This window comes from Diplotaxodon limnothrissa, linkage group LG17 (assembly GCF_057381915.1).
Source record: "Diplotaxodon limnothrissa isolate DT_005_m linkage group LG17, D_limnothrissa_male_GT1.1, whole genome shotgun sequence".
NCBI classification, from domain to species: domain Eukaryota; kingdom Metazoa; phylum Chordata; class Actinopteri; order Cichliformes; family Cichlidae; genus Diplotaxodon; species Diplotaxodon limnothrissa.
Window position 1 is genome coordinate 27,562,846 of NC_140612.1, and position 131,794 is coordinate 27,694,639.

Sequence of the window (131,794 nt, forward strand, 5' to 3'; positions counted from 1 at the left end):
CAAAATAAACTAAAGTGGGAAAACTAAAGCACAAAGAACCACAGGGAAAGATCACACAGCTATGATGGAGGACGCAACACTGACAAAGAGAAACATGGGGCTTAAATACACTGAGGGATAACGAGGGGGAATGAGCCACAGGAGGAGAGCACAGCTGAGAGTAATTGAGCAGGACGAGGCAAGGGAAGCAAAACTAGAAACATTAACATAGAACAGACTGTGAAAGTAAAACAGGAAACACACTGACGGAACTCAAGACATGTGGACTTAACAGACTGGGGGAGACAGAACATAGGGATCTGAAACATGGAACAGAAAGGCACAGTAGATCAACATGAACATAACAACGCCACAGGGGAAGAGTAAAACTGAACACAGAAACACCAGACCTCTTCACAATAAAACAGGAAACATAATGAGACGTAGACATGACAACCCAAACTTCACAATGTAAGACACAGACATGAAACACATGAAAAGCAGGGGAGATTTACCATAGTTGGAAACACGAGGGGGAAATAATAAGAACTAGAAACACTTAAGCATGATAACAAATGAACTTAGGAACCTGAAGGGCTTACATAAACTAAAACATCAAAATGAACTAAAACTCAAAACACTGGGTCATAAGACCCAGGATCGTGACAGATATGAGCAGAGTTGTTTTGCAACATGTGTTTTAGCAAGGAAAAATGTGTTTAGATTTATGAGTACAGAGGGTTGTGTTTTGTGAATTGTGTCTTCATGTGACATGTGTTTATGGTACTGGAATATGGTGGCTACATTTAGTAAATGTGTTTAGACTACTGGTCATTTGGGTTACAGGATTGGCTTTTGTGTTTTAACATTTGAGAAAAACTGTAAGGTTAAAAATGAAATAACTGTACAACACAAATTAGAATGAAGGGTAAATTTAACTGGGAAGAATAAGATAAAATATATAAATTAAAGTTGAAAATAAAATAACTGTACAACAAAATACACAATACACAATATAGAACTATATAAGAATGTATGAAGAAATCTAAATATAAATAAATATATACACAATAACAGCAGCTGTACAAGTATTAACTGGAAATGAAGAATATAGTGACCAGTGTTGTGCAAAAACAATGTCCAGAAAGTCCAGTGTGTGTGTAAGAACCATATGTGTGGGTCAGTACTGTGTGGTGGTGTGATTGAGAGACCGTATCGCCTGTGGGAAGAAGCTCCTCCTCAGTCTCTCTGTGTTGGTCTTCAGGGAGCGGAATCGCTTTCCTGACCTCAACAGAGAGAACAGTCCATTGTTGGGATGGCTGAGGTCCTTCACGATCTTCCTGGCCTTGGTCCAGCACCGCCTGCTGTAGATTGAGTGCAGGTCAGGGAGCTCGGAGCGGATGGTGCGCTCAGCTGACCGCACAACCCTCTGTAGAGCTCGTCTGTCCTGCATGGTGCTGTTCCCGAACCAGGTTAAGATGTTTCCCGCCAGGATGCTCTCTATGGTGCACGAGTAAAAGTTCCTGAGCACCTTGGAGGGCAGTTGGAAGTCTCTCAAGCGTCTGAGGTGGTAGAGACGCTGTCGGGCCTTTTTCACCACGGTGTTGATGTGACAGGACCATGACAGGTCCTGCGTGATGTGAACTCTGAGGTATTTGAAGCTGTCCACTCTCTCCACTGGGCACTCGTTGATGACGGGGGTCTGGTAGTTCCTCTCCTGCTTAGTGCTGAAGTCCACTATCAGCTCCTTTGTCTTACTGACGTTTAGAAGGAGGTTGTTCCTCTGGCACCAGTTCTCCAGATTCCTAATCTCCTTCACGTAGGCCGTCTCGTTGTTATCAGAGATCAGGCCCACCACGACGGTGTCGTCAGCAAACTTGATGATGGTGGTGGAGCTGGTAGTGGCCACACAGTCATATGTGTACAAAGAGTACAGCAGGGGGCTCAGAACACACCCCTGGGGGGCTCCAGTGCTGAGAGTGGTGGAGGCTGAGACATGTCCGCCCATCCTTACTGCCTGTGGTCTGCCAGTTAGGAAGTTGGAGATCCACTGACACATAGATGAGCTGAGTCCCAGATGCTCCAGCTTGGTGGTGAGTGTGGAGGGAATTATGGTATTAAATGCAGAGCTGTAGTCTATGAAGAGCATTTTAACATAATTCCCCCTTCTAGTGTCCAAGTGAGTGAGTGATGTGTGGAGGAGATGAGAGATGGCATCGTCTGTGGAACGATTTGGACGGTAAGCGAACTGTAGTGGGTCCAGTGTGTCTGGTAGTGAAGAAATGATGAAGTCTCTGACCAGGCGTTCAAAGCACTTCATCACTACTGAGGTGAGGGCTACAGGGCGATAGTCATTGAGAGAAGCAGGGTGGGGTTTCTTCGGGACAGGAACAATGATGGACTCTTTGAAGCATGTGGGGATCACCGACTGAGATAAAGAGATGTTGAATATCTCAGTGAACACAGGAGCTAGCTGGTATGCGCAGTCTCTTAGGATACGACCTGGGATGCCGTCTGGTCCTGCTGATTTCCTGGTGTTCACTCTCTTGAAGGCTCTCCTTACTTCATGCTCGGAGATGACGAGCACGTTTCCGGTGCTGGCAGTATCTTCCTGTCTGCAGCCGTTAGCGCCGCTAACACTAGCATTGTTGGAGACCTTAGCTGCAGCCTCGAAGCGAGCATAGAAAGTGTTCAGCTCGTCTGCCAAAGTCACGGCCGCGTTCGTCATACCGGTTGTTGGTGCTTTATAGTCCGTTATTGTCCTTAGTCCCCGCCACAGGCTCCTAGAGTCACTCTGTTGGAGTTGTGACTCTAGTTTCCTCCCGTAGCGCTGCTTCGCCTCTTTCACCGCCCTCCGCACGTTATATGACGCGGCTTTGTACGGGTCCATGTCCCCCGTCATGAGTCCCGTGTTGTAGGCAGCGGTGCGGGATCTCAGAGCGTTGCGGATGGTTTTATCCACCCACGGCTTCTGGTTGGGAAACGTTGTGATAGTCTTTGTCTCCACAGTATCATCCGCTAGTTTCCCGATGAATCCCACAACCGCTTCCGTAAACACGTTGACGTCATCGTCGGAGCTGTTTCTGAACATGCCCCAGTCTGCGTCATCGAGTGCGTCCTGTAACACGGCCACCGATTGATCCGTCCAGCGCGCGACCTTCCTCTGAACCGGAACTTCCTGTTTCAGCCTTTGTTTGTATTTTGGCATGAGGAAGATGGCGGCGTGATCAGATTTGCCAAACGGGGGGCGGGATTGTGCCTTGTAGCCGTCCTTGACCGTAGTGTAGCAGTGGTCCAGTGTCCTTTCACCCCTGGTGGGGCAGGTGATGTGTTGATAAAAGTTCGGCGCTGCGCGTTTGAGGTTGGCGCTATTAAAGTCCCCCGTCACAATAAGCGCAGCGTCCCGGTGTTGTGTCTGGTGCTGTGTGAGTGCCTCATGCAGCTCGCATAAGGCGGTGACCGTGTCCGCTTGTGGTGGAATATAAACGGCACTTACAATGACCGATGTAAATTCCCGAGGTAGATAAAAAGGACGACACATGATGGACAGTAGTTCCAGATTTGGTGTGCAGGAGCGTGTGAGAGGAACAACGTTCGCACTGTTGCACCAGTTGTTGTTCACCATTAAACACACGCCGCCTCCCCTTGACTTCCCCGAGTCCCGTGTCCTGTCCATGCAGTGAACCGAGAAGAACTCGGCCGGCTGGATGGCGTGGTCCGGCACCGCTGGGTTCAGCCATGTCTCGGTGAAGCAGAGGAGATTGCAGTCCCGAATGTCTCTCTGGAACTTTATCCTGGCCCTGAGGTCGTCAAGCTTGTTCTCCAGTGACTGGACGTTGGCGAGCAGGATGCTAGGCAGAGGTGTGCGGTGTGCACGAGCTCTCAGCCTGTTCCTGATGCCGGCTCGCTTCCCTCTAGGCCGCCGCCGCTTCCCTTTGTTCTCCCTCGAGATCTCACTCGGCCAGCTCGGATCCGGAGTTAAAAACTTCGAATTGTGAGTACATTGTATACCAATAGAAACAAGAGTGTCACTGTCATACCTAATGTACCCAATGGTGATGATTTTGCCGATTTAGAAACGCTGAAAACTAACTTAAAAAACAAAGACAAAGAAAAAGTGGTCGGAGCAGTCGTGACGGCAGCCGACCTCACCGGCGCCATCTTATTCAAAAGATCATTCTATATATTCAAAAGATCATTCTATATATTCAAAAGATCATTCTATATATTCAAAAGATCATTCTATATATTCAAGTTTCATTCTATATATTCAAAAGATCATTCTATATATTCAAGTTTCATACTATATATTCAGACTTTGGTTGGAATATATATATATATAATATTTTCCTAAAGGGCATTCCATAACACATATGTGTGTGTGTGTGTGTGTGTGTATGTATATATATATATATATATATATATATATATATATATATATATATATATATATATATATATATATATATATATATATATATATATATATATACATACATATATATACATACACCTGCCACTTGGTTTTTTTTGTCCTACATTTGTCCAGTTACCTCAAATGCTTTAAGGAGAAACTGCACACCGTGCTGAGATATACCAAGTATATCTTGAGAATCACCTTGTTAGTGATATAATTGGAATTTTTTCATAGATTCAACTAAAAAAAATGTAAATAGTCTCTGTGTTTCTGTGGCAAACTGTTTCTAACAAAATGTCTAAAAGGTACAATTTAAAATTTGTTCTTTGCAAAGTTGTCTGTTATGTGTAGACATACCGCTGGTTCATCCCTTTAGTTAGAGTTATATGTTAGTGTTAAGTTGCTTAACAAACAAAAAACAATGTCTGAAAATAGTCACGTACAAGGACTGGATGGAAAATGAATGAATGAGAAAACAACCAGTGTCCAAAGATTTTCAGAAAACCTGAAGAACTCAAGGCCACTTAAAAAATACAAGTTAGATGGAAATGAACTATAAAGAAAAGCGGGGCTCCTCAAGACTTTTGCAGTCTGTGATAGTGATAGATGTAGCGGTTCTGAATGACAAGAAGGAGGAACACGAGAAGGTTGAGAAATACTAGAAACCTCAGAAAAGAGTGTATGTATGTATGTACAGCAATAAAATATAATATTTATAATTTTATCCCAGTTTTGATCTTTTGACCCTCAAAGAGCATATCTATCACGTTTAAAACATTAAACCTCTTGAGTGCTGGATCAACAAACAAAAAGAGAGTTAGAAGTTTTCCAGTTCTCCTTATGTATTTAATTTACTGCTCTATTCTGCCGTCTGCTGGCCTGTTCGCACCGATGCAGACCTTTAGAAAATAAGCCACGACACAAATACCAGCTTCATTTGAGGAGTAGATATTTACGTTTATTTATGACATTTTATTCCACATTAATTCAAAGGACAGACTGTCAGTATAGAAGTGTGATGTTTTGTGCTTACCCATGTAGAATCCACATGATATTAAGTCTTAAAGAGTTTTATCTAAACCATAATGAGCGAAAAGGTAAAGGTGCCTGTCAAAAAACAAACAAAAAGAAAAAAAACATGAACCCTGTTTAAACTTTAACACTAAAACACTAAAAGTCTCAGAACGAGCTTTGTCTCTCTGCTAATGTGTCACCCATTATACAAACATGATCGCAGTGCATAGATAATAATTACAACTCTGCGGTCACAGCAGCTTTCAGTCTAATAGTATAATTATGCATGCCTGGCTTTACCACTTCTTGATTTTCATGGAGTGCCAGTAAATAAAGAAGAACAATGGTACTGACTGTGTTGTGGTTAACCTGCCGTTCCCACACTGGTGCAGACGTGCACGCAGCTATTGAATTGAGAAGGGGAAGGAAAGTGCTTCTTTGTTTGGAGAGATACCGCTGCAGCCTAGCTCTGCTCTGCCTAAAAACATACTGCAACACCTTCACAATCGAACCTCCATCTCCCTCTCCCTGCCTTTGTATGTCTTTCACACTCTTCCATCCAAAAACACAGGCAACACAACAATAACATCCACCGTTAACTACAATTGCACAACGATAAATACATGATAAAACATTTTGATCTGATAGAAGATTTCTGAACATCCTAAAATGGGAGCAAAATATCTACAAAACTGGTATCACATTAAGAAAAAGGTTTGCATCATAAAACTGAAACACTTTGTTCAGTTTAGTATATAATAAATATTTTTTCTTTCTTTCATTTACACAGGTAAGCTGTTGCTTACACTGTCACTGTGGAGTGATTTTGTTCTGTAGATCAGAACAGAAAAGATTGTGGTGGAGCGCTTTTAGCTATTTGAGAAAGAACAGAGAGTAGTGGAATAAATATTTAAATTGTTGCAAATTTTCAGGATTACTGAAGCTAGAAGAATTCACAATATAAAGGGAACATTAAAAATGCACACAGATTAATCTGTAACGAGTAAAAGAAGAACAATTATTTAAGTATTATTGTGTCATTAGCACCATATTAGTATCTCACAATTCTCATGAATAACAATCTAAATATACAAATGTATGGAACAAAGCATAACAGCATATATGCACAAGTATAAAACAAGAACAAATGCTATATATGGATATAACTGACTAGTTGATAAAGAACGCAAGAAAACAATGTAAAAGACTACAGGCAGAATATAGACTAAGAAATATTGATAATAATAATGATGATAATGATGATACCTGGCAGATGACTATATAGAGAAGGTGCTGTGTTTTGGCTTAATGGACAGTCTGGAGAACTTACTTCTAACACTGGCGTTTGCAGTACTCTGCAGTGATTTAACCTCCTAGGACCTGGCGTCCACATTTGTAGACATCACATTTTGGGTTATTTAGACCAAAATACTCCATTTTGCTCTACAAGGGCCTGATATCCACTTATGAGTACATTACACTGCTACTGGTCTATCGAAATTTTAAACGAATATGTGGCTCTCATTTTTCTTAGAAACAAAAAATCAGGTAAAAAGAAAAAAATCTGGTAATTCTTTGTTTTTACGTTCATCGGGTCCCAATCAGCCCAAATATCAAAGAGAAATTAAAAATGCATGCCGTGGAAGAGTTTGGGTTTTAGGAAGTTAATGAAGTGTGCAGTCATATGTGGAATAACAGAATTTTTACAATTCTAACCAGCTGGAAAATTAACACAAGGTGTGACCGCCTTTGCCTAACAGAGTTCAACACAGCTTGAACTCTCTTAGTGAGCTTTCTTCTGATTTCTTTAAGTAGCCTTCAGGAACTGTTCTCCAGGCTTCTTGAAGGATATTCAAAGCTCTTCTTTGGATGTTGGCTGCCTTTTGTTCTATTCTCTGTCAGGATGATCCCACACTGCATTAATAATATTGGGATCTGGACTCTGAGGAGGCCAATCCGTGAATGAGACTTTACTGCAATGGCAGCGTATTTGGGATCATTGTCATTTTGAAATATGAAGCTGTTGCTAAACAGAGGCTTTCCAGATTATGTTGCATTCCCAAACCATGACAGAGCTTCCACCTTGTTTTACAAACCTTATTTTGTAGATGGATCAGCTGAAAGGTCAGATCCATCTCTCAGGCCCCGTGTCAGCGCTTTTCTTCAAATGCAAAAACAAATGTTACAGCGCGGACACAAGTTTTGTTTTTTCACATTTTTTAAGGATACATGATGATGAGATATGGCAAGTGCTTAGCTAATGGCTCTTTGAGAATCACCTTATTGACACACAGAAAATATTTTAAGCCTGTCAACCTGTGTTGCATCTAGAATTCCTCGCAGATTCACAGCAAACTGCTGGTAACAAAGTGCCTAAAGATACATTTTAAAATTGGTTCTTTGCTAAGGTTTTTTCAGTTAGGTGTAAAAACCTTAAAAGAAAGTCTGACTCCTTGGAAAAAATATGCAGAGAAATGAGAGTTAGCTGAAGAGATTCGCACAGTGCTGTAGGTACATCTATTGTTTAAACTGTTTATGGTTCAGCATGATAACATGCCAGCATCATTTGCATGTATTTAAGCATAACAATAGACAGTTTTGATCTTATGATCAGACGATTTAAAAAAACATCAAGAGACCAACAAAAGTGTTCCACATTGTTCTCTGGGGGATGTGTTCAGCAATTTTAGTCCAGACCATCTACTACTGCAGTTATTAGCAACCCTGGAGAGGGCAATCACGGAAATAGTGGACGAATCAGACTAGGGTAAAATGAGAGTAACACAATAGCCACCATGGTTTCAAAAAGCAGCCCATGCTACTTCCCTGTTGTTAGTGAGTGCAGTAACTGACCTCTTTAGTGATAAAGAAAGACCAAATACCAGTGTTGATATAATAATACAGGCTATACCACTAATGAAAAAGCCAGACGAGCAACTTAATGGAGCAAGCTCCTCATCCCACACAGTCCCACACAGTGCCACAACCAGCACACAGCTGTCAGGCCTTGGCTGCACCCCGACAGGTTGTGGTCTTTAATTTATGGAGTTTCACCCTGAATGGAAGCAGGGAAAGACAAAGTGGGAGCGGGGACAAGGTTTGTGGTTCTTTGTTTTTATCAGCCTGCTGCACAGGCAGGAAACACACATGTGCCACGCACTCACACTGACATTTGCATGCTTGTTCTCTCACACTCACACACACACACACACACACACACACACACACACACAATTAACTGTAATAAGGTAGTGTTTTTTATTGGGGGAAAACTGTGTTAAAGAGTAAAAACATCTTAGAATTAAAATGCAAATCACATCATCTGAGTGAAGCTAACATAACCCTAACATAAGTTATAATCTCTGCAGGTCCACATCTTTGTTTCCATGACGTTTCCAGCTGTGCACTCAGGCCTGACTGCCTGCAAACTTTAACTGAGCTGAAAGGGGAACTTCAGGAACTAGTCAGTTGATATTTAAAACTCCACGCCTGTGAAAAAGAACTTCTCAAAAAGCCAATGTTTATTTGAACAGGGGGGTTAGCTCTGTGGTGCGGAAAAAAGAAGAAAGAAAAAGACTCAGGCTTACTTCGACAGTGATCGCATTATTAACCATTAACCTTTATAATCCCGTTTATCTGAAGCTGCATTAAAAGCATTCTGCTCGATTGAAAATTTATATGCTTGTGGCTTTTTTATTTGGCTTCAACTCCACAAAGAGTCCTTGTACACCTGAATATGAAGCTTGTTTTCTTCTATTAATAAGTACATAACTGTAAACCGTGCCAGCTGTTTCTCTTTAATGATAATGTTTATTGTACAGAAAAAATAATGACTGTTTTTAGTGCTTTTCTTTCTGATTTTAACTTAATTTTTTTTTGTTTAATGCATCGGAAATTCTAGGATTGCACTTTTTGTGCGGCGTAGCGATAGAATTTCAGATTAAAGTTGCATTAGTAAACTTTGAATTGGCTAAATAAATGATCGAAAAATGACGCTACAGTGGATGTAAAAGTTACAGTGGAAGATAAGTTAAAATCCACTTTTTGGTTCTTTTAGTGTTCTGTGAATTTATTGTAATATCTTCTAACTTTTTAGGAAGATTCTAATTTATTTATCTGCAGAAGACGAAAGCCACAATGGAAAATTTCCTGCAGCTCCACTGACTCATATTTCATTCTTCCAAAAAGCGAATAACTGGACAGCCCAGATTATAGATATGTTAGTGACATCTCGCCCAGTATGCAAATTCTTAGGTAAGGCTGAGAATTGGTGTTATCCCTGGTTGGAGCACGCAATAAAAGAGGTTTTTGTTCTTGGTAGATTGTAATCTGCGTGATTAGAGAGAGAGAGAGAGAAAGTGATGCTTAGAAGTCTATCTGGTCTGTGCTTCCAAAAAAGAAGAAGTGCGGTACATTAAAACATTTAAATTGACCGGCCTCTCTTTCTATTATGTGGCTGAACGGCAAACGGGTATTGGAGGTCTCCTACATATATATACCTGTCCAAAGTGTGCACCTGCACTAGTGTAGCAGCGCTCACCGGTAGGGACAGAAATGGCCTCAAGTGAGGGAAACACATACAAATTGGTGAGTTAGAATAAATGCTAATTACAAATGTTTCGATTTTTAAATAAATATTAACTGCATTTCATGCTTTATTATTATTTTACCTCTTTATATTATTTTGTATAAAATGAGGCGGATTTGTATTTCAGACATCTTTGGACAGTGACATCAATCAGCACTTTCAGGATGCAATCGATGTGATTCAGCAGCATTCGAACAATTCATACTACGATTCAGGTGAACTTTACGGATCTGTTAGATTGATTGAATTGTTTTTATTTGGGGAGGGGTTCTTTGTGCTGAGGTAAAAAACACAATTTGAGTCTTTATTCTTAAAGTTTTACATGATTTTTGATGTACTAAAGTTGAAATTGTCTTTTCAGATTATTCATATTACGAGAATCTGGGAAGTCACCACCAATCACTGCAGTGTCAGATCTCCTGTTGCCTCGTCACACACCAGTCTGAAGTCCCAACTCCTGTTTATGACATGGCTGTAAGTGTAAAGCATTGATAAGTTTGAGAACAGAGATTATAGAAATCTGGATATTTATATGAAATGTGTTTTTTACAGCAGCAGTCTTGGCCTCAGGTCATACCCGATGTTGCGTTGAGTCACTCAGTGCAAAATGAATCCCCACATTTTTACTCCATCTTACCACCACAAAGGAATGGCAAAGGTGATCAGTGTTTTAAAAACACCTGAAAATTAGTTGTTGTTACACTTTTTTGTGCAATCAAAACTGAAACGACGGTGTTGTCCGTCTCCTCAGGTCGGAAGAAGCTCAGACTTTATGAATACCTGCACGAGGCTCTGAATGACCCCAACATGGGCGACTCAATCCAGTGGACGGACAGCGGCAGCGGCACCTTCCACTTCATCTCCAAAAACAAGGAGAAGCTGGCTGAGTGCTGGGGCCAGCGTAAGGGCAACCGCAAGACTATGACCTATCAGAAAATGGCAAGAGCTCTGAGAAACTACAGCCGTACTGGGGAGATCATCAAAGTACGCCGCAAACTCACCTACCAGTTTAACCCAGACATCCTGCACAGGCTCGGCTCTGCACATGTGCCCATGCACCTGCCCCGTCACCCTCCACAGGAGGAGGTCCACACCCAGCAGCACAATCCGTCCGAGCAGAGCTACTGCGGCTCTGCGGCAGCAGACTGGCACAGCTGGTACGCTCACTATCAGCCGCACGAAGATTACGACCTGGCCGCAAGCTTCACCTCACACACCAAACTCTGAGGTGGCGGAGAGCTCTCAGGATGTCAAAGTTTTCAAAGACTCAAATATTTTCGTTACATGCTGGATCCTGGTTGTAAAATGTATTAATTTACAAAAAACCTATAAAAATGTTTTTTTGTTTTCTTTTCTTTTGTTTTTTTTTTTTGTTTTTTTATTTCAATACCTTTACTGAACAACATACACATTTTCTGGCAGTTGCAACCAGTACTGTGTGGATTATTTAGCATACTGTTTGCTTACCAGATTGACTTCAAGGCAGCAGCAACAAAAGTTAAGAGTAAAATTAACCTCACAGAACCAAATCAAAGTGGTTTTCCTTAGAGGTTTTCTTTCTGGATCCCTATTTATTCAAAGCATGTCATTATTTGAGAATTTGGGACAGAAAAAGTAACAGACTTTGTAAATTGATTCTGTATGCTGTGATTTAGAAGTGTTTGTGTACATTATTTAAGTTGCTTTTAGTAGTATATGAAAGAGATTTCACTGTATATTACTTGTAAATAAGACTTTAATATTCTCATTTTGTAATTTATAACAAAATAAATTTAAACTGTATTGCTTTAGCAACACTTTAGTTGGATGATACAGGCACATACTTTTAAAGAAGGGGTAAAGTTAAAATGACGGATGATCCAAAGCCATCAGTTAAAATCAAGGATGTCACTAAAATTTTAATTTGTATACTTGTATTTCTTTTATTGCTAATATTAAAAAAAATTTTTAGCAATTAGTGAACTGAAATTCATGATTACAAATCTGTTAGCGTCTGTAGTGCCTCTTTTACTCTTCCTTTCTTTTCTTTTTTTTAAACCTATGTGGATCTCGTGCATTTAGCATATTGTTTTACTTTAATATGCTCCAGTTTTCCTTTTGCCTTTTGGATTGTTTTTATGTCAGTGTAAGCATTCAACAACACTGTTGTAAACATTTTTACATGTCCAAATAAATCAGAGTAAATTAAATCAAATTCAGTTCAATTAATGTTGACAGGAACCAGTAGCTGGTTAATGTTTCTTTAAAAAGAAAGATTGACTGAAGGTCTGTATAGAGCCTGAAGTAAATAAGTAAAACTTTAAACTTTTTTTTTTTTTACAGACAAAGTCACAGAATAAAACATGAAAATATAAAATCTTTTTTTTTTTAATTCTAATATAGCAAAAAATGAAAACCTGGAATTTAGTTACATTTTTTCAAACTATATTTTAATTTGATTAGTTTACAGCCTTCATAATTACCATCATATCACCACTATATTATTCAAGATTTACCACCAAACATGTTTGATATACTAATTAAAAAAAAGGTAATAATGTTTAAAATTCTAATGATCATTTTTATGTACATGTAAATAGTAAGTGGAAAATATATTTCATGGTTGCACTAATCTTTATCCATAAATACTAAGATATAATAATTTAAAATGTAAGAATTAAATCATTTTCTCAGTATTGTTCAGTTTTGCTGATATGAAAATATCATCTTTCAATGATTCAACATCTCTCCCAAAAAAAATAAAAACTCAAAATAAAGCTACACGCTGCTATTATCGTACAAAAATATATTTTTTAAAAACATGTTGAAAGATTTGGCACCGTCTCCAATGCAGTGAAATATTACAACAGGCACACAAAATATGAAATTAAGACACATCCTGTGAGGAAAAATGTGTCAGCAAGTGTGTGTTTTCCTGAATCGAGAGCATTGTGTAGAAGCTGCCTCCAGGCCAGGTCTTATCTGGTTCAGCGGGGAGGATGTGGTCAGTGCTGGGAGGCTTTGTTGATGGGTTGACTGGTGCTTGTGTCGGGGGCTTTGTGGGATGGTGGTCATTGTTCCTGCGAGCCCAGGGTAGAAAACGTTTGGTTTTATGTATGCAGAAAGCCCGCTCCCGTGGGGGGTATAATAAGAGTCCCCGAACTTGAGTGTCTCAGTGTCAGTTGTGTGTAATTCTCCCATTCTGCAAGGACGGTACAGCATTCGACTCAACCTTATCAGTAATGGTAAAGAGAACTTCCAACATCTTTTCAATTCTGACATATTCAAGGCTGGTTTTATATTATTTACATCTATCAGAGTTTTTTCCAGGAGACTCAGTCTGATTTGGAGGTTATATTAGAGTTCCTCGAGGAGTATCACAGACAAAACAATGCAGAAAATGGTAAGTGGAAACTGGAAATCTATTAATTATTCACTGATTTTATTTGACTACAGCTTCTAAGTAATTTTCTGCTTTTTCTGACAGACAAGGTGCATTGGACGGCTATGGAGGAAAGAAATGTACCTGCAGACGAAACATGCAAGCATTGCTGGGCATACTATGAGCCACCTGTATGCATCAATAATTTGTATTTTAGCACTAGTTTTCTCTCACATATTTGAAGGCTGGTAAGCACTCTGCAATTGGAAATTCTGTTGATTCTCTTTTCTTCTCTTCATCTTTTTTCCCTAATTGAAGAACATCAAACCTACACTCCAGCCTTTCCTTGCACAAGATGCTCCAGCAGGACTCGGCCAAAACACAACAGCAACACTGTCTGAGCGTGGGCCAATGCCAAGCTTCACGACAACAAGAAAATCAACCAAACACCCAGCCGCAGCAAGGGGGAGTGGTGAGTTCTGCTTTTTTTGGTCACTGGATACTGTTATTGTCTCTGTTGCTATCAGTATGAGGGAAATAATACCAAGAGAGCAAATAAGAGACCTTCCCTTTACCGTAAAAAACAATGGAGCCGTGCATCGCTTACCACAATAGCTGTTTTTACATATCTATCAGATAATCACACTGTTTACAGCTTTAGCCTCTCCACTAAATGGCATCCCATCACTGAAGAGATTTTCTGGGAATGTGAGACAATTGAGGAAACGATTAACTGTAATCTGTAGTAACTGTTTTGGCACAGCTGCCATGATTTTCGATAAGTCTTTCTTTAAATCCACCTTCATCATACAGGCTACTTACTGTTTGCATAATGGCTGCAGGTAAAAGGGTGCGACTCTTTCACTTCCTTTTTGAGATGCTGGAGAATCCAAACATGGCCCACTGTTTGTCCTGGGTGCCAGCTGCCGCCGGTGTTTTCCGCTTTTCCTCCAGGAATAAGGATCAGGTGGCTGCACTGTGGGGACAGAGAAAAGGCAACAAGAGACTCATGACCTACCAGAAGATGTCCAGGGCGCTAAGAAACTACGCCCGGTCTGGAGAGATCTTCAAGGTGAAGAAGAAGCTCACCTATCAGTTTAGCCGAGACACCCTGATGTTGCTGCAGAAATGTCATCGAGATTTGTAATGTAGGCTCGGTTTTCTGTAGCTCACATCATGTCAAGTGAACTGTGCTTTTTTTTCTGTTTATCTCAACTTGCATTTCCTACATTTTTCCATTTTTACTCAGACTATTGATGGCTTGTGGTGTAAATATCAAAAGAATAAAGAAATATTTTACTGTTTCTATCATTATGGAGTTTGACTTTTAAACTTTTTTATTAGTAAATGTCCCAATCATGTCCCAATTATTCTGGTTTATGGAGGTAAGAACGGTGCGAGTGTTGAAACAAAGATGTGCTTATTAATGTTTTTAATTCAAATTTCCAGAGACTTTATCAGGGCTGAGACAAAATGTATACATACATATGAAGTTTTGGCTTTTTACTTTCTGCCGGACCACCTCCATTTTTAAATTTTTTTTGAAAACTTTTACATAAACATGGAAGTTTTACGATCCATGTGCCACATACAGAGCTGAAATCACTCACCATTCACCTAATTACACATTTGAAGCTTACATTTTATAAAGAACAGGTCCACATAATATTTGCATGTTTCTGATGCGGCTTCAGGAAATATTAAATGAATCAGCTGAAAGACTAGATATCTCTTTCAGGTCCTGTATCAGGGTTTTTCTGGATTTTTTTCCTATTTCTTAAAGAAATAACTTTGAGATAATTTTCACCTGCTACATAGCATGCTGAGACATGCCAAGTTTTTGGCTGAAAGCTCTTTGGGAATCACCTTTTTTGCTTGTCAAACTGTGTTATCTTAAGCATTTTTTGTAGGTTGAACTAAAGAAATGGACACAAATTATGTGTTTTTGCAATGCACGTGCAACTGTGAGTCACAAAGTTCATAAAGACAGAACTTAAAATTGACCCATTGTTAATTTTCTGTTATGTGTACACCCAATACTGGTTCATCCCTTGAGTTAGGTGGCTTTTATGGCCTTTTTTAGTAGCCTTAAGTAGCTTAAATGGTAAATGGCCTGCATTTGTATAGCGCTTTTCTAGTCCATAGGACCCCAAAGCGCTTTACACTACATTCAGTCATTCACCCATTCACACACACATTCACACACATTAAGTAGCCACTTGCAGAGTAATTTTTGTTCCTCAGGTACAAGGACTGGACTAAAAATGAGTGAAAAACGTTCAGAAAGCCTGGAGAAATGATACTTAAGACCACTTAAAAAACACAAGAAAGTCTGGCTGCTTGGAAGCAAAATACAAAGAAAGGAGGGGTGTCTTGAAACTTTTGCAGAGTACGGTATTTAATAAAAATGCGGTGAAAACCTTTTATAAGTTTTCACACTTGAGATTTTAAACTATGCGATGTGGTGAAAAAGCCACACAGAGGTGGGCTATTTGATGTTTATTTTTTATGTTATTTATTCAGCATGTTAATGGCCCGCTTTGCAAGACAGCTATATATTTCATAACTCGACATTATACTTGATGCCCAGCTACAGCATTGATTTAGCATGGAAAACACACTGTTATCCTAACTGTCTGTAATCTAACGATTAGAGATGGCACGATACCACTTTTTTATGTCCGATACCGATACCGATATCATAAATTTGGATATCTGCCGATACCGATATGAATCCGATATAGTGTTTTTTAATCAACAAAACTGTTTTTTAATATCTTGCTGCATTTTGTATAAGTTCATACTCAAGTTTAAAACAACAACTACACTAAAGCTATTCTGTTATACCTGTATGCAAAAAAAAATATTTCATAGTTCAGCAATACTGATCAATCTAATAAACTTAAACCTACACCATCCTCCCTATTCTGGTATTTTAAAGAGTACTTAGCATATATATTAAGCAACCTAACTAATAGAGTTCCAACTCCCAGCAACAATAAAAATAAATAAATAAAAAATAGGGAACCACCCCTCACGCTCCACCTCATGATGCTTAATCGACGTAATCAACCTTAATTTGATGCAGTGTGAAAAAAAAATGCACAGAAATCAATTATTTTTCAAGAAATATTAAATAGATTCAACATCTTTCTTCAACAAAATTGCAGACTGCACAGATGGTACCTTCCCAAAGGAAAAAGTACTATAGCTTACTAGGGTATATATATTAGACTTAATAGTCACTATATACAGTAATTGACTTCTATTCATTTTACATCAAATTAAAACTTTGGGTGTCAGATAATTATTTATTAAAAGCTAGACATTTTAAATGAGAATAAGAAAGAAAAGTATGTCTTTGTGCCCCCTTTTCCCTGTTCATGCCCTATCGGCCCCCCTGGCTAAACTTTGCTAGATCCGCCCCTGCACAGTTACCAGCGTCAGCTACGTAGAAAAAGATCCTCGAGTAGAAAGTAATATTAAATACATTCTAACAATAGCTGATCAAGCTTAAACGTGCTGCTGTTGTTCAGCCGCTGGTTTCCTCTTTCTGGTGCAAAGTGGGCCAAAAGCAAACTAGAGTCACGGACTCGCGACAGAAAAGCCGATCAGCTGATCGTTAAGCAGTTTCATGATTGAAGTAGCAGCAAGAAGAGGCAGTCGCTCCATATATCGTTTGTTAAGCTTAACGCAGGAATGCTTTACAAACATTCAGAGATGGACTTACACACTTGCTTTACTTCTCTCGGGATAACTTTATCGGAGATGAAATGCCGGGTTGCTAGCGAAGCTCCACATGCTATCCAGACCACCAACAGGTCCCGCATGCCACAGCCGCTCTATCACGTGATGCATACTGCTCCGACGTTCTGAGGTGAGTTACGGGGTGTTGCAAGTTTTGTGAGGTGCTTTCGTGATATTTAATGGATCGGATTACATTTTTTATTTTTCTCCGATATCCGATCCAGTAATTTAGGTCAGTATCGGACCGATACCGATACGTAATATCGGATCGGTCCATCTCTACTAACGATGCAATTGAGCATCACAGTTTCAAGCCCGGAGCATATGCATACAGGTGCAGTTAATTAACTCTGCTTAGGTTTCATGTGAATCCCCAGTCCTCAATATCTGTATACGATCTAGAATACAAAATAACCAACAGAGGGAGAGAAATGTGAATTAAGTTCCGTTCGTTGACCACTGAAGTCCTGAAATTTCAAATCCACATGGGTAAGGTCTTTACACGGGCCGATAGTTTGTAATTATTCCTTACTAAATATAATTTCTTCTGCAAGCATGTTTGCATATGTCCTAAAAATGCATCTCTCCAAAATACACTTTTGGTTGTGAGTATTTTACAGGAAAAACTGTAGTTTTCAGTCACACGTTCTCTTGGAAACAGAGTTGCTTTTGTCTCTCTCAATGGACAGAAATGTGAATTTGCACTTGTTTTTTTCCTCATGTGATGGATTTGATGGCTGCTAGAAGCCAGAGGGTGTCAGTGTAGTCCTTTTCAATGCCTCCAGCTTCCATTAAACTTCATTTGTGTGACGTGACCTCACGGCTTAGCCTCCTCTGTGATGTGAAGTCTCGCCCCTCACAGGCAACTCCAAATGGTTTTGTTCTCTTTGTAGCCCACATGATACTTCCCTAAGCCCAGTATTTACTGCTGGAGCCCACTTGCAGTTATAAATGGGCTAACTGAACTATGGTTGTCTGTTACCAAGAAAGGCCACAAACTGAACTATGAAAACAGGCGTTTAAGGCAGGAGTGTATGATAAATTGAATGCTTCCTAATCACAGGATGATGATTTCCTTTGGTTTGCAGAATGGGTCTAATTTTGTTGCTGCTCATTTAAAAAGAGCTTTGCTATAAGCTGTGACTGTCTCTGTTTCTTCATAATGCTTTAAGCTGCATTCCTGCTCCACAGCCCCAAAATAGAGCTCAGCCTTGCCTTGACTGTGCAGCTGGGCCATCCATTTCCATATGAGAGAGGTCCCCAACATGCTCATGATATTTGTCAGTAGCAGGAGAGTGACACTGTACAAGTGAAGACGCTTCAGTGTGTTGGCGCTCGTAAATCCATCAGCTTTCAGCCTTGTTGATTAGTCTTCACGACCTTATTAAAGACTACGTTTGATTTATCACTTGAGTTTGACGTGCTAAAAAGATTAATTAGGACCAAAGCAACCCTTTCAGTTACATAAATCTCAATGAAACCCTCTTTTCATGTCAGATACACATGTCAAATGTCAAGGTTTATGACAGCTTTCTAAGTATAGGCCGTATAACCAGTGCCCAGGCATCTCCCCACTATTTATTTGCCAGGTCGGAAAGCCTGCTGTTCTTGGACAGCATTCCCCTTGGATTAAGCTGATATCTGGCACCTGGCATTGAGCCCCTGCTTGTCAACTCTAAGTTTGTTCTTTTTTTTGAATAACGAATCCATACATTCTCTGAATATGTCGTATATCATGTGAGCATAACCCAGGATTGTCGGAGAGTATTACATCAGCCTCGGGCCTGTTAACAATGACGACACCTTTTCCTTTTATATCCCACCTCCTGTTTTGCCAGTGATCTACCGTGGAAGCAATCTTAGTAGTAATGATATTACAAAGTAAGATAAAGGCTACAGCAAATAATTTCAAAAAGACTAACTAGTCAATATAATGTTGGTATTTTGGAAAATTTGTCCAAAATCTGGAATTTCCATAATTCCATGTGTAGCTGAATGTACTGTACAGCACCACAGCAACATATTTATTTGATCACAATGTATGTGTGTGGTCTATTTTTAGGTCAATCCCACATACATCATGCTGCAGCTTTAAATACAAGTTAGTAAACAATATCTGACACTGAAAATAGTCTCCACTATATACAAAGTTTAAGCCTTTGTAAGCACAGCTTACTAAAAAAACAAAACTTAAACAATCCATCTGTGTGTTTAAATGCTCAAACAATGATTCATTATAATATTACGACTCTAAAACATCACCCAAAATATGCTGTAAACACTGATGCAAACTTTGAGAATGAGTCAAGTTAAAAGTGTTGTGAATTTAACATCCTGATGCACTTGTAATTCATGGCCTCGCACTGGGTATGGGACAATAATGTTACAGTAGGTGTAGGATGGAGCTGCATTGTCAACTACAGAGAGGAGGAGCATGCCACATCTCTATATAAGGCCTAAAAGCCTGTCCCTCCTTGATCTGTTATCGGTCCCCCTCTTCTCCCCACTGACTTTTCCAAACCGTATCCCTGTGCCCTCTTCATCTCCCATCACTCTGCTGCAAAGGGGTCTCTGAGGGTTTTTATTCGCTATTGTCCTACTCACCATCAGCACCTATCTGTCCCTCCTGGACTGAGGAGGCTCCCACTACCTGCATCTTTTGACTCCTTGGTAGCTTCTTTGGGACGCAGCTCAAGATGCCAGAGCCCACAAAGAAAGGTAGGAGTTTTAACAGTATGTTGCCAGCATGCAGCTGGGGTCCAACCACCTGTTACAGTTTATGTTTTAATTGTTTTAAAAGGTACAAATGCTGAGAATTTGCAACAGTTTAAGGTTTACAATGTGGTTCTGCTTTTTTTTTTTTTTTTTTTTTTTTGATTGAGGGCAGCACAGTTTGTTGTTACTGGCTGTGAGGAGCTCCATCACTCTATGGCTTGCCTGCCAGCTTGTTCATAGGAATCCTCAAAGTGACTTTGAAAGTGGTATTGTATTACTGATGCGTGCGTGTTTCTACCATCCTTGGTACAAGAGAAGATTTGAGGCGTACAAACAGATAGTATTATTGCAAAGCTTGGCATACTGGATCGGTTTAGATTGATTTGACTGGAGAAAGACAAGATGGTAAAGCACAGGAGAGGAATGTTGATGAGTGCTCAGGAAAAAAACTACCCCTGAGGGATGATGCAAGCTGGATGGAAAGTGTGAGGGTTGAACCGTGTAAGGATAAATAACATCTTGATTGTAGATATCTTCTAATTGAGTTTTTGTTCAACTGCAGCTTCACCATCCCCTGTCGTGCCCTCATGTTGGATCTTTCTTTCACACTGGAGTGTCACTCATCTCTACCATCATGTCCATCAACATTCCCTTTTAATCCACTTGTGTCTGTCATTACCTTATGGTATTACTCCCACTCTACCGATTAGCTCAGCTCTCCGGGCAGCATCTGTTGTTGACCCAGACATGCCCATGTAGAGGAAATCAAACGCTTTGTTCAGCTTTTGGATGGCTTCCGAATTACACATAATAGAACTTTCAAAATCTATGATTCTCTAGAAGAGGATTGGTGTGTCCATACCAGCTCTTGGACTGCTGTGCATTGTTTGCACATCTCTTTGTACACAAATACATCTCTGTATTTGATTTACCTTCCATTAAAATATGTTTTAGGTGTTTGAAAGGACTGAGGGTTGCCGCACATCAAGCAAGCTTTGCCTTTTAGATCGTAAAGCATTATAAATACTGGATTAAAGCATTAACTTGACAATCTGCAAGCTACAAAACCCTAACAGTACCAATTTAGCTCCCTTTCTATTTGCGTCGTTTGCAGTTAAGAGAGAGTGATGTGCGAAGTGATGTGACAATCAATACCTGTTCTTACAGAGTTCATCTGGTGCCATGACCATCCATGATCCCTCGGGAATCAAGGCTGTGGTGAATTAAAGGCAGCAGATTCCTGTCTGCTACAAACACTACCCATAAATAGCTGCACAGCCCCAAGCAGCAGATAAATAAGGGCGGAAAAGTATTGTTCTTTAAATGAGTCTGAACAGCTGAAGAGGAGGAGGGTAGGGGCTGTTGTTTTAGACACCCGGCTCTCAAGCCTTTAAAATGTCCCAACCAGAGATTACGGAGTGGTTGAGTTGTCCCTGGATCTCTGGGGAGCAGGATTCTTGTCCCTGGAATAGTTCAGAATGAACACACTTTTAATCCCCATCCCTTGTTCACTGCCATCTCCTTTCACTGCCCCTCCTCCACGCCAAAACAGACACCTCCCTGCCACCCTGTGCTCAGGATGGATCACTCAGAGGTCAGGCAGCTCCCTATTAAATCTCCAAATCTGTGCCCAGCGATCCTCATGAACTGTGACAAAATTTCAGAGGTAGTAAAGGCCATGTCTTTACCTCGTAATATTTATTGTCACTAAGGTCCAACACTCCCCTGGGCTTTATCCTCAAACACTTTGTGTTACTGAATACCACCTAGCAAATCAAGCCCATGATGAAATACACAGGGGAAACCTGTCAGCAACTAACTGCCACTCAAGTGCTGATTCCTAAAGGGTCCTTCAGTGTAGTTGTTATCAAAGCAGTAAATGGAAAAACTAAATCACCAGAAAGGGTCTGGTTGTATTAGCTTTAGCTTGAATGTCTTATCAGAGCAATAGGGGTCTATATTAGGAAAAATGAAGCCTCTGGCCATTTAGCTTACATACACATATGAGCCCTTCTGTCTGCACGCCAGCAGCGGCGACAGCTGAAAATACCTGCAGCTCCGTCAGCTGCGCTGAGAGTCCTCAGAGGTAAAACAAAACCTTTCTCCACTCTCATTATCTCTACGGTGATGAGACAGAGCAAGGCTCGCTCTTGGGTACATGATGTGACCCTGCAGGATTCTGGCACACGGGCCAGCAACACATTGTTTTGGAGTGAGACAGAACTGTGGCTAATTTTGACAAGGAACGCTAAGAGGGAATCATTACAAATGGAGAGATATCAGAAGCTAAGTGGCAACGGAAGAAAATGTATATATGTCAGTAGACATACTGCACAAGGAATTAGGGTTACAGTTTTCACTGATGGGCTTCAAACAGGTGGCAGTGACAAGATGGACAATACACGGAGGAAGGAAAGTTTTTTCTACAGGGATACAGACATTTCAACAATATTCCACCCTTGGGATTCCCATGTGTTCACCCACTGACATTTAATGTCATGAATATGAAGTACTAAATTCACTTTTTTAAAATATACATTTTTATGGCTGTAATAAGAGGTTTAAACACTCTCCACATCTCACATTTTTCTTGAATCCAAGGTGTTTTAGTGCCAAAAACCCCTCTAATAAACTTTAATAATTATTATTAATTATTTGGGGCATTAAGTATCTGACAAAGATTTCTGCAGGAGTAAATTTCAATGTACTTTGCTGCAAAAATGTAAATTTTGTAAACCTATAATGTTAAAAAGCATACACAAATTTATGGATACATAACAGTAGTGGACCAGGTCCTATACAAGACTATGAAATGTTGGGCATTATGTACCCTAACTGTCAACTTCATCCAAGCGCCGACGATATTTTTAACTCTACAGCATAACTGATGACATGACATTTCGAGCTACAGATATGACAATATGCTGCACTTAAATGTGCTTTGTTTTGCTAACTTCTGTCTGTTTTTAGCATGCATTGCCTTCATTCAGATGCTACTGGCTAGCATTAGACTGTATAAAAGATAGCTTTAACCAGGATGGCATCACTCATATGTTTTGGACTTAGCATTTTACATTTTTGAGGTTAGCATTTTGGCAGTAGCCATGTTCTTGGATGAAAGTGCGGAGTGCTAATTTATTAGGTACCTATAAACTATGTGGGTGCAACGCTTGGAGTGATATTAGCTAATTAGTGCTCAGAAACAGACTAATAAAATACTCACCAAAACTGAAGCTCAAACTTCATAGATGGTCTGTTGTTCACAGCCTACCACAATCTCAATCAGATAATCCAGGTAAATGCTCCAAGAGGCTCCAACATCACACAAGCACTGATTAGGTCCATTTAAATGCTGGAAGTAGTGCATGAGGCCTTGCAGACTATGACCACACCCATTACTCAATTTTCAATGTGGTTGTGTTATAAAATTAAATTCACCCCTCTCAGACCTGTTTTAAAGGAGGACTTTATCCACAAAAGCCAAAAATATTTTAGTACCAGTCTTTAAAATGCATTTTAATGCTGTAAAGTTGAACATTTTGACATAGGAGTGTATTGGGACTGCCTCCCATATGGATCCTGCCTCTCGTGGATCCTAGAGGAAGTTTTTGTTACTTCTACACTTACTTACTTTGCACTGGTTTTGTGTTTAAGCTTTGGAGTTGCCCTTGCTGCTATTTGCAGACAGCAGCCCTCAGTCCCCGGTGATAAGACCACCTGTCAAAAATGATAAATGATATAAATGATAGCCTGTGACCCTGAAAGTACCTGCAGAAGAGGGCAGCAGGGGTTAGCCTACAGAGTAAGAAGTCGCCATGCTACTGCTCTGTTTATGTTTTCATAAATAGTGATGATCGATGTGAGCAGAAGGCAGTTGAGACAAAAGGTGTGTGTAATTGGAAGAGAGAGGATTACCAAGTCTTTGTTCAAATGTCTACATTATATCTTTTTTTCCTCACAATTGAATTTTTTATAGCCTCTATTTGTGGAAACAGTTTTGTGGAGGTGCAATTTGGCTACAGTGCTGTGAAAAAGTATTTGTCTCTTTTGTGATTTCTAAGATTTTTGGACACTGTTTTTTTCTCACACTTACGTTGCAGATAATCAAACAAATTACAATATTATGTATTATTATTGCAATTACAAAATAAAAAATTTTAAATTCTTCTTTTAAAGGATATTCAAACCAAACGGGTATTTGTATTCGTGATCACTTGAAGTGTCTTTCACATCACTGGAAGAATTTTGGCCCACTCGTCTTCCAGATTTGTTTTAATTCAGCCACACCTGAGGGTTTTCCACCATGAACAGCCTATTTAAAGTAATATCAAAGGATCACAATATGATTTAATGCAGGACTTTGACTAGTCCACTTCAAAACCTTCTTTTTGTTTGAGTTACTGAGAAGTGGCAGGTGTGTTTGACAATGGTATGACATTCGTTTTATTAAAGGTATAACCGCACTTTTCCCAAAGTCTTTGGGATCATTGAGATGTTTTTTGGCAAATATGAGATGAGTCTTTATGATTTTTTTGTTCACCAGTGGTTATCTCCTTGAAACTCTGCTATGCAATTTTTGCCCAGTCTTTGTCTTAGTGCTGGATTGTGAACTCTGACCTTAGCTGAGGCAAGGGAGGTCGGCAGTTCTTTGGATGTTGTTCTGGGGTCTTTTGTGACTTCCTGAATGAGCCATTGATGCACTCTTAGAGTAATTTTGGTCAGCTGGCCACTTCTGGGAAGGTTCCCTGCTGTTTTCAGTTTGTGGGTAACAGCTGTCACTATGGTTCACTATAGTCCTAAAGCCTTAGAAATGGCTTTGTATCCCTTTCCAGACTCATAGATGTCAATGACTTCTGTTGCATATGCTCTTGAGGTTCTTTAGATCCCAGCATGATGTGCTGCTTTTTAAAAAAAACAACAAAAAAAAAAACTACCTCTCTTTGTCAGACAGGTTTTTATTTAAGTAATTTCTTGACTTAATAGCTATCAGGTTTGGGTGTAGCTAAAAAATTGAACTAAGCTTTCCAAAAAATGCGGTTGCTCAAAGTTAATTTATGATTTAATGAGAGGGGAACCTGTGTGGTTATGAAAGGTTTTTTTTGACTTAATAAATGAAACCATCATTTAAAAACATAAATTTTGTATTTAATCATGATATCATGATATCTTTTTGCATAATATTAAAATTTGCTTGAATGATCTGAAATATGTAAGTACGTAATACGTAAAATCAGTGTGCTCAAACTAAGAAAAAAATAGTCATAATGCAAGTAATTCTGCTGTCATGTTTCATAGTTGTATTTTCTTTTTCTTCCTGTAGATGAGCCAAATGGTCAGCCAGAGGGTGAGTGCACATCTTATCATCCTATCACCTCACAGTCCAGCAGCGTAGAGTTGCACAATACACAATTTTTTATAAAAAGTCGCTCAAAATTTACACAAGTATGCAATTTCAGTAGAAAATACCACTGCTGACATCAAACAGCAACCCTTGTTTTCACTTGTTGTACAGGCACAAAGCAGAACAGGTCTACACATGTAATATAATGAACCTGGCGTGAATGTGCAAACACTGCCGCATAGGAGTGTAAATGTGGAGCCAATAGTCGGCAGTATGGATATGCTGCCGTGCTTCACAGAGATCTGTAGCAATGACCAAGCTGTCAGCATCTCTGACATTCCTCTCGTCAGCCAGCTGATCCCTCACTGTTGATTCAGCTGACGCCTCTGCCATCCCATGTGAGCAAGCTGCTGGCGTGTTATTGGCTTTTTGCCGGCGACCTTGGAGCTTCAGCATCTTAATGCTCCAGCTCAGTCGGGTGGCGGGAGAGCTCAGCTTTTTAGGGTCCAAGTAAAATATTATTCCCGGAAATTTTCTGTATTTAACACATGTAGAAATAAAAAGACTACATCACAACCAGGCTAAGGTCAGCATTATTGAAAACGTATAGCAGCACTTCATATGAAATAGGGAGAGTTATGTAAATAAGATGAAAATATAAGGAGTCTGCTCTTTTAGTCATTTGGCGTGTTCTGATTTCCAGGATGTCAAATACTGCCCGCTTTCACAGAAGTAAAATGCACAAGGTGTTGTTTCAATAATGATTATTGGCAAAACGGGTCACAGGTGTGACATTGGTCATCCTGTACTCTTTTATTTGCAGCCACTTATACTACTAATAAGAATACACATTGAGTTTCTTCACTACCAACTTTGTGTCAGGCTGTCCTTGAAGTCCTCTATAGAGGCAACACAAAAGAATCAATAAAAAAACAGAAGATCCAGGTCATCCCGCTACAACAGAATCCACATGGCCTGACCCCTCTAGGCCTCCCCAGAATAGTCAGACCTTACTCCAAAAAAAAGCAAGGGTTATGATCACTGTCATCATGTAGCTATAAAACAGGTGGGGTCTAAGTAAAAAAAAATCCATAAAAAGACTGAGTCATACAATCCTGTCGTACAACACAAATTTCCCAGCATTATTTAGTGTCCCTAAACACCACTTTTCATCTGTCTTATCTAGTGCCTTCTGAAAGGACATCAAAAATGGTATTTGGTATTTACAGAAGTTGACTTGAATTTGAAGTGAAACACTTAAATTTGAGTCATACATGTCATAGTTTTCCATTTGTATGATTTTGCTATTGCTTGCTGCCATGGTAACACTTTCCATGGTTGCTAACATATTATTGTGGTCGTAATTTGAATGGAAAGGACGGCCTTGTCTACAAACACTCTGAGCTGTATGTGTGATGGTAACTGGAAATGAAGAAGGTTCCCTTTCAGAGTAAAAGTTGCGCCTTATGAAACATGTTGGCTGTGGTGCTGAGCCACAAAGTTTACTATGAACCTTCTCCATTTTCAGTTGGCGTCACAATTCTCTCAGTTTTTGCAACTGATTATACCCAGTGACAGCCAGCAACCTACAGAAACCATTTACCAACCAGTCAGGGAAAACACACATTTCTCTAGCAACCAGTGTTTGTGTCACATCAAATGAGGCGAACATGAGAGCCCTTAAGTGGTTGACTAACTTGTGCTTTCTGCCACTGTGAACCTTCATTCAGCTGCTGTCCAAATTCAAAGCCCAGACACCAGTGGCTTCTGATAATGTGGCAGTATTTCACGCTCTGGTATGAGAACTCTGACTAAGACGCAAGACAGCAAAAAAGAAAAACAGACATTAATAAATTAATACTTTTATATAGTGCTTGTTAATGAGGAAAGTCATTAAGTCAATATAATCCCATTACTGTAGCACAATATAAAATAGTGTCTCAGAGCCCAACACTCATCCTAGTGTTCAGATGCGGAAGCTGCACAGGGCAAAGCTAGAGTTCCGGCAGTTTTACAGCTGTAACAGTAACGTGCATTCCTATCAGTTTACTGTGTAATCCCTTCGAGCACGCATTCTCTAAAATGAGAGGATCTAACAGTTACTGAGGAATATAATGAATGCACGACATTGCCTGACGAAGCACGACACTTCCAACCGGTGTGTTTATTAATGCGTATTAATGTGCATTTCAACATGAACGACCTTTGCACAGCCTCAAGTGTTGACATATTAACAGCACATTTTCAGTCAGAGAGCTTACTGATGAGTCTAGGAGGATGTTCTGGAAAATGATGATGTTTTGTGATAAAGTATGCATACTTGCAGGCAGGTGGGTGGATATAGCTGTGTGTCTCTGTCCGTGTGAGTGTGTGTCTGTTTGTTTGGGTGTGTGTGTGTGAAAGTGAGAGAGGCACTGCAGATGCTGAAGCTTTATTGCTTATCAAAAGCAGCTGTTCCATCCACAACTATATTTGTCACATGCTCAGAAAGTGTTGCCCCAGAAAGTAGCGGTGCCCCACCCCCACCTGAGATTTCCCTGGAGGTATCTCCACCCCCAGGTGGGTATAACCCTGATGCCTCCCTCTTCACTTGCCCCAGAATGTTTCGCACTTTTTGCTGGTCACACTCACATCACGTGTTCGTTTGGTGTGTGCCATCACAATTTCATTTTTTTTAATTCACCGTGCGAGGCCTGAAACTGCACTGTTCTTGTGGAGGTATGATCACTCAGCAATGTTCACACAAGAAATTAGTTTACCTGCAGCAAACCACCCCACTCACTGTGCACACATCCACATGCCTGCACTGCTCTAGATGCACGTGCCTTGATTCATGGAGCTGTTACTAAGTCATGCTGTGGCTGTTTTTGTACTCAGCTGTATATGTTATCAAACAGGAGGTCGATGAGGGATTACAGATCCCGGGCTTTACTGACTCTGTTGGCTCCAGTCAACGGCCAACTGTCCCGATTTACTGAGTTAGTAAATCCCTGCCTCCTTGATCACTTTACAGTATAGATATGCAATGACCAGATAGCTTCTTCACTGACATTTCTGATAAAACGCCAGAATACCACTAGATTCCTTTAATGGAGATTAATTTGTGGACTTTAAAGCACTGCTCTATTCCTGCTGGTTTTCTTTCAGTCTGTCAGGTCACTTCTTTAGCTCCAGATGAAATATTTCAGTGATGCATTGAATTACTTGCCACATTCATTCTGCTAAAAGGACAATCCTATTGATTCTGGTGATCCTGGGATTTCTGTTAAAGCACTACTATGAGGCTGACACTTGTCCTTTGTAATAATATGACCCAAACACTAGTAGATGGATGGATATTAGATGCAAGTATTTCAGTGATACTCAAGAAAAATGCAACTGCTTTGTTGATCTTTGCTGTCATTTGGTTGTCTTCTCATCTTCAAATACTATAAAAATGAAGCACCACCTAATGCAGTTTGGGATTTTACCCAGACTACACAATAAAACTAAATTAACAGAGCTAACAATACCAGGCCATAGAGCATCCTGTATTAATTGAGGGAAAAGTGGCATAAAACAAAATCTACTCACCAGGAAAAACTAAACACTGAACAAGTAAGTGAGGGATGATTGAGAAGGGCCTGCTAACCCTAAAGCATACCCTGCTTTGTCATCTTTTTCTTCTAAATTGAGCCACAGTTTACAAAATAAACATCTTGCTATGCTAACCCATATTTATAAGTGAAAGTGTTTGCTGAGGTCTTATATTAAGAATATTATCATATTGTCACAGACTTAGATACAGTATTGTTATAGTGTAGTTTTCTTTATTAAGGACCAGCGAATACACAATCCCAGTAGGTGTATAAGATACATATCATACATATTACTTAAGCTTTAGACTCATCTTCCTGCCTCAAATATCGTCAATTTCAGTCTATCTGGTCATTAGCTATTTATACTCATCTCATTTGAGCAAGCATTGTCTTGTGAGGCTTCGTGTGTTTGTGCTCAATGCTTGCTGCTCCAGCCTGGCGCTTTGTCTGCTGTACAGAGGCAGTAGCAGAGGGGAAAGAACCAGTAGAGACTGATGGGAAGAAACCAGAATCCACAGAGCCTGTGCCAGTACAGGCTGTGGTGGCTCAGGAGCCGTGTCCTGCCGTGAATGGCTCAATCCAACCACAGCCTGGTGGGGTTGGGGTAAAAGAGCAAGCAGAGTCTGCTAACTCTACTTTAAAGGAAGAGGGCACTTGCTCTCCCCCACCACCTGGTAAGTATGCTTCTTTAATATGAAACAATCCCATGTCTCTCAGTGAAAGTGCATGTTTTACCCCTCTTGCTGATCAAAGCAAACACACTGAGCATTGAAATAGTCTTTTCAGTTGCACATTACAACTGCACTGCAGCATGGCAAAAGCAACCTTTAAGACAAGTTTCTTTTTCTTTTTACATAACTTCAAAAATATTTTTACTATCAACAAAAAGATAATAGATTACTTTGCTAAGTCAACATTGAACTTCACTGATTGGCATCATGCACTGACTTCTCACTTGTTTCCTAAACAGTGCAACCCTAACTTTGATTGCATGCAGACTTCAAAGAAAAAACAACAACAAAATTTATGAGTTTTCAGATCCAAAGAGTTATATAAAAAGATAAAGTACTGATTAGGTTGAGAAATGGCAAAATGAAAGTGATGCAGTTTATTTGCAAGGTGAATCATCAAACTTAGTTCTTTATAATCCAGAAACAACAAGGCAAAAACATGCGAACATCAAAGTACTGACAAACAGGCCGCTTTCCTTGGATTATTTTTCTTTATGTAGAGGAAAGATGGAGCTACTTGGCTTAGCCATGAGCTTTTTTTTACCACTATGTGCTGCTTTGAGGCTGAATTTTATCTGATATACCTGTTTGTGTGTGTGTGTGTGTACACACACTTTGACGCTAGTCTGCTTGTGCTTTTGTTACGCCAGACTAAGAATCATACGGCAATACACACACAGCTATGACCTCACACTGTTTCACTCTACAGTACAGCAGTTAGGGGGTTTTGTTGTGCACAAACCAATCCATCAAACAACTTTTTCATTCATGTCCAAGAATTGCATGACACAGTTGTCTCGCATGTGGTCATTGGCCTTCTTGGCCTCGTGCTTTTATGTCAAAGTTGACCTGCCAGTGATTGACCTTGAGTCTTTTGATAAGTGGGTCTATTTGTCAATGACAACCTTTATTCCAGATGATGCTAAACCTGCAGCCACTACCCCATCCCCAACACCTCAACCAGGTTGGTACCAATAACAGACCTTTTCAAGTTCCTTATGGTTGCCATAAAGCAATCGAATTAATCATAGTAAGTGCTCCCAAAATATTTCAAGCACTTTAGCAAGATGGTTGAAGGAATAGCAGTGTTAGGTAGTTTAATTATTGCTCCTGTACAGGAAGGAAATTAAGAACTACAAAGTGAAATAATAAAATCTTCCTACAGTGGTGGTCAGGAGTTTACATACACTCATCATGGGCATGGATATCTTGGTCATTTTGGGATTTTAATGTTTTAATGACTTTAAAAAAAACAATAATTAGTTACAAAAGGTTGAATTTAATTTTGATTTAATCGTATCCACACAGGGTAAAACAAAAAAAACAAGCTAAAATATATACATATGTCCCTTTCTGGCTTAATTCAATTTGAATATTTGACTACTTTTCTTGGCAGAATTGCTAGTTGATTGTTTTTAAGCATAGTTCACAAACCTTTAATAGGGTTGAGGTCAAGGCTTTGGGAAGGCCATTCCAGAAGCTTATAGCTAGATAACTTTATCCATTTCAAAACCAGTTTTTATGTGTGTTTGGGATTATTGCCCCATTTCAGTAGCCAATTGTGATCAAGTGAAGTGAAGTTGAAGAATTTGGAAGTAGTCTTTCTTCATTATTCCACAGACTTTTTGCAATATACGAGTTCGACTGGCAATCTGCAATTGTTTATGATCCCAATTTGAGTTGTGGCTCTGCAATTGACCCCATGTGTACTAGAAAAATTCACAAATAAATTCAAACTTGTGCACCCTGTTCTTCTCTTTTTAATTCAACATACAGTGGGGCAAAAAAGTATTTAGTCAGCCACCGATTGTGCAAGTTCCCCCACTTAAAATGATGACAGAGGTCAGTAATTTGCACCAGAGGTACACTTCAACTGTGAGAGACAGAATGTGAAAAAAAAATCCATGAATCCACATGGTAGGATTTGTAAAGAATTTATTCGTAAATCAGGGTGGAAAATAAGTATTTGGTCACCTCAAACAAGGAAAATCTCTGGCTCTCACAGACCTGTAACGTCTTCCGTAAGAAGCTTTTCTGTCCCCCACTCGTTACCTGTATGAATGGCACCTGTTTGAACTCATCATCTGTATAAAAGACACCTGTCCACAGCCTCAAACAGTCAGACTCCAAACTCCGCCATGGCCAAGACCAAAGAGCTTTCGAAGGACACCAGGAAAAGTATTGTAGACCTGCACCAGACTGGGAAGAGTGAATCTACAATAGGCAAGCAGCTTGGTGTGAAAAAATCAACTGTGGGAGCAATCATCAGAAAATGGAAGACATACAAGACCACTGATAATCTCCCTCGATCTGGGGCTCCACGCAAGATCTCATCCCGTGGGGTCAAAATGATCATGAGAACGGTGAGCAAAGATCCCAGAACCACACGGGGGGACCTGGTGAATGACCTGCAGAGAGCTGGGACCAAAGTAACAAAGGTCACCATCAGTAACACACTACAACGGCAGGGAATCAAATCCCGCAGTGCCAGACGTGTTCCGCTGCTGAAGCCAGTGCATGTCCAGGCCCGTCTGAAGTTTGCCAGAGAGCACATGGATGATACAGCAGAGGATTGGGAGAATGTCATGTGGTCAGATGAAACCAAAGTAGAACTTTTTGGTATAAACTCAACTCGTCGTGTTTGGAGGAAGAAGAATACTGAGTTGCATCCCAAGAACACCATACCTACTGTGAAGCATGGGGGTGGAAACATCATGCTATGGGGCTGTTTTTCTGCCAAGGGGACAGGACGACTGATCCGTGTTAAGGACAGAATGAATGGGGCCATGTATCGTGAGATTTTGAGCCAAAACCTCCTTCCATCAGTGAGAACTTTGAAGATGAAACGAGGCTGGGTCTTCCAACATGACAATGATCCAAAACACACCGCCCGGGCAACAAAGGAGTGGCTCCGTAAGAAGCATTTGAAAGTCCTGGAGTGGCCTAGCCAGTCTCCAGACCTCAACCCCATAGAAAATCTGTGGCGGGAGTTGAAAGTCCGTGTTGCTCGGCGACAGCCCCAAAACATCACTGCTCTCGAGAAGATCTGCATGGAGGAATGGGCCAAAATACCAGCTACTGTGTGTGCAAACCTGGTAAAGACCTATAGTAAACGTTTGACCTCTGTTATTGCCAACAAAGGTTATGTTACAAAGTATTGAGTTGTATTTTTGTTATTGACCAAATACTTATTTTCCACCCTGATTTACGAATAAATTCTTTACAAATCCTACCATGTGGATTCATGGATTTTTTTTTCACATTCTGTCTCTCACAGTTGAAGTGTACCTCTGGTGCAAATTACTGACCTTTGTCATCATTTTAAGTGGGGGAACTTGCACAATCGGTGGCTGACTAAATACTTTTTTGCCCCACTGTAGATGTATTCTGTATAATCATCCCACCCCTGGAAAGGTTTTTCAAAAAAATCATTAAATATCCTAAATTACTAGGATGTTCTTGCCTATAATGGTTGTTTGACCAAAACTGTAATTCTCTGGTGTCTAATGTGCTTTACGGCTTTATAAGTACACACATTTTTAAGTCTGGTTTAGGCATTGACAAAAGTACCCTTTACAATCTAAATGATGTAAATATTTAATACTGATGTGTCACATCTGTAAACTTCAGATGTATGTCTATGCTTGTTGACATACATGTAGAAAATGTGTGATTTCTACTTGCAAACTTGCACTGCATAATTTCTACCTGCACTTCAACCTTTATTTCTCTAAGATAACTAAAGATGGATGTGGTAATGATATTTTATATGCATGTATCATGCAAAATATACACCAAATAAATCACTGTATAAATCACTGCACATGCAATACAAATGTGCATGCCACTTATGTCTTCAAGTGTTAATTCAGCTGTCATAATTATATCACATATACAGATGTGTATAGGCTACTGGGGTTTTTTTGTTTTTATTTTTTTTTCTTCATTTTTCTTTATTATGTTTTCAGTTAGTTATGATCCTGATATCAGTTTTATTTATGTGAACATACGATTCGGGTTAAAAGGAGCTGTGCAAACACTCAACCTGCGATTTCTGCAATACTAAAAAAGCATATTTCGTATTTCTATGTCAAATGAATGAGATACATTTCCCCAGGCAGTGTGTCATCTCTGTTAACAACATATTAGTTATAAAAGGTGCAATCAAAAAGTTCTACGCCTAATGAGCAAAATTTTAAAATTGCTACTTTTCCCTTTTTTTTCCCTCGACGCCTCTTCCAGTGCTCCTGCTTCACTTTATTGCGAAAAGTATCTGCTCTTTTTCCTTCACAAGCATATGAGTGAGAGTGAGTCTGTTATTGGTACTCACTTGAGTGAGATCCAATTTTTAATCCATAGGGTTTAATATATATTATATATACATTTGGTTTAGGAGTGCATTTATGGAAATTTCTGAAGTGCATTTGTGCGCTTGCACCACTGCATCTGACGCTTTACATTGTGATGAACGGCTTTCATGCAGCTGCTCGCCATGGAAACCCCTCTCATTAAGCTCTCTAGGCACTCATCATGACCTAATCTGAAGGCCACATTAAGTTAGGAGATCTGTAGCAACTGGCTCTGCAGAAAGTTGGCGACCTACCACTAACAGTTGACTGTGATATATTTAGTAGTGAGGAAATTTCCCAACTGGACTTGTTGCACAGGTGGCATCCTATCATGGTACCATGCTGGAATTCACTGAGCTCCTGAGAGCTTACATGTTTGCAGAAGTAGTCTGCATGCCTAGGTGCTTGATTTTATAGACCCGTGGCCATAAAACTGATTGGAACACCTGAATTCAATGACTTGGATAGGTGAGGAAATGCTTTTGGCAATATAGTGTATGTTTGGAGTTTGTTTTTGCTGGAAGAAGGACACTAATGCAAATTACATCATGTTATGTAATTTGAAACATTACATCTACGTATTCTTTTTGAAGCTTTTGTTTTCTGTGTCAGTATTAGTGTTGGTCAGTTAGTTTGGAACATTTTGGTTAACTTCTAAATAAAAGAGAAAAACAGCTTCCCTAAACCTTTGAATGTCCAACCCACACTGTTGTAGCCACAATAATCATCAAACTACCGGCAGTAGTTATATTTATAGTGATTAATTTCGATTATAACTCTGTTTTTTTTTCCACAGAGGATGCCAGTTCAACCAAGAAACTCTCAGTTGAGCTGCCTAGTAAGATCCCACCATTTTAGATCTTTGACCAAGAAGCTTATTTTAAATGATTCAGTGGCTGAGTGTGGAAAACATGTTGGAGACATGTTTATCTCTAGGTATTTTGTGTGTTTGGAAGTTAGCCTTTTAGCAGAAGAAAGTCAAAATATTCAAAACTCCCTTGCTAACGAAAATTTCAAACAGCGTTCACAATATAGTTTGAAACAAAAAACCAAAAAGAAGCACTCTGACCTTTAAACTCTGACCTTTCAGAATTCCTCACTGCTTGCATACCTTTAACTGCTTGTCATCGTTTTCTGAGTGTGTGCTTGCTTCAGTGGACTTTACAGTACTATTTCTTACAATATGCTGTAAATTTCTCTCTGTCTTTGTTTAGATGATAGCGTCCCTGTGCCAGCCATGGGGAGAAAGGACTCAGGTAATAAAGTGGTAGCCCTTACACTTCTAGAGAAACTTTGTTCGGTTTTATTTGTTTCAAGAATATTGCGCGAAACGTGAAAAAGATTGTTTTATTGAAGTCTCCCCAACTCTTTGTGTCTTCACATAATCATAAAGGACATAAAGTGGGCTTCAGAGAAATAAATCTTTTTCATTTTCATTTAGAAGGTTTAAAATTATCACAGAAAAGCTAACAAGATTTTGTCCATGGTGAAGTTTCGTAAAGTATTAACACAGTGCCCAACAGAGGTGAATCACAATCATATGGCAACAGCATTATCTTCATTCATACCTCCAGGATCCAAAGAAGACTGCAGTATCCAGACAATTAAGAATTTATAAACCCAGTTTTTCTTTAATAATAATAATAATAATAATAAAAAGTTAGGTGCTGCTTGTTCTATTTGCATATCTTTCATGCTTTCCATGTTGCAAGCTGAGATCCTGCTGCTGTGTGAGGCGTGAGTGCTGGAAGTCATGTGTGTCTGTTAGTCTTTCTGTCTGTCTTTGTACCTCTGGACTGGTAAAAGTAAAAATTTCAGATGAGAAGTAAAAGGTGGGTGCTACGACTCCTTACTGTACTATTTGTAGCCTGTGGCAGAGGAGAGCTGTGTTTCACGTAGGTGATCTTTTTCCTCACTGACCAGTGTGGTCTCTGGGAGAGGGTCAGGCACCAGACGAACTGGACAAGCCCGTTGACAACCCACCGCTCTCCACCCTGCTGATTGAGAGACCCCTGAGTGGTGCTGTCACTGTTGGTGAGTAATAGAATGAAGAAGAAAGAAGATCTGAGGAGGGACTTCAAAGGGAAACCTGCAAAAAAGGAAAACTGTATCCATCTGACAGATTGCAGTAGGCATAGGATTTAGAAGAGCCAAGATATCTTTCTTTATTTCAGCCTTATTTCAGATCACTGCTGGTGATGCTAACTTTGACTTATAAGCATAAGTAGAGACACCACTAAGCTGGAAATCTTCTTATCCCTCAGTTCCTCAGGCCTGAAACTGGTTGCAACTTCCGGTCTCACATGAAAAATTTATATGCTCCAACTGTACAGCGAGTGGTTGCTGGGTGAAACTGGCTGCAAAGAGGATGGTGAACCAAAAATGTCCTTGTGATTGCTTTGGTGACTGCTAGAAAATTGCAGCAGTGAATTGCCATTTTCGTGGAAAACGCACACGCCCAGCAACCAGAGCTCCCGACAGAGTGTTAACAAATATGTTAATTGATTTTTAGTTTATCATTTTACTGTTACACCAATAGCCCCAGTACACATTTTTTAATCAATGTACCGGTACATGTTTAAAAATACTGTATACACCAATTAACAATAGCTTGCCTTCATTTAAGCTTTCCTTTAAAAATGCATCCATTAATGAAATGTACTCACACATAGAGACCACTGCAACACATCAACTTCAACAGTTAGATGAAAGGAGACTTTTTTCTAAAAGAAGCAAAAATATGCTGTGTACTTTTCACTGTGACACTGATATCTAAGTTAAAACAGTCTCTGCATCTGTATTTGTATACAATATATGAATGCATGCTTTTTTTTATGTTAGTCTTCACTGGTACCCAATTACACTTTCTCTTTAATCATATCAAATTTTTCTGTCCAAAGGTGGTGACATCACCTTTGTTGCCAAAGTGGAGGCCAAAGATCTTCTGCGCAAACCAACTATCAAGTGGTTTAAAGGGAAATGGATGGATCTGGCCAGCAAGACAGGAAAACATCTACAGCTAAAAGAGACCTTTGACCGACTCACAAAGGTATCCATGTACCCTCACCTTCTTTAGAAGGTATGTAAGCAAATTTTGTGATAACGTTACTCTTATACAAACTTTTATCAGGTCCACACATTTGAGATGCACATCATCAAGGCCAAAGATAACTATGCTGGGAACTACAGGTGCGAGGTCAACTACAAGGACAAGTTTGATAGCTGTTCCTTTGACTTGGAAGTTAAAGGTTTGTCACATTGTTAAAATACTTTAGAACAAAAAAAATCCGCCACAAACATAAAAATTGCATACTATGTGCTGATACTGTTTTACAGAAGCTGAAACGGGCTCACAGAATATTGACATTCGATCCGCTTTCAAGAGAAGGTAATAAAAAGACCTTTATGAATGAGTCAGCAGGACCCTTATGGAATTTGACAGAATTTCTATGTTTTCTTTTCAAAACAAAGCATTGTTCTATTATAGGATCTGTAATATTCTATACATACTAATAAAGACACCTGAAAAAATGAAGATAAGAAAAAGTGCCATTCATTTAGGCACACTGAACACCTCTCCATCAAGTAATGTCTCTGTATGAGATGTAAGCGTGACAAGATGGTTGTAATAATGTCATTTACCTTTCTGCAAGGTAATTACAAATCAACCAGTTCACTCACTGTGTAATTAAAGGCCAACTCTTGCACATTGATTCTTCCTCCAAACAATGTGACTGGAAAGCAACTCAAAGCATCCCTGTTGCATTGCATAATCACAATGTTGTACTTCAACATTGTGGCAATGTTGCCCGGGACAGCTCTGGATGTGTTTTACACAAATCACCTTGTTTCAAGCTTTTATCTGGGAAAAGACACAAAAAGGTCTCTGTGTAAGCACCAATCGTGAGTTAGCTTGGAGCTAATGTATCGATTGAGATCAGAGCTTTTGCTTTGTGATGCTCTTTTACCGTTGTTTTTAGTGCTTCTAGCTTTTTCAGTTCTGATTAAATCTCTATTAATCTCTCCTTGTTAACAACAGCAGTGAAAGACAAGAAGATGCAGGAGAGCTTGACTTTAGTGGTCTTCTAAAACATAGGTGAGAGTCACATCCTAATCCTGAGTGGATTTTGTTCTTTTTAGTATTTTTTAGGCCCCTTTTCTGGATCTACTTTTTTTCTCTTCTTCTTTCACATCGTTTGTAAATTTAATTTGTACACAGTTACTGTATGAGTGGAAAGCACATTTCTTCAGATCATCAAAGAAGCTATAACAGGGGTTTTCAAAGTCCGCGGGCCCCTCTCCTAGACAAATTTAGCTGTCCCCACTTTTCATCTTCATACTAAAACACTACAATATTTTCAATATTGTATAACATGTAATAAAAGATGGACATCGTTACTGTCCGTTTAGCATCATGAACCTTGTGGTCTTGCTTTTTGCACCTAAAAATTATCATATTTGGTCGGAAAGATTAGCTTAGTTAGCTAAGTTTTTAGCCAACAGTAGCAAGTTTATTCACCAAAGTGTGTCTGTAGACTGTATGGAAGCTAATCAACATACAAACAAATTAATTAAGAATTTAACTAAAAGAACTGAAGCATAACTTTTTATTTTATTAACACAATTAGTAAGATTTAACCAGTGAGCAAAACATTTCTTTATCAGTAAATTGCAGTAAAATGCTAAAAATGCTAAAATGCAAACATATTTAAATGGATGAGATAGCTACATAGAGTCCTTTAAAAAGGCCACAAAGACCACAAATATTTTAGAATTCTTTCAAAAATTCTTTTAAAATGTAAAATTATGTTATTATTTTTTTAGACAAATAAAAAACTTTTAACTAGGAATTTATATTTTTCTACCCAAATTCGAGCTGGACTTCAGAAATTAATGTTCAAAATTAATTTTATGTTCAGAAATGCATGTAAATTTAACTGTACTTTGGCATCTTAATGACAAATAATATTGTGTTTTAATATATATTTATTTGCTTATTGCCATATATATAAAACTGCAAATTTGGAAAATGATGGATACAAATAATAGTCATATATCAGTATTAAAAATATTTCAAATTAAGAGATTGAGAGATTGACCATTACAGACCCATAACAAATACATATGGTAAATACCAATACTGTTAATTTAAGGCAGCCATCACATAAACCTTGTGCTGGATGGTGGCCTAATAAGTTTGTTAAGCACCGTAAATCAATAAATGACAGATGTTTCTCCTACATTGGACATTTTAAAATTTACTATCAGACCTTTCTTATATCTCTCTGAAAAAGTAAAGCATGTTATTGGAGTTAACTTTCCAGATTTACAGAACTATTTGCCATTCAAAACAAGAGCTTTTAATCCATTAAAATGTCTTTTTCATTATTATTATTATTATTATTTAGTTATCTTACTTTAGTTATCTATTATCTTGGTCATCAAAAACCAACGTAGATGTTTAGTCGACATTAGAGAATGGTTTACAGAGGTTCTCACAGAGCACTGCATACACAAAAGTTTGGTCACTTGTACCCAAGCATATGTGGAAACTATAACACAGTAATTTAGTCACAGTAACCTGGTGCCAAAGTGCACCTTCTCCAGTGGGAGGTGTGCCTTACAGCTTGAAAACCTCTGTGCAATAGCAAAAGCTACTCCAGTGGTTCAAAATAAACACCATGATGCATTTTTGAAATACATTGCAGCGTGTGAGTACAAGACCTAGTCAGTTACACTGCTCACTGACAAAATTATATATTTATTTTGGGCTTGTCTCTTCTTCTCCCCTATACATTCAGAAATCAGAGGTTAGTAGAACGAAAACCATAGGTATTAAAATGATTAGACCTTACTGCGGGTGAGTACTGTAATCCTGTAGAGTCCCCAGCATGAAACGTAGCTCTAGGTATTGGACGAGCAAGAGTGTTGGCCTCCTGTAGTACGGTAACACTTCATTTGAAGGCAACATTCCTAAATGCCCCACCAGCACTCAGCAATGATGGAAATGGGTCTTGCAGCATTGACACTGAGGTGACTTGTCTTCATCAAGCTGTGAAATCAAGTCACATCTTTATGAGGCAAAGAGTGCCATTTTGGATCATTAATGAAGTGCAAGTGGGCCATGGAGAAATGATGCTGTAAAATAGTGTTATCACTACATTGTCGTTTATTTCAGTCTAGAAATATAAGGCAAGCACCACCGTGTTTATTTCAGCGTCTTCATAATTGCTTGAAAATAAACGAATGAGAAACACATGTAGAGAATATGATAGTATTTTACTCAATTCAGCCCCAAGCTTTCAGACATTTGGGAAAAATGTCAATGAAAGACAAGGCTTATTGAATGTTCACTATTTAAAACTAATAAATACACTCATGTCCAGGACGACATGTTTATTAACCTTAATCCCGTAACTCTAACACTCCTTCTGCCATCGTCTAACATTGTCGGAGCATCTGTGATGTGATTAAACCAACCGACCAGCAAACAAAGGGATGGGCCATGTCAAGAGCTATATGACAATCTTTGTTGCAGGTTTCCCTTAAATGCATGCATCCTTCATATAGACAAATCGCACAAAGCTGTTAAGCATTCAATAAGCTAGCATCTCTCAAAGAAAAAAAAACCCTTCCACCTGATTGATCTATAACTGTTCTTGTGTTTTAACCCTGATAAAAAGAACTCCTCCCCTTACTGTTTAAAGAAGCCTCCTCTTTAATCCTTATTTAATTGTTCATCTTCATCCTTCAAAGCATGCTATAAACTATGAAAGCAAGTTAGAAAGCCTTATTAGTTTTTTATTTGCATTTTATTCAAGACAGTTAAAACCTTTGGGGGCAAGCTGGCTCGCAACAAGGAGCTCTTTTCAAGTCTTAGCTAGCTTAGGTATAAAATAATGTACCTGAATATTAATGTAATTAACTGACAACTACAATATGTAAATATCCGTTTTTTGCACCATGAAACAACCCTCAGTCATTAAAATTAGTGATCTAATGATGATTTAATGACTGCAGAAAATTACTAGAGACGCAGAAACAAATAACACTGTTTCATCCAGGAACAATTCAACCAAATCCCTTTGCAGGAGAAAGTGTCCATCGACAAAAGGCTTTTTGATGATATAATATAAAAGACGATGGAGTTCCATCCAGCTGAGCTACAATCCTGTTTAGCCTTTTGTCTGCAGATGCAGACAGTAGAAAGAAAAAAGTCTCTGCATTAAATTGCTCACAACTAGGTTTGTGGTTTTCTGTGTCACAATTGCTATAAACAGATGTTGCACAGTTTTTAGTGGTTTGAGAACTATATTAAAAAAAAAGCAGACATCACCATTGCTTCTACCCCCCAAACTGGCCAAATAAAACAATATATAGATGAAAAAAATGAAGACAAATATATAAGCTGAGTATAACTAAAACAAGAGAAAGAGACGTGCAACATAGGCCCCCAGCTATCCTCAAGCCAGGAGTGTTAGAGCTACTGGTCTGTGTCCCAGCTCTTAAGGCAGGCCACCCTGATATTAGGATTATTATTATGATCCAGATGGTTATCTGTAGTTGTAGTTATCTGTGATCTGTATTTGTGTTTCAAGGTTCTGTCTTGATTACCGTATTTCCCGGACTACAAAGCGCACCTGAATATTAGCCGCACAAGCTAAAATCAGGGGAAAATCCTGTTTTGTACATACATTAGCCGCACCTGACCAAAAGCCGCAGGTGTTTCAATGTTGACTTATCATATGTAAGAGAATATGCACAAAGCGAATTGTCAGGAAAGAGATGGCTGTTTGGAGACACACCCCTTTTATTAATATTTTGAAAAACAAGTTATGGGTACATATTTGCACATGTGCTGTGCTTCATAAATGAGTAACAAATGTAGTACATAACAATAACCTACAGCACACCAGAAAAATAGATTCGGACTACCTTTTAGGCTCAGGTGCAGTGACACGGCTTTAACAAGAAGAAAAGTCAGTCATTCACCACCATCTTCCTGCGCACTAAAACCACCAAAGTCCTCTTCTCCAGTGTCGGAAACGAACAGGCTCAGGATGGCTTCGTCATCCACTCTCAGCTTCTTTCCTTCGTTGTCACTTTCAAAACCAAAGAAATCCTCATTGTCAGTGTCAGAGTCGAACACCCTCTGAAGGGCCGTGGCGGTGTCCTCCTCTCCATCATGCAGCAGTCCAGCCCTTCGAAATCCGTTGGTGATCGTGGATGTTTTCACACTTTTCCACGCTGTCAGAATCCACTGGTGGTGTTGAGCATAACTTGCTTTTCGCAAGTTTATCGCCGCTCGTCATCCACGACTCCCGCTGAACGCGTAGCGCTACTTTGAAGTTTGTTTTTCGCGCTACTTGTACGGCACTATGTTGCCTGGCGGATGGACATGTGACCAACATACCACTCTTGAACCCCGATCCTTCCGCCAGGCAACGTAGTGCCGTACAACAGCAGAACAAACAAAACAAATCGTCTTACGATATCACAAAAATCATGGACAATCCATAGAAAAGCCGCACCTGACTAAAAGCCGCAGGGTTCAAAGCTTGTGCAAAAAGTAGCGGCTTATAGCCCGACAATTACGGTAATTCTAAAATGGTTAGACACATGAAAAACACACAGACCTTCCACAAGTTAAAGAGCACCACTGTTTTGTATTAACTGCGCTGCTACCCTGTTAACAAGTAACTTCAGAGCCAATGTGAGCACACAACTAGACAGCTCACCATGCCCATCCCTTTGTGTGACATGTCCTGAAGAATGCTCTGCAGAGAAATACTGTAGCATGCTTAAACCAGAAACAGGAGGAAAACCTCACAGTGACTGCTATATTTAATTAAATCTCCTGACTACATCAGTATAAGGTCATTGAGTGATTCCTCAGGACACGTTGCAAACACCAGCCAATAAATCCTGCCCTCACATCGTTCCTTCATATTCGGCACCGCTAGGGAGCACAAACAGCAGGATGACACTCCAGAGGTGGATGTGTGGGAGATCCTGAAGAACGCCCGGCCAGATCAGTATGAAAAGATTGCCTTTATGTACGGCATCACAGACCTGAGGGGTCTGCTGAAGAGGCTGAAAAAGATGCCTAAAGAGGAGAAGAAGCTGGAAGGTAGATAAATCAGTGCTCAGCTGATGCATATTAATATTTATCTCTTTTCAGACATTAAGGTCTTTGTGGTGGTTTTTGTTTTTTTGTTTTTTTTATCCTGCTGTGACTTTAGTTTTGTCTTTTCAAAGCTTTTGCAAAGAAGCTGGACCCTGCATATCAGGTGGATAAAGGTGGAAAGATCCGCTTAGTGGTGGACCTGGCTGACCCGACAGTTGAACTGAAGTGGTACAAGAATGGACAGGAAATCAGGCCCTCGCCCAAGTATGTAACGACCTTTTCCCTTATTGATCAGTTCTTTGTCTTCTTGGGTTCAGCACTGCGCAAATAAAGTGCATTTTATGTATTAAGAAATGCACTTTATTTGTGACAATTCCTTCCTTTACCAGTCCTCTGGTAAATGTTTTCATTCTGTCACCAGCCTAAAGCACAATGGTTCACATGTTTCATTGCACATTACTCCACACAAACACTGGTACAAATACCCCCAAAAGAAACAAATCAACAGTCAACAGTGGCATAGTAAGACATCTTGAAATATAACAATGCAACATATCTGCAGCCAGTTTAGTCCACTGCACTGTGAACCATTGCCAGCTGACCTCCAGCACACTGTAACAGTCTCAACTCTAATGTGGCTTGAATATCAAACAAACATGTTAGCATTTTTAAGAATTCAGAGCTACATTTGGGTGTACATGTAGAGTATGATTTCATATGCTGTCTGTAACTGCCATTAATTGCTGTATATGTCCTCCTCTATACAGGAAAAATGTGGTACCTCCTTCACAGGTCTTTAACAAAGTCTGGCTTTGGAACAGTTTTAATAGATACTGGATCACAAAGTATTACCAAAAATCATCTTTTTCGACAAGATTCTTCATATTAGGGCTGAATAGATTTGTTTTTCCAACTATAATGTTTTTGAAAGGATAGAGGAGTTTTTTCAGATTCCTCCAGTGCACAAAAATATGTTTGTACTGGTTTCATTCTTTTAGGCTATATCATATAACGTATCTCGCAACAGCGCATTAACAGCAGAGTCAGAGCAATGTTTTTGCCACACTAGATATTTTTGTTTGATTTCAAAGCACAGTAAAGAGACAGAAGAAGAGGCTGAATTTTTCTTTTATTTCATGATATCAGCCTAAAAATGGCATGTAACTGGATAAAGACATGCATATTTTTATTCAAAAGACAAGGCCTCTTGAGATTATAGATTCTCTATAGATAAGCAGTATTAAGCTAATTCTGTTCAAAGTCATCCAGCGTTAAAGCCATCTGGGAGGATATTGCTGTTTTCTGGGTTTGGTCTCCAGGTCTCCCTTCTCTAAAGACTTTCTCCCATTTGCTCCTCTTTCTTGTAACATTGTTGCTGTACCCCTCCAGGCATGATGTTTCTTTGTGTTTGTTGTTTGTCTGTCATATCATGGTGCTCCTTCCTGTCTACCATAATCACTTGCTCTGCACTTCCTGTGCTCCGGCCCCATTCTGGCTCCACTGGTGACCTTAAGTCAAAGGAAGTAAGTCCATTCATCCACTCTCCCTTCTCCATGTCACAGTTTTGTTGTGAGCCTCACCTTTCTGTATGTATTTTCACTTCTGGCTGTGTGCAGCATTTTTAAAGCATGTTGACTGAAAGATCACAATTAAATTTTGCAGCTACTGTACATTTGATTTTCCTAATAGTGTTTATTCTCTGTAATCACCAATTTGAAATCATATGCATTCCTATCTTGGGACCACTGTATGATGAGCGACCTAATTAACGTTCTTCCTGTTTAGGTATATTTTTGAGCATAAGGGCACACAAAGGATTATGGTCATCAACAACTGCTCCGCCAATGATGACGCAGCCTATTCGGTTGCCGCAGGAGATGAGAAATGTAGCACAGAGCTTTTTGTCAAAGGTAACGTGATTAATTGATCTTTTTAAAACAGCCACTAAGAATTGTTGGCTTAAGGAGCCAATCATTTAGTTTTCTTCCCTCTTGTCCAACAGAGTTACCAGTTAAGATAGTTAAAGGTATTGAGCCTGTGAAGACCACAGTGAACGAGAGGATTGAGCTAGAGTGTGAAGTTTCAGAGGAAGGTGCTCAAGTCAAATGGTAAGACTGAAAATGAAGGATTTAAACATGCTATGACTAACATAATAACACATGAATGCGACTTGTGCTATAAACAAACAAGAAAATCATTAAAAAGTTCAAACTAAAAGCTCCTTAAGGTTTGCTTTGTTACTCAAACTATGTGTATGGTAAAATATGATTTCAACCTAAAAAAGTGTTTGTATTACAAAAAATAGACATTTGAAAGAGCTCAGTAATCAGACACGATATACTGTCTGGCCAAAAAAAAGTCACCGCCTGACTTAACTTAGCTGACATAACTATTATTTTATTAGAAGAGATAATTACTGCAGTCATAAATCGGCCTTGGCTAGCAACGTGTTATTTACGGTAACACTTACTAATGCATTGAGTAAGTGGTTCCCTAATGTGGTGGTTTTGCCTAACAAACAAGAGATGCCTGTTTCAGTCCTGGAGGAAGACACAAATCCCTCTGGGAGTGTGTCAGGAAGGGCAGCTGATCCAGTGAGTAATTTCCATTTCAGAAGTGTCGGGTTATTGCCCCGCACCAAGAAAAGAAAACCTCTATGGAAATGAATAAAACTACTAAAACTGTGTGAAGAACTGTCCAACCATTATTAAAACCCGGAAGGAATCCTCTCTGTGGAAGGAATGCAGTCATGAAAAAGATATTAAATGATCATGATCAGAGATTATATAAGTGTGCGGTGTAATCCATCAACTGTAGCACTCACAGCTCCTTTTAATTGTGAAAGTAAGAGCATTTCCACTTGTGCGATGTAAAGAGAACTCAGGCTCAGATTGTGAAAGAGTGGTTCGGAGAACACGAGACATAAGACAGACCCTAACCCCACTCAGAATCTTTGGGATGTGCTAAAATCTAATAGCTCCTTCAGAAGTTGCCTCTTTTTCTCATCCAGTGTTTCAGGAAACATCAAGTGATCAAATCTTCACCATCATGTTCAGCACTTGTAAATTGTTCACTGCTTATTTGTCGGTGTGTGACCATTTCAAATGCTCTTTCAGGTTGAGGAATGGTGTTGAGGTTCCAACAGGGGTGCGATCGAGATATCGAGTTAAGTGTGAGGGAACTAAACACTTTTTGGTGATTGATGACGCCTCACGAGACGATACTGGGACATACTCCATCATGGCCTCTGGTGGCACCTCTGAGGCTCATATACAAGTTGACTGTATGAAGCATCTTCTCTGTATTTAAATTCTTACTACTGGTTGCATGCTTTCTTAAAGAAACAGCTTATATCCTGGCCTTCCTCTATACTTTATTTAGTGAAACCACTGAAGGTGTACCAGGACCTGCAGGACATGACGGTGTTGCTGGGTCAGCCCATCAAGTTGCACTGTGAGATTTACCCAGGAAATGTCCCAGGCCGCTGGTACAGGAACGGACAGCTGATCCAACCTAGCGATCGCCTCAACATCATACACAGAAATAAGTATGACCTTGCTATGGAACTCTATTCAATCAAAGCTGTTTTTATTAAACGTTTGTCTCACACATTTCTGTTTTTTCAGAGTCCACCGACTTGAAATTGCAGCCAGCTCCCTTCACGATGCAGGAGATTACACTTTTGTACCTGAGGGGTATTCACAGAGCCTTTCTGCCAAAATCCACATCATTGGTACAAAAACGAAGCTTCACTGGACAAGAGCTTTTTTTTCTCCTTATTGTTCTTTATGCTTTCTCTCTTTCTAATGACCTCGTTTGATTTTCTGCAGACCCTCCGAGGGTACTCTTGGACAGCTTGAACTTCCCAGACAACACTGTAACTGTCGTGGCAGGAAATAAACTCCGCTTAGAAATCCCAATCAGTGGAGAACCAGCACCCAGAGTGGTGTGGATGAAGGGTGAAAGGGTGAGAACCTTTGATTCTGTACTCACCCCACTACTAACACAAAAAACAACAGCGCCTTAGCCCAACTCAAAACTGCTCTGTCTGTAATAACCGTATTGTTTATGCACTTTGAATCATTAAAAATGGGCTATATTACTCATGACTATATTAATTTGTTTCATTCATTATATTCAGATATCACCCTTTTGTTATTTGGTCAGAACTGACACTCTAGTGGACACTTTGCCTGTTAGCCTGGAGCAACACTAGGCAAAACTGCCACTGGACACTGAGGCATGACAAATTATTGTCACCATGTGCAATGAACTTGCAATCTTGATAGTCAGTCTGCTATCAGGTTGAGATTGAATGGGGTCAGCTTGGCAATTATATGCAATCCATTTATGGTCATACACAGATTAACAGTGATGAAAAAACTTCAGATCTCTTGCTGTCTGCAGAAATTCACATTAACTATTTACATTCATAGTTCAGCCAGAACCTCAGAGATCTGAAACAGAAATACCTCCACAAATAGTGACGTAGTTGCTGCAGGACAGAAATGTAACTGCCAAATGACAGAGGTACTCGATAACATTGCTTTTATATAGAAATACAACCAGAAGGCAGCCAGCTGAGTCAAGTCCCCTATTACAAAGACACTCTGAGTCATTGGTGCAGACTGAGTCAGACTGATTGCAAAGTGCTGTCAATCTCTCCGCATTTATAATTTTGGTTTATTTTGGTTATTTACACACCTCTAATCTCTCCAAGCACGATTGCTGATTTTGCTGGACTGTAATTATTTGGAGACAGGTTGCCTCCCAGAATTGACCTTTGTGAAAGCAGTCACTGCAGCTCTTTGCAATCTGTCACTAAATGTGAAAAAATTCAGTCCAACCACCGATTTTGCAGCTAGATTTTTTCTAGCTGCAAGCAGGTTACCGTCTTATTTTCACCTTCTTGTGATTGAACTTTTAACGTTTGTTGTAACCTGCTTGGTAGCTAGTTAGTACCATGTCAGTGAATATCACATTTAGAGTTATAATGTAAATATTTTTTTTTCATAGAAAGACTAATTTGTGACAAAAAATCTGTTTTTATGTCCTCATATGGTACTCACGAGGTCTTCTGTGTCTTTTGCCTTTAATCTCTTTTACCTCAGGTGATTCTCGAGTCAGGTCACCGCGTCCACGCTGAGACATACAGCGACCACACGAGTCTGACAATTGAGGTCACTGAGCGGGAGGACACAGGAAACTACAAGATAGTTCTGCAGAACGAGGCTGGTGAAGCCACAGCTAGTGTCAAAATCAAGGTTGTTGGTAAGACAGTGCAGCACCTTTCAAACAAAATATAAAATACACAATTCTTAACTTGCTTTTTGAATCATTTTTGAATCATGTGTTGTCTTCAGACATCCCCGACCCTCCTGAAGCTCCCTTGGTCCCAGTGGTGGGTGGTGATTGGTGTTCTATGACATGGGAACCTCCAAAGTATGATGGAGGCTCGCCAATCTTAGGTAAACCTTGCAGCACACTTGTTACCAAGCTTTACATGCATATGTTGGTGTTACATAACACTTTCTGGCTGCCCTCTAAAGGCTATTACATTGAGAGAAAAAAGAAGCAGAGCTCCAGATGGATGAGACTGAACTTTGACCTGATCAAGGAGACTACATTTGAACCCAAGAAGATGATTGAAGGAGTGCCGTATGAAGTGCGGATCTTTGCAGTCAACGCCATCGGTGTGTCCAAACCCAGTGAACCTTCCAAAGCCTTTACTCCTCTCGGTGAGTCCCCCAAACATTTCTTAGTACCATAAACCTATGACCTATGATCTGCAAAAATTCTATTTAAGGAAGAATAATACAGTCTCACATAAGGCTTTATTATAATGGGCAAAAGTCCTGTGATAGTACGTGTCTGATCTGCCCTTGGTACCCCAGTGACACAGCTGTTCCCCCTCATACCCACTATCCCAAGCATTTTGGCTGTGACCTCCACTGGACACGCAAGAGCTTTAGAGGATATTAAATATGTCTTTATAATGGCTGCCAAATCATCTGTGGATTAGAGGTTTAGGAGATCAGGTCTGTCAGAGGGTTCAGCAGGAGTTAAATGTGATTCAGAATACAAGAATAGATAGCAAGAGCAGGGGCTAATGGGATCTGACAGGGAGACTGATGGCATACCAGCTAAAGTGAGAGGCGCCTTGGTCACGTGTTTATGACTTGCCAAAATGGATGTTTTCTCATCTTGTTCACATTCGCTGTTTAAACCCGAGTGACGAAAACATTTATCTCAACACAGCTGTTACCAGTGAACCCACCATGCTGGTCGTGGATGACGTTACTGACACCACTGTGACGGTAAAGTGGCGTCCACCTGAAACCATTGGAGCTGCTGGGCTGGACGGATACTTAGTGGAGTATTGCGTAGAAGGAAGTGAGTTAGATTTCACTTGACTAACGAACTACATGATAGTAAGGCCCTACAATTTATTGCACAAATTGTACAAAAGCAAATGTCATATGTGCATACATACACAAAGGGGTTTAAACTGCAACCAAATCCAGCTGGTATTGTGATTCTGACAGAATCAGAGATTTAGGATCAGACTGACTGCAAAACAGCACAAAAATACTGAATGCAGTATTGTGAGAGTCCATACATAGACATACAGAAAATATAAAGAAAGAATAAATCCCAAGTCACTGTGTATGCATACTCGGCCACTTCATTAGGTATAATTATTCCTGCACTAGAATATCTAATCAGCCAATCACATAATTAGATTAGATTAGATTAGATTAGATTAGATTAGATTAGATTAGATTAGATTAGATGAATCTTTATTAATCCCTCGGGTGGGTTCCTGCATGTTACAGGTGCAATAAGGGGAATGAGAGTAAGGATATAAGCATAAATACACCATATATACACATATACAAATATATAAATACAGAATATACAATATGGATAAATAGGATTGCACATTTGAGTGAGCATATTGCACAGTGATTATTGCACAGGCGAATATAAGAAAAAAACAAATATTGCAAATATTGCACAGTGTAACAAAGCACTACAGCTCAGTTGTTCCCGCCCTCCTTTGTCCTCCTGTTTCCCCTCCGCCTCCCCTCCAGTGAGGAGTTAAACAGTCTGATGGCGTGTGGGACAGAGGAGTTTTTAAATCTATTGCTTTTTGACTTTTTGACAGCAACCTGTCGCTGAATAGGCTCCTCTGATTGTTTACAACCTTGTGCAGAGGATGCCCAGCATTGTTCATAAGGACAGCAATGCAATGCATTTAGGCATGTAGGCATGGTCAATATGACCTGCTGAAGTTTAAACTGAGCATCAAAATGGAGAAGAAAGGTGATTTAAGTAACTTTGAAGGTAGGATGGTTGTTGGTACCTGACTGGCTGGTCTGAGTTTTTCAGAAACTGCTGATCTACTGGGATTTTCCTGCACAATCATCTCTAGGATTCCAAACACCATTATATAATAGCTTTAGAAGAAACTATACTATTAATATTGTAAAAGTGAAATCTGAAGCCGAAGAATAACAGTCAGTGTTTTTAAGTACACAATAAATACATAATAATTTACCAGACTTACAATAGTGCACTGGACACTATACAATAGTGTGGCTGAGTGAAAAAAAAATGAGACCAGCTGTAGCATGTAACCAATCTGTAAAACCAGTTTTATTAAGCACTTCAAGTTTTTAGCTTGTTTCTTCTAACCCACAAAATAGATGCACAACCAGTCAGACATGAAACCAGTTTAAATAGTATTTTTCACCATGACTGTATTTTTTTCCTTACAGCTAATGATTGGGTAATATCCAACAAGGAGCTGACAGAGAAAACCAGGTACACCATCACCGGTCTGAGTCCAGGGTGTAAAATTTTAGTTCGTGTCAAAGCCGTCAATGCAGCTGGAGCTAGCACTCCACGTACCCTGCAGCATGCTATCCTGGTTAAAGAGGTTGTTGGTGAGCTCTTTAAAGTTCATTATATATGTTCTGCTGTAACACTGCAACAAATTAAATTAATACTGACATAAAATAAATCATAAAACGTTCCTTTATAACACACATTTTGGTGTAACTGCTCCACAGAACCACCCAAGATCCGCGTCCCACGGCACTTGAAGCAGACTTACACTCGCAAAGTTGGAGAAACAGTCAACCTTGTGGTGCCATTTATGGTAAATATGCCAGTTATACTGATATTGCACATCTCTTCAACAGAATACTGAGCTCATGTTGCAATTTGTGTGCAGGGCAAACCCCGACCGAAGGTCACCTGGCTGAAGGATGGCAACCCTATAGAGCCTTCACAAGTTAGCATCCGTAACACAGACTGTGACAGCATCATCTTCATCCGCAAAGCAGAACGCAGCCACTCTGGGAAGTATGACATGACAGTGCAGGTTGAAAACCATGTGGACACAGCCATACTTGACATACAGATTGTAGGTGAGTGAGCAAAATCACTATAAGATCATACGAAAGATAGAAGTGCTCATTGACATCAGAGTGGAGCTTTATAAGGAATGTCTATATTATGAGATTATATATCTTTTTCTCCTATTTTTAGATCTACCTGGACCTCCTCAGTGTGTGAATATTGAAGATGTTTGGGGTGGAAATGTAGCTCTGGTCTGGACCCCTCCAAAGGACAATGGGAACGCCCCAATAACAGGCTACACCATTCAAAAAGCAGACAAAAAGACAATGGTAGAAGATGGTCTCATACTGCAAATGAAAACCATTCTAGATACGCTATATCTTCAGCTCACATGCATTACTCTTTTTAGGAATGGTTCACATGCATTGAGCACTACCATCGCAACTGCATTACCATCACAGAACTGGTAGTTGGGAACGAGTACTTCTTCAGGATCTTCTCTGAGAATATGTGTGGCCTGAGTGAAACCGCCACCCAAACCAAAAAGAGTGCCCTCATCGTCAAAGAAGGTACAGCTGACTGTGTGTTTATGAGAGTGTAGGTGAGAGTAAGATCAAAAGATTTACTGTGAAAAACCAAATCTTCTAATTTCAGATGGAGGAAAATGCTTCCAAAGCTGAAACTCTGGAAGAAATCACATTTTACTTACATGCCGATATAAAGTTGTTGTTACTTTTTTGGGGTTTTTTTACAGCTCTTATCTGAAAGGTACTGTCAGTGATGTTTTCCACCCTAAAGTGAGCCTGATTCACAGCCTCACTTGTGAAACTCCAAGGGTTCGGTGTATGACTGACAGGCCCTTCAATGGTGTCTCAGTCTCAGCTGATGATAAATAAAAAAAAATACTGTCTTTCCCTCATCACATAGGGAATATCCCACATGATACCGCTCAGAGCCAGTATCATGTACAACCCCATTCCTTTACCCTTACCCCCACAGGCTTGCAGATGAAAACACAAGAGTACAATGACCACGACTTCAAGGAGGCGCCGAAGTTCACACAGCCACTTATCAACACTTTCGCCGTGGCCGGCTACAACACTACTCTTAACTGCAGCGTGCGTGCCAACCCAAGGGTAAGTGGAAGAACTAAAAGTAAAAGTGGTCCTATCAGCAGAGTCCTTTGCTGATGTTTCTATTTCTATGTGCAGCCCAAAGTGATCTGGATGAAGAATAAGATAACCATCATTGACGATCCGCGCTACCGTATGTTTAGCAGCCAAGGAGTCTGCACTCTGGAGATCAGGAAGCCCAGTCCCTATGATGGTGGAATGTACACCTGCAAGGCCATCAATGAACTAGGAGAGGCTCAAGTGGACTGCAAACTGGAAGTTAAAGGTCAGTGTGGACCTTGATATGACCCCTGGCCTCCTCCTTGGGTGCCTGTGTTCACCTGAGTCTGGTTTCCCAAATGTTTTTGTTGTATTTTTTAATGTTCTTTTAAGATATGTGCATCTTTAATGCAAACAGAAGCTATTAACGCATTTATGATCACAATCATCACTGAACGTACAGAGGCAGAGAGCCTTTGGGAAACCAACTCGACCTGGGTACGCTAGTGTTTGAACTGTGCGTGCAGTTCAGCAAAGGGACGATATAGGCGGTGGACATGTAAGTATCTGTACTGGGTTGCACCAGCTATTCGTAAATTCATGGTAAAGTCTTCATCAAGCTCCTAGCAACTTGTTCCTGGTGATTTACAAAGTTGGATTGCACAATTAAAACTTATGAAATGTGTTAGACTTGAGCAATGTGTAAGTTGGTCATGCATGGTGTCTGGGAGAGCTCAACGATGTAAAAGACAAACTACATGGTCGCAATGCCTGAAAAGGGGAAAACACTTTGGATTCTTACCAGTTTTTTTTATCTTCTAATGTTTTTATTAGGATCTTTCTTGCTTTCTTATTCATACAGTCAGTTCTTAGGTTTAGTTCCATATGACCTCAGGTTTATTTAGTCAGTTCCCTTTTGTGTTCCCAGTTTGTGTCAGTCTTGTCTTGCTTTATATGTTTCTACTGTATATTCACCCGTCTTGTCCTCCTGTCTTCCCTTGTGTCATGTTAATCCTATTCCCCTGTTCCATCTGGATGGTAGTTGCTGTTTTAGGGCAGCATGTGGCTCAGGAGGTCGAGCGGATCATTATTGGATGAATGACACTTACAGTCAAACTCGAAGTTCTTTAAATGCTCATCTTAATAGAAAGGCACCTTATAAGTAGAAAGACACATAGTAATATGCAGAGATGGGCAGTAACGCGTTACTGTAATCTGATTACTTTTTTCAGGTAACAAGTAAAGTAAGGGATTACTATTGCAAAAACGGTAATTAGATTACCGTTACTTTCCCGTAGGAACGCTGCGTTACTGCGTTACTAAAACCATGATTTTTTGCGAGAATGTCCCATGACAGTGACGTAAGCGAGTGCGACGTTCGTGACAACAGCTGTGTGCAGATCAACAATGGATCATATATCGAGTGCGGGAGAGAGTATGAGCGTGCAGCGTTTAAAGCGTGGAAGTACTGACCTTACTTTGAGTTTGATTCCATAAAAAGTGACAAAAACATTAGTGTCCGTTGTGCGTGGGAAGAAAACTTCTTTTTAAAGCGAAAAAAACCCCTAAACTTCCAAGCAAGCACCGAGTGCGCAACGATGTAATGGGAAATTCACAAAGAAACTCGTGGATTCTTACACTGACCGCTGCGGCACACCTGCACCAGGGTAAACCTCCGCCTACGCCACTCCTGCTTTACAGGTGAAAATAGAGCACCAGGACCGCTAGTCTTTGATGTTATTTATTTCCTGCTGTGTTTTACTTGCATCTATTTGAAAGAGTGAGTGTAAACACAAAAAAAAATATTTTATTTTATGTGCTGGAATGTGTAGAAAATAGGTTTAAATGTTAAACTAATTTCTTCAAGTCAGAGAATGTTGCATATAATTAAATTTTTGCTTGATGCATAAAGTTAAAAGGTTAAAACTAATAAAACAAGTTTTAAAAAGAGACTTTGCCATTTGATTACATTTTGTATGATGGATTATGCAGAAAAGTAGAATTGGGCTGAAAGATCTATCGCTTTATCACCTACTCAGGTTGTAAATCGTGTTTTTAAAAAGTAACTAAGTAACTAAGTAATTAATTACTTTTGAAAATAAGTAATTAGTAAAGTAACGGGATTACTGTTTTGGGGAAGTAATCAGTAATTAGTTACTGATTACTTTTTTCAAGTAACTTGACCAACACTGGTAATATGTGAAGCCTTGTGTTTTTCAGAGTCACAATCTCGGTGTTTAGAAACCAGATGTGATGAGGTGGGGTGGATCTGACTGTGAAACCACACACGCATTACATAAAAACTGGTCAGTCACAAGTTTTTTAGCCAATGAGCATAACCTGGATAAACTCTGCATGACCAAGACTTACAAACTTGAAATAATTTTTCATTCATTCATTTAATATGATTAAAATGAATCACTGAGACTTAGTGGTTCATTTCAAACGGGAAAGTGTTTTCACAGGTCAAGTTAAAGAGCCGTTTTCCCATTGACTTTATAAGGACTGAAGGCCGTTTCCCAACACCTGCTTACAAACAGTCACAGATTGGTGAAGGTTTCCAAATTGACACTTTCAGCTGCTCCCTTATCCACAAAGGATATCCACAGTATGTTTAATTTGGCAGATATTATACATGAATTGCTTTTCCTGATACAACCCCAAAGTGCATTATGTCTCCTTCTGTGCCTGGGGCTGAACTAAGGACCTTTGTAGGCAAATGTGCTATTTGCCAATAACTGCTAATTTATTGCCAACACTATGCAAGCCAAGCAGCTGGGTCATTTACCATCATTGGTATAACATTTTAAAGTTAAGGGTGTCATGTCAGACGTCAGCTTTATCCGTTTTTCCTACATAAGATTTATTTTGTTTTGTGCAATCCACTTTGATAAAGTGATGTGTAAATCTGCACTTATTGACTAACTACACTTAAACTTACGAACACCTGGTGCAACTGGTCTATGGATTCCATTTTGAGAGAATATATAAATAATAATCATTTCATGTGTGTCCAGTGTACATAATATCTGGTGACACTTTTCCATCACCACAACATGCAAACGTTTATCCCTTGTGTTGTCACACCTCTCTCTATTCAGTCCAGTCCATCCAGCCATCCTCTTCATCATCACAGCACACCACCTCAGCACCAGTCACACCACAGGAGGCAATAACATATGTAACATATGATATTTTTGTGTTTGTATTATTCAGTGTTTCCATCTTAAAATATGCTCCACAGATTCCAGTGTCTTCTTTATGCTCCACGGTTAACTCCTCATATAAAAGAGTTCAGTAATAACTCAGCTGTTTTCCCTGGTGCGCATATAACTCCATGTAAACATTTTAACCCCTCTTCTCTTCTCTTCTCCCTCCTAGTCCAAACTCAAGAATTGTGAATATATGTTCTCATATAAGGTAAGCTTTCATATGGTTTTGGCATATGAAGCTTATGTCATTCATTATGCGTCTTCAAGCCTGTGCAACCTCGCTTTTCTCAGCTTGTGGGTCTCTGGCAGTCGTTCTTCCCCTTGAGAGGAGAACCAACAGAACATGTCACATTTGCATGATGGCTTTTGCCAGGTTTTTTCTAAACCTGGATTGCTGTACCTGGCTGACTTTAAAAGCTCCGTTTTGAGTATTTGAATTTATTGTTGGCGTGATATTGTGAGACTCTCTGTTTTGTAACCTGTAGCAGAAATTAGGTGAGTAAAAGGTTTGCAAATCTTCTAACCTTTGTTGAGATATCAAGTGCATCATCTGAAGGGACTGAGAAGCTCTATGCTATGAAGGCATTGACTGTGGCTGAACAACATCAAACACCAAAGAAAACATACTAAACTATATTTTATGTTTGGACCTGCCTGATGAGTGGTGTATGCATAAACGCAGCAGAAATTATATATACTGTATTTTGTAGGTTTTTGCTTGTTGCAGATGACTGGAGACATTATTCATAAATTTTTTTTTTGCAAAGATTGCAGACCTGAATTGAAACATGTTGTGGAATCAGCTGTGCTTGTGCCTGTATGCTGTGGCCCAGTTCCATACTATGCGCTAATACTGAGCAAATATGCAGGGTTTACGCTGCGTTCACATGGTGAAAGTGACAAAATACTCGTCTCAATTTTCAGTGCTGTATTTGAGTGTGCAGAACTATTGTGCTTGTCCCTATTTTATGTCACATACAGTGCTGTGCAAAAGTCTTGAGCCACCTGTATTTTCTTTTTATTTTGCTTCCAGGGAGCCAGACTTTCATGTAATATTTTACAAGTGGTGTTGAGCATTTGGGAGAAAACTTTTAGATCAAATTTTGTACACCTAGGTGAAGTCAGTGACTTTGCATCTTGTGTCACAGATCATATCATTTAAAACTGCATGTACTAAAAGTCATGCATAGTCCACATTTGCTCTAATTAATAATTTTCTTCACTACAAATTACCAAATAAATGGATGAAATTCCAATCACCTGTATTTTGTGTTTAGTGATCATTATCAGAATGCAGTATCCTTTTATTGCTACTGTAATGATAGCATGCCTTTAAACTCTTGTATACTGTGCAGAAAGACATACAAAGACAGTGTATACTATGGAACTGGGACAAACTGGGTTGGCATTGCATTCAGAAGCCATCCTGAGCACCCTCTTTCCCTCTTTAGAGCTTGTGGTTCTCTCCATTGAGTTTTATTTGCTTTTCTCTGCTCACCCTATTGCTCTTCAGCTTTTCTCCTTCATCTTCCCCTCTCTATTTTTCACTCTCCACATATGTCTCTGTGCCTCACAGCAATATTCTAAGAGAGTTTTTCTCCCTGTCCCTTAGGAGGCTTCACCTTCTATGAACTCATGCAACGTGGAGTGCCCCTACATCTGATTGACAAGTATATGACCGAGTCGAAGGTTGTTGAGCAAGAGAAGTAAAAACTGAGCACAGTGCAATAAGACATTTTTGGCTTGCAAACATCTGATGCCACTAGTTACCCTGTTCTCTCAACTGCTGAGGTCAGCAGCCTGCAGGTGGATGGAGGGAAGATGGGACAGGTGGGTGGGTGTGAGGGAGGGTATACCAGTCCGGTGTGGTATGCTGTGTGCAGCTTTGGAGCTAGTTACCATGAGAAAAAAAAAAGCCAGTTCATCTTCTTTATCACTCTGTTATGTTTGAAAGACTCAGCTCAGATGCATGTTGGCAGTGTTTTGGTTCTAGCTTTAATAAGGAATTGTAGTGTGAAAAAAACAAGCTCATGGTGCACAACCAGTGTATTTTCATGTGGATTTTTGTCAGGAGTGCTTTTTGAAGGTGGCTGATTACTTCTGGGCTCTGAAAGATTTAGTTTGATGTTTAAAGGGTGTCAGTGAACTAATACGTGGCAAGAAAAGTGAGAACAGACTTGAGTAATGTTGGACAAATGAATGTTTTCACTTTTCTGATATGAATCACATTAACATTTCACTTTTTCTGTTGAGTTAGTAAGACAATAGAGAGATTTACACAAAGTCCATACATGTCATTAAACTTTTGAATTCTTGGATTCATACTGGACTGAGGTTTGATTGGGGTTAAAACATGTGTGCATGCCTTTACCTTTGTAATTACAACCTGTGGACAACAATAAAAGACACTTTAAAAAATAGTATGTCTGTTGTTGATTTCTGTACTCTTGTGTTGTAGGAATTAATCTTCTTTTCTAGTCTGTGACAGATTCACTGTGTAATTGACCTCATTAATTCATTTTAGTCATATTTATTTATTTTGCAAACCAGAAATAGCATGAGGGTTTATGGAATGAGTCATGTATGTGAGATCTGGAAAATATGTTCTGACATATGGAAGGTCTTATGTTTGAATATACTGACTTGACCATATAAACAGGGGGGTAGTTAAAGGAGACCTACTGTGGTGCTCAAAAGTTGACACAGAGTATTGACACAGGTATTGACACAGAATAACCCATTTTTTTAATGGCAAATCTCATAAAACCATAGTTTATTCACAATAGAATATAGAAAACATAAAATATTGAAACTGAGAAAATGTGCCATCTGAAGACGAAAAAAACCAAACACCCATTTTTATGGCAAAACAAATCTTAAAAAGCCGGGACAGGGCTATGTTTCACCCTCTGTTTTTAAGAACAGTCTGAACACTGAAGAAAACAGTTGCTGGAGTTTTGGGAGAGGATTTATTCCCATGCATGTCTGATAAAGGCAGGCCTGGGTCTTTTCTGTTGTATTTTTCATTTCATTATGCTCCAAATGTCTGTAGGCCGGTTCAGCACCTGCTCTCGTCTACTACAAAGCTCTGCTATTGTCTTAGATGCAGTATGTGGTTTAGCATTGTCTTGCTGAAAATCCAAGACCTTTTCTGAAAAGAAAAACTGTCTAGATGGGAGCATATGTTGTTCTAAAACCTGTATATACCTTTCCCCAGTGGAGACACCTGGGGAACACAGCTGATTAGAATCTAACTAATGAAACGAGGGAAAGCAAACTCGCCATAATGCATATGAGACAAGGGAGTCGAAGTAAATTAAAAACAGGAAGTAATGAAGACCCAGACTAAGACATGTGACGTTGACACAGGGAAAATGTAAACAAATGCCAAGGTGTGACTAACTGGGAAGAAAAGGCTCACTTGATATATAAATATATATATATAGAGAGAGAGATCATTATTTTTGTGAATAATTTTAATAAACAAACTTAGATCCAACAACCAAATGCAAGGGAAATTTATTAGGAGATTCATTTATTGTGAACCCAAACATATCATAAACAGCTACAGGAGGTATTCTTCAAATTAAGAGTATAGGTATGACACAGGTATTTGTTACACCTGTTATAGTCAGTTATAGTCATGTAAACAATCCGATCTCTGTGAACATAAAGAATCAAATCCCTCTAATGCAGCAAATTAAACCCTTGAGTTAATAACTTAGAAACTATGATTATTAGCCCAAGTACCATAAACAGACCTAGAGAATGTAGGCTAATATTTCTGATTGTTTTTATCATTTGATGTGCGATCTATTTACAAATCCACACTTTTCAAAGCTTAGTAAAAACACAACTCATGTTTACCTTATTTTTTCTTTTAAATTTACATTAGTTAATCTTTAAAAGAACAACATGATTCCAGGTGTTTTTTCTTCTAAAATGAACTATTAACTAAATTAAATAAATTTAACATTTTTTTTAATCTAACTTTAGCTTTTAGTTTAGAACTAACAAAGTGAGCAAGAAGCACAAGGAGAACAGCTACACTAAGGCAGGTCAAATATGATGATATTTTAAATGTTTGTGTGGTACTTTCTATATGTTAATGATACCACCTACACTTTTAAGAATCATCGTTTCTAAGTTATAAGGCTTAACCTACATGAATGAGGTAATTATGGGCCTAAATGCATCTGCCAGTCATACAATATGTGCTTAGGTTTGCTTATATTTTAGCAAGTTTATGAGCCAACCAGATGGTTATTATCACAGTGTTATACACTCTTAGGCGCAGGCTATGTGCATTTAAACTTCCCGGTAGTGATGTGCGGATCGATCCTGAAATATCGATTCCTCCGATACCAATCATTTATGTTCTAGAATCGATTCTCACATTAAAATATCGATATTTTAGTAATTTAGAGTAAATTTGTAGTTTATCATTAACAGGAACACAGTGGAAAGAAACTATAGCATTCGGATTGCCTACATTCAAAGGAACTACTTCCTCTTCCGCCTTTCATAGTCATGTGCGAAATACGGCTGTATAAATGTCTCGCAGCCCCTTGGCGTGCGCACTCACAACAATGGCTGAGCGTAATTGTGCGGATGTATTTTACCTCCACAAACAGCTGAGCCGTGGTTTGCAATAAATGTGGCAAAAAAAGTGAGGTGTTGTGGCCATACTTGCCAACCTTGAGACCTCAGAATTAGGGAGACATTCAAAAGGGCTGTTTGGGCGGATAAATATATTTTACAGGGTTTATTTATCGGATAAAATACGTTAAATGTCACCGTTATTATTGGCCGGCCCGGAAACAGCGGGGGTGTCCAAATTCAGAGGCTGCTTCCACCTGAGGACCGGCCTTCGCGGTCTAAAGAAAGCCGGGTAGTACGTCACGAGCTCCCTCGGTGGAGTGAAACTCTGCCGTCTGCTCCTTGCTGTCTAAAATATAACCGGACACTGACGTAAACTCTTCTGTTTAATCAGTTTTCTGTTTGACGTTTATTCAGCTGTGTGAAAACCCCGGAGGAACCCTCCCGAGGGAATAATAAAGTTTAATTTAATTTAATCTAATCTAATAACTTTAATCTCAGCCAAACCGATTTACTCACGAACAAATAAAACACTGAAAAAGCCAAACAAGAACATTTTTAAGTTATCAAAGTGACTTGTACATCATGTTTAACCCGAGTGGTGAAAGACCGCGGGGGTTTGAAGACAATGTGTCGGTCGGCTCAGATATTTGAAGTTTACACAGCTACATTCTCACCTGAAAATATGTTAAAAGTTTTTTTGCGACCCAGAAAGAGAAATAAGAGTGATATTAAAACTAAGTCGCTGCCGTCATTGTTGGAAACTGGAATTGGCTGGGCCGCGCTATGAATTCTGCGATATGGTTTTTCAACTTTGTTGTCCGGGTGGAAAATCTGGAGAAAGGTGGGATTCTCCCGGAAAAATCGGGAGGGTTGGCATGTATGGTTGTGGCAACATCACTAACCTTGTCAAACACCTCAGAGTAAATCATATCACAAAATATGACGAGCGTATGTTGAGGCGAACTGAAGAGGAGGAGAGGGACAGGTGCTGCTAGGGTGAGAGTCTCTCACGGAGTCCTTTAGTCCTCCAGGCAGGCAAGGTGTTCAAATAGCACACAACTTTAGTTTTTTTATTTCTATATGATGAACTCTGCATTATTAAGTGATAAGAAGAAGGTATTCTGATGTCCTGTAATCATTATGACGCTATAATTTGAGATACAATAAATAAAATCCGTTTTGTACAAAGTATCGGTATCGGATCAGTATCGTCGATACCACCCTGAATATTACTTGGTATCGGATCGGAAAGGAAATCAGTGGTATCGCACATCACTACTTCCCGGTAGATAGCCACGTTATCCCTTCCGGACATTCGCTTCCTGCCGAGACGCACCTCGGCCAGAAACGTATAGACATCCACAGCGCTTGGTTCCGCTGTGAAAATGGCCTTTGCTGCTCGTCTACCCTAGACATACCAGATGAGCTGCTGCTGTCTCCTGGAGTCGGCCAACCCTGTCTGAAACACCACCCGGGAATATCAGGGAGTTTTTGCGGTACTCAGAGGAGTGACGAGGCAGAAAAATAATGCCACATTTCCTGTGGCCAGAGCCGTTGTCACCCGCTCAACTAAAGCGGCTGGAGGAGCATAAATACAGCGCCTCCGGTAGATCCCTATTTGAGCCGCCGTGTCAGATCTACTGGAACTGGCTCGTCCAGCAGATACCGACATGGATCGCACCAAATACACTGACTATTGTTGGACTGCTGGTTAATGTCCTCTCCACGTTGGTGCTTGTGTATTATTGTCCCACGGCAACAGAAGAGGTGAGTATAGCGACTGGGGCTAAAGTTTCAAATGTCTACCCATCTCTGCTATGAAAAGACCGTCCTCCATTTAGAAAATGCGTAGGCTAAAGATACACCGCAACCTGTAAGACCCAGATAGCTCAACAAATAGGATTGATTATATTTACTGAGTCCATTGGGGATACTTACTAATTCGGCAAACATTTGAGCTTCACAGCTGCTTGTATTTTAACGTCATATCTACCTTATAGATGGGGCCGTGGTGCTAGCTAACGCCGCAGGCGCTGTATTTTTTGGACTGTTCTGTAGTGTCAAACAGCTAAATTTAAATTTGGTAGTGTAAGCCGAAGTAAGCTTGGAGTCCGTCTCCAGGTTTTTCAGGAAAACCTTTTTTGCTCTTTTTTTTAAACCCAAGCATGGCCACAAGCAAGCCGAGACGCTTTAAAGGGGGTTTTAATCGTATTAGGGACGACGTGGACAAGAATAACTGATATATCGGCGGTCATGTGCCTTTAGAAAGTTGAAAGGCCTCATGTGACGCAGTGCTGTTTGTGTCAAAACAGCAATTTGTTTCATTGTTTCACTTAAGGCCACTATCTATCAGAGAAGAGGCGAATCATTTAGCAGCCATTTATTGGTAATTAAGAATTAAAATATAAAAGGGGGCGGGAGGGTGTCTAGCCCTTAACCAGACAAAAATATACTTATTTAAATGAGTAAGCTGATTTTGAAACGCCTCTATATTATTCTGTAATCTAAGAATACTATAGAGAATGTGCCTTGCAGGTAGCAAGTTGACCTAGGGCACAGTAAACCTGTCTGTCCCTGCAGCAGTGGGTCCAGCTGCTCATGCACAGGTTGGTGAGTTAATCAGACTTGCGCCTTTGCTCGTTCTAACTATGACAACCTTGCACCTGAGTCAAAGTCCATGCACTCCCACTGACTCCACCAGTTTCATCTACTGTTATTATGCATTGATTGAGGCATACAGTGTACGCTTTTATTTATGGAGAGTTAAGAGTTAAGTCCCATCGCTGTGCAAACAAACACACATTCACAGGAATTCATCGGAGCCTATGGAAATGGGTCAGAGTTTTCCCTCAAGTTACTGCTGTGATAAACTTAAACAAGTAGTCCACAAGGCTTTTGGGACATGTGCTTCATCTCTGTTGAAACACACTCTTTTTTTGTGTGTGGTTCTCTCTCTCTCAGTCACAGGCTTACACAAATGCTCTCTCTCTCACACACACACACACACACACACACACACACACACACACACACACATTGTAGTTTTGCAAACATGCTATGTTGGCCAGCATTACTGTCCAGATGGTCCATAACCTCCACCCTAGTAAAGAGGAGCTGAACTGGTCTAGTCAGCTGGAGTCCCTCCTACTACACACTTCAGAGAGATGTAGCACATATGGCACATAAGTATTATTTAAATCCAACAGTGCACACGTGTATGAATTCAAAAGCTCCATAAAATCCAAAACAAACAACTTCTGAAAATCCAATATCTCAACAAGTTACACAACCCTCTCCTCCCCCCTCATATGAATAAGAATTAAAGTTGTGAAATACAGATATGATTAGTAGAGACCATCTTGTAATGTGGTCAACAACTGCAATTTTTAAGAATTATATGATTCTAGACCAGGGTGTTACAAATAAATGACAGATTGCAAAGGAAGTGGGGTGGGTCTAAAGTGGTCCCTTGGTCCCTGTGATTTTGCAGGGGGATTTTGCACAGATTAAAATTTGGCCTGTCTTATAAGAGCTCAATTGATTTGGACTCTAAGACTGATTGGTAGTACTCAAGATCTTTGTGACTACATGAGAATGACTGAAATATTCACCAGTTACCCACATTTTCTTTAGCTCTACAACTATCTGTATTTTAAGTAGCTTAAATAGACCAATTAGGTGATTATCTGTGTTGTAAGAATGGGTGTGTAACTGTCAGTCTCCCTCTCTCGTCCCTTACCTGGCTTCAGGCTCCATCATGGGCTTTCATCCTGTCGGCTCTGGGGCTGTTCATCTACCAGTCTCTGGATGCTATTGATGGGAAACAGGCCAGGAGGACAAACAGCAGCTCAGCCCTTGGTGAGCTCTTCGACCACGGCTGTGATGCAGTCTCCACAGGTAATCTCCTAAACCCTGAAGTCTGCTGCGTTTGATTATAATAAACTGATTGTAGCATGTTAGTAAACAAAGCTTTGGCTTTAATTTCATTAACATGACTTTAATGTGCTTACCCCGGTGATTCTCTTTCAGTCTTTGTTGCTGTGGGAACGTGCATTTCATGTGGAATAGGACAATATCCAAACTGGACTTTCTTCTGTGGTTTTATTGGGATGTTTATGTTTTTCTGCGCCCACTGGCAGACCTATGTGTCCGGGACGCTCCGCTTTGGCCTGTAAGTCAAATATTTATTTTAAATGTATTTTTCTTTTAATATAAGAAAATGGTCATCGTTATTAGTTTGCAACACTGAATGATAAAATAACTTGAAGACAGTAAGCTAATTTGCCTGGCAAGCCACTTCCACTGGCAGGTCAACGTTACCCCAAAGACCGTTCAAGCCCCGTCCACATGCAAAGTGTTTAACTTGTCATGCATTGCTTTGCATGTGATAGTTGGTTGCTAGTGAACAGTCCAGGTTCCTGTTGCCTAAATAATCCTTCAGTGCATTTACCAACTCACATAGTCACGTGGGGAAAAAAGAGAGTTTCTAGGGCTCTAAGCAGTCCTTTGAAAAATTGAGTATACTCCATGATTCGGTAGCTTGTATAACCACCTTTAGCTTATTTTCCCCCCTTTTTTTATTCTGTGTGACCTCAGCAGTCTCTCACATTATTATGGCCCACTCTTCTTTACAATGATGCTTTAGTTCATTGAGATTTGTGGGCACTGGTTTATGCACATCTCTCTTTAGGTCCCACCGCAGCATTTCAATTAGGTTGAGGTCTGGACTTCGTCATTAGAACATTTTATACTCTTATTTATCAATCATTCTGTTTTAGATTTGCTGCTGTGCCTGGGATATTTGTCCTGTTGCATGACCCAGTTTGGCCTAAGCTTTAACTGTCGGACAGATGGCCTTGTATTTAATGCTTTTGGTATACAGAGGAGTTCATGGCTCACTCAGTGATCACAGGTCCTGTGGCTACAAACCAGCCCAAACCATCACCCTTACACCACCATGCCTGACAGTTGGTATGAGGTGTATGTGTTCCCCTGGAAGAGGAGAAAAGACCCACAGCCCATGTTGAATGGCTTGTTTTATGAGAACATCTAATTGTAGGATCCGGTCACACAGTGGCATTTAAAAATGCTGCAGTACCGATGCTGTTGTTAAACCTTCGCACTGTCACTTATCTCACACTTCCCTCATATGTTCTGCACAGGGTTGATGTCACAGAGGTGCAATTCGCCATCATAATCATGTATGTGATGTCAGCTTTCGGAGGCGTGAGCCTTTGGCAGTACACGGTAACTGAGAATCCATTTCTTCACACTCGCCTGCACAAATAGTGTACACACAGGGACACTTCCATTTCACCTCAAGTGTATAGTCAAACCTTTTTCTCCTTAGTTTTTACACCAGACAAACTAACTGAATCACTTCTTAGGCTTTAGTTGTCATGCTAGTCTTTAAATAGAATTTGTGTTTTACTTTTACTCTGTGCTGCCTTTGGAGGCTTGACTTAACATCACATGAGAGAAGTGAGAAGGTAAATATGGGTAGCTAAAGCCATGGCAACAGGTCATCTACTGGACATGATCTGGCTCAAAAAGCTGATGATGTCGCCCGCATTTGTTTGTGTTTTATTTGGATATATTTATTTATTTATTTGCTTTGCCCTCCCATCATGCTCAGCATGCTGCAGCTTTCATATAAGCACTTTTCTATTTTATAAGGAGAACGCTTCTTGTTTTCTCTTTATTTTGACCTCAATGTGTTCCCATAGTTGCCCATCATCGGACTGAAGCTGTATGCCTTCCCCGTCATGGGCATCATCGGGGGAGCCCTGTACTCCTGTTACAACTATTTCTATGTCATTTTGAATGGAGGGGTTGGCAAAAATGGCTCCACTGTGGCTGTAAGTTGTAAATACAGCATTATTTTAATATTTTAAAAAAATGTGTAAAGCGCAAAAACTAATCAATGTTTCTGCTCTTCAGGACACCAGCGTGCTGAGTCCCGGTTTGCACATCAGCCTCATCCTTACACTGGCCTTCATCATTTTCAAGAAGTCATCCAGCCACCTGTTTGAGCACCACCCCTGTTTGTACCTGCTCACCTTTGGAATGGTTATCGCCAAGATTTCCAACAAGCTGGTGGTACGTTGGTGTTCTCTTAATTGCCTGAATGAACTGTCACATATCTTCTTTTGTCTGTTTTAACCCATCGTTTAACCCAGTGTTTAACCTGTGTTTTCTTTCTTTCTTGAATCTTCTCTGTAGATGGCACACATGACCAAGAGTGAGTTATACCTACCAGACCCAGCCTTTATTGGGCCTGGCCTCCTATTCCTCAACCAGTACTTTAACAGCTTCATTGACGAACACATAGTCCTCTGGATCGCCATGGTTAGTACTGATCTCACAGGTGTCTTTGTTTAAAATGCAGCCCCACCCTTTTTGTCACCTCTAAGTAGCCACATTCTTTGCTCTTCTACCTATATGTGTATATAGTTAATACCTTAAATTATTTTCCTTGCATACTTTATTTAGTTGAGAGCTTTTCATTATAATGATAACAATAGAGAAATAAGATTGGAGCGTAGTGCCTTGATATACTTGTAGGACTTGTCAGCGTTGATGACTAATACGCACACAGTTAAATCAACTTCTCATAAGCACAGCGGCTTTCATTTCTGTCTGTGGGACTCTTATCTCTGCTAGTTGCCATCTAATCATTATAGTTGTGGTTCAAAGAGCACAAAGTTTCTACAATGCAAGTGAGATGACTTGTGATAAACCTTCCTTTGACACCCATGACTCGTGTTGTATCTCACACGCTGTTGCAAACCCCTACAGGGTTTCCAGCTGATCAGCTTTGAAAGGATAAATACAGTTTAAAAACTTTACACTTCAAAAGAACTTTACAGCCATGTTCTCTGCTATAAATGGTAATCTTTTGTCAGTGTGACGGCCGAGATGGTGCGCTGATATTCACTCAGAGTCAACAAATATATTAATAGCTGATGGGAAACCACCATTTGAATTTGGAGCCAGCGTAGGTGTGCAAACACGTTTTCCTCATTTGACACTGACATGCCACACTAGGGAGGGCAAAAGTATTACTAATGTCAGTAATCACATCCCGGTATTACAGATTCTGGCTTACTGGTTTTCCTTATAGCAATACTTATTGTCCATCTAAACATGCGTGTTAGGATCATTTTATAAATAATAGCCATCCATGACAACAAGAAAATATGTGATTGCATAAACAGGAAGCAGGAAGTTGGTTACTTAGTTTTCAAAGTGTGTGTCAGTCCTTCAGCCCTCAACAACCAGAAGCTTGTGCGTGTCTCGGGGTATGGCAGTGAACTGCTTTACTTTTTAAATGGAGGAAAGGAAACTGCTACAAAACTAAAGATTTCCATGTAAATTACTTCCTTGCGGTATCTAGTGGCTGTTCTTGTATCATCCTTTGTGGTACCATTTAATGATGCTGTCTGTTAGGGACCTGTATTGCATCTGAAATTACTATATCACCTAACATAGTACGTCTTTATTATTTTTGCTCCAGGTCCTCTCCAGTGTGGATTTGATACGCTACTGCACGGGCGTGTGCCTCCAGATCGCCTCCCACCTGCGCATCCACGTCTTTAGCATCACAACGCCGAGCCAGCTGCACCGCGACTGACGCTTTGCCCGGCGGGAGGAGGCGGGAGGGGACGCAGATCTCTTCCCGCTCCTGAAAGCAGACAGCGACCACGATGACGAGGAGAAACCCTTGACCTCGAGCCACTGCAGCCTTGACAAAGTAACCACTTCAGATTAAAACTCACACCCACTAAGAGGAAAGATAAAACTACCGTGATACAAAAAAAGAAGGAAAAAAAAAAAAGCAACCAAGCATGGATCTGTTGAATGAAAAATTAACCCAAGTTTCCCTTGAAAACCCAGTTGCCTGATGAAGTCTTTCAGATTTTAATTTCAAGGTAAATGCATGTTGTTAGATTTAATTTTTTGAACATCATTTGGCACTTCCAGCTTATTCAACACAAAATACCAAAAAAATAAATAAATCTTTTAATAGGTATTTTTTAGCTTGGGCAAATATCAAAGCATTTAAGTGAGCTTTAAATATGGAGACATGTTCCTCATGGATTGTTGTACAATTAACTAAACACATAAATATGACAATCACGAGTGACAATTTAAGTAAAATTTCTTTGATATCTGCTGAATCTGAATCAAATACCTGTTAAGAGTTTTCTTAATGACTTGTTTTAATTTGTTAAATTAAATAAGACTGAATTTGATACAAATTAGGGCTTTAAAGAAACTTTTTTTTTAAATAAACTTATAGACCTTAAAATAATTTCCAATAAGGTTTCCAATTTGGACCGGCAGGTTGTCAGCGAGCTGCATCGAAGGGTAACGATCGTGTGTTAATGCTGAAAATGATGACGTGTCTAAAGTTAGGCCGATCTCACAAACCCCACTGCAGTTGTTTTTTTTGTTTTTTGTTTTTGTTTCGACTCATCTCATCCTGCAGTCGTGGAAAACAATCCTTAAAAACATCTTCTCCGGCCTCTGGAGCACCGTCGACCGATGAAGCGTCAACACTCGGCTTGTTCTGCTTTCTCTGTTCTTCTCCCTGAAGGGCTAATGATTTTGTGTGATTGTACAGAATTGAACTGAAGATGCCTTAAATATTTTTGTTGTAATTACTGTTTAACTTGTGAATATTTAAAGCAGCTTTGTACATTTTTTTCCCACTCAGTATCACACCAGATACAGTAATAATAGAACACTATCCTGGAAGGTTTTTTTTTTTTTTTTTTAACTATTCACTCATGTTCATTTATGCATAATTGTTATGTATATGTGACCGATTTCTTTTTTTAATTAAGTTTTGTTGGATTATTAGTAATTGTGTAGTGAATCTCAATGAAGGGTTGTAATCAGAATGAAACATCATTCAGGATCATTTGGGTAAAAAGGGACATTTCTGTAGAGCCGGTAAAAGATTTGAGGGCGTGTATTTTTTATTTTATTTTGAAAATTGCCATTGTCGTCCCCTTAGATTCTGACACTATACTCATGTCTCGAGAAGCTTATTTATGGATGGACTTTAGAGCTATGCATTTCAAAGGTACAACTATGGTTCAAAATCACTTTGTTGCACTGTAATGCAGTGAAACACCTTTCTACTAACAGACATGAGTGGAAAAGATTGTAATAAAGAAAATATTTTTCATCCATTTTGATTGTTCCTGTCATTGGTGGAAAAAAGTACTGCAACACTACCTTGTAAAAATACTGCAAAGTGACTCAGGCTTTGTACACAGCATAGTTTTTGGTTTCCCAGATGAGCTGGTCTGATCTAAGGAGGATTTTCTCACAAAGCCATCTTGAGTTTCCAGAGAATGGTCAGCAAAAAATAAAGCGTATGCCTTGATGTCAGAGAAGAACAGCATGTCCACCCTTCATGACCTCACTGTAGCCATCTTCTGATGACAGCTTCCAGCAGGAATGCACATCTCTTAATGTTTAGATTATTTCAAACTGTTTCTTGAACATGACAATAAAAAAAACACCGGCTATCATATCTCAACCAAGTAGCGCACTAAGGGGTTTGGTGGAACGGGAGATTCACATCACAGGTATACAGCCAACAACCATGCCATGTTGAAAGTCCCTTAAACATGCCTGTAAAAGTAAATTTATTGACGTCTGAAATCTGACGAGCCCTGATTATTAGTCTGAGGTGAGGAATTGAGGAACAAAATTGTAGTAAGTGTGGAAAGAGTAATGTGAACAGTACTGACAAAAACACCAAGCTGACCGAACCAAATCACATTTATTTCTGTTAAACCAACGAAACTGGTGCAATTAGAGTAAATTCATCTTCCAAATATGGCTCTCAGCGTCTCATCTGCTGACACACATCCTATGAACCCAGAGCACAGTGGCAAAATGCTGACAGCTGCTAGTGCTCATTTCCATTTTTGTCACTATAATAAGAAACACTATAAAACTGGCGTTCAGAGGAAAACACTTGCGTATCGTTTACATTCTAGAACTCAAATCGGCTGTGTCAGTCACGGGGCTCACTGTCACAACAATACAATCAAAATAAGTTAGAGAACATGCTGAGGAGGTCTGAATTTCAGACAGCAGCGAGCCTGCTGAGTCCCACAGGGACACACGTACAGGCAGCTTTGAAAGCTGTAGTATTACTTCTAATATAGCTCCACCAATCACTTACATTTGTACCACGCAGAGAATTATATTCATATTATCCTGCATCCCATTCATTCTTACTGTAAACCACAAGATTAGAGTAAGATATCATTAGCATTTACAAGAAGACCTTTTAAAATCCCAAAGGGAGATTAACAAAAACATTTAAACAAGCAGGAATGAACAACGAAGGCACTAAAAGTTTTCTTGTTTCAAATATGGCAGACGAAGATATGGCGTCCAACACTTTAATCACCTATTCCTATTTGTCCTATATGTATAAATTTGATCCTCAATCTTTTTAAAATTAGCTATAACATAAACACAAAAGAACTAGAAGTAATGACTGTGTTGATTATCATTTGACTCTATGAGTCTGTCAGCATCCCAGCAGCAAAGGCAGCATCCTCAAACACAAACAAAACCCTCCAAAAACTTACAGTGATATAAAACAGATTAAAAAACAGTAAAGAGACTTTTACCACCAGATTTAACTGACTAACCAACCAAACAAACAAACAAAAAAACCTTTAAATTTGTCTCGACAGACACTGACATGCTGATATCAAGTGTTTCCCACTTTAACAGAATACTAATCAGTGGCATGCTGAGGGCAGGACGTGAGGAGGGTGGTGCAGGGTGGAAGGAGTGTTGCTTGTTCGTGGTGTGTAAAAAGTCTCGGGTGCCTCCAGTGGAAGAGAAGAAGATTTATGAGCACCTCCTGTCTGGCTGCTATTCTCCTCACCGGCCAGCCCTGTCTATCATCTTCTGAAAAATGTTTCATTAACATTTCACACAAGTCTCTCCTCAAATCCACGGTGATGCAATTCTGCGCCGAGGATCTTGGATTGCTTTTTCCAGCTGGCTTGCATCCTTCTCCTGTGCTCACTGTGGAGGTGGAGAGGAGGCGCCAAGGCTGTTGTTCAATAAAATGAAGAGAGGGAAGTCTTCCGCTTTCACACCCGCTCCGGGTTGCTTTCCCGGTTCATCCTGCGTCTGGGGAACAGCTTTCGCTTCAGCAGGATGAGCTGCAGGAACAGGGGAAAGAGGAAATGTCACTACTAAACCTGGAGAACAACTGATTGAATATGAAAGGGGTGGCAATAAAGGTCATTAACTTCCTTCTGAACAGACATGGAGGAGATAGAGATCTATCTATCCAATCTATAATGCACCTAATTAAATGATCATCAGCAAATGTGAGCACCTCTATAAAAGCAAAGAAAAGGTCAAGGCAGTTTGCAGGTCTGGCAAATTCCGGTGTGAATATATTGCCGCAATCTTCCCAGGAGTGGTTGTCAAAGCAAATTCACTCCAAGATCAGACCATGTGATTCATGGAGAAACTACAAAACCCCCGAAATCTACATCTTAGACTCTACAGGCATCAGTTAGCATGTTAAATGTTAAAGTTCATCACAGCAGAATTAGAAAAACACTGAGTAAGTATGGCTTGTTATTCAGTCTTAAAGAACATGACAGCACAGCTTAGGTTTGCAAAGTCAAACAAACCACAAAGTATAGATATTTGGCTATAATGCACAGCACCGTGTCGGGAGAAAACCAAACACAGCACAAACACCTAATCCCAATTGTCAGTACGGTGGCGGAGGGGTAGTCATTTGTGCTCGTTTTGTGACCACAGAACCTGGGCACCTTGGAGGCATAGAGCCAACCATGAACTCTTCTGTATACCAAAGTATTCTAGAGTCAAGTGTGAGGCCTAAAGTTAAAGCTTGGCCCAAACTGTGTCAGGAACAGCAGTAAATCTACAGCACAAAGGCTGAAAAAGGGAAGAATGAACCTCAACCTGGTTTAAATGCTGTGCAGAGACCTTAAGAGAGCTGTGCATGAATTAATGCCAATTCCTCAGCAATATATGTGAGACTGGGAAAGTCATACAGAAAATATCTAGCTCAAGTTATTGCTGCCAAATGCAGATCTATTGTATCTAAAATAACATTTTTCTTTATTAAAAATAGGAAAACACGACTTTTAAATCACAGCACAGGAAATTGCTGTCATTTCATTTTTCACGACTGTCAAAAGGATACAGTGTGTGTGGTAAAGCAAAGGTTTATAAATCAGAAGGTCGGCAGTTTGACTCCACGTCTCGACCTCCTCATTGGCACCATTTTTCATTTGTTTTTTTAGCAACAGCAAAGGGTTATAAGTGGCATCAATGTTCTCATGTAACTGTGCCCAGACTGCAAGTATATTTCCCAAAATGTCAAACTATTAATTTCACCAATCAAGGCTTTGATACCAGAGTCCCCTCAGATGTTTGTAACTCAAGAAAGCAAAGATAATCTTAGACATGGAGCAGCCGAGTAAAATCACCTCCCTCTGAGGAGTGAAGACACATTTGATCTCTCCAATCTAAACTCTGACATAAACAGAAGGGCAGCCAGATTCAGATAGTGCCAGAAAGACATCAGAAGTCAGTCTGTGTACAGTGACAACGACACAAGACAAGTGTGACACACTGGTCCCGTGGGTTTCTGTGAAGGAAATTCTCCTAAGGTCACTGCAACTATTAACCTTTCTTTTAGTTCGCTGAGGAGAAACTGGAAACCTCTGGATTAGGAAGGTACCTCAGAACAGTCGACTAGTATTTGTTAAACAACTCGTGGCATTTGTTTTAAACCGTTTCCAACACCAAAGAGGAAGAATTTGAAATGTGTCCAATAATATTTTCCTGCTTTTAAAATGATTTTAAGTACTTTCTGTATATTATTACAGCTTGAAATGCAACTTTTCTGAAGGTTCAATATATAGCAGGAATTGTCTGATCCCAGTTAACAAAGACAGTTAAGTCTTGCCTTCCATAAAAGGCTGCTGGGGTCTTTCATCTTGATAAAGGCCGGTCACGACATAGCTGGTCATACTAGCTCGACACACGAGATGGACGCTCCTCAGAGAGGAATTTCGGTAGCGAAGGCCGTTATCATAACTCAAGCGTGAATCATGGAAACGGAGAGGTGTGCAAGCAAATTCTGTGTGTATCTTTGTCTGAATGTCTAAATGAGCAGAGCGTGGTTCATGGTTAACACTGACCTGTTCGGCGAAGAAGGATATGACAGTGAAGATGACGAGGGTCACGAGGACACAGTGGGTCCAGAACTTCAACTTGTCCCGATACACCCGCCTGGGAAACAACACATTTCAATCAGTTAACAAAAAACTTCAATCCAACTCCAACAGGTACAGAGGCAGGCGTCAAATGATCGTTCTGCATTAGGTAAACATTCGCAGTGGCAGGTCAGTGGATGATAAGGTGTGATGTAACAAGGAGGAAGCATGCAGTACGCAGAGGACAGCCAGCAATGGAATGACAAGGTGACATCACCCAACACCATCTGCCTGTCAAGCTTACAAACAGACATGGAAAATAGATGTGGAAAGGAAGGGGTGGAGTTGAGAGTCTCAACCATTTAATGATCTTACAAGCATCTTAAAACTAGTGATTCATCTGAAGCGGCTCGGTCTAATTACAAAGCCTCTATGTGAGGCTTGCATTCCCTTGGTGAAGCGCCCTGAATGCAGGAGCAGGATCCCTGACAAAGAGCCCTGTAACTCTCCAGAGGGATTCCCACTGGTCCAACATGGCAATGCGCTGTCCTGCGTGGTGACAGACACAAATTCATACCTTAGTATGAATGGAGAAAACAGCTCGACTGTGAGGGAAGGAGTCAGAGCTTAAAGTTATATTTGTGTGCATGCCTTAGTTTAAAGCATCTCAGTTCTTGTTGCCAAAAGGTGTTGCCATATTTGACAAAAAACTACACATTTTCCTGTTATTTATGGATATTTAATAGACAAAGCTTTCAAATATGCCATGTAACAAAAGTGATTAAAAATATTCACTACTGTTCTGGTGACCTACTCCTCGCTGCAGTTGACAAAGCAGACAATTTAAATGTAACCTAAAGGCAGTTCATCCATAAATTTCAATGTTACAGGGGGGATCAGCTTCCACAAATCTGTGTTCACTGAATCAGAGAGATGAAAATTTTGAATTCTCTGATATTTTCAGGAGTCTAAACTAAAGGTTGTTTAGCCCAGCTGCGACCTCTGGGGCTGAAAACTGCAGTTCCTTGCATGACCACTTGATGCTCACTCCAAAAGTGAGTCCACCTCCACACTTAAAATGCCAAACTAGCAAAAATAAGCTTGTTTACAGCCTGATACATAAAATTATTCTGGTCCTCTTCAGACCAACTTTACAGACGCAAATTTTTAAATAACTCGCCCTTTTAATTAAGGCTTAGAAGTAATCCATGACAAAGGCAGAGGTAAGGCAGAGGCTGGATATGTGCTGTAACAGGTGGCTAGAAGTTGCTAACTGTTTGTGAGTAGGGATGGGTACCGGTGTCCGGTGCCATCATGGCATAAACGGTAGTAACCAGACCGAAAAGCAGCGCACATTTCGGTGCTTTATTTCGGTGCTTTATTTTTCCTGAGCTGTGATACACTTTTAGCCAATCGTTTTACGTTTCCGAGGATAGTAGGCGGGGCCAGGTACGTACGTTCTGTTAGCACAGAGCTACAGATTAAAAATGTCCAAGGCGAAGCGGTTAAAAGTCTGGCTGTACTTCACAGCAAAATATGCAAACTCAGCAGCAACAAGTGCTTTAAGCTGATACTGTTAAAGGAGGTAACACCTCGAATCTCATGAAACACCTGGCGAAGCATAGCGTTTTTTTAAAAGCCGAGAAATGCGCCGTATTTGATGGCAGCAGCAGCCGTTCTTCTCTGCGTGAGTAGCTTAATGTTGTTCTTGTGTGATTTACGTTGAGTAGGCTAACCACGTTATTACATTAATGCATGTAAGGTGAACTAGCAAACATCATCATAGCTACATGCGGCTGTCTTCTTGTTTGATGGCAGATACTCCCTTCACCCTGGCCAAAAAGGCTAAAATGACCAAAGAAAAAGTGGAAAACAGTTAAACATGAGAGGTTTTTGGACAAAGTTTGTGTTTTTTCCATTGATTAAGCACTGCTTCCAGCCAAGAGTGATACCATATATGCCCCATAGCTGCAGAAAAGGCTAACATTGTTATCTTTTTACAAAAAAACAGCTGAACATGAGAGGTTTTTGGACCAATTTTGTGTTCTCCATTCTTTAAGCACCGGTTTGAGCACCGGCACCGTTTCAAAAGTACCGATTTGGCACCGGTATCGGATAAAACCTAAACGATACCCATCCCTATTTGTGAGACATCATTTCTGCTAATTCAAACCACTAAACTGAATCTCTTGGTTCGGTTTCTGCTTGATTGGTGCATATTCCTGTGTAACTCTATCGACAGATCTCTAACAACTTAAACTCTGATATTATTTTATTTAGAAGTTAGCACTTATTAGATGGCAGTTAATGGATATAACTTGCTAAAAATGCTAAACATACCATTCCTGGAGTTCTTCCATATGCAGGAACCTGTTGCGGTACTCTCTGGGCAGTTCAAACTGGGACGGCAGCGGGAACATTGATTCGTAGAAATCTCTCAGCACAGCTTTCACTGTGGCAGCGTCCTTATGACTGTGGTCGATGTTATCATTCAGACAGATGAACTTCCTTTTGGTGAAATGAAAGAAAATAACACAGTTCAACAACAAGGATGGCAGAGATGTAAACTTTGATTGCACCGCATTAAGGTAAAACAATGAAAAAGCATCTGCTTCTAAGGAATATAAAGTTCTCCTCACCTGGGATTTTTCCTAATGTCATCTAACTGGCCGACCACGTGGGACACATTGGTCCGCACCATCTTGAAAGCTATCTCCTCCTCCCCCATGATCTCAAACCTGTCCATCAAAAGCGCTCTGTCAGCTTAGTATACACAACTACTCATACACATTGAAATAAATTAAATCTCACTTGTATTTATTCTGGTCTCTGAAGGCTTTGTGAATACGTTCTGCGATTGGCTTGCAGTGGAGGATGAGGCCTTTTGTGACAGGAGGCTGCAGATTAGGAAAACAGAAAATCAGCCAAATAATTCAACACTGAATAAATATTACCTTGTCAAGCCAGCTGTACATCTCACCATGCTAGGATCATAGTAGGCTTCTTGAGTGGGGTTGACCAGGTGAAGCTGGGTCAGGTTAGTTGGGAGTGTCTTAGAGCAGTTTATCAGCATCTGCTCCAAACCTGTCAGGTCCTAAAAACGGCACGAAGAATAAAAACAAAACTCAAAACTGGAACTGTTGGAAACTGTTTACTGACATGTACGCTGGGAAAGATGTTTTGACTAACTTGGAGGCTTAGTGGAAGCTCGTGGATCCTTGTAGCGAGAGTTCGAATCTCACGATCAGACAAGATACCCGAATGATCGGTGTCGATGTCATCAAACACTTCGGACACGTTGAGCTGATCCTGAGCGCTCATCAGGAAGTAAAAGTATGAAAAGGCAAACTGCATGTCCTCAGAGTGACGAACACGGTGGCCCGATGTTTTGTCAAACTCTTGCGGGAATCTGAAGAAGACCAAGCAGAGTGGTTGATATAAATAATGACTGTTTAGAAACAGATGAGCTGTTTCTAAGCATGTATAGAAATAGAAATATATTTATATAAATCTGATTTGATAAGACAGAATATCACTTACGTGTCCTGCAGCTCCTGCATGATGAGACGATCGATCATGTGCGGCATGTGTGCGGGGACTTTGCGAGACGTGAAGCCAAACTGGCCGTTGAGCAGCTTGTTGACGTAGCGCAACGAGTCAGCAAAAGTGTCCTGAAGCTTTCGCCTGGTAGCGGTGCCATCGGTCTCATACGCCATTTCGCTCTCAAGACGCTCCTCTTCCTGTGGAGTAAACACAAATTTATTTTTTTTTAATCAAGTTTTTTGAGTGGAGCTTTAAATTGAAGACAGTAGGGCTGAACGATATATCGCATTTGCGATAATATCGCGACATGATCAAGTGCAATTTTCTAACCGCAAAGGCTGCGATTATACTGCGATTATATTATACAATTCATGGGCTGCATCCTCCTGAGGCCGCATTTGTAGACCGATTACGTCACAGCGACGCGCCGAAGGCTGTCCAAATTACTACCATATCCCAGAATTCATAGCGCGGCCCAGCCAAACTCCAGTTTCCAGCAATGGCGGCCGCTACTAAGTTTTAAAATTACTCATACTAATCTTTCTGGGTCACAAAATAAACTTTTAACATATTTTCAGGCGAGAAAGTAGTTGTGTAAACATCAAATATCTGCTCGGTTTATCAAGATATCCCATATTTGCAAAAGTGCTTCGACGTTTTCAGAGGCGTCTGCTACCCACCAGCTCGACAGCTAGCCGGGAGCTCGAGGGTTACTGATGCGGCCGAGAACGGCACAACTCCCGGCACATCATTTTCAGATCACCGCGGAGTTTCGCTGCTCGGGTTAAACGTAATATATAAGTCACTTAGACAACCTAAAAATGTTATTGTTGGGCTTTTTTCAGTGTTTTGTTTGTTCGTGAGTAAATCGGTTTGGCTGAGATTAAAGTTATTAGATTAGATAAAATAAAACTTTATTAATCCCCCGGGTGGGTTCCTCCTTGGTTTTCACACAGCTGACTAAACGTCAAACAGAAAACTTATTAAACAGAAGTATGAGACAGTCGAGAATTTACACCAGTGTCTGGTTATATTTTAGATAGCAAGAAGCAGACGGCCGAGTTTATTAAACTCCACCGAGACAGCGGTGACGCTAATCAGAACTAGACCGTCCAATTTCACGCCTTTAAACTTTAAAGGCGTGTTTGTGTGTGTGTTTATACAATTGCTATTATGTTTGCACTTTATGTGTAATGTTACTGACTGCAGAGATCAGTAAGATGTGTGTATTTTTTATTTAATAGTTTTATTTATTTAATATTATTTTTTAATTGAATGACTGTCTAGTAGTTCACAGATGTCGAAAAACTGAGTGTGGTAAAGCCACTGATTTTTTTTATGTATATTTCTGCAATCTGCACATTGTACTGACTTTCATTTTAATGTTTACACCAGGGTTCCTTGTCAGCACTTTATGCTCAGATGTTTGTAAGCTAAAAATAAACTATTGTGTATGTTCAAATATACTGTTGTGATTGAAGAAGTTAAATAAAAATGTCAGTCATCAATTCATGCATCACCTCATGTCATCATAACAGAGGTCTGTCTTCCAGGAAAGAACAGTTTAAAATTAATGTAATATAGTATTGGCCATACTATATGATGTATTGCTTGTCTTTGTTTAATAATACAGAAGACAAAGACCTTAAAAAATAATCGCATATCGCATCGCAATCACAATATTGGGGCAAAAAATCGCAATTAGATTATTTTCCATAATCGTTCAGCCCTAGAAGACAGGGATGTACAAACCTCAAGTAAAGCTTGGAAATACTTTCTCCTCTCCCACGGCAGGAAGCCTCGGTCTGAGGAGATGAAGTGCTGGAGCCTTCTCCCCACTGCAGCAGCATTATCCGGCTCAGCCTGACTCTCCGCACTTTTTTGGAGGGAAAGTCTGTTTAAAAGCTTTGATGTCAGGGGCCTCTCAATCGCAGTTTTCAGAGAGAAAGGTCTTTCAGTTATCAAATCTTTCAGAAGTTTATCATCAATGTGGACTGGTACGAGAGGAGTAACGGGTTTGTCTTTCACGGCAACATCTTTCTTAGACATTTCTTCTTTATTTCCAGTTTCATCTTTTCCTTTCAAATCCTCTCTGTCCAAGTCTTTATAGGACTTCTTCTGGACTCTGCTCGCATCATCTTTGCCTAGCTGTGAATCAGGGATCAAATGCTTTTCCGCCAGGTTCTTGTAAGGCTTTAAAAGTTCAGCTTTTGTGAGATTGTAACCCTTCATAGTAATGTCACCGATCAGAAGCTTTTCCTCCAGCTTTTGAAGCTCTTTGCGCACAGCAGCTGGTAAAAGTGACACATTTAAAGAAGGAACCTCTATGATAGTCTGAGGATCTCCAGGCCGCCCTTTCTTGAGCTTAGGCCCTCGTTTGTTTTCAGGAATATCAGAGAAAGGGAACACTGGGTCCGGGGTCGGAGTCGCGTTCGGTTCTTTTCCTGCATCTTTGCTTGAAGTCGGGGACGCGTTAGTTTGAGAAACCTCACGGGTGTCGACAGCCACACTGAAGCTCATAGCAAACTCTGTGTCGTCGTCTCTCTGAAAAGTGAGGTTGTAGTGGATCTGGGTCGCGTTGTAACCAGGGTGGAGCAGCAGGTGAATGGTCTTCCACTTGTTTGCGACAGAGGTGTGACGCACCACGGGGTTCTCGCTGATGTGGGCTTCGGAGACTCTGTGAGCGAGTTTCTCAAAGCTGAAATACGGCCTGACTTCACCCACAGGGAGCGTGTAGTGGCTCTGGTTCCTCAGTAGGGTCACATGATGCAGCTCGTTAAAGTGTTCTAAAAAAGAAAAGAGTTCTTTCAAAACGTTCTCACTTCCCCAAGGGACACACTTCGAATGTCTTTTTCCCCCCTACGACAAAAGAATATGTTTAGGGTGCTAGTAGCAACAAAAAGGTTCACTTTAAATAAAAACATAAACTTGTTTATTGTTCATACGCAAATTACACTGCACATTTAGACTGTGTATTCAAGAACTATGGTGTCAGAACATAAAAACAAGTCAATCCTTATAAGTTCTTATAGGATACTTAGTAATATTATTAATACATGTTTGGCTACAGTATCGTCTGTGCTGCAAAGCTTTTATAAAGAGTTGTGGGTGCATATATGCAAAAGGGTGCTTGCTAGGCAACATAATGACGTTACAATATATAATGTATAGTTTAGCTTTCATAAGATGTTATAGCTGCAAAAAGTCAAAAACCAAGTCATTTCAGCCTGTTGTTAAGTGGGTGGAGGGCAATATGATAACACTGTGGTGTCTGATACAGATCAGAACATTCAGGGGCCTACGATGCACCTTTGTGCCAAGTTTGGTTGTTCATCTCCTAAAGGTCTAGGAGGAGTTGGTGGACAAAGAGACAAACACGCAGACAGATTGATATATTGATATATTGTGTGGCTATACTGATAAGACAGAGACACTAATCTGAGCAGTAAGAAGAAGTGAGTGAAAAGTGCCATAATCCTGGATATGTTACCGTGAAGGAGCATTTCTGTCACCTGATTATCGACCTGCCGGCTGTTGGAATGCGTCCATATTACTCACTGAGGAAATTCATCAATACTGTTCCTGACTGATTCACCACACTGCTCGGCTTCCTCTGTCAGGATCCTGACCAGCCTCTGCACCATTTGCTGGACATGCAGTTAAACACACTGTATAACATCTCTTACAGCTTTGCTGTTTACGGAACGATTCGCACAGTCTTTGCTAGTTCATGTCACAATACATACGTTCATTCTACATTTCAGCTCCTGATTGCATCTCATTTAAAATGTAATTAACTGAAAAACGTCTTCACCTTTATTAAAAAAATATTTTCTACATTCTCTATTTAGCTGTGCTCATAGTTTCTAAGCTACTGTATATTCATGTCATTTTTGGGGCTTTAATTGCAGTAATTTTTTAATTTTGGGGATAGTTTTTATTATGTCTTTTTTGTTATCTTCATTTATCCATGTTGCATATGACAATTTTTACAATTTTGACAATATGGCTGTTCCAAGTATAACAAAGTCTTTTGTTTTTAGTGTAGACTACTGCTTTTACTTTATTCTTTGTGCTGAATCTGCAACAGAGTAATTTAAATTCTGGTATCAATAAAATAAACAAGTATGTATATGAGTAACTAAATAAATAATAAAATGAGAAAGTAACTAAGTGAGTAGATTAATAAAATAAATCTTTTATTCTTTAAAACATAATTTACCATAGTCTGGTATTTTACCTATTATGATTTTAAAATGTTTACGTTTTAAAAGGATTTTTGTCAGCATATTTTATTACATATTATTAGCAGTTATATTTGTACATATTACCAATTTATTAATCCTTTTGCAGGTATTGAACCTAAAATAATACAACAGAAAGACCTGATTACCTTTGAGGGTTATATTATAAAATAGTAAAAACCAAAAGAAACACCAAAAAAACAAAACAAACACTATTACATGTATTGCTTTAAACATACCTTGGCCACAGTCTCCCACATCAAAGCCACAGGAAAGTACATTACAGGCCTGGTCACAGAACTTGTCAGCCAGCCAGGAGTTGGCACAGCCTTGATTGCAGTAGGATGTCCCCGCTATGCCTCCTAGACCACCTGCAAACTGCCACACCTGTCCCCCGGCCCCTCCAGCCCCACCGGGACCGACCCCACCAGGGAATCGACTGCTCCCTGCTGCACCTTTTAGAGAAGGATTAAAAAATTTAATATACACAGCACAAACATGCCCATTTACAAAAAAGACGCAACGGTGTTGATATCTTTACCCAGGCAGTCTCCTCCATCCCAGTCACAAGCTGAGTTGTTGCAGGCCTTGTCACAGTACCCATCTTTGATCCAGGATCCTGGGCAGCCTTCTGCACAGTTAGGAACCGGCCAGGTGAGGTATACCTGCAGGGAATTGAGCAAAATAAAGCCAGTTTTCAGTATTTAAAAAATGAAACTGTGGCTCATATTTCAGGGCAAACTTCACTGTGAGCACTTTTCATGTTGTGTTCGCACCTTCTGTCCTTTTGAGTGGCTGTAGAAGTCATCAGGCCACACATCTTTGCCAAACATCACATCATCATTGAGGTAAATAAATTTCTGGGAGAGCCCAGGAATACGATGGATGTGGGTCTCTATAGCAGGTGAGCTGAAAGTGGGAAGGTGGCTGTGGTTCGAGAAGATATCCTGGAAATCCAAAAGGAGCAGTTAGCTAATTTACACAATAAACTATGAATAAAAGCATAGCTTCTGTATTCCAGCCGGACCTTTATTGTTGTAGAAGTTGAGGCTCAAGTTTTACCTGATGTGTAATAACTGAAACTCTGGGGTTATCCAAGTTGAGCCAGGAGGGAATTTGCCCATTGGTGACGATGAAGATGTGTCGCACCCAGGGGGCGTGTCTCTCAATAGAGCGCAGCGAATAACGAAGCTCCTCGTTGTCCTCGAATCGACTGGCTGATACATCTTCATCCTGTTTAGACTGGAGGGCAAACACACAACACTTCTTTCTTAACATCTTATATATAGTGCCTACCGCACACATCTTGCAATACTGTGTAAAAAATAAATAAATAAACCAAATGCCAATTATTAAAGGATTAAAAAAAAGAAGACTCTACCTGTGAAATAGCAGTGAGGTCCCAGAACAAGTATGCAGGACTGATGGTTAACTCTTTCCCATCCAGTGTCAGGTTCTTCTTGGCCTGCTGAGTCAAGTCAGTGAAATCCTGTTGCGTGTTGAGGTGGAGCAGGGCGATGCTGGCTTCTGAGTACAACTCAAACTGAGGGACAAATAAACACATTTCAATTACAGTGTTAATTGCTTGGAAGAATAGTCCAGTGGTTTGCAGTAGCATTTTAATAAGTTACTTGACCTGGTAAAAATAAATGAAGCAGAGGATAAAGGATAAAGATATACTAATGTTTAGGCTCTACTTTTGATCCTGCAATTCACACAATACCTTTTAATGTTGTTCTGTCTTACGGCCACCAGGGGGCTACATTTTTTGGTGTTTAAATACAAATCTGCAGTCACATTTGGTACACATCGTCTATCAACTTTGTCATTTCTGACTATTCAAATGTCACTTATCAAGTTGGTTGAAATTACACTTTTGGACTAAAAACCTGTTTACCATCTTCAGCTGTAGCTTCTGTTTAGTGCCAAGCATGCTAAACCTACAGATTTAGAGCACTAAAGACAGCTGTTAATGGTGGTAAACTTTCATAAAATATTACTCAGTGGACTGAAGCTGCAATTCACAGAGCTGTTGACATGTTTATAGGCTTATTATTATTTTATTAATCCACAAAAAGTAAAAACAAGCATTTTACATAAGGCTTAATTCTCCTTCTAAAACCTAAAAGCACTAAACCTCTAGTTGGACAGAGTTACCAACTTAAAAATGCTCCCCGATAAAGCCGAAAATCAAAACTCTCCATATGCAACAGTGAGAAAGATTTCAATTTAAAGCAGCAGCTTATAGCAGAGACTAGGAGAGGGAAAATTCTGAAAGACGGCGATAAATGAGGCTGACAAAAATGACTGGAAAAAAACAGTTGACTAAGTCTTTCCATGGAGACAAAAGCAGTTCCTCAAAAGGTTAGGCAAGCAGTAGTTACAGTTAAAGTTAGCTGATAGAGAGATAAGCTAGTCACAGTAAAGGTCCTCTGAAGTCATAGATACACGTGCGTGCGTGCGTATAAAGAGGTGAGAGTTCGGAAAGTTCTGTGATGTCATCTTCTCCAGCAGGGTCACATGAATATGACTCTGTCTGATCTCAGAGGAGTTATGTGTGGCATCAAAGCCCTCTGTGTGTTTGTGTGCGTGCGTGCGAGTGTGTGAGCCCCCAGCCTTGGATATTAAAAACCTTTTGTCTACTCTCTCAAACATTAAAAAACGCCTCCACAACATGAACAGCAAAAAACTTTCAGCTGCTTCATTTTTTTTTTTTTTTTAAGTAAAATATTGCACCTTTTTCACTCTGCATCATTTTCTGACCACTTTAGCCATTAAAGAACAATATTCTTAATCCTTTAACACTTTTTAGTCATTTTTACCACTGTATATGTTTGCTTAAAATAAACTGTGAGCAATAAATTCTCAATATTCCTGTATTCAACAAAAATCATACAAATTAAAACTTTCTTATGCAAATAAAGACTTTATTTCTTATTTTTTTGAATTTGTCTGTTTTTTTAAATACTTTGAATTTTTAAGTTTTCTTCATGGCACAGGCATTACAGGGTAAGGATGTTTATATACAAATAAACTCCATATAAAAATACTGCAAAAAACTTGAGATATAAATATGCAATGCTTAATAAATTTATTAGACCAAGATACAGTGGAAGCTTTATGCGACAGCTTCCCTAAGATTAACAGTGCTGATATTTACCAAAATATTTCTTTTATGGTTCTGCACTGATAAATCCACCAGTGTCCACAAGTACTTTACTCTAAAACTGTTTGAGTATTTACTTGCATTCCTGAACAAAAACCATTTGTTTTAGGGTTTAAATGTTATGTTTGGTTAATTTCTGACTTTATAGAGAAGTCCAGTGTGCCAGGTCAAACTTATTAAGTTTTCTTATTTATCTAACAAATAACAACACTTTTTTTGTCTTACACAACAAAATACAAATATTTTGGATATTTGTATTTTCTTGTGTTTCTGAAAGGTGAGCTAATAAATTCTTTAAGCGCTGTATAATAGTCAAAATGAGCTGCAATAGTAAAATATTGCTAACAGCAAGTAATCGAGTATTTTACTTTACAGGAAAAACTTCTTGAGTCCCTTCACACGAGATCATGTTCTGCCTCCACTCGTCCGCTTTTTTTCCTCTGCTCCTGTTTTTAGGTGAGGCGGATTAGCTGGGACTTATAAACCCAGCGGGACGCAGCCCGGAGACGACAAGGCACAGATCAGGTTGCACTCTTTATAGTCATGATAATGCACTGGCACATACACACAAAGCAGAGGTGTGTGGCAGCTTTACACAGACGCACGCTTTCCAAAGAAGTGTAAATCTATACCCACAAACCTTTTTATCTAATGCATCATAATCAATATAAAAAATAACCAAACTTTGGTAATTTGACCTATAGATACTTGTCATAAGAACATTTTGTACATTCATTTTTAATTTAAGTAAATTATGAACAACAATATTTGGTTATAAGGACATTTGGTTTAAGGACTGCTGGAAATCTTCATATTTTTTCATTTCATTGTATCTGTCAATAAAGCTGAAAAACAAAAACTAATGTAAGCAAACACAAAACATATTACATCATAATCCTTCTTTAATATCAGTTCAGTGATTTAATGATTTCTTGTGCTACTGTTACTGGGTTTCAGGATTAAGCGCTATCCCATACAGTAACTGCTTCGTCTTGCTTTAACATTTCTCATCATAAACAGTCGAGCTATGTTCAGCAGCGTCCGCTTACAGCAGCATGCTTGACACATGAAACCAAACTGGTTCCACAGCTAACAACGGCTAACCCAGAGGTGGAAAAATCCTCAATTTTATTGTCATTGCATGTGACCACTTCCTGTCTTAATTTTGGGAGAACACAGACTGTCAAAAAAAAAAAAGAAAAAAAGAAAAGGCACTAAATATATGGATAGGTTTCCTTGTTTTGAAGTAGAGGGGGAATGGTTGTCGTGAAATTTAATTTCATCAGCTCATCTGCTTCAGGCGGCTGCGCGAGTTATTCCACACCACAGTATTAACATGTCCCGTTTGTATTATACTCTCAACACATAATAAACCCTCATCACTGTGGGCCGTGTGTCACTGCAGGGACTGTGGACAATGTAATTACCGGTAGTCTAGAAAAATAAGTTGACAATGTTGATAAAGTAATTAACCCAGTGCCGAGTGATCTTTTCAAGCAGATGGACTGGGATGTTGCAGCAGCATGCAGCTCGATCTGCATCGTCCTTCTCTTTGTGGGTCACTGAAGCACACAAGTATGAGCCTGCTTCTGCCAGAGGTTTCTTCCTTTTAAAAGGGAGTTTTTCCTTCCCACTCTCGCCATGTGCTTCCTTAAAGGAGGTTGTTTCATTGTTGGGGTTTGTTCTATATTATTGTAGGGTCTCAATCTTACAAGATAAAGCGCCATGAGGCAGCTGTTTTTGTGATTTGCTATAGAAATACCAGTTAGCATCTATCTGCCAGTCGCTGTGTCAAGAATCTATACCAGGGGTCCCCAATCCCAGTCCACGAGGGCCGGTGTCCCTACAGGTTTTAGATCTCACCCTGGGTCAACACACCTGAATCACATGATTAGTTCATTACCAGGCCTCTGGAGAACTTCAAGACATGTTGAGAAGGTAATTTATCCATTTAAATCAGCTGTGATGGATCAAGGACACATCTAAGACCTGCAGGGACACCAGCCCTGTGGACTGGGATTGGGGACCCCTGATCTATACAGTCCTTGCTGAAGGGTTGCTAGCATTCAACCCATATCACAATCAGTCTTAGCTCTAAAAGATGACCGCTACATTGGCATCGCAATTTCAGTCCACAAACCTGTGACAACTGTGATTCAAACTGAATAAGACCCAAGACAGACAGGCCTAGAGACTGATCTGCAACCATCTGGCAACCACTGATTATTAGGGAAAAATTTGTATTTTGCAAGTGTCTATGAGTGATTGTTGGAGACTGACAACAGTTGCTGGGAAAAACATTGGTTACACCAGGTCTACAGACTGGGCACATTGCAACCAGCTGTCGTCAAGGAAAACTACGCTGTCATTGTATCGGTCACTAGCATATTTCTGTTGTCGTAGTTTGAATTGAAGTGATGGACTTAGTCTACAAACACTGTCCAAGGTTTAGGAAACCTGTGAAAAATGTGACATCCTTTTGCTTTCAAAGTAAAAGGATCACCTTCAAAAATATGTTGGCTACAGTTCTGAGGCACAACTTTTACTTTGAAATTTTCTATAGCTCAAGTTCTGGGTTCTGGATTCTTTCTGTCAATGAAACAAGGAAGTTGTGAAAACTGATTTAGCCTGAGTGACCGAAGGCATTTCTCTGTGTTTATAGTTGTTTAAATCCTAGTCAGACTGCTTGGTAATAAAAGCAAACACAGCTCAAACTTTCTATCACATTCAGATGACAGTTGGCTGATATATTATACATCTGTATATTAATTTCATATGTATTTAACCAGGAAAAAAAATTATCCATCAAGATCATAAAATCTCTTTTTGGCCAAGCACGTACAAACGGTTTACTTTGTCTTAGAAATTCAACATTTTTGTGACTGTCTTATTTGCTCTGTATTTCTGTGAACATACTGTATGTAACCTCACTTCATGGAGCAGACAGCACACCACGTGGACAATCACACACTTCTACAGATCAAAACGCACGCTAATACAATCACATCAGCAGACTTGTACACAAACACAGTGGGCAGGACCTGACAGGCAACAGCACAGGCAGATGATCGGGGCTGTGGTCCAGCTTTCATCACTATAGTCGTCGGTCTAACACCAGCTATAAATACCAGCCACCCCTCAGCGCTCAGCCGCTCCCTCCACACTATGCACATCATCCCTCTTTCACAGAACCGGCCAAGAAGCACCCGGAAATATGCTGAAATCCAAACTGAGCATTGTGTGGTGGCCTGTGTACCTAGAATCCCTCCACCACTAAACACCAATCACACACACACTATTTCCATCATCTTTCCTGTGTGGTTGAGATGCAAGGATGTGTTTAAGAGTGCAGATGAGGTCAGAAAAATCCTGGTGACCTTTTGGCCTGCTGGCTGGCAATGCGCCACTGAAAACAGTTGCTCTAATGTTAACCCCTGCATGGACAGCTAAGGTTACAGCCTGAATACCACTAGTTATTATCACATGACCTGCCAGGCAAGACGGTGGCAGACTTGGAGACGAATGGAAGGAATGACGGGACAGCTGGGTTGGATAATGATGAGTTAGATTAAATGCAGTTAACCTACATGTTATAGCTCATTATTAGTGTAGTCCTTATCAGGTACCTGTCTAATACCAGGTGGGACCAACTTTTGCCTTAAGAACTGTCAAACTGTCATGACACAGATTCAACAGAGTCCTGGAAACATTGCTCAGAGATTTTGGTGCATATTGGCACGATACTATCAAACAGCAGATTTATCGGCTGCACATCTGTAATCATGTCCCGTTCTACCACATCTCAAAGGTGCTTATATGAGTACAGTGAGCATACTGTCACATTCAAGAAACCAGTTTGGGATGATTTGAACTTTGTGATCATCAGAAGATGGGTACCCTGTTGTGAAATTGTGAAATATATTAATATAAAAATAGTTCATTTAATTTATTTAACTGCTTCAATTAAAAATACTAATTTCTATACTAAGGATTTTTGGAAGTTATCGGTTTGCTTTAATGTCCTCTGACACTGTAAGACTTTCTGATAACACATTTGTTTTGAATTCTTATTAAAAACAAAGGCAGTTATGAAAGACCTTATCTAATGCATCACCCATTAGTGCTCATCAGCCACATGAGGGCATTATCAGAAGACTCAGGCCTGTCCTGCAGCCTGTCGGCTGGAGCTACAGGGTCACTCAGCCCTGGCCTGGTTTGTTTTCCTTGGTTATTTCTGAGTAATCCCAACCTGTTAGTGGCATTCCTCTGTCTCAAAATATAAAGCAGAGTTCTGATTAGAGAAAATTATTAGATACACAAGCACAACACTGAGCTAAACAGAGGCCCTTTATCCACAACACAACGTCACCGATTAAAATAGAGAAACGCAGGTTTAGCAGGAAGGTGCAATCTCCTCTTCAAGGAGGATTTGACTTCTGCGATTAGACTATTCTTAGAATTTGGTGCTATGCTTTAAAAAAAAAGATCAGAGAGTATCTTATAGTTCTCTACTCTGGTGTAATTGAGATGGTGATATACAAACATCCTTTAGCATCGCTCTGATGTCACTATTTCACATAAGGGATAAGATGAAGAAGAATTAATGCAAGGAATTGGGAGGAAATAATACAGTGTTTGAAAGTAGGAAATACAATTACATAAAGTGACAGCGTCTGCTGCACGTTCACCAAAGTGCAACTCTGCCATCTGCTGTTTTAAAACCAACTTTAAAACATCCTTATTTTCATGCTCTAGCAAGGTGGTGTAGAAGATTTTTTATTTAATGAGCAGAAGGAATGACTTTTGGTACCTGTTTGATTTTGCTGGTTATGACAGATGGAAGTTTGGCTCGCAACCTCTCCGTCTCCTTGAAGGACGCAGGGAAGCCGCTCAGATACGCCAGAGTCTGCATGCGGGTCAGACCCGGAGCCTCTTTATCCGTTGTCTGTGTGACACACAACAACAAAGGTTCAAAATAAAAGCCTTTTGGTGTTTTATTGCCTTCTCTTATAAATGGAAAAGCTAACAGAATTAATTACATGCACAAAGAGAATAAATGCAAAATTCTTAAAAAGTGCTAAAACAGATGTAAACTTACCAGGTAACATCTGGACACAGAGAATTTCTGATCTTCTTTAGACACATCTGTATACGCTTTAATGGCTGCAGGGAGCAATGAACGAATGGTGAGCAGCAGACACACACCTTCAGGTTTCCATAGTTCGATCTTTGACAGGCGTGCATGAAGTGCAAAACAAAGTGGAACAAACTCTGGGAAAGTGTGGGCTACGTCAACAAACTAAACAAACTGCCTGCTAAATGCTGTGTCTGAATAGTTTCCTGTCAGCAAATGAAACCCTAAATTATTTTACAAAAACTGATGAATGTCATCATTTTAGAGATGAATTATGTCACAGTTGTTTCCTCAAAAGCTGAATGCAAAATTCTGGTTTTAGTGTTAGAAACTGCACTGAATACAAGTGTTATGCCAGTGCACAACGATCTTGATTATTTAATCTGGCTTCCACACTAATGTTATCGCTATCATTAAATTTAAACTCCTGCTATAGTTTCATGTCTTCAAGCACACAAAAGCTTACAGCTCCGCCCTCTTTGAAATGAATGTGTGTGTGTGTGTGTGTGTGTGTGTGTGTGTGTGTGTGTGTGTGTGTGTGTGTGTGTGTGTGTGTGTGTAGGCGCCTAAAGTGATCCAGAAGGGTGCGATGAACTATGTAAGGTAAAAACAGCCTGAATGAGTCGGGAGAACAAGTAAAACATAAAGAAGAAAAACTAAAATAGAATGAGAAAAATCTCTTAATCCGTCCACTTATACACACTATTTGTTAACTAGGCTCTCCCACTGGTGTTGTCTCTCTTCATGCTGTACGGTGTGTCACACTATTAGCACTGTCCACAGAGGGTGGACGTCAGCGCTCTTGCATGAATATGAATAATTCAATCCTGGCCGCTGTCATCTTTGCAGATCAAACTGTTGCTGGCAGCTGCAGCGGCTGTATTGATCACTGACGTCATTAGTTAAAAATAACATGTTTTGTAGTGACGAACTGCCCGCTAGGCTCAGCTACTACACTTCCACCCGCAGTCGGCTGACTGAAGTCATTCAAAGAGCATCCTTTACTGATCCTCTTTGTTTCTTTACCTTCAGCTTGCGAGTTAAAGACGACCAAGGAGAAGCTGGTAGGCTGGTGGAAGGGTTTGTTCATGAGCAGCAGCTCTTTGGCAGCGGAGAAGGAGGGAGAGAGGGATGGCAGCTCTTTGAGCGTAATGTTGGCCGGCAGAGCGGGATCCAGGGCCAGCATGGGCGCGATGATGCAATGGGACAGCAGGCATTCAGGCTTAACACTGCAAACAAATGGCCAGAAAAAGGGGTAATAATAAATAAATAATCCTTTAATAAGCACATCTACACCTGTGCACTCACTCAGAGAGCTACTTCCTTTGCACTGTGGTTTAAAACATATGCATAAAATTGATGAAGTTTACGCATTTAGCAGACATGAAAATGTTGCACTGAGCACCTCGCGTATCTGTGGTTAAAAGTCAACAATAAGGAGGAAGAAGAAAGACGGGGCTGGTTTTTTTCCTACCAACATTTTAGCGTTGAGCAGAAACAGGAAATATCCAAAGAGATGTTCAGTGCACTGATATCATTTAAGCAAGAGGAAAACATAAAATAATAAAATACTGTTTCTTCAAAACCTCTATGTACACTTCTATATCATTATGCATTTACGTTTTTATTAAAAAAAAAGATTTAAAAAATTTTGTACCACCCCTTTTCTTAAATAAAAGCCAAACAAAGCCAATTATCACAGTGCTAAGTAAAACAATGGTAAACTTTAAATGGTAAACAATGGTAAACATTCTGGTTAATAAAATAATAACTGCTTTTCTCTAACTGGTATCCCATCAGTTGACACCCTCTGTGTGGTGCAACCCACCAGTGTTTCCTGTTTCAACATCAGCCTCGGTGTTCACACAATGCCACTGCATTGCGACTTTAACAGTCATTTAGCAGGTTTTTCACAACACCTACAAGTCTGAGAATAAACTCAACACACCATGTACCCACACTGACGCAACCTGTTTTTAACCTCTCTGTAAGTTAACAGACGAGCAGTATGATGCAGAACTGTGGTACTTAGCTGCATTAGACTGCATAGATAAACACAAAAGCACTGTGTTAAAAGTAAAGTTTGGTGGAGGGGGATTAAGGTGTGGTTTTTGTTTTTTTCAGGAGTTGGGCTCAACCCCTTAGTTCCAGTGAAGGACAAACTTAATGTTTCAGCACACCAAGACATTTTGGACAATTTCATGCTCCGAACTTTGTGAGAACAGTTTGGGGATGGCCCCTTCATGCTCCAACATGACTGCAGACCAGTGCACAAAGCAAAGCTGATAAAGACATAGACCTGCACAGGGTCCTGGTTTCAACCCGACAGAACACTTCTGGGATGAATTGGAGTGCAGGCAGCCTCCCGTCCAACATCGGTGTCTGACTCACAGATGCACCTCTAGAAAAATGGTCCAAAATTCCCATAAACACACTCCTAAACCTTGTGGAAAGCCTTCTGAAGTGCTGAAGCTGTTTTAGCTGCAAAGTGTGGGCTGAGATCATATTAAACCCTATGGATTAAGAATGGGCTGTCACTCAATCTGTGTAAACAAGAGACAAGAGAACACTTTTGGCAATATAGTGTAGAACCAGCATAAAACAGCAGGTGTCTTAAGGTGTGTATGTGCATTTTTATTTATTTTTCTATTTGTAATCACAGACCAACACACAGAAGAGGAAGGCTAGGCTTCAATGTTCATTAGCTGCACCAGAAGTTCCCAAAACAAACTAAAAACTTATATTTTCCTCCGAGGTGGGGGACACAGGGCAAAGTCCACAAGAACAGCTACCAGCTTCCCAGATTTTCTTCTCCATATCTCTCATTGCATTAGACTCTTGTGGACTGTGTTGCAACAAACACTGAGCACAAGCACTTTATCTAAATCCTGAACTTGCATATTATTTTTACACAAACATGCAATCACTCTCACATTCAGCAGTCAGTTTAGAATAAACAGTTAACCTAACATGCACAACTGGAGGTGCTGTGAGGAAACAGTCCCAACCCCCGCACTACTGTGTCGCCACATAATTGTTACACACACGCCCTAAATATGTACTCCAAATAACGAACTGCTAAACAAATAAGACTTCATCTTATTTAACTTCACAGATCACACACCCACTGTGTACACCAGGGCTGCCCAATCCCAGTCCTCGAGAGCTACTATCCTGCAGCTTTTAGATGCATCCCTACTCCAACACAGCTGAATCAAATGGTTTGATTACCTCTTCAGCATGCCATCATGTTTGGCAAAGGCCTGATAACAAGCCATTCATTTGATTCAGCTGTGTTGGAGTAGGGATGCATCTAAAAGCTGCAGGATAGTAGCTCTCGAGGACTGGGATTGGGCACCCCTGGTGTACACCATCATCACACTCACCTGTCTTTTGGCACTTCAGTTGTCTCGCTTGTGTTTCTCCCCAGGCGTTCCCTGTGTGTAAACGAACAGTGCATTTATATTTTATTGGGCTGTTGCAGTCTATTTTAACACCAGATGACATTTCAGAGGTGGATAAAAATCACACAATTCCCTTTTTTTCCCATGCATCAGCAAGCCAATCAATGTCAGCTGATGATGCTCTGACCTTCGTGCTGAGTTTTACTGTATTTGGGAACTTTAGGAGATAAAGCTACCTCTGAGCTTTTTGTTCTTCCTCCAGTTGCTCTTTGACTGCCTTCAATTCCCTCAGCAGCGCCATGTCTGTGCCATTCACCCATGTGTACACCACATCAATAGGCATGGGCAGACAAAGCCTGCAAAAAACAAAAAAAAACAACAACCCCAAAATAAATAATAAATCAAACACACACATAATTCAACAGACAGCGCTTAAACTGCAAATCCACAACCCCGTTTTCCTCCCCAGCACACACTTCTCTGTAAATTAACTTTTATCCATGCATGGCTAAACCCTGTCTGGTTCTTTCACATTTCTTGTCTGCTAGGATTAGAAAATGTGCAATGTGCTTTGAGATTTTTATGATTTCTAGTTCCTAATGCCTTAAGATAGATTTCCTCTAAGACACAAAATGTATCTATGAAATGAGCTCAAGGTTGGTTTCTTTTACCTGCTTTGGAATGATTTCCCACCCACGTTGTCTCTGTAGGAGTCAAACAGCACATGATACTGGTCCCTACTCCACTCCACCACCACCTGCATGGACAGAAGAACACGCCGTGTAGTTCACGATTTTAAAATCACACGCACACTACAGTGCTGAATCATTTTTGGGAGATTTAGTATCTGATATTCCACGTAAATCAAGTAGCAGTTGGTGTAACTAAATCTAAACTACATCTGAAAAAAAGGGGCAGGCAGTTTAATTAAAATAGAGCTACAGTAGTGGTTTTAATGGAGAATACACACAGAACAGAGGCAGTCTGGGGAGACGTGTCGTTTAAAGACATGCAATACATTTCTGTTTACTTTCAGGAAGATCTGCTCAAACAAGCAATTTTTAGTGGACTCTGGTGGGAAGGTGGTGTGCTGAAAACAGCTGTTAGGAGAAAGTAAATGCTAGCTAACTCGACAGCAGAAGCGGCTGTCTGTAAGAGACAGGAGCTGAAACAAGAGAAGAAACCTCACCTCCCCAAACTGAAAGGCGGAAACAATCATGAGCACGATCCCCCCGAAGCAGAGGTACAGCCCGTATCGGTGGGACAGACAGGTGTACGTCTGCCTCTGCACCAGCTTCAACACCGAGTTCACGACTACCATGGTCCTCCTGGGCGAAGCATAGCGCCGCATTCATTCAGAAAAAACGCAGATAAACGCGCTGAAAACAGAAAGTAAACATCACACAGGAGCCGGATTTGTCAGCTGACTGCCTGCCACAGAGCAAGACACATGACAACCGGGCTTGTGACTCTTCCTCAGCGCTGATGAAGCAGCACGCGCACGGCTGCCATCACCACCTCTTAAGCTCATTGTTGCCCTCTGGCGGCGAGGAGCAGAATGCATGGTGCCTTCACGGCCTTCTCTCACTGAGTAACTCGCGGTATGCCAATTGTCCCTAATACATTTTATACATTTCAAATGTATTATATTATATTATATTATATTATATTATATTATATTCACAACTTTTTATGAATTACTGAATCAGTGCGCCCCAGGGCAGCTGTGGCTACAATGTAGCTTGCCATCACCAGTGTGTGAATGTGTGTGTGAATGGGTGGAGGACTGAATGTAGTATAAAGTGCTTTGGGGTCCATAGGGACCACATAAAGCGCTATACAAATACAGGCCATTTACCATTTTACCATTTATAAAAAGCATCAATACTGAGGTTGACTTAAATAATAGTGTCTTTCATCAGTGGAACTGCATCAGAACTGTTGTTTCTTTATTTTCACTCCAAAAACTTCATTTTACATTTACTTCACATTTTTCACCTGCTGTCTTCACCACTGGGTCTGTGTAAACAAAAACAATGACAATATATGTAGTTTTAATATGCATCTTCCTTAGACTGTAACTTGTATTCCTCCTAAAATGGACACAAGAAATGGAAGCAGTTTTCTGCTGGACAAAAATGTATCATATTGCAGTCTAATTATTAAAATAAGTGTATAGAAAGGACAGGAATTCAAAAACAATGAGCTAATGCTGAAAGTGCAACTTTCATTCTATAATGAAAAGTGCAGGGTAGTTTTTATCTGGGGGGTTTTGCTAGTATTGTACAAAAGGGGTATATTATAATATTATATATATTATATTTCTCCCTTGAGTTTGGGGCTTTGGAAATGTCATTTCAGGAGCTTAATGGAACATTTCTGAACAACTGCAGTACAAGATCATCTGTTCAAATAACTGTGCGTAAATACAAGTTATCCAATATGGCACCACTTTGCCAAAGTCTAAAAATATGAATAAAAATGGGTCTGAGGGTTCTCCTCCAAGAAATTTGGAAGATCAAATTCCCAAATTCTTGATTTAAGGTCATTTTTAAAAATGTGCTAATTTGTGTATTTCTACTGTGGGAATGTCAACAACATTCAACATACTGTAATGCAGCAAAGCTCTCCAGCGTCCTGTAAATTCAATTTAAATAAAAGTCCTGTGTTTTTATGATTTTATTTGTAAGAATACAAGTAGTAAATAAGCCCTCCATCTGCTGAAACACACGATCAGAAAAGGGTGTGGTGACTGGCAAAATTGTGCTCACCAAACACGTGGTACAAACCTTTAAACTGAATAGTTTTTGTGCTTCTTTTTTTTAAAAGTTAGATGTAATCAGTAGCATGTCCACTCTGTGCCGCGTAATCAAACTTTACCCTGCATGTAGCTGTTGACATAGTGTTAAACGACAGTAGTCTGGTGATTTTTTTTTCTTAAATGTACTTCAAACAGGTAAATTTACATATAATCTATATTAATTACACATAAAGTGAAAAGTTATAAGAATTTTGTTCTTCTAATTTAGATGATTATGACTCATGAAAACCAGAAATACAGTAGTTCACTTAGTTATAATTATTAATTAACATTAATTAATAATCGCATTATTTTCTTTATCAATTCATTTTCAATGTAAGTGGATTGGGATTCAAAAGGCATAAATACAGCATGTCCTTTGTTCAGTAAATTCATCCACAATCACAATCGTCCAGATGACGATAATCAACACCCTCCACAAGGAGGGGCAAGTGAGCCACAGCAGGTCGTTGGTGGAAAGACTGGCTGTTCACAGAGTGCTCTAACAATGCATATTAGTGGAAAGCTGACTGGAAGGCAAAAGCAACAGCGGTATCCGCTGGCTAGAGAGGCTCAAATCAACTTTCGTGAGACAAAAGTCAATTTGAATGAATTACTCATGTTACTCAGGACTTCATGGGGAGTGGACTAAGGCTGGTGTCAGAGCATTAATAACTACCAACTGTTGTGTCCTAGTAGCAAGCACTCCTGAACCAGATACGGTGTCAGAAGAGTCTTACCTGGACTGAAGAGAGAAACAGAAACTTTTAAAATAAAGGTAAATTTTGCATTTCATTTGGAACTCAAGATCCTGGAGGCTGATGGAGGAGTGGAGAGACACAGACTCCAAGGTGTGAGAAGTTTCTGGGTGCATGGCATCTGCTGGTGTTTGTGGTGGTTAGTCCAAAGTCAACTTAGCTTCTACCAAGAGATTTTAGAGCATGTCAGCTTCCACCTGCTGACAGGCTGATTTCTTTAGCAGCTGCCCACAGTGCCAAAGCTACAACCAAATGATTTGCTGGCCACGTTATTGCTGTGCTTAATGGACCAGCCAACTCACCTAATCAGAACACCACAGAGAATCTCCAAATATGAGACATCATCACGAGGAAGATAAGAAACACTCGACCGAAAAGAGCTGAAGGCGGTTACCAGTTTGGCTCAGTGACCGAGCCAACGAAGATATGCAGCTGCCCAGGTTGGACTCTGACCTGAGGGTCTTTGCTGTGCGCTTTCTTGTCTCTTCTTCACTAATCTGTCTAACAAAGACTAGAAAGCCCAAAAGAGACAATTAGAAAAAAACCCAACCTGGTTATCAGTAATACATTAGCAGTACTACAACCTGATCACCTCCAGCTTAGGCTGCTGTAATTCATGGTAAAGGAGCCCAAAACCAAGTACAGTGTGAAATGAACATACAGTACTTACAGAAGTTGAACATTTCTGTAATACTAGTTATTTTTTGACCTCATAAAATACTCTAATAATCTAATAGAAATACTGGATGGATTTTTTATGCCATAATTATTCAAATTAAAGTTTAAAAATGCTCAAATGATTTCACTTAACATCCACCAAATACAGAATACATGAAAGCTTATCTTTTTTTTACTAAAATGCACTAGAATTAAGTTTTTCGTGTTTTTCAGTTGTTCAAATAAATTCAGTTTGTCCTTGATCATCATCACTGAACAACTGAATAATGTCATTTTATTATTGTCTTTATGTCATACTGTCATATGATTGAAAAGTCTCATGACTGTATTGCTGTTCATGCCACCACTTACAGTAAAAATGAAAATAAAAGTTTCTTCATAACACTGTATTGTGCAACTCCTGAAACCAGAATGTCAGCTTCTTTGGAGGAATCTCTGCTGCGTTTCAGTCATTTCTCCCTTTCCTCTATTCTGTCTGATGAAAGTCAAACCACATCATCATCATCATCATCATTATTATTATTATTACCATAATACAAGATTCCACTGTAATGTAAAACAATGCAACAATGACAGAGGCTGGAGTTTGAGAACAACACGACAAACGGGAGACAGGAAGTAGGGATTTTCTGACAGTTACGGGTTAGAAGGAAATGAATTGTGGAAACCACATGTGGTCAAGAGAATTCTCCAGAGTCCCGTGACGAGTAAGGACGATGCAAAGCGAGTCAAATGATGGTCTTCGTGGCAGGGACACAGCACATCACAGGTTGTTGCAGGAGTAGCTACTGAGAAACGTAAAAAGTAGCAGTGGTTCCCACAAGACAGTCTCGTGCGTTCCTTTAAATTCGGTGTCAGCCTCATATTATTATTAAAATTGCACTAAAGGAATGTATCAGATACAAATGTACTATATTGGTACACTTGAAATTATCTGACTACTAGCATGGAGGTTGCGCAGGTGCCCTTTTTATACCTCACCTGTAGGTGTCATGCTAGATGCTGCAAATAGAATAGAATAGAAATAGAATAGAAAACTTTATTTGTCAATTTCTTCAAATGTACTTGCCATACAAAGGAATTGAAATTCACACTGTCCCATGCGTAGACATTGACAACAATAAAGTGCAGATGCACAACAAAAACAACCCTAACAATAAGGTAATATTAAATAGGTAACAGGATAGACAAGACCTAAAAATAAATAAAAATAAAGTGTTCCAACAGTGTTCCCTGGAAAATAGTATACTAGTCTACTTGAGGTAGTCCCAGGTTGTGGTTGGTAGGGGTTTTTGTTTTAATGCAGCATAAGACTATAGCAGCAGTAATAGTAATATAATAATATAAATAGTGCTAAAAGAAATACTAAAAATATATAGCAGCAGGTGTGTGCAATTGTAATGCAGAGGTAATTGTTTGCAGTCAGGAATGTTTTCCAGTTCTTGGTTCAGAGAGTGTTTCCTTGTTGGAGAGTGTGCGTGGATGGGGGGTGGGGTTCCAGTAAACCATATTTCCCTGGGAACATGCGAATGCATACATTTAGCCTCCCAGCCTGAGTAACAGAGGACAAAAGACCTTAGACAAGCAAGTAACCAAGAAGCTGGTGGTTACTGTGAGAGACACCCAGAGTCTAGAAAAAATCAGGTCCAGACCTGAGGCCAACAGAGCATCTGAGACCTGTGCACCAAGGCTGAACACTCCAAGAAGAAAACAAACAAAAGAAAGATGCGCCATGCTCGTAGGATAATTCCCACAAAGAATTAAAAATAGAATTACTGCAAAGGAACCTTAAAATATATTAATTACTTATACCCTGGCAGGGCCTCCTTGGATGAGGGTGTCTAGTGATAATGGCTGAAACACGTAATGAATCCAAGGTCCACTACTGATGATATGTCCCAAATTTAAAATGATAATCTAGATCAATCTTTAATCCCTAAACCTAACCAAGGAAGGAAAATGGCAGATTAGCCTGGGTAAAAGAGCGAACGTTGAGGCACACAACGATGTGTGCAGCTGGCAAAGTTTCTGGGCTGCCTTTCCTCATAACAGCCGTCCCTAAAGAGTCTCCCCATCTAAAGCAATGCATTATCAGGGACTGTAACATCTAGTCCTTTTAACCAAATGAAGTACCGCGTTATATAACACAGTAATTAAATTTGTATCTAGATGTGTTTGGCTGCTCAATGTAGGGAGTTAAAAGTATAAAATATAAAGAAAATACGAGGAAGCACGAATTACCAGACCAACCGGACCTAACTTGCTTTACACTGCTGTCATTTATGCTGTAAATGTTGGCATGAGGACAACGTGGTTCCCCATAGAAACTGAGTATTCCTGGGAAAGAACTAGAAAGTAAATCCAATTCTTCGGCACACATAGAAGGAGGCATTTTAAGTGCTTTTCATTCCTTTGTGTCACGGACAAGAAAAGTGAAAAGACTCAAATGTAGATTTAAAGATTTAATTGAACGCTTTTTGCACTATTTGCAGTTGTTCAGAAATTTACTGAAACTGTGCGATTCACAACTGTTCTGTTCTCATGGGTTGTTGATTCAGTTAAGCAGTAATTGCTTTTACAGGAGAGGCTGGAGGTGCGTCTTCTCAGTTTTCACAGCCACAGCTGCATCTAAGGGTACTCTTTTTGTCTACAGGCCAGGGAGCTGGTAAGTATTTCTTTGTGTGTAGAGTGGACAGGGATGTTTCCCCAGAATGGAGAGGCAGGTGGGCACACAAGGATAAGATCAGCAGCCGAATGATCCAGTAAGGGAAGGGCAGGAGAACCGTTGGAACCGTAGATTCATATCAGTTGTGTGTGGAATCTGGAATCTGGCAGTTACAATTACTACTTGTATAACATAAGTACAGTTACATCATGAACATTCCCACACATGCATGTACACAACAGAGAGATAGAAAGAACGCAACCTGAGAGGACATAAGGATCACGACAAGTACCTCCACAAAACTACATAAGTGTCAACAAGTCCCCAGCCACCACTCTTTTCTTTATATTTTGTTATGAAAATGAGAAATATGTGCAGGGATTTATTGAAACATCCAAACATACACGAAAATACTGTGCACAATACAATTAACTTGAAAGTCAATGTTTGGTATGACCATCTTTATTCTTCAACACAAGCTTTGGTGTAATTTCTTTAATAGTTCTTCACGCCTCTTGAAGGACCTTCAAAGGTCTTCTTTGGGTGTTTCTGCCTTTTCTTCTGTTCTCTGTCAAGATAATCCCGTGCTGCTTTAATAATGTTGAGCGTTGAGGTTCAGGCTCTGAGGAGGCCAATCTTCTGGGGCTCGCTGCCATGCTGAAAATGAAACAGTTTCCAATCAAATGGTTTCAAAATGTTAATGCGTGGTGGATCAAAACCTGACAGTAGTTGACGAGGCTTCAGTCAACAGTAGATGGATCAACTCAAGGGCCGGATGCATCACTCAGGTCCAAATTTGTTATCTTTGGCAATTTTCATAGATTCGACTAAAGAAATGGGAATAAATCATGTGTTTTTGCCACAGACTGCTGATTAAAAAGGGCCTTAAGATACAAGTTAAATTTGGTTCTTTGCTAAGTTGTCTGTTATGAGCAGACGAAACACTGGCCCATCGTTCATACCTCAGTGTTAAGTGACCTAACAAAAAAACTAAACTAAGAAATATCCCCCTGAAAATGTTCAGGTAGCTAGACTGGACTGAAAATGAGTGTAGGGGAAAAAAAAGTTATAGTCTAGAAGGAAAAATACAAAGAAATGAGTGTCGGTTCAAGAGTTTTGCACAGCTGTGAAATAAAAAAAAAAAACGCATAACAAGTCATAATGTATAATTCAAAGACAGTTATTTTTACTTCACAAACGCAGGCAGTTATGCAGATTTTTCACTCTATAAACTCAAATCTGTTCATATAAATGTAGAACTGCTGCTCACTCTGCTGTGGAAACTCTGAGTATCACCTCCGGTTGAAGTTAAGTTAAAAGACACTTCATTAGTTTGGTATTTTGCTGTTGTGTGTGTGTGTGTGTGTGTGTGTGTGTGTGTGTGTGTGTGTGTGTGTGTGTGTGTGTGTGCGTGTGTGTGTGTGTTTTCACAAAGATCAAAAGGAAGAAGGAAGCGCTTGATCGCCCTACGGGGGAGTAGCTCTGGGCTAGAGGTTACTGTACACTGTATATGCTGCTTACTGGCAGAGGCCAAGTTCATTGTTGCTCACACACCGCTGCATGTGACTGTCGTTCGCAGACCACAGACGGCAGCTGACACTCCTGTTCCTACACCAGCTTTTCTTATCGCATGGCTCTGTTTACTCTGCGCATATATACGTGAGAGAAAGTCTGCCTGAAGCTGAGCGCAAAAACTGGAGATGTACTGGTTCGAGCAAGGTCTGTGCGTCCTGCCAGCGTTCCTGGTCGTCTGGTCTTCCGCCACTTTCATTATTTGTTATATCATCGCGATTTACAGGCACGACGTCGATGTAATCTTCCCGTACATAAGGTAAGTTTATTTGAAGAGCTCACACAAAGCAGCCTTTCTCTCATGCTCAACCTGATTCGGAGCCGTGGAAAACGTTTCATGAGAAAACGTCTTAGTTTCGGTTTCTTCCGCTATAACAAACACCAGCTGCGTGTAGCCTGCACATCTGTTTATTGTAGGAGACTAGCGGAAAAATGTTCTTTCACTTCGCTTTCATTAGAAGACTTTTATGTTAAGAAGAGGCAACTAAATGTTTAATATTGTACAAAACACAGTCACACAACCCACGTATTGTACGTTTAACCCGAACTGAAAATCTGCACGGGTCTTTACTCTTTTTCTTTTTCTTTTCAGCGACACAGGTGTCAGCCCCCCAGAAAGCTGCATTTTTGGTCTGATGACTTTTATTTCTGCATGTGCAGGTATTTGAAATTCCAGTGTGGACATCTGCAGTGTCATCTCTGTGAACTGACTCTTTTTAGGCAACTCTGGGCTTTCCCTAAGGAGGAAGCATGCTTTCCAAAGATGCTTCTCACATTTCCCCTTTTTTAAGAAAATGAAAGTACAACTCATGGATTAGGGTAAATGTGTAGGTTTGCACACTCTCGTGACTCTCTGTGTTTTTTGCACAGGTGTGGGCACAATTTATGCCAGATACAAGCACGTGGAATTGCTGAGGGAGGACGCCACTAATGTGAGCGCACGCCTCAACAAAGCAGCGCTTTGGCTTGGTGTGATCTCATGTTTTGGCATGTGCATTGTTGCTACTTTCCAAGTATGTACTCACATTAAAATCACATTTAACACATCACAACTAATTCAGTGTAATTACAAGTGGTGCCTTTTCTTTTCTTTTTTCTTGATTGCAGGAAACAGTAGTGCAAATAGTCCATGATATTGGAGCAATTCTGTTTTTTGTCTGTGGCATTGTGTACATTATCCTCCAGTGTTTTATATCATTTCAAGCCCATCCGTATGGGTGCTCCAAGTATGTGTTTTGTGTGCGGGTCGCTATCGCCTCCCTTGCTGCTGTTGCATTTGTACCCAGTATCCTTTTTGAGTGTTCAAATGTCTGTGTGATTTAACTTTGTGATCATGATAACGATGATGAAGCTTTCATATATCAGGACTTAGAAAAATAAGTCATCTGGTCCTTCTTAGGTTTGAAAATGATTTAAATACAACTTTAGATGAACAATAATATGTGACGTATTATACCGTCATTATTTACTTATTTATATTTATTTATATTATTTATAACAAAAACTAAGCTGAAATGCAGAAGCAGTGTAGTACTGAAACTTTTTTTACTAGTCCCTCACATCGACTTTTAAAATAAATAATAGCACTGTGTATCATGTTATGTTCTATTCACCTGAAATTAGCCAAGACAAAGTTTTAAACAACCTTAGTTGTACATAATATGCAGTATAAATAACAGCCAAGGGTTTTAAAATGATTGAGAGACTGGGCAGCTCTTATGTGAAACAGCAAGTTGTTATAACGATTAAGAGCCACCACTGAAAAGAGTCTATCCCCTGTGCTTTTAAGCCTGGATTAGGACTTATTTAAGAGCAGCTGGTTTAGAGGCCTCAGTGCTCTGGTAGGATTGCAGGGTTTCAAAAGTGTGGCACCAAACCCTTGAGACTTAAAACCAAGTAAGAGAATTTTAAACTGAATACTGAAATGGAGTGGAAACCAGTCTAAGTAGGCCAGTGTAGGTGTAATGTGTTCACATCGTTTCTTTCCCGTCAAAAGGCGAGCAGCTGCATTTCGAAAAGCTTGCAGGCAATAAAGACTGATCAGAGCCAACATATAAAGAGTTTCAGTAATCTAAATAAGAAGTAATAAAAGCAAAGTCAGACTGTATTTACATAATTTTAACCCCTGCTGAGGGCCGGCAGACTTTTTATTACAACCTGATATATAAACTTTTTTTTTGACTTTATTTTTCTCTTGGCAATATGTAAATGTATGACCTGCAGAATATTATGATTAGTGTCATTTCCTGTATCGACTCAGTGTTTTCCTTCACGGATAACTCAGCTGTCATCTGTGCATTTTACGTGAAACAAACGGAGCTGCACAGACAAAAGCATGACAAGGTAGGCCACAGTGTGTCAGCACATTGCATCAGATCACAGCACAGATCAGGAATAAAACGTATAGTGTCAAAATAGTGACATAAAGTGTCAAAATGTGGGAAATGTTTGGGGGTTTTTTTTTGGGGGGGGGGGGGGGGGTCTAATACATAGATCCAACAAACATTCCCCAACATGTCAGTGATGATTTTTGGTAAATTTACTATTGGCATTAAATGGAAGTGTGTGCATAACACAAACTTCTCACTGCCATGAGTCAGCTAAAAGAACTAGAAACCTTTTGTGGAAGTTAAGAGAGTCTGAAAAGAAGCAGCAGAGAAAAACAAATGGTGATGCAAATAATGTTCAAACGCCAATATCAGATAATATGTGAGAACTGTTTACCGTTGCCATTGTCCATTGTTCATCTGCGCTGCCTAAATGTGAGAAGTTGTGCAAAAAAGTATTCTAACAGTAAACTAGTCGAAGTATATTTGGCATCATTGGACAGAAAGTTCCAACATTTATGGACCAAAAATTATAATAATCATTATTAGATGCATAGAATTTTCTGATTTAAGCGTCTGTTTCCATCGTGCAGGACTATCCCTTCCATGTAGCCAGTGCAGTATGCGAGTGGATTGTTGCCTTTACCTTTGTCTTCTTCTTCTTCACATACATTCATGATTTCAAGGTCAGTATCTCACTGTCACACATAGTATATAGTTTTTTAATATATATTTATTCATTTGCTAAAATTCTTCTTTTTTTATTCTCCTACAGTTCTTTACCTTACGGGTGAAAGCAGAACTTGAGGATTAGTCTTGGAACATTTTGGGCCACAAACATTAAGATAAATAAGTATTTACATTTTATGTATGTATCTTTATTCCTGTCCAATTTCCCCTGGCTGAAATTTTGGTAGAATACAGTAGATACTTAAAAATATATCTATTTATGCATTTTAGTACAACTGGCTGTCTGTCACGTGTGACAGATGGAAAAACTATGCAAATACTGTATTATTACATTGTTTTTACACAAACTATTTTCAAGTGTACTTAATGTTGCCTGCTTACTTTGCACTTTGCTGTTGCCACACCAGCATGACACATTCTGTGAGAGCTCTGACTTTACATAGGAGAAGTTCATCACACAGTAAGCACATGATCGGTGCACTCGGGGCTAAATGACAATACCACTCAGACCACTCAGTATGTCTGTGGCTACTTGGCAGTCTGACCTGTCTTTGACTGACAGTAAATGTGTACTAGTTGTTGGTTTTGTGCAGAGGTTTATGAATTCCCAGTTTTATTGGATGACCACATTATTGCAACATCAAATTAAGGAGGAAAACCTCCTGCTGTGGATGCTCAGATTCACAGTTTTGGTTTCGGTATTTGAATCTGTCCTCTCCACATTGTTGACTCATGAAAAGTCCAACATGGTGTTTCTGACTGACATGAGTTACTGTATACTGTTCACGTTCTCAGTCATGCTAGCAGACACTCCAATATCATCTCTGGTGCTGCTACAAATGTAGATTTTCATACAGGTAATAGGAATTATGCTACTTTTTAGTAGGAATTATACAATATGAACCGAAAGTAAAGCTGGAATTCTGGAGGTTCATTCAATAGGGCACTTGTAACCTTACATCGTACGGTTTTAATCTAGGCAGAAGTTTCTGGTACCAAGTATGGATCTTGTACCTAGTAAGAAAAAGATGTTTTTTAAGTGTGTAAGGTATGAGTCATGGATCATTTTAGGTGTGCAGGCTGACTTTAAAGTAAGGATGGCAAACTTTAGACAACTTTGATCTTAAATGAGCTGGACCAGTGGAATTACATGATAAATATGTAAAATCATAGAAAAGCTTTTGGTAATTTATTACCCAGACAGTCTTTGTCCAGTCCGCTGTCAAAAGCTTGAATTTATATAGATGACAGTGAAAAAACAGGAACTTGCTGTCATTTTCTTGTTTATCTATGAATTACTTTGGCGTAGTATGTCTGCCAAGCTCAAAAACATATCAGAATACAGTTAAAAGTACAAAGTCTATGCACTCCATCACATTTTCCAGACCTGCCGAGTGGCAAATTGGAGTCTTTACCAGGCCGATTCTGGCCCCAGGCCTTATGTTTGACACCCCATACATAAAGGGTGTTGGACTACACCCATCTTCCAAATATTGATTTTAGCAGGTGGGTGGGGTGAGACGTTTGTGGCATTGCAGCTGGTGTAATTTGGCGTAATTTATTTATTTACTTTTAGATGTTTAGAGGAAAACATCTAAAATTAAGAGCCACCGTTTTAGCCAAAAATCAGCAAAGTAAAATCACTGGGAGACTAGAAGAGGGCTGTAAAACTCTGAGAAAAATGTGTGATTTAGAGATTGTTACATAAAAGGAACAAGGGAAGATATTAACAAACTAGAAGGCTACTTGAAAGTTTCATTACCTTTAATCTCTCAGACAGAGAGACATGCAAACTGAGAAAAGTGGTCAAGTTTTAGCGGAGCAGCAGGCACATACTTCTGCTGAACTGCTCTCGACTGGAGCTGTTAATGTGGAGCTGGAATAAACGTACTGTACATTAAAGAAAATAAAAGGATCCTGCGCAGTGATGTATACAGGTTGTAACCATTTCACTACAGGTACTGTTTTTATAAGAGGGAAACATTTTATTTTTGTTTTTTCTGAACTACTTTTGTACTTTTGCTTATAAAATGAGTTACAACACAGATTGTAATGCACAGCTGAGATGCATAATAAAAGCACATATTTAAAAAAAGAAAAGAAAAAGTGTACGAGTGTTTATTTAAGGCAGAATCACAGATCCAGCATGGTGTTTTTTCAGTACAACTCCACACTTATCTCACTTCAATTTAGCATCTGTTAAAAGACATCTTATCCCTGACAGCGATGACATGATTGCCCCTCTTTCTCAGGCTTGTACCCACAAGCTTTGAATCACATGACGATGAAGAGTCGTACTTCCTACCAACAACAAACACCACAAGAAAGACTGCAGTTCACACATCACCTACAAAAGCTAGAGCATAACTCTACAAAACCAGGTGAAGATCAAGAGGCATGTCATTGGACTGACTGGCTGTAGAGTGTATTAGTACTCAGTGTCTTAATAGTACAGTAATTAATTTCTCTGTATCAAACATCAAAACTTAAGCAGCTTTGGGAAATTAACATTTTTCAAAGAATTTGAATATCAAACAACAAACAAATATCAAAAAGAAAATAGTTTTATTGTTATAAATTATTAGATTCAACTAAATGGATGAAAGTGCACTAGGCAGTGCTGCAGGTAGGGATTTAAAGTCTTGATAAAGAATATTTTAGTCTGAACAGCATCCTCTTTTTCCATCAAGGTTACACAATAATCAAAAAGATTACTGCACAAGTCTTACCATTATTGGAGAATAAACCATTTCTGAATAACATGGCAAATATTAGCCACTTTTGCTCATAATCAGCAAGTGTTTATGTTGTGATGTCTCCGAAAGACGGCGCTCTGATACCTACATTTGTTGCTCGAATAAAGGTGGTGTGGACACTTATACTACATTTAATTTATGTAATGTAAAATCATTTTTTTCACCTCCATCTCTTTAAAAAATAAAAAAAAAAATCATACCCATACATCATACAGAGTGAGGAAATTATTATACGTGAGCCTGATTAGCAGCTGCAGAGCAACTTTTCCTTTGTGTGAGTTGATGCAGATATGACAGGCTCCATGAATGAGATCAGTCATAGGTTTCTCATTGAGCCTCGTCCAAGTACGACACGTTGCTGGCTCTGCCCGTGACGGCTGGGTAAACACAGACGTGAGGGCAGCTCGAAATGCAAGCACACCTGGCTGATGAACGCATCAGCCAGCACAATCAGGAAGTCATATTCAGGAGTGTAATACAAACCTTAGGTGAGATAGTTAAGCACTTTAGAGTGAAAACAAAAAGCATTTATAGTATAACACATGTAAGAAGTGTGAATCTTCCCATTTAATTCTTCCCATTTAAACCACAGATCAGATCAGTTCATACCTCTGCTTTTATTTAGAGTGGATAAATAACAAAACCGAGATAAGTTTTTTTCTTTTTTTTGCCACAAGTCTGATCTCTTTGATAATGAAAAAAAAATACACCACGTCACTACTGTGATGTATATCCAAGTTCAGTTGCTGCACTGGACTTTCCTTTATTATTACATTTCACCAGGCATGGTGAAGACTATACTGTATATAGTATAGGATGTAAATGATATATAGCCTTTGTGTTAGAACTGTTACGTATTTACTTCTAACTTAAAAATAATTAAACAACAGTACAATTTTTTTTTAAAAATAGAGAGAAAAGCGTTTCAAGATCCAAAGATTTAATTTACCCCTGAATGCACATGAACATATCCAACATTGAAAATACCAACATATTTGTTCTTCCTATTAATAAAGTTTATGCGGAGGCAAAATCTATGGAAGCTCGTTTTCGCCACTCAAAAAAAAACTTATTTTAATTTCAATTTTTATTTCATTTTTAAAAATTTAATTAGGTTCCGAAAGTCTGAGTTATCAATGGGAAAAAATTCAGTGGCAGTAATAAGCCTCCATAGAACTGATGTGAGCTGAGGGGAGTAGTTAAAATATTTCAACTTTACCAAAAAGTTCACTTCATGCTACATGACCTCAGATTCTCCTCAGTGCCGATAAGAAATAAAAGACAAACTTGAGGTAATCTCGAGCTGTATAGTTGAACTTTGCTTTGAAACAGAGACAGGAAAAAGGAGAAGGTTTAGATGAACATGAGTAAATGTTTGGGACATTATGTTAAGTTCTAAATTAATGTACTGTAACTTGATTCCTTCTCATCCTGCTGGTTGTTAAGAGTGAATGTTCATGGGTTTCCAGCTATATTCTCTGCAGCTGGTGTGAACACAACATTTCAGACATTAGTGATTAGTCAGTGGTGCAACTACCACAGAAGACCTCTATGTGATATGGTTTGGTTTTGTTAAAACACTTGCTACTGTCATCTTCTGACTGCTGCTTGTATGATTAAGAGGAAAAAATGATCTCCTCCTCTTGAAAAGTAATTTATGAGAAAAAAATTTTTTTTTCAAAAATAAAGGTCACTGAATGACTAAACAGGAGAACCAGTTCAGCTCTTTTAAACTGAAACTACAGTCACTCAATTTGGATTTCCTGTTTCAGGCACCTACATTCACACCACCTCCTTCGAAGCCCTTAACAGGTACCTCATACTTCCTCGCTACGGGCCTAAAGCTGTGCAGACAGCGATGGATGAGGAAACTTTGTGTGTTGAGGACAAATGAGCAATTTCAGTCACTAAAAGATGATTCACTATCAGAGTTGCTGCCGGCAGCGTCTTGGTCCTCTGAGGTCTTCGTTCCTCCGTCGGGCACGGGGGCATCAGGTGTGCTATGGTCAACAGAGAACAAGTCACATATTGTTTGTCAGTTTATCAGAAAACTGGTAATAACCAGAACAGTAATTTAAAAAACACTCACTCAAGCAGATTGGGATCCAAACCCTCCATGACCATTTTATTCCGTATGGCCATCACCGGAACCCCCTGTGGCACATTAAACATCACATTAAGGCACAAAACTAAACCGTTACGCAGGTAACCACAGCAGCAGTAATAATAACTCACCACTTGAACCATTTTCAGGTATCGGGCATAGCGCGGGTCTTTGGCCACCGTCATGACGTTCTCTGCAGCCGCTTCTGCTTTTTGCGTCGCTGAAGCTTCTGGTGTGGTCTGAGCAGGCTGCAACATGACACATGCACAGAAACGAAGGCAGAGTGAAGCGGTTTAGATGACAGTAGATATCCTGACAGGTTTTACATTTTCATAGTTTAAGATATGTTTTTAAATCAGGTGATACAATTTTGGAAGTACCTGGAAACATACACATTTCATCACTTTGTTTAGGGGCGTAGTGCTACCTGTTTATTTCTTTAAGGGACCATGTACTAAATATATTAGTCACATGAAAGCAAAAGATGCTTTGTATTAGATTTAGCTACTAGCTACTACTGTCCATCTGCAGGCCCTGGGCAGTTAAAAACCAGTGAAATCACCAAATAACAGATATGCACATGATGAAATACCAAATAAATATGTGCATAGACACACATATAATAAAAAACAAATAGATTTTGCAAAAACAAAAAGAAAATTATAATGAAATTAATTCTCAAAATCCTTTTTTTATCCAAATCATGAGAGGAGAATCTGTGCAAATCTGCAAATCCTTTGGAAGCAAATTCCAAGCTTTATTTTATCTGTTAGGGAAAGTAGACTGTAAAAAAGTGGTGCCTTGCTCAGGCACGCTACAGTGCCCCCTTGTGGTGGACCCGATCGCTCTGCAAATTTGCTCAGAGCATTTGATAACTTTTTGAATGGTGAATGCTAACTTAACAGCAACTTGCTCAAAGACATTACAATGTACATGCAACACTCCCAGCAACAAGATCATAAAAAATGATTGGTGAATACACTAAACAGCAACGGTCCTATGATGGAGCCCTGTGGGATCTCATAGTACAGGATTTCAGTGATGATATTTAGCTTAAATAAATCTTCCCCTGTAAGACCATCTCCTTTGGCATTCAGTCATTCATCACACCTTTCTCTACTTAAACAGGTCCCTTTTCCCCTTTTCCAGAGATTTGTTGCCCCCCCCCCCCCCCCTCTCATCTATTCTCTTTTGTGGTAGAATAATGCATGAAGTGTTAACTGTAAAAAGTAAGTGTGCAACAATACACAAAATTCACGGTTCGGTTCGATACTTTGGTGTCACGGTTCGATATTTTTTCGATACAAAAAAAAATGTTCATGCCTTTTTAATTTGTCATTTATTAAAATTATAAATATATATTTTAACTCAAAAGTACAGTTTTTAAATTTAATGTTGCTGAAACAACAAAGGGATAAAAAAAAATCTGATTGAGGAATCACTCATCTTTGGAAAGGAGAGTTTATTACAGAGAAATGGCTCTTTCCAAAATAAAAGCTATACTATACGCTTCTTGTTTGTAGCATCCGTGCTTGTTGTTTTTGTCTGCTTCCACTTGTCTTTGCACTAGGATGCTGTTGGAGTAAATGTGCAGTCATATTCGTTGTGTTCCCACTAGTGCTGTCAGCGTTAATCTCGTTGAAATGGCGTTAAAGCCACAACACGGCAAATCTCCGTTAACGAGCTACCACGGATCGCCCCGTGCGTGGGGCTGGACGGCGTCAACACGTTAACGAGCTAACTGCGCTAACACACTAGTTCCCACCAATGTAATTGAGCATTGCGTGGCACAACCGACATACTGTTTTTCCTTTGTCCGTGACGCGCTTACCTTCAGGGTCATACGTCACATGAAAACCAAAATAGTTCCAAACACCACATCTGAATGAGGGTGGGGGAGGTTCAATTTGCCATGTTGCAAAGAGAGCTTAACTTCTGTCTCGCTAGCTTGCCCTGCGCTCAGTGAATCTGCGTTCGACTACTCCGCCTAGGCTGCACTGTCGAGCGCAGATCCACTCAGCGCTCAGCACAGACAGCATCGTCAGAAGGAAAGTTGATAAAATTAATTAAAAAATTTGTATTGTTCGATACATATGCGTACCGAACCGAAAGCACTGTATCGAACGGTTCAATATCGATACGAGTATCGTTGCACCCCTAGTAAAAAGATAAATGTTTTGTCTTTAAATAAAAAAGTTTGACTTTTCCACAACATGTTTCTGCAAATGTTTCACAATAAGAGAAATGAAAGCCTGTAAAAGTTTTCTGTTTGAGGTCCTCTTTGCAAGGGATCTTTCAAATAACATTTATGCTCTTTTCATCATCTCATTTACCCTAAACTATCTTCATGTGGCTCTTTTTTAAAATTGCTCCACTGGTAGATATAAATAATACAAGTGGGAGATTCCTGCTTTGAAGTTCTTTCATTTTCACTTCAGTAACAGAGGTGGAGGTCATCAAAACCACTACAATTTGATTATATTCCCAAAAAGAAAAAACACCAAAGTTTAATTTGTCTTCAACTACTTCAGTTTTTTCTCTTTACTGGCTCTCTTGCATTAAAAGAGCTACTCTGGAAACAACTGAACTTCAGCCAGATAAAGCTCCATGGAAATATTCCCTTTCTTCATCTAGAGGAAGAAAAACAAAAACCACATGTGGTGGGACATCATCCCACTGTAGTCAAAACAGTGGAAATTTTTACTTGAATGTCTGGACAACAAATACAGAAGAGAAAAGCTGCTCTGGCTCCCATCGTGTCAAAGATATATTAGAGGAGCCTCTCTCAATGTGGGATTGTCAAGTTGAAAATGGACTAAACAGGTCAGATATTAAGTTCTAATTAGGTGGTCTTGGGGGTGCTTTGAAACCTTTGTCTGCTCACAGGTTTATTTTTAAAACTGTCAAAAAAAATCCTCGACTTTGCAGTTCAGCGAAGCTGGATGGAGCTATGTTTCCATGTGTACGAGTTTGTGTATCTACCTCTTCTTGAGGCGCTGCTACTGGACCATCGATTTGGCTCTGATTGGGGATGATGGGTCCATTGGCCTGTGCAGTCTGCTGCTGCTTACTGAGTCCTTCGACTGTGACGTCCTCCAGTCCAGGAATGGAAGACAACTACACAGAGCACAATATTGCTCCATAAATATCAAGTAAATTGGCATGAAATTAAGATAATGTTGCACTGCAGCCTGCAGAGGCTTCAGAACTCACCTTGGCCTCCAAAATGCACAGGCTGGTTTCTATCTGCTGTATGCGAAGAGATATGTTTGCAAGTTTCTGGGGGAAGATGTTATACAACAGTTCAGGATTTAAGTGTTACAGACATTTTTTGTTTCATGACGAGAACAGAAGAGAAATAAAGATAAACAAACCTCTTCACACACTGTGGAAAAGCGGTTAAGGAAGCGGACAGTGTGTGCAACAAATTGATTGAGATAGGCAACAATTTTTCTCTGCTGGATCGCAGGAACCTGAAGGAAACACAGGAAAAGGAATTTAAGGTAGAAGGAACATAAGTGTAATATAACAAGGAAATGAAACAACTCCCAGTCCAATCTCCCCTTAAAGCAACTTCTCCTCCCTAGGCTGCACACATCTTCTTTCCCCTGCTCCTTTTAGGTGTCGGCACATCAGATCATTCACCTCCACTTCACCCTGCCCTGAAAATCATCCTCCTTCACTTCATCCATGAACCCCCTCTGTGGTCTTTCCCTTTTGCTCCTACCAGGCAGCTCCACGTTTAACACCCTTTGTCCAATATATCCCTCCTCTGCACATCCAAACCATGTCCGCCTTGTCTCCAGGTCCACCCTGATCACTCCCAATCAAAATCTGAACATTTTCATCTTTTTAACAACTTCTTTAGTAGTGCTGTCTCCAAACGATATATATGCCATTTCATATTTTATTGTTATGTTTTGCTTTCTTTTTATTTTCTCATTTTCTGTCTTTTATAACCTTTTAATCAGTTTTTTGTGAAGTATCTTGCTTTTAAACGTGATGCAAAAATATTTTTATTATTCTTGTGAAAAAAAATAATGAGTAGAACAAGTTTAACATACTGACAGTCATTCACAGGCAACTTCAAATGCTGAATGCAAAATATACCACTTATATTTCACAAGAGCAAAACAGCATTTTAGATTAGCTAATATTGCCCAGAACGGTTAATAAAATAAAAAGCATCCCTTCCCGAAAAACAGTTATTTATACAAAAGACAGACATTTTCACTTCATAGATTTATTTTAAACAAAACTGTTTAAAAAAAGATAAGCGTAAGTATATCTCTTTGCAAAGGTTAAATCTGTTAACCTGGAAGATCAAGTGTAGAAACAACATATATTCACTTCAGAAAAAAAAAATCCCACATTTATCAGGGAAATTGAACTACAAGCGCTTGCGACAGTCATATCTGTTAATGACTTACAAGCTATAGGCTTCTATCACCGATAAACAGCCTTTGTGTTATCTTACTTCTTAAACAAAACATATGTCAAGCAGCTCTGCTTGTGCCTGCTTTCATTTCCTCACCAGCTACTCAAATAGCTATGTTAGCTAACTAGTCAACGCCAACCTTGGTAAGGTCGACTCCAGAGCCCACGATGGGCAGCCCGTCCTCGTCCATGTTGGATGGCTGAAGATTAAAGTGCACTTTCAAATTCAGCAGCAAGAAATTTCACTGCAAAAAAGACCGAAAACAGGTTATTAAAACATTTACATATGTGAAACGGTTCACGTGACTCTGGGTTGCGTGATCACGTCCTGACGTCACCAACTGCGTAGCAGAAGTCTGCCTCGAAGTCGCACTTCAAAAACCCTCGAGCCTGTATTTTTTTTTAACCCTGTATTTTTTCTTGTTCCCCGCTTTACCTAAATTATATGCACTGTCAACCGCCATGTTTGTATTTTTCTGTAAATTGTTTGTGTTAAAATAAAGTTAAGAGGGGGTGGTGGGTTGGGTGTTACTTCAAAGTAAAAGTTGAACTTTTGCTACATTCGGAGCTAATTGTAATTTAGCCATGAAAATATCATTGTTGTATAGAATTTGCATTTATTTAGTTATTTATTTATAGCTTTTTGACAACAAAAAATAAAGAACAGATTATAGGAGGCAAGCAAAACAATGAACTCAAACAATGAGGTCTTCATTATCAGATAATGTTCATGCTTTTTAAATTAAAAAAATCTCAGTTAAAAGAATGCTTGGAGTTATATTGTTGCAAATTTTAATTCTTTAAATCTTGCTTTGTTAGATAGGAGATATTTTTACTTTATTACGGTCTACTGTTTTGTTTTTGTTTTTTTACATGGACATGAATATCGTGGTACTGACTGCCAAGAACAAGGGTGATGTACAGAGCTGTAGTAACTACAGAGGGATAAGGCTGATGTGCCAAACCGTGACGCTATGAGAAGGAATTCTACAAGCTAGGTTAAGAAGAGAGGTGACGATCAGTAAGCAGCAGTATAGCTTCATGCTGGGGAAAGGCATGCAGATGCAATGTTTACTTGTTTACTTACTTTTTAATTTATGTAACATTTGAATTACAAATTTTTTAGGATTTGTAGGATTAGGAAAGTCTGTCCTATCTTGTCTTCCAACTAAAAACAAAACTGTAAGAAATTAATGTCAGCGAGACAAGTCGCCTGTCAGCTTTGATATTTTTATTTTGAAAAGCGGAATCGGAGTATAAGCGTTGAGGAAACGGTGCTTGCGTCCGAACAGCGCATGTTAGCTGCTAACTAAAACAAAACAACTTAACACCTAATTTTCGGCGCCACAAGAGGCACAGTGCACCCATGGAGGTTCTCGACTCTGCAGAGAAAACAAACGGTGGGTACAGTGGCAATCTGAACCAGCTGCGATATAAAGTAAGCTACGTCTATGCCGGTTACACAGTTAGCGGGGGCCGTCTATTTAAAGGAATCGTGATACGCACGATTTAAGCTTTAGCATGAAAAATAAATCAATTATTTTCAGTTTTTTTTATTATTCTGTCAAGTATTATGCTTAATTTATTGTCTAAACCATAGGTGATGATATATTTGAAGAATCACAATTTAAAACTCCTTTTATTAAGGGCGGCCCAGCAATTATTCGGGTTCCCAAGCTTATGGCTGTTTAAATGCAGGGCAAAAAAAAAATACATATGTGTGCACTGCTTTACCTGAGAAAATTATTACCATAGTAATATATGAACAGCACTGAATTAAATGAATAACATATGTATTGTTATAATGTGAGTTCTGGAGTTTAAAGCTGATTGCTGCCCTCTAAAGACCATTTGTTACATTACACCTTTATGTTTTAGATCCAAGCCTGTCTCTCTCATCCCTCCAACTCCTGGTGCCACCTCTGCAGCTTCTGTCTGCCTCCATGTGGCAGCTGGTGAAGCAGAAAGATGTGATGAACTACCAGAAGCTGCAGGAGTTCGTGTTCACAGTGACAGAGGCGATTCCTGGTCTGATCAGCCACAGGCAGAGAGCCCAGCTCATCCTCGGACTCAGAGCGAGGGTGAGGAGGTAGTCTGGCTGACATGCCATCCATGTATGTTTATTTTGCTGCGTTGATTCTGTAAAAACTCAGTTTATTGATATTTCAGTTGATACTGGAGCTTTGCAAAGGCTCGACACGCGGTTCTGTTGATTCTCAAGCAATCCAGAGCCATTTGGACAGACTCCCAGTAACCTCTGAAAACACAGATGTAAGTACGTTAAAGAGAAGCGGATAAAATAAAGTGTGCCCAGTACTTTTTTCAAGATATCACTTCAATTTGTTGCAGTATAGGGATGCAGAGGTGAAAACAACAGAGTCTACTTTTGTCGCTCTGGTTCAAAGTCTGCTGAAAGATCCAATTGAGAGGGCATATTTTTTTCAGGTAGGACATATTTTAGTATTTCATATCTTTGCTTGAAAATGCTCAGAATAAAAATAACATCTTATTATCTTACAGGAAGTGTTTCCAGTGGAATACGGTCCACAGTATGACTCAGCACTAAATATGTTATTATGGAATCTGCTCTCCAAGCTGGAAAAGTTGCTTCCAGTACCAGACCTAAAGCAGGTATTCAGTCAGATAACATAATTGTTTCAGGTGATTTTCAGCGGGTTATATTAACATTGTGCTGTGATTACAGACTGTAGCCTGGCTGGACTCAGCTCCTTCTGTTTTGGGGGAATGCATTCAGTTGTCAACTGAAGATCTGAGCTTTATCTACCAGCACTACAAAAGTTCAGGACTACTGAAAATGGCATGTAAGTAAAATGGCCTGTATTTGTATAGCGCTTTACTTTAAGTAGAGCTGCAGCAGTTTTCACAATCAACAAAACTATGAAGCAAGATGTTGCATCATCACAGCTGGGTTAAAAAGTCAGATTTAAAGTTGCATAATTAGTTCTCACTTCTTAATATTTCAAGATCAGTGGATAAATTCATAGCAACAGGTTTGTAGTGTATAGTAATGCACTTTATCAGAACTTTCTGAGATATAATGCTTATCTTAACAGGCCCTGTTTAAAGACCTATTAGTGTCATATTACCTAATGAGGTCTTTGCCCTCTCTCTGCGGGCTTACTTATGGTTCTTAGAGTTTTTAGAGGTAGAACAGGAGGTAGAGTCTTCGGCTATCAGGCCCCTCTTCTGTGGAACCAGCTCCCAGTTTGGATTCTGAAGACAGACACCCTCTCTACCTTTAAGATTAGGCCTAAAACTTTACTTTTTGATAAAACTTATAGTTAGAGCTGGATCAGGTGACTCTGAATCCTCCCTTAGGCCTTGATTTTACTCTGTTATGGAGAGGAACAGCTAAAGCACCAACAGCCGAGCACTCATTCCTGTTTTACTTGTTAAAAGCCCACTTAAAGTCCACCTGGTATGCATGTATAGTTGGTGCATTTCAATATGTGAGGATCACATCTCCATGTAACCCTCACAATCACCATCTGATGACCAGATTATGTCAAATAGACCCTAGTGGACTCATTGTGATGCAATAGGCTTAGACTACTGGTTTGCTTTCCTTAACTCAACTGTGACAGCACTGACAGCACCTCCCTCAGCCTATTTCTGCGTGAGGTTTCATTCTGTTAAATACTTTTTTTTGTCCTCATAGGTGGTTGCGTGATTGTCAGTTTCTTTCTAAAATTGGAGGGTCTTTCCATCACGATATAAAGCACCTTGAGGCGACTGAATTGGCGCTATATGAATAAAATTGAATTGAATTATCTAAAGTCTAAACACCCACCAAATCTCCAGCAAACCATTTGGGGTTAGGTGATGTTTCACTCACATGCTAAACAAATAAATTTCCAGAAACTAGAAGTTGTTATTTTTCAAATGAAGTCTCCTTCATACATTTTGGCCTTGCAGTTATTCATTGATGGGATTTTCCATTTGGTTTTTCTAAACGGGGAAAATTCCACGAAGAGAGGTGAATATTAACTCAACCTTAGCTCAAAGTGGGATAGGGGTGACCTGATGGCTGTTAAGTGACAAAGCTATTTTAGTGACATTTCCTAATGTAATAAATTATATTTTTAATCTTTTTTATGCCAAAAGAAATTAAAAAACACAAGTTGTATAAACAAAACTAAATGTATTTAATCCTCTTCTTGTTTGCCATGTTTGAGTGAATTGTGTATTACAGTATGTTAACATAATTTTGACACCAAAATATAGAGGTGCTCGTGACTTCCTAATGCTTTTATCAGCAAACTTTAAATGACAATTTCTGAGAATATATCTAAGTGTCCTCTCAGGTTCAATGTTTTGAAGAGAAGGTTTGAGAGAAAAGGTTGAATTGGCTTGGAAATACAATCAAATACATCATATTACTTTGCATATAAATGAACTCAGTCATTCCATATTCTATTGTATATATTTATGTTTTAGACTGATTCCACAAAATGATAGTGTAACCAGGCTTTAACCTACTTTGATTCCCACATATTTGTAACACGTCAACTAAATGTTTAATAACAGATACAATAGATGTCGTGTTCATCGCACCTAAATACATTTGTTTGTATTATATACGTGTGTGTGTGTGTGTGTACTATTATTAGTATACACTTTATACTCTTACTTCCTAGTACCTGAGTCTGTTTTGATTGGCACTATATAAATAAAATGAATTGAGAGATTTTGTTCACATATGTCTCTCTCTGCAGTAGCTGATGAGTCTCTTTTTTGCAGACGGTCCTTCTTCCACTGCTGGTAACTCCATCATGTCTGCATTATCAATCCCTCCCTCACAAAAGACAAACGTATCAGTTGGACTGGACGCCATCCATAACTACGCTAACGTATTGAACCCAGTCACTTTAGTGGGAACCGACCAGTACAGCGTGGTCACCGTTTACACTGAAGTGGAAGTCGGAGCAGCTGAGGTGGATGAGCAAATGATGGAGTCGGCTGCAGTTCAAGTTCAGACAGATTTCTATGAAGAGGAGATAGTGGCTGTAAGTGCTGATAGCGCTGGCGACGAAGAGGCTCCTGCTGTGAGGGCTGAAGAAACGAGTGAGACTGTGGATGTAGCGAAAGCTTTGGAGACGTTGACGAGAACCTTTGCATTAAGGGGGCAAGACGTACTTACAGAAAAGAACAACCAGTCATCCATAAATGACGATCTTGAACCAGGAAAGGGAACAGATGAAGGAAAAAGCCATGAAGGGCTTGAAATAAGTGACCAAGTGACTAAAGGGAAACGGGAAGTCATTGCAGAAGAAGTGACAGATGAGTTCCAGCTTGGAGGCATAGAGAGAAATATATGCGCAGACCTGAAAGATAATTCATTTTCTGCTCAAGAAATGGCAGAAATCCAGACCGAAATGTCGGAAGCACAGGAGTCTGACACGTCAGGAAACATGCGCAGATCCACACGTCTGCAACTAAAGACTTCGCCGAGTTGCAACGAGACGTGTAAAATAAAAAGGACAACAAGAGAAAATCCTGAAGAACCAAAAATGTACAAAAACATTATTTTCATTCCAAATATCTTTAGCAGAAATGTACACCTTATTAGAATAACAAAAAAAAATCTGATTAATTTGGTTATGTTGATCTTGGGTATAGCTATTATAATCTAAAGATGCACTTTTTAATTCATGCTCATCCATTTAAGTATGGTTAAAATATTCCTGGTCACGGTTAAAATAATATAAGAAAATAGGTCATTACTGTCATGTCTGGTTGGTAAATGTGAAGCCACACCCAGCATCCTTAAACGCTTGCTCTGGATCGGTGCAAATGTTAAAAAATAAATAAATCTGCCCGTCAGCACTGCTAAAACCTCACTAATTAACATGTTATAGGCTGGACGATTCCCTGGTTTTAACGTCTTTGTGCTCACTGGAGCATATTTAGTACACAGATATGAGCAGCTTCTCATCTGCAGATCAAGTTTGCATGCAGTCATTGTGGACATGAATATCGGGGTAATTTTGAGCTTTTAATGATTTCCTTGATTTGTTCTTTTTCCAAGGTGAAATGATTGTACAGCATACATATTTAATTACTTTAAAAAGCAAGAATTTGTTGTACTTGTGCACCCAATTCTTTAAAAGCTCGAAATTACCATGATATTAATCCCTATGATGAGTGCATATAAACTGCTGTATCCCAGGACAAGATGACAGACTTTGAAAGGATTTTTATGTGCTTTATGTACTTTAGCATTCTGATTAAACATTTATGGTTTCCTGTTACACTTTCTTCTACTTGTTCATATCACAAAAATGTGAGAAGTCTGAGAGATTTTCCTTTAAATATTGTGACACAGTGTTTTGATTTCTCCAGGAGCACTGCTGATGGATCAGCTGCCCCTTCTGTGATAGCCATCAAAGGATCTGACAAAGGTGATGTGATGTCAAGAAGAAAACAATGTTGAACTTCTTAAATAAATCCACTCATGTATCTGTTCCTTTATTTTAATGCAGGAGATTCACACGAGATGACGTCTATCATCTTCACCTGCTCGCAGTGTCCTTTCCATAACTCGGATGAAAACAGTCCTCCACACTTCCACATGCAGAGCGTTCGCAAAGAAGCATACAGGACTCTCTCAGGAGTTAAATTTACACCATCCCCCTCCAGCACAGATGAAATATTTACATCTATTAAACTTTTTCCCAGAGGAAACTCGGAGGAGAGAAAAGCAGAGCAGCCAGAGCAAAGCAGAGAGAGTGTTTCTCAGTTGCACGGCCGTCAGAGATCACTCACATGCGAAACATGCGGTAAGACGTTCACCCGGACATCGGATGTCAGGAGACACCAGCTCACTCACACGGGAGAGAGACCGTTTCACTGCTCGCAGTGTGACCGAACCTTCCAGCACTCGTGGGATCTGGCGAAGCACGAGAGCAAACATCACGGCGTAGCCATCTCCTTCACCTGCCAGGTATGCAGGAGCTCCTTCGCTAACCTGAGGGCGTTGACTGTCCACCATAAAAAGTCTCACTCGCAGGAGAGCCAGCTGCCTCAAATGTGCTCCATCTGCAGTCAGAGTTTCCCGACTCCGTCTGAGCTGCTGGAGCACAGGAAGTCCCACGTCACCGCTAAACGCTACATCTGCCAGCAGTGCGGCGAAGGCTTCGACACCCTACTCGCACGCTCTCAACACAGGCAGATGCATCAGGTGAAGCGTCAGTTTAAATGTCCACATTGTGAGAAGACGTACACTCGGAGGTCTGACGTTAAGAGACATCTGTCCACCCATACTGGGGAGCGACCCTACCAGTGCAACCAGTGCAGCAAACGATTCTCGCTGCGCTTCATGCTCATCAAACACCTCCGTGTTCACACGGGTGAGCGCCCTTTCCAGTGCTCCCACTGCCCAAAGAGGTTCACCTTGGTGTCTGTGCTGGCCAGACATGAGAGGATGCACACCGGGGAGAAACCCTTCCTCTGTTCTCAGTGCGGGAAAGGCTTTTTGTCACAGGGCGAGCTCTCAAAACATCACAGGTCACACGTGGACGACAGGCCGTACTCCTGCCCTCAGTGCGGGAAGCGCTTTAAGAGCAAGAAAACACAGCAAGAGCACATCGTCTCACACACTGGGGCCCGCCCCTACCCCTGCACTTACTGCGGGAAGGGCTTCACCAAACCCTACGCCCTCACCAGACACAACCTGATCCACACAGGAGAGCGGCCATTCCCCTGTGGACACTGTGAGAAGTCCTTCCTCACCCTCAGTGAGGCTCAGTTGCATCAGAGAATCCACACGGGGGAACGCCCGTATCCCTGCGACACATGCGAGCTGAAGTTCAAGAGCTCGTCCGAGCTGGCACGACACAAACGCAGCCATTCTGGCTTAAAGCGGGTGAAGCCGCGCTGTGAGCGGTGCATGATGACGTTCGCATCTAAGGCCAAACTGAAAAAACACATGGAGACACATAGAGACGAAGGAGACACAGTGCAGTCTGTAGAGACCAAGGAATGAAACTTGTAACAGAAACTCCCAGAGGTTAAATAAGTAGGGTGGGGAAGGAATATTTTGTTTAGATGTTTAGATTTATATAATTGGAGAAAATATATTTTATGCAGATCAGGAGCGAAACAACAGGCCCTCAGCTTGTCAGCAAAATCGATTTTTTCTTTTAAAAAAATAAATTTTTATATTGGCAGTTTTACTCTTTTCACTTCACAACAAGGAAATCATATTCAAAATACTTTCAAACGGAAGATGAACAAAAACTGCTCCTGTAGTGGACTTTTTCACTGCATGTACTGCCTTTTTCCTTCTTTGTGTTGCCATTGTACTATTGCCCACCTGAAACCAAAGATACTACCAGCAGGTAGTAAAGAAAGGAAAAACATGATTTTCTAGACTTCTTGGAGAACTGTTGTCATCAAACATTAAAATGAGCATCATGCAATAAATCATCCTTTTATGATGTATGTAATGTTTCTTTTTTTGCTGAGAAAGTGTTGTATGTTGGATTGTATTCAACTTTAAGGCCAAACCAAGCAACCTCAAAGGGTTACATAGTTCAGTGTTGTGATGAGTAACAATGACAGGAAATCAGAGGTTGATATCTCGGCGGCTACTGAATGCATTATTGTGAAATGTGGTCAGACATGCACATCCTCCCCTCAGGACTATTTATAATACCTGTACAGAAACAGGTTTTCTGTCACCGCCATTGCCTTACATCTGTAGTGATAATTCTGCTCATTAGTAAGTCTTAGCGCTTTGTTGCGGTAAGTTTCTTCCATTTAGGCCTTAATAATTTGAGACGATAAAAGACCTGAACATACACAACATGCAAAATGCATGGACGGATTATGAAAGTTTAGGGCCTCTGGGCACATGTATCTTCCTCACTCATCCCACAGAGAAGCTGAAAACCACGCAGAGTTTTGGTAGTTTTGTCTCACCAAATAGACAGTTTGCTGATGTTCTACAACATTTTGTCTCATTACAGTCATGTTTTATCCTATGTTGGATCTTTGTGTATCATTTGATTGTTTTTTTTAATCTCTTTATCTTTCTGTGTCTCGGTTTTTGTTTCATATCTCATTTTGCACCACTGATCATAAATGCACCCTCTCCAACTTTTCATTGCTCTTTGAGGTCCTTTATGTTCTGTTTGTCTCTTCTTCTTTCTTTTTTTTTGTTTGATTTTGTGTCTCTGATTCAGTTTTGTCCGATCACCATCTCGTTTTGTGACATACACGAGGGGCCCATTTAGGACCTGCAAGCAAGCCTTAATTTGTTTAAATGTGGAACTCTTGCGAAAACGTGCTTGGTGACATTTGGTGCTGTTGAGGTGACCTTGAAAAATGATTCTGCATGTCAGGTGATGTGTCTTCTTTATTTGTGTCGGCAGTTCACATAAAAACCAAATGACTCATTGATCTGATGGTTATGGTGTTATAAAGATGATAAACATAACCTAATTTCCTTCACACAGCTCCAGCTGTCTGTGGTAAAAAGCAGTCTGTCCCCTTCATTTTCTGATAGAGTTCCTCATACACTAACTGAGAACTAATGGTGTTCGGTGTCTATTTTAAAACATTGGAAAATTTTCCATAACTTCATGTAAATTTTCTGCTATGGTACAAGGCTGTTGTGAAGTTTGTGAGGATGCTCTCTGCATCGATGCAGTCCAGAAGAACTCTTAAGAACACAATCTCAGACTGTGAACCGCCTCCATACATGTAGCCTCTTTGTTCTTGTGGGTGTCATGGGTGGGTTGCCACAAATTAAGTGTGGCAAAAGCCTGATCTCTCCCATAAATCTGATTTGCCCTCCTGTGCACCAAGAAAAATATATGCTGTCATATCAATGCAACAGTGGATAATGAAATTTCCTTGGTCCCTGTTTTTGAGCTTCTTGAATATTTGTGGGTTTCTGGTTTAGTATTTTTGATGTTGTGGTCTCTATATTGTGTATTATTATGTCTTCTGGTTATAGTGTTATATTTATTTTCCTGGGCTTATGATGAATCCTGTTTTCTGTGCCGTTAGTTTTCTGATTGCTTAGTTGATTGATTGGTTAATTCCCTTTTGGTATTCCTCTTCTATTTTTTTTAGTCTCGTCTCTTTCTGTTTTAACTTCTGTCTTTGTGTCAAGTTTCCATATGTTAGTGCTGGTCTCAGTATTAGTGTCTTCCTGTTATATTTTGATAGGCCTATGTGCACCGTGTTCCATTTTGCTTTCCCTGTCTCTTTAGTCTGTAATTATTGTAAGCTTTATAACTTCCTGTTTCCTCATTACCCTCGGTGTATATATTGTCTCAGACTTCCCTCGCTCTTTGTTGTGTTCTCCCTCTAGCTGTGTGCTGTTTGTTCTGTGTGGGTAATATAAAGTTTTTATTGATTTTGACCTTGACCTTTGACCAATTTTCCCAAAATTAAATCAGTGTTGTATCTACCGTCACATAAAATTTGACAATGATATCTTGAAAACTGTTGATGTTCGAAAAAGCATGTTCAAAAGGAGAACTGTATATTATTACATTATAATATATTGCTATATTAGTACCATTTATCTCTGTTGAGATGTTGTTGTACCTAATTTATTTATTTATTTATTTTTAATTATACTGTTTTTTGTTCTTGATTCTTTTCTTCTTTTTTTCTCTCTCTCTTTTCCCACCAAAAAAAACAGAAGAATTGGTAAGCAGAGCCGCGTCTTGATGCATGCTCAATCATCCAGGTAAGTAAATCCCAAAAGGTTCGTTCTATACATCTGGATGTAGCGTTTTCAGTGGGAGAATCTTCTTCAGTCTCAGCTGACTGCAGGTTTCCCCAATCTTAGAAACAGGACATTTGCACAACAACTGAACCTAGTCTACTCAATGAACAATGGTCTGTGAGGTCAGTTCCTTTATCATTAATATGCAAATTGCCATGACCATTGATTAAGCAGATTCACATTATAAGGTCAAAAAATGATCATAATTAACTTTGATCAAGTGATTCTAAATAAAGTAAATTTAGAAATTGTTTATATAACACTCTAAGTGACTGACCTGGAACTTTCTTACTTGTATGTGGTGTTGTCGTCCTTTAGTAATGGCATATATGATGCTTACTTTGTGGTCCAGACCATCCAAAAAGCTTCACTAGTGGTGAGTGAAATTCTAGCACTACTTAGCAGATGCTGTCTGTGTATCTGTGCTTTGTACCGCTAAAGTTAAAGATTGCTAGCATTAGCGCATATTATAGCACTCCACTCTTTCATCCTAATATGGTCACTTCATGGTTCAAAAACACAACAAAGTGATAGCTAAAATGCTAACACTAAAGAGTCGAAATATGTAAAAGCAATGAGTGACATCTGCAGCTGAGCATTAGAGCCGAATTAAGAAAAAAAATCTTAGTGTTCATTTTGAGAATACGGTTGAAAGTTTTTTGAGAAAAAAGTCCAAATGTGGAGATTTAACCTGATGTTCTAAGTCAAACAACTGCCATGGTTGCTATACGCTCTACAAAATGCCTCATGTAGATGAATTTGTGAAACAACTTGATTAGCCAGCTTAGCTAATGTTAGCAATGTACATTTTCTAATCTTCAGGTTTCTGTTGCCATACCTCCCCTGTGTTCCGCTCTTCATGTTTAGACACTCATGTCTTCATGTTTTATCTCGTTTGGTCCTACTTTTCTCTCGTCTGTTTTGTTCTTATATCTGCCCCAGTGTCAAGCGTGTCTTCTTCTCAGTGTGTTTTCTGTTTTATCGTGCTAGTCTCTTGCCCTGTGTTCAGTGTGTTCAATTTTGCTTCCCTCATCTCGTTATGTCTATTAATTCCAGCTTTGTTCCCCTGTGTTTCCACTTCCCTATATCACCCTGATGTGAATATAAGATAAGATAACTTTTATTAGTCCCACATGTGGGAAATTTGTTATATAGTGTCAGTTTTCCTTTGTCCTTTAGTGCATTTTTTGCCTGTCTGGCTCCTTCTATGTTCCAGGTTTTAGGTTTTTCTATGTTCTTTATGTACCACACCCTTAGTGTTTAATTTCACCCAGTTGAAGTTAGTTACTCTAGTCTCAGCTTACCTTTTGTTAAGATTCAGTTTCAGCCTCTTTATCTGCATTTGGGACTCAAATTTTGGGTCCTCATCCTTACTCCACATGATTTGCGCACCCAGACCGTGACAAGACTTTCTTTCTAATTTCATTATTTCCACTTTATTCTTAAAATAGAATTTCAAGTTTTGACTTGAAAATGAACACTAATACTTGTTTTGTTTTGTTTTTTAATCAGTGTGGCCTAGCCCCTCTTTAATTTGGTCTGTGGATAATTCCCAAACAAAGGTATCTGTAAAAGCGTAAACATGTCATGGTCCTGAGTCTGCCGACTCAGTGTTTTGTGTTTCTTTATGCTTTTGTTTATCCTGAGTATGTATTCTGTTATGATTTGCCAGTTGTTAGGTTACTGTTCTGTGCTTACCCTGGTCCCACTTCTGTGTTCTGTCTGTCTATGGCAGGGGTGGGCAATCTCAGTCCACGAGGGCCGGTGTCCCTGCAGGTTTTAGATGTGTCCTCGAACCAACACAGCTGATTTAAATGGCTAAATTAGCTCCTCAACATGTCCTGAAGTTCCCCAGAGGCCTGGTAACGAACTAATCATGTGATTCAGGTGTGTTGACCCAAGGTGAGATCTAAAACCTGCAGGGACACCGGCCCTTGTGGACTGAGATTGCACACCCCTGGTCTATGGTGTCACACTGTCTGTTTGTGAATCTGTCTGTTTAGTTAGTTCAGTGTCATGTCTGGTTCTCTGTGTCTGAGTTTCCTGTTTTATTCTGAAAGTCCCTGTCTCGTGTGAGTGTGTTCAGTTTACGTTTCCCCTGTCCCGTCAGCTCTGACTTCTTCCAGGTGTGTTGCCCTCCTGTCTCTCATCCCCTGATTACTGCTGTGTGTATTTAAGCCCTGTGTGTTCTCCTGCCTGTTGCCGGTTCGTCTGTGTTCCACGTTGTCCTGTCCCTTGTCTGCGGCTCTTTGCCTCGCTCCCCGTTTCTTATGTTCTCAGGTTTGTTATTTCGTTTTTCCAGTTTAGGTTTCTTTAGTTCCCTGTCATCCCTCACTGCCTATTTGCCACTACACCACCCTGTAAATAAACATCACTCGAATCATGAGTCATCACCTGCATTTTGGGTCCTCCTTTCCTCCAACACCACACAGCTCGCCTCGGCAGCCGTGGCAAAACATGTGTCACATTCCTGCGCTCACCACAGATCCCAGGAGATCTGAGATTGGCTGTGTTATGTTTCTCTCTGCGTGCAGATGGCCACTTGGCGTGATGGTCGAAAACATGAAAAGATTAATATTTTATAAGAAGTAAGTGGTGTGTAGATTTTTGGCCATTTTTAACATCCTATAAATTACAAAATGTTTGAAGTCACCAGTCAGTCTCACTTTATCCCAGTCCCACTAAAATTTCATAAAAGTAGAACGACATTCAACGATATTCAAATCTTTTTTTTTTCTTTTTGGATGTAGTCCACAGCTTTTGTAATTTTTTATACTTTGGTAAAAGTATTTCAAACACCAAAACAATTTCTCTAAGATTTAAAGAATTAAAAAAAAAAAAAAAAAAAAAATCAGCATTAGGGAAACATTATCTCTGCAAAGATTTCTAGGACAATTCAGAGGCTCATTACTAAAAAGGCCAAGGCTCTTCCAGAAATTTTGATTTAAAAAAATAAGCCTGTATTATGTAAAAGCACCCTCAACAGGGAAGTTTGAAATGATGTGTAAAAATAAAAAAAAAACAAAAGAAGAAAAAGCAAAACTGGCTTAGATCCCAAACTGCCACAAAATGAGATCAGTCTTCTCCTGCCACTTTTTCTGGGTATTCCCTCGCTGTCATCATGTCAGTATTATGGTTATCCTTATAAAAAGAGGAAGTTGAATGTGGTTAATTAACCGAGATGTTTTCATTAGCTCTGACTAGGCAGGTAGGTGATTGGTGGAGAGGGCATGCCAAGCAGGAGTCACCAGAATAAAAATGTCCCTGTCATATTAATGGGAGACTAACTGAAGCAGAATAATAGTGGGTGAGGTAGTGGGTTTCTATTTTTAACTTGCCTTTTACTCACTTTATATTTTCGTTTGTTTTTTCTACTGAACATCATTAAAATACATAAGTATCAGTGTTTTTGTGCTACAATAATAATACCAGTGCAGTCCTGATGAAGCAGAATAGACTTGTTTGTATTTTTAAAAACAATATGTAGTATCTAAGGGTCTTTTAAGCTTTTAAAAATAACCTTTTACTGCACTTATCCTGGAATCATTTATTCTACAAATGGAAAACTGTAAAAGTCAAAGGGATGGCTCCTCCACACCGAGAGAGGGTGTGCATTGGTTGATTCTCGGTCATTTCCCCCTGCAATCACCTCTTCTCTTGATCAGGTCAGCGGCGAGCAGGCAGATGTCGGGATGTGACTGTCAGCGGAGGACTTTGGAGGACTGGTGACCAAGCAGGTGGAAAAAACCTTCAGAATAAACAGATAAATAAGGTGGAAACAAGGCAGCTGCGGATGCAGATAACGACTCAACGCGCACCCATCAGTGTGATTTACAGTCCAGTTGGCAATGGTTTTGCTGGTGGCGGATTAATAAACAGTCATAAAGCTTTGGGAGAACGGCTGTGTGTGTTGCAGGAGGACGAGGGTGAAGGCACTGATAGGAGAAAAAGGAGGCGAGAGGGAGAGTGTAACGGAGAGAGAAGTGAGTAGATAAAGCCAGGATTATGAGTGCACTGCCTTACGACTCGCTGTCGGCTCGGCCGAGTCCCAGCAGACAAGCTTTGGACTGGGAGCATGAGCAGCTAGCTGTGCGACGACTGTCTTCACGGAGTCTTGACTTGCTGACTCCGCCTCCTCTTCCTCGTCGACCCTCTGCCATCCCTTGCTACCTGCTGCCTCCATACCAAGGTCAAGAGGAGCAGCTCAGCCTGCAGCAGCAGCAACAGCAGCGTCTCTCCTTGTCCGTGTGCTCAGAAGCCTCCCTGGCGCCCCCTGCTCCTCCACCTGTGGGTGCTGGCCCACCCTGCTGCCATTCCGTGGGAGTCATGCACCTCTTGCGTCTGGGTCTCCTAGCCTTCAGCTGCCTCTTCTGGGCAGCTGGACTGGCTATCTTCACACTGGGCGTGTGGGCTCAAATTTCCCTGGCAGACTACATGATGCTCTCCGCCAACCGCTACCCCAATGCCCCGCTCATCCTTCTGTCCACAGGTGCGGCCATCACAGCATGGGGCTTCCTGGGTTGCCTGGGGGTGGCTGCAAACCTGCCTTGCGTGCTAAGGGCTTACGGCTTCTTTCAGCTTGCTGCACTTGTAGCCGGTTTGGCAGCAGGACTCTCGGGCCTCTTCTACCGTGAAGAAATTGCCGGTGGATTTCGCAGCGGTTTACAGCGAGCAGTGGCGGGCTACACAGAGGATGAAGGCCGTGCTGATGCTCTAGACAGCCTTCAGAGGGCTCTGAAGTGTTGTGGAGCTGACGGTTGGCGCGACTGGCTTGTGTCTGACTGGGCTATCCAGCATATGAACTTCCTGCCCATTGAGAACGGCACCTCGGTGTCCTTGCCCGACAGCTGCTGCGTGAGGCGAAAGGGTTGCAAGAATCGGCCTCTTCTGGCAGATGACGGTGACGGTGTGGCTGCCGCGGGGATCCATCCGCATGGCTGCTTCCGCAAAGTCTTCAGCTTGGTCAATGACAATGTCTTCCATATTGCTGCTACTGTGCTGGGGTTAGCCTTCACACAGATTGGAGGCATTGCCCTGGCTTGTCTGTTAGCCAATAAACTGGCACCGAGACAGCATGGACGTGTAGTAGCACATTAATACTTAATTAATAAGGCTAGCTGGTGGATTGGCCATTTGGGTTTAATAGAGTTGGGAAGTTTGAAAACCCCCAGGAATTTGTAGGACTTATATAACACTAAAAGTTACTCAAACATATGACACGTGATTCTTTGACAAAACAGTCAAAGGTCCAAACTTGTGTTCAGAAATCCAGCACATTGCTTAAATTCCTTCACTGTCCTTCTTTACAGCTAGATGAGGGAAGCTACAGATAGATGCCAGGGAAGTCAATATGCTCTTTTTCCTCTTTGCATTGCAAAATCGGGCATTTTCCTGAAAAATTTAATACCTTGGGGCTGAGCACTCTATAGATTACCAAACTGATCATTGTGTAGTTAATATTTACTTTAAAATGAAGTATTACAGGAAAAAATGCATATTGCAACTTTAATGATGTTCTTATATTATCCTTCAGCGATTTCAGTCAAGTTACTACTTTTGTGCGTCACTTTTGCCTTTGCAGCTGTATTACACTCACTGGCCTCAGCATGAATAATGGAGGTTGTCTTCTCATGTAATGTTTTTTGTGCTACATGCAACAGCGTAGGAACAACTGGGTTTGCGTAACAGACTTCAGATCTCACCCGGTGGCAGTACAGTGAGACATTTTCTCCTTTTTGCTGTATGAATTAATTAAGAAATATTTAAATGATGGCATGAAATAATATACCTCTCTGTGTTACATACTTGATCCTTGGACCTTTTCACCTCTGGCACACCTCAGTCCTAAATGCACAGGAATGTTCACCAGCTGTTTTCCACTTTGATCGTTTAGTCTGGCTGTGCTCACAGATGTTTGTATCTACTTCATTTAGTTTTCCCATCTCAGAGATCACTCTGTGCTGGTTTTGGTGCTTTAAAAAGAGATTAATATTACTGTCTGGTATTTTGTGTTGTTTTTACACCCAGTAGTGCGTACTAATTTCCACTGTGTCGAGAGCTTTGGTTAGAGAGTTTATTCAATTATGACTGCTTTCGATCAGTTTCTTCCAGATGTCACTGTGTTGTTCCAAAGCACATCATTGAAAGGTATGACTAGAAACACGCACTACTGGCATGAAACAACAAGCAACAGCAAAAAGTTGGGTTATATAAACATTTGTCTTGCTCTTCTTCTTAGATTTTTAGCTTAGCATTATACTTGTGAGACATATGCAACCTTATAAAGAAAGTATTTCAATAAGATGAATGTGAATGTGTTTTATTGTACATGTTTTAGTATTACTATGCACTGAAATTATATGAAACCCTTTCAGCCTTCTCATTATGGTGCATCTCCAAATTTCTTCCTTTTTATTGTTCTTATTAATGTAATATATGATAAACGTTCCCTATTTAATAATGCATAACTGGTATATGATTACCAGCTCTGCAAGCAAGCATGACCTACACTGTAAACTATTTATGTAAACAATAAACAAAGAAAACACTTGCCTAAATATGTGATATAATGTTGATTGCCACAGTCTTCTACCCTCGATTATGTTAAATGTATAAATTCTGGTAATGAAGAATTGATGCATAATAAACATGTTGTGAAGCTCTTTGGGGTTCTAATGTGTTTTTCTTTCTCTTTAATGTTGATTTATAGCCTTCATCTTTAATGTGGGAACCTTTTGCATGCATTTTAAAGAGCTATAGAAGCAGCTCTATGTCTTTATTTCGTTGGGAAGGTCATGCTGGAGGTGTGCCAGAGCAGGAAATTCTCATTGCATTGAGAAGTAGATCATGGCTGGGACCTCTGGCCACGTAAATCTGAATTATTGCTAACTGAGTGACATCTCATTTCTGCTGTGCACCTGAGACGATGGTGATTAGATCTGCCCTTGAAGGGAGATAACAGAGTGCAGCATATGCAGCATATGCACAGCTGAGGGTGATGAAACAGAGCACCCTGAGCCAGCATTGATTGGTCAATGGAGCACAAAATAATAAATTATGGAAATAGAAATTGTGATCAAGTCTTTCATACTTTACCCCCACATTTACCTTAAAACCAACATCTATGACTGTTAGATGTAGAGAGACTTTAGGCTATGACCTCTGAACAATGACAACCATTTTCATGACCTAATTATGCTATTGATTAGCCTACATTGTGCTCTAATAAGGTTTCTGTCTGATTAGGCTGTGCTTGTTG

At 39.9% G+C, this 131,794-nt stretch overlaps 9 protein-coding genes across 10 annotated transcripts; 7 read left to right on the top strand and 2 right to left on the bottom strand.

Moving 5' to 3' along the window:
* The first annotated feature begins 9,902 nt into the window (after window positions 1–9,902).
* On the top strand, window positions 9,903–11,225 carry spic (Spi-C transcription factor (Spi-1/PU.1 related)). Of its 2 annotated transcripts, none has more exons than XM_085376477.1 (5): window positions 9,903–9,997; window positions 10,126–10,213; window positions 10,360–10,478; window positions 10,551–10,656; window positions 10,750–11,225. In XM_085376477.1, exons 1-5 carry the CDS (start codon window positions 9,965–9,967, stop codon window positions 11,223–11,225), a joined length of 822 nt encoding a protein of 273 aa, XP_085232603.1. In that variant the 5' UTR covers window positions 9,903–9,964. The 2 variants fall into 2 exon arrangements, with proteins under 2 accessions (XP_085232603.1, XP_085232602.1); XM_085376476.1 differs by having other exon boundaries at window positions 9,965–9,997; window positions 10,360–10,472.
* Window positions 11,226–12,976: 1,751 nt separating this feature from the next.
* spi2 (Spi-2 proto-oncogene) lies at window positions 12,977–14,506 on the top strand. Its single transcript, XM_085375533.1, has 5 exons — window positions 12,977–13,070; window positions 13,267–13,380; window positions 13,465–13,550; window positions 13,678–13,835; window positions 14,173–14,506. Exons 1-5 carry the CDS (start codon window positions 12,977–12,979, stop codon window positions 14,504–14,506), a joined length of 786 nt encoding a protein of 261 aa, XP_085231659.1.
* Window positions 14,507–19,598: 5,092 nt separating this feature from the next.
* mybpc1 (myosin binding protein C1) lies at window positions 19,599–58,039 on the top strand. Its single transcript, XM_085376294.1, has 33 exons — window positions 19,599–19,824; window positions 25,142–25,165; window positions 27,650–27,721; window positions 29,199–29,414; window positions 30,388–30,435; window positions 34,617–34,658; window positions 35,035–35,076; window positions 35,744–35,854; window positions 36,721–36,869; window positions 36,951–37,068; window positions 37,157–37,208; window positions 37,860–37,916; window positions 42,784–42,950; window positions 43,079–43,211; window positions 44,462–44,470; window positions 44,733–44,857; window positions 44,950–45,055; window positions 46,064–46,230; window positions 46,329–46,494; window positions 46,574–46,680; window positions 46,778–46,914; window positions 48,059–48,218; window positions 48,311–48,415; window positions 48,497–48,685; window positions 49,206–49,340; window positions 50,729–50,896; window positions 51,023–51,111; window positions 51,187–51,382; window positions 51,504–51,643; window positions 51,724–51,883; window positions 52,314–52,450; window positions 52,526–52,712; window positions 57,251–58,039. The coding sequence occupies exons 1-33, from the start codon at window positions 19,803–19,805 to the stop codon at window positions 57,346–57,348; spliced, it is 3,834 nt and encodes a 1,277-aa protein (XP_085232420.1). The 5' UTR covers window positions 19,599–19,802; the 3' UTR covers window positions 57,349–58,039.
* A 2,092-nt stretch (window positions 58,040–60,131) lies between these two features.
* chpt1 (choline phosphotransferase 1) lies at window positions 60,132–69,402 on the top strand. The gene is made up of 8 exons (XM_085376293.1): window positions 60,132–62,007; window positions 63,990–64,137; window positions 64,270–64,411; window positions 65,403–65,487; window positions 65,967–66,098; window positions 66,181–66,339; window positions 66,463–66,588; window positions 67,757–69,402. The coding sequence occupies exons 1-8, from the start codon at window positions 61,768–61,770 to the stop codon at window positions 67,871–67,873; spliced, it is 1,149 nt and encodes a 382-aa protein (XP_085232419.1). The 5' UTR covers window positions 60,132–61,767; the 3' UTR covers window positions 67,874–69,402.
* A 1,589-nt stretch (window positions 69,403–70,991) lies between these two features.
* gnptab (N-acetylglucosamine-1-phosphate transferase subunits alpha and beta) lies at window positions 70,992–94,397 on the bottom strand. The gene is made up of 21 exons (XM_085375876.1): window positions 94,174–94,397; window positions 93,656–93,741; window positions 93,221–93,340; window positions 92,967–93,017; window positions 90,607–90,809; window positions 89,545–89,609; window positions 89,257–89,391; window positions 82,662–82,823; window positions 82,343–82,522; window positions 82,057–82,227; window positions 81,822–81,945; window positions 81,520–81,735; window positions 78,789–79,822; window positions 77,034–77,233; window positions 76,683–76,902; window positions 76,474–76,587; window positions 76,305–76,390; window positions 76,133–76,231; window positions 75,834–76,001; window positions 73,479–73,569; window positions 70,992–71,450 (listed from the first exon to the last, which is right to left on the bottom strand). Exons 1-21 carry the CDS (start codon window positions 94,333–94,335, stop codon window positions 71,379–71,381), a joined length of 3,759 nt encoding a protein of 1,252 aa, XP_085232002.1. The 5' UTR covers window positions 94,336–94,397; the 3' UTR covers window positions 70,992–71,378.
* Window positions 94,398–101,585: 7,188 nt separating this feature from the next.
* dram1 (DNA-damage regulated autophagy modulator 1) lies at window positions 101,586–104,598 on the top strand. Its single transcript, XM_085375617.1, has 7 exons — window positions 101,586–101,716; window positions 102,050–102,117; window positions 102,328–102,470; window positions 102,565–102,742; window positions 103,742–103,800; window positions 104,378–104,470; window positions 104,560–104,598. Exons 1-7 carry the CDS (start codon window positions 101,586–101,588, stop codon window positions 104,596–104,598), a joined length of 711 nt encoding a protein of 236 aa, XP_085231743.1.
* Window positions 104,599–107,099: 2,501 nt separating this feature from the next.
* Window positions 107,100–114,096, bottom strand: washc3 (WASH complex subunit 3). Its single transcript, XM_085375616.1, has 7 exons — window positions 113,912–114,096; window positions 112,709–112,807; window positions 112,548–112,613; window positions 112,317–112,451; window positions 109,466–109,582; window positions 109,320–109,384; window positions 107,100–109,230 (listed from the first exon to the last, which is right to left on the bottom strand). The coding sequence occupies exons 1-7, from the start codon at window positions 113,960–113,962 to the stop codon at window positions 109,131–109,133; spliced, it is 633 nt and encodes a 210-aa protein (XP_085231742.1). The 5' UTR covers window positions 113,963–114,096; the 3' UTR covers window positions 107,100–109,130.
* Window positions 114,097–115,126: 1,030 nt separating this feature from the next.
* Window positions 115,127–121,776, top strand: LOC146615129 (uncharacterized). Its single transcript, XM_085376179.1, has 9 exons — window positions 115,127–115,171; window positions 115,650–115,852; window positions 115,941–116,042; window positions 116,121–116,216; window positions 116,292–116,402; window positions 116,476–116,593; window positions 118,533–119,304; window positions 120,135–120,193; window positions 120,275–121,776. The coding sequence occupies exons 1-9, from the start codon at window positions 115,138–115,140 to the stop codon at window positions 121,774–121,776; spliced, it is 2,997 nt and encodes a 998-aa protein (XP_085232305.1). The 5' UTR covers window positions 115,127–115,137.
* A 6,741-nt stretch (window positions 121,777–128,517) lies between these two features.
* On the top strand, window positions 128,518–129,633 carry LOC146615130 (tetraspanin-7-like). The gene has a single exon (XM_085376886.1). The coding sequence runs from the start codon at window positions 128,542–128,544 to the stop codon at window positions 129,631–129,633; it is 1,092 nt and encodes a 363-aa protein (XP_085233012.1). The 5' UTR covers window positions 128,518–128,541.
* Window positions 129,634–131,794: the final 2,161 nt, after the last annotated feature.

Excerpts from the sequence above, each read along its gene's own strand:
- LOC146615130 (XM_085376886.1), top strand. The coding sequence starts at position 128,542 with ATGAGTGCACTGCCTTACGACTCGCTGTCGGCTCGGCCGAGTCCCAGC.
- washc3 (XM_085375616.1), bottom strand. The coding sequence starts at position 113,962 with ATGGACGAGGACGGGCTGCCCATCGTGGGCTCTGGAGTCGACCTTACC. Across the intron at positions 112,808-113,911 it reads CTGGAGTCGACCTTACCAAG|GTTCCTGCGATCCAGCAGAG; the intron begins GTTGGCGTTGAC and ends TGTTTCCTTCAG. Across the intron at positions 112,452-112,547 it reads TGTGCATTTTGGAGGCCAAG|TTGTCTTCCATTCCTGGACT; the intron begins GTGAGTTCTGAA and ends TGCTCTGTGTAG.
- LOC146615129 (XM_085376179.1), top strand. The coding sequence starts at position 115,138 with ATGGAGGTTCTCGACTCTGCAGAGAAAACAAACG. Across the intron at positions 115,172-115,649 it reads CTCTGCAGAGAAAACAAACG|ATCCAAGCCTGTCTCTCTCA; the intron begins GTGGGTACAGTG and ends TTTATGTTTTAG. Across the intron at positions 115,853-115,940 it reads TCCTCGGACTCAGAGCGAGG|TTGATACTGGAGCTTTGCAA; the intron begins GTGAGGAGGTAG and ends TTGATATTTCAG.
- mybpc1 (XM_085376294.1), top strand. The coding sequence starts at position 19,803 with ATGCCAGAGCCCACAAAGAAAG. Across the intron at positions 37,917-42,783 it reads AGTGGTCTTCTAAAACATAG|GGAGCACAAACAGCAGGATG; the intron begins GTGAGAGTCACA and ends CGGCACCGCTAG. Across the intron at positions 46,681-46,777 it reads TGCCAAAATCCACATCATTG|ACCCTCCGAGGGTACTCTTG; the intron begins GTACAAAAACGA and ends GATTTTCTGCAG.
- spi2 (XM_085375533.1), top strand. The coding sequence starts at position 12,977 with ATGTGGTCAGTGCTGGGAGGCTTTGTTGATGGGTTGACTGGTGCTTGT. Across the intron at positions 13,551-13,677 it reads GGGCATACTATGAGCCACCT|AACATCAAACCTACACTCCA; the intron begins GTATGCATCAAT and ends CCCTAATTGAAG. Across the intron at positions 13,836-14,172 it reads GCAGCAAGGGGGAGTGGTGA|GCTACTTACTGTTTGCATAA; the intron begins GTTCTGCTTTTT and ends TTCATCATACAG.
- gnptab (XM_085375876.1), bottom strand. The coding sequence starts at position 94,335 with ATGCGGCGCTATGCTTCGCCCAGGAGGACCATGGTAGTCGTGAACTCG. Across the intron at positions 90,810-92,966 it reads ACTGAAGTGCCAAAAGACAG|TGTTAAGCCTGAATGCCTGC; the intron begins GTGAGTGTGATG and ends ATTTGTTTGCAG. Across the intron at positions 76,903-77,033 it reads ATGCAGGAGCTGCAGGACAC|ATTCCCGCAAGAGTTTGACA; the intron begins GTAAGTGATATT and ends GGTCTTCTTCAG.
- dram1 (XM_085375617.1), top strand. The coding sequence starts at position 101,586 with ATGTACTGGTTCGAGCAAGGTCTGTGCGTCCTGCCAGCGTTCCTGGTC. Across the intron at positions 102,118-102,327 it reads TTTTATTTCTGCATGTGCAG|GTGTGGGCACAATTTATGCC; the intron begins GTATTTGAAATT and ends TTTTTTGCACAG. Across the intron at positions 102,743-103,741 it reads TGCTGTTGCATTTGTACCCA|CTGTCATCTGTGCATTTTAC; the intron begins GTATCCTTTTTG and ends CGGATAACTCAG.
- chpt1 (XM_085376293.1), top strand. The coding sequence starts at position 61,768 with ATGCCACATTTCCTGTGGCCAGAGCCGTTGTCACCCGCTCAACTAAAG. Across the intron at positions 65,488-65,966 it reads TGAGCCTTTGGCAGTACACG|TTGCCCATCATCGGACTGAA; the intron begins GTAACTGAGAAT and ends GTGTTCCCATAG. Across the intron at positions 66,099-66,180 it reads AAAATGGCTCCACTGTGGCT|GACACCAGCGTGCTGAGTCC; the intron begins GTAAGTTGTAAA and ends TCTGCTCTTCAG.
- spic (XM_085376477.1), top strand. The coding sequence starts at position 9,965 with ATGGCCTCAAGTGAGGGAAACACATACAAATTG. Across the intron at positions 9,998-10,125 it reads AGGGAAACACATACAAATTG|ACATCTTTGGACAGTGACAT; the intron begins GTGAGTTAGAAT and ends TTTGTATTTCAG. Across the intron at positions 10,479-10,550 it reads TTTATGACATGGCTGTAAGT|CAGCAGTCTTGGCCTCAGGT; the intron begins GTAAAGCATTGA and ends TGTTTTTTACAG.